Source organism: Oncorhynchus masou, chromosome 21 (genome assembly GCF_036934945.1).
Source record: "Oncorhynchus masou masou isolate Uvic2021 chromosome 21, UVic_Omas_1.1, whole genome shotgun sequence".
Taxonomy (NCBI): domain Eukaryota; kingdom Metazoa; phylum Chordata; class Actinopteri; order Salmoniformes; family Salmonidae; genus Oncorhynchus; species Oncorhynchus masou.
Window position 1 is genome coordinate 41,609,144 of NC_088232.1, and position 121,896 is coordinate 41,731,039.

General features: G+C 41.9%; 4 protein-coding genes and 1 pseudogene across 8 annotated transcripts; 3 read left to right on the plus strand and 2 right to left on the minus strand.

The window, feature by feature from the left end:
- Positions 1-11,779: 11,779 nt before the first annotated feature.
- zgc:113142 (uncharacterized protein LOC503524 homolog) lies at positions 11,780-16,364 on the plus strand. The gene is made up of 4 exons (XM_064926956.1): positions 11,780-12,210; positions 14,198-14,350; positions 14,477-14,610; positions 15,094-16,364. The coding sequence occupies exons 1-4, from the start codon at positions 11,850-11,852 to the stop codon at positions 15,457-15,459; spliced, it is 1,014 nt and encodes a 337-aa protein (XP_064783028.1). The 5' UTR covers positions 11,780-11,849; the 3' UTR covers positions 15,460-16,364.
- Positions 16,365-22,263: 5,899 nt separating this feature from the next.
- On the minus strand, positions 22,264-32,305 carry LOC135507412 (C-C chemokine receptor type 6-like). Its single transcript, XM_064926957.1, has 4 exons — positions 32,073-32,305; positions 24,295-24,637; positions 23,759-24,169; positions 22,264-23,642 (listed from the first exon to the last, which is right to left on the minus strand). The coding sequence occupies exons 2-4, from the start codon at positions 24,625-24,627 to the stop codon at positions 23,271-23,273; spliced, it is 1,116 nt and encodes a 371-aa protein (XP_064783029.1). The 5' UTR covers positions 24,628-24,637; positions 32,073-32,305; the 3' UTR covers positions 22,264-23,270.
- Positions 32,306-35,483: 3,178 nt separating this feature from the next.
- Positions 35,484-97,005, plus strand: LOC135508363 (beta/gamma crystallin domain-containing protein 1-like). Of its 2 annotated transcripts, XM_064928492.1 has the most exons (22): positions 35,484-36,030; positions 59,488-59,611; positions 64,097-65,592; positions 66,483-67,639; positions 67,915-70,550; positions 71,448-71,486; positions 71,781-71,899; positions 72,329-72,643; positions 73,446-73,572; positions 73,691-73,726; positions 75,918-76,108; positions 79,320-79,446; positions 79,619-79,764; positions 80,705-80,831; positions 81,025-81,054; positions 81,207-81,319; positions 81,475-81,607; positions 90,065-90,204; positions 90,438-90,561; positions 92,772-92,930; positions 93,210-93,375; positions 94,755-97,005. In XM_064928492.1, exons 1-22 carry the CDS (start codon positions 35,690-35,692, stop codon positions 94,841-94,843), a joined length of 7,935 nt encoding a protein of 2,644 aa, XP_064784564.1. In that variant the 5' UTR covers positions 35,484-35,689; the 3' UTR covers positions 94,844-97,005. The 2 variants fall into 2 exon arrangements, with proteins under 2 accessions (XP_064784564.1, XP_064784566.1); XM_064928494.1 differs by lacking the exons at positions 35,484-36,030; positions 59,488-59,611 and adding an exon at positions 61,432-61,692.
- Positions 97,006-106,458: 9,453 nt separating this feature from the next.
- LOC135507506 (reticulon-4-interacting protein 1 homolog, mitochondrial-like) lies at positions 106,459-113,471 on the minus strand (annotated as a pseudogene).
- A 3,619-nt stretch (positions 113,472-117,090) lies between these two features.
- Positions 117,091-121,686, plus strand: LOC135508364 (glutamyl-tRNA(Gln) amidotransferase subunit A, mitochondrial-like). Of its 4 annotated transcripts, none has more exons than XM_064928495.1 (7): positions 117,091-117,352; positions 119,027-119,112; positions 119,438-119,562; positions 119,829-119,942; positions 120,135-120,241; positions 120,676-120,763; positions 120,916-121,686. In XM_064928495.1, the coding sequence occupies exons 1-7, from the start codon at positions 117,308-117,310 to the stop codon at positions 120,969-120,971; spliced, it is 621 nt and encodes a 206-aa protein (XP_064784567.1). In that variant the 5' UTR covers positions 117,091-117,307; the 3' UTR covers positions 120,972-121,686. The 4 variants fall into 4 exon arrangements, with proteins under 4 accessions (XP_064784567.1, XP_064784568.1, XP_064784570.1 ...); XM_064928496.1 differs by having other exon boundaries at positions 120,919-121,686; XM_064928497.1 differs by lacking the exon at positions 117,091-117,352 and adding an exon at positions 117,378-118,147.
- The last annotated feature ends 210 nt before the right edge of the window (positions 121,687-121,896 follow it).

Below are 121,896 nucleotides of genomic sequence, written 5' to 3' on the forward strand. Positions count from 1 at the left end.
GTTTTAGCTAGCTCTCCCAATCAAGACCTGTGATTACTTTATGCCTTGCTGTATGTCTCTCTCAAATATCAATATGCCTTGTATACTGTTGTTCAGGTTAGTTATCATTGTTTTAGTTTACAATAGAGCCCCTAGTTCCACTCTTCATACCTCTGATACCTCCTTTGTACCACCTCCCACACATGAGGTGACCTCACCCATTACAACCAGCATGTCCAGAGATACAACCTCTCTTATCATCACCCAGTGCCTGGGCTTACCTCCGCTGTACCTGCACCCCACCATACACCTGTCTGCGCATTATGCCCTAAATATATTCACCATGCCCAGAAATGCTCTGTTCTTTGTCCCCAACGCTCTAGGCGACAAGTTTTGATAGCCTTTAGCCGCACCCTCATACTACGCCTCCTTTGTTCCTTTGTTAAACCCAGGCCCTGCATGTCCCCAGGCACCCTCATTTGTTGACTTCTGTGATCGAAAAAGCCTTGGTTTCATGCATGTCAACATCAGAAGCCTCCTCCCTAAGTTTGTTTTACTCGGTTCTATAGCACACTCTGCCAACCCTGATGTCCTTGCCGTGTCTGAATCCTGGCTTAGGAAGGCCACCAAAAATTCTGAGATTTCCATACCCAACTATAACATTTTCCGTCAAGATAGAACTGCCAAAGGGGGCGGAGTTGCAGTCTACTGCAGAGATAGCCTGCAAAGTAATGTCATACTTTCAATGTCCATACCCAAACAGTTCGAACTACTAATTTTAAAAATGACTCTCTCCAGAAATAAGTCTCTCACTGTTGCCGCCTGCTACCGACCCCCCCCCCCCCCTCAGCTCCCAGCTGTGCCATGGACACCATTTGCGAATTGATCGCCCCCCATCTAGCTTCAGAGTTTGTTCTGTTAGGTGACCTAAACTGGGATATGCTTAACACCACGGCAGTCCTACAATCTAAGCTAGATGCCCTCAATCTCACACAAATCATAAAGGAACCCACCAGGTACAACCCTAAATCTGTAAACAAGGCCACCCTCATAGACATTATCCTGACCAACTGGCCCTCCAAATACACCTCCGCTGTCTTCAATCAGGATCTCAGTGATCACTGCCTCATTGCCTGTATCCGCTACGGGCCCGCAGTCAAACGACCACCTCACCCTCGAAGCATCGTTACCCATCGCTCCACAAAGCCGCAGCCCTTGCAGAGCAAGTGGAACTACTACTTCAAGGTCCCAGAGCAAGTGACGTCACCGATTGAAACGCTATTTAGCGCGCACCGCTAACTAAGCTAGCCGTTTCACATCCGTTACATATACACTCAATTAGTATTTGGTAGCATTGCCTTTAAATTGTGTAACTTGGGTCAAACGTTTCAGGTCGCCTTCCACAAGCTTTCCACAATAATTTGGGTGAATTATGGCCCATTCCTCCTGACAGAGCTGGTGTAACTGAGTCAGGTTTGTAGGCCTCCTTGTTCGCACACGCTTTTTCAGTTCTGCCCACACATTTTCTATAGGATTGAGGTCAGGGCTTTGTGTTGGCCACTCCAATACCTTGACTTTGTGGTCCTTAAGCCATTTTGCTACAACTTTGGAAGTGTGCTTGGGGTCATTGTCCATTTGGAAGACCCATTTGCGACCAAACTTTAACTTCCTGACTGATGTCTTGAGATGTTGCTTCAATATCTCCACATCATTTTCCTGTCTTATGATGCCATCTATTTTGTGAAGTGCACCAGTCCCTCTTGCAGCAGAGCACCCCCACAACATGTTGCTGCCACCCCCATGCTTCACGGTTGGGATGGTGTTCTTCGGCTTGCAAGCCTCCCCCTTTTTCCTCCAAACATAACGATGGTCATTATGGCCAAACAGTTCTATTTTTTTTCATCAGACCAGAGGACATGTCTCCAAAAAAGTATGATCTTTGTCCATATGTGCAGTTGCAAACTGTAGTCTGACTTTTTATGGCAGTTTTGGAGCAGTGGCTTCTTCCTTGCTGAGCGTCCTTTCAGGTTACGTCGATATAGGACTCGTTTTACTGTGGATATAGATACTTTTGTACCTGTTTCCTCCAGCATCTTCACAATGTCCTTTCCTGTTGTTCTGGGATTGATTTGCACTTTCCGCACCAAAGTATGTTCAACTCTGGGACACAGAACGCATCTCCTTCCTGAGCGGTATGACGGCTGTGTGGTCTCATGGTGTTTATACTTACATACTATTGTTTGTACAGATGAACGTGGTACCTTTTAGGCATTTGTAAATTGCTCCCAGGGATGAACCAGACTTGTGGAGGTCTACAAAAAAAATTCTGAGGTCTTGGATGATTTCGTTTGATTTTCCCATGATGTCAAGAAAAGAGGCAAGGAATTTGAAGGTAGGCCTGGAAATACATCCACATGTACACCTCCAATTGACTCAAATGATGCCTGTTAGCTGATCAGAAGCTTCTAAAGCCATGACCTAATTTTCTGGAATTTTCTAAGCTGTTTAAAGGCATAGTCAAATTAGTGTATGTAAACTTCTGATCCCCTGGAATTGTGATACAGTGAATTATAAGTGAAATAATCTGTCTATAAACAATTGTTGGAAAGTAGATGTCCTAACCGACTTGCCAAAACTACAGATTGTTAACAAGAAATTTGTGGCATGGTTGAATAACGAGTTTTAATGACTCCAACCTAAGTGTATGTAAACTTACGACTTCAACTGTAGGTAATTTGTTATGGTGGGGTATCTTTTTCCATTCGCTGGCTTGTTATGTGCCCCTTCCAAGTATTGCTAACTGGTTTTTCACAGGCGATTACTGCTAGAACAGTGTCTCTGAGTCCAGAAGATTTGTTGATCCACCATGCGCAAGATACAATTTGTTTTCTAAGTATTTATCTGAAGTGCCTATTCATTGTGCGATTTTGACTGTTGGAGTATTGGGCTCCCTAGCATGTGATAGACTTGTTGATTGTTTGACTATAATCAGTTAGCACAGGCTGGTGTTGAACATGTCAGAAAGAAAGGCTTCTCTTTAACAAAGACGGGTTATAGCCTCCATTTTACATCCTGTCTCAATTAGTTTCACTTGAGTAACCCATGAAAGTGAGTTATGCCTCCCACTCACTGCCAAACCAATTTGTGTGTAGACAACATACAGTGCCGTCAGAAAGTATTCATTTCCAATGAGTTTTTCCACATTTTGTTGTTACAAAGTGGGATTAAAATTGATTTAATTGTCATTTTTTGTCAACAATCTACACAACATACTCTGTGAAAGTGAAGGAATTTATAGATGTTTTATTAAAAATAAAACACTATTATAGTGCCTTGCAGAAGTATTCATCCCCCATGGCGTTTTTCCTATTTTGTGGCATTACAAGCTGTAATATAAATATTTTAATTTGGACTTCATGTAATGGACATACACAACATAGTCCAAATTGGTGAAGTGAAAAAAAATACTTGTTTCACTTTTTTTTCTTTACAGGAAAGCATTGTGTGCTTATTTTTATTTCACCAGGCAAGTCAGTTAAGAACAAATTCTTATTTTCAATGACGGCCTAGGAACAGTGAGTTGGCTGCCTGTTCAGGGGCAGATTTGTACCTTGTCCGCTCGGGGGTTTGAACTTGCAACCTTCTTGTTTCTGGTCCAACGCTCTAACCACCACCTGCCGCTCCAGGTCTTCACCCCTGTATTCATCCCTTTGCTATGAAGCCCCTAAATAAGATCTGGTGCAACCAATTACCTCCAGAAGTCACATAATTACTTAGATTGCACACAGGTGGATTTTACTTAAGTGTCACATGATCTCAGTATATATACACCTGTTCTGAAAGGCCCCAGAGTCTGCAACACCACTAAGCAAGGGGCACCACCAAGCAAGCAGCACCACGTAGACCAAGGAGCTCTCCAAACGGGTAAGGGACTAAGAATTGGAGAAGTACAGATTAGTTTTGGGTTATAAAAAAATATCCGAAACATTGAACATCCCACTGAGCACCATTAAATCCATTATTAAAAAATGGAAAAATATGGCACCACAACAAACCTGCCAAGAGAGGGCCGCAGACTGGGCAAAACTCACGGACTGGGCATGGAGAGCATTAATCAGAGAGGCAACAAAGAGACCAAAGATAACCGTGAAGTAGCTGCAATGCTCCACAGCAGAGATTGTATATGTCCATAGGACCACTTTAAGCCGTACACTCCAGAGAGCTGGGCTTTACGGGAAAAGTAGCCAGAAAAAAGCCATTGCTTAAAGAAAAAAATAAGCAAACACGTTTGGTATTCGCTAAAAAGCATGTGGGATACTCCCCAAACATATGGAAGAAGGTACTCTGGTCAGATGAGACTAAAATTTAGTTTTTTTAGGCATCAAGGAAAATGCTATGTCTGGTGCAAAACCCAACACTTCTCATCACCCCGAGAATACCATCCCCACAGTGAAGCATGGTGGTGACAGCATCATTCTGTGGGGATGTTTTTCATCGGCAGGGACTGGGACACTGGTCAGAATTGAAGGAATGATGGATTGCTCTAAAATACAAGGAAATTCTCAAGTGAAACATGTTTCAGTCTTCCAGAGATTTGAGACTGGGACAGAGATTTACCTTCCAGCAGGACAATGACCCTAAGTATACTGCTAAAGCAACACTTGAGTGGTTTAAGGGGCAACCTTTAAATGTTTTGGAATGGCCTAATCGAAGCCCAGACCTCAATCCAATTGAGAATCTGTGGTATGACTTAAAGACTGCTATACACCAGTGGAACCTATTCAACTTGAAGCTGGAGCAGTTTTGCCTTGAAGAACGTGCAAAAATCCCAGTGGCTAGATGTGCCAAGCTTATAGAGACATACCCCAAGAGACTTGCAGTTGTAATTGCTGAAAAAGGTGGCTCTACAAGGTATTGACTTTTAGGGGGTGAATAGTTATGCACGCTCAAGTTTTCAGATTTTTTGTCTTATTTGTTGTTTGTTTTACAATAAAAATGTTTTGCATCTTCGAAGATGCATGTTGTGTAAATCAAATGATACAACCCCCCCCCCCAAAGAAATCTAATTTAATTCCAGGTTGTAAGGTAACAAACTATGAAAATTGCCTAGGGGGGTGAATACTTTCGCAAGCCACTGTATATCTTGATTAGAGAAGTATTCAACTCCTGAGTCAATACATGTTAGTCACCTGTGGCAGTGATTACAGATGTGTGTCATTCTGGGTAAGTCTCTTAAGAGCTTTGCACACCTGGATTGTACAATTTTTGCCATTATTCTTCAAGCCCTGGTAGTTGATCATTGCTAGACAGCCATTTTCAAGTCTTGCCATAGATTTTCAAGCCAATTTAAGTCAACTGTAACTAGGCCACTTAGGAACATTCAATGTCGTCTTTGTAAGCAACTCCAGTGTATTTATGGTCTTGCGTTTTAGGTTATTGTCCTGTTGAAAGGTACATTTGTCTCCCAGTGTCTTTCGGAATGCAGACTGAACCAGGTTGTCCTCTAGGATTTTGCTCTTTGTCCTACAAAACTTCCTTGTCCTTGCTGATGACAAGCATACCCATAACATGATGCAACCACTACCATGCTTGAAAATATCAAGAGTGGTACTCAATGATGTCTTGTGTTGGCTTTGCCCCAAACAAAATGCTTTGTATTCAGGACAAAAAGTTCAATTCTTTGACAATTGTTTTCCAGTAATACTTTAGTGCATTATTGCAAACAAGATGCATGTTTTGGAGTATTAATATTAATTATTCTGGACAGGCTACTTTCTTTTTATGTTAGTGTTGAAGAGTAACTACAATGTTGTTGACACATCCTCCGGTGTCTTCTATCACAGCCATTTAAACTCTAATTGTTTTAAAATCACATTTGGCTCATGTTGAAGTCCCTGAGTGGTTTCCTTCCTCGTTTGGAAGGGTGCCTGTATCTATGTAGTGACTTGGTGTATTAATACACCAGCCAAAGTATAAAGTTAATAACTCCACCATGCTCAAAGGGATATTAAAGGTCTGCTTTTTACCCATTTACCAATATGTGCCCTTTGTGGAACATAGTAAAACCTCCCTGCTCTTTGTGCTTGAAATTCACTGTTCAATTTAGCTTACAGATAATTGAATGTGTGGGGTATAGAGATGGGGTAGTAATTTAAAATCATGTTAAACACTATTATTGCACACAGTGAGTCCATGCAACTTATTATGTGATTTGAAAAGCACATGTATTATTTAGGCTTGCCATAACAAAATGGTTGAATACTTATTGACTCAAGACATTTCAGATTTTCATTTTTAATTAATTAGTATTTTTTTAAACATAATTCCACTTTGACATTATGGGGTATTGTGTGTAGATCAGTGACACAACATTTTCAGTTTGTCTTTTGGGAACGTAGCAACTCAACAACCATCATATTGCCATAATATCAAGAGCACCCTAAACCCAACAGAGTTAATGGGCAATTCAATGGTAACGGAATTGGGCTGAGAGTCAGATTTTTCATTTAAAAATGTATACTATGTGGAGATGTGACGTTTGGTAAAATCATCCTCAGTTTGTGACCTATGTTTTTAAATATCTCCCCCGAATTAAGATTCAAAGATGTCTGCAGAAAGAATGGGGTGTCAGCTATGACATGATACATTGGAATCTATTTGGTTATTGAATTACAGAAAGTGGATTTACAGGAAATGGAATTTCATCATGGGTCCCTGATCTGTACTACACAGACATGCATAATTATGGATACACACTGGCTATTATTTTAATGAGCTCTGCCCCCAAACAAGACCAAAATTGGTTGGACCGGAACAAATCTGAACCAATCATAGACGTCTATGTTTCACAAGTGTTGAGAGCACAGTAAAGTAAAAAATAAACTATGTTTAGTAAAGTATAGTTCAGTAGAGAACACTATAATTGAGGACACTATAATGTAATGTACTCTACTGAACACTACTGTTCTGTGCTGTGCTGTGCTTTGATGTCCAAACTTGTGAAACATAGACATCTATGATTGGGCAAAATCAGCATCTCTCGACGTTGAAATTAAAGCTGGTCTGGACCATAACAAAACCTCTAAATTTGGACTCACCAAATCAACTACTTTTCAACATCCGTGGATGTCCAGTGTTGGTCGGTGTTCTGTGGGTGAGGATGCTGGTTACAGTAAATGGAAAGAGAAAGGGCCCATGGGTAGGTGTCAGTAAGAGCCGGGAGAGGCAACATTAAATGGAAAGAATAGAGAGATGGAGTGGTTGTCCAGACTGTTTTCACACTTGCTTTGACAACCAGACGACAGAAAGAGAAAGACAACCGTTATGAGTTGAATATAAGCGTATATCAGTGGAAGATATCAGCGTATATCAGAGGACTGTAGCAAGTGACCCAACTGTGGTTAGTGACTACTATGATTACCCATTGATGCCATTTCAATTGCAGTAATTCTGTTACAAATATTTGAAGTTCCGCTACCAATTTGGGAACAGAATTTCATGTTTAATCACTTAATGATTCATACACCACATAGATATCAGTAAAAAAAACTTTACTTCTGTGAACTTTCATTATCCTCCCTCTCGAGATTTTAGAACCTATGAATCTTAAAGATTTGTTTTTGGCTACGGAATTAAGGCACAGGGCAATGTTTCTTAATCTTGCACAAGGCAAATAATTTCTCCAAAACTAAATATATGTTGATATTAGTTGGCAGGGGTCTTCACTTCAACATTATTGTGTTTTGATGTATTTGTAATACTTTAATACATTTTCTGGTAGATGTTTTCCAATGCCTTTTTCTATCTGTTTGAACAGAAATCAAAGTATTTGCTTATTCCTACTATTTTGAATAGAAAATATTAGTCAAATGTGTATACATGCCTTAATTTCTCAAATATAGACAGTTCGCTTTCATTTGACACCAGTTTTGACAGTCTCCTATAAACTTCACATTGGTAAAATATACCCCACCATAAGAAAAGACCTTTCACTTGTTTGTTATGTGCCCCTTCCAAGTATCTCTAACTGGTTTGTCACAGGCGATTACTGCTAGGACAGGCATTCTAAGAGTCCAGAAGATAACCACTTTGTTGATCCACCATGCGTAAGATGCAGTTTGTTTTCTAAGTATTTATCTGAAGTGCCTATTCATTGTGTGAATTTTTTCAGGAAAAAGTATACCACATGATGATGACACTGTTTTGAACAATAACATCTATAGTCTTGGCACAATGTTATATTATATTTAAGCAACAAGGCCCAAAGGGGTGTGTTCTATGGCTAATATACCACGGCTAAGGGCTGTTAGGCACGACACATCAAGGAGTGTCTGGAAACTGCCCTTAGATGGTATATTGGCCATATATCACCAGCACAAAAGGAGACACTCTAGACCCAAACTGTTATAGACCTACAGTGGGGCAAAAAAATATTTTGTCAGCCACCAATTGTGCAAGTTCTCCCAATTAAAGATGAGTGGCCTGTCATTTTCATCATAGGTACACTTCAACTATGACAGACAAAACGAGGGGGAAAAAATCCAGAATATCACATTGTAGGATTTTTTATGAATTTATTTGCATATTATGGTGGAAAATAAGTATTTGGTCACCTACAAACAAGCAAGATTTCTGGCTCTCACAGACCTGTAATATCTTCTTTAAGAGGCTTCTCTGTCCTCCACTCGTTACCTGCATTAATGGCACCTGTTTGAACTTGTTATCAGCCTACCATCAGTAACACACTACGCCGCCAGGGACTCAAATCCTGCAGTGCCATGTCCCCCTGCTTAAGCCAGTACATGTCCAGGCCCGTCTGAATTTTGCTAGAGAGCATTTGGATGATCCAGAAGAAGATTGGGAGAATGACATATGGTCAGATGAAACCAAAATATAAAATCTTCGAAAGCCAAGTTAACAAACAGATCACCGACCATTTCGAATCCCACCATCCTTCTCCACTATGCAATCTGGTTTCTGAACTGGTCATTGGAGCACCTCAGCCACGCTCAAGGTCCAAAATTATATCATAACCCCCATCAATAAAAGACAGTACTATGCAGCCGTCTTCATCGACCTGGCCAAGGCTTTCGACTCTGTCAATCACTGCATTCTTATCGGCAGACTCAATAGGTTCACCGACTAATTCTCAGAGTTCAGTGTGTCAAATCAGTCTCTATGGGGGTGCCACAGGGTTCAATTCTTGGGCCGAATCTTTTCTCTGTATATTTCAATGTCGCTCTTGCTGCTGGTGATTCTCTGATCCACCTCAACGCAGACTACACCATTCTGTATACATCTGGCCCTTTGGACACTGTGTTAACCTCCAAACAAGCTTTTAATGCTATAAAACACTCCTTCTGTGGCCTCCAACTGCTCTTAAATGCTAGTAAAACTAAATACACGCTCTTCAACTGATTGCTGCCCGCACCCACCCGCCCGACTAGCATCACTACTCTGGACGGTTCTGACTTAGAATATGTGGACAACTACAAATACCTAGGTGTCTGGCTAGACTGTAAATTCTCCTTCCAGACTCACATTAAGCATCTCCAATCCAAAATTACATCTAGAATTGGCTTCCTATTTCGCAACAAAGCATCCGTCACTCATGCTGCCAAACATACCCTCGTAAAACTGACTATCCTACTGATCCTTGACTTCACCGATGTCATTTACAAAATAGCCTCCAACACTCTACTCAGCAAACTGGATGTAGTCTATCACAGTGCCATCCGTTTTGTCACCAAAGCCACATATACTACCCAACACTGCGACCTGTATGCTCTCGTTGGCTGGCCCTCGCTACATATTCGTCGCCAAACCCACTGTATCCAGGTCAGCTATAAGTCTTTGCTTTGTAAAGCCCTGCCTAGTGGTTAGAGCATTGGACTAGTAACCGAAAGGTTGCAAGTTCAAATCCCCGAGCTGACAAGGTACAAAATCTGTCGTTCTGCCCCTGAACAGGCAGTTAACCCACTGTTCCTAGGCTGTCATTGAAGATAAGAATTTGTTCTTAACTGACTTGCCTGGTAAAATAAAGTTTAAAAAAAAATCTCAGCTCACAGGTCACCATTGCAGCACCCACCTGTAGCACTCGCTCCAGCAGGTATATTTCACTGATCATCCCCAAAGCCAACACTTCCTTTACTTCCAGTTCTCTGCTGCCAATGACTGGAACGAATTGCAAAAATCACTGCAGCTGGAGACTCATATCTCCCTCACTAACTTTAAGCATCAGCTGTCAGTGTCATGTCTTGTTATGTCTGTTCCTGTCCTTTCTCTTCATTCTCTCTCTCTGCAGGTCTTTTTAGGTTACCTTCTCTGTCTCTCATTCTTCAGCTGTTCTACATCTCCTCTAACTAGCTCATTCACTCTTTCATACCTGTTCTCTCTTCCCCCTCTGATTAGGTCTCTATTTCTTTCTCTGTTCCTGCTACTTTCAGTGTCTGATTCTTGTTTGTGTTTTTTGATGCCAGAAGCAAGCTGTCGTCTCGTTTGCTTCCACCTTGTCCTGTCCTGTCGGAGTCTGCCTGGCAGGAGCATCCTGCACTATACTAACGTTCTTTTTGTTCCGCTGACAACGTTGGAAGAGGATTTATGCCATTCCTGTATTTTCATTAAAGAACTCTGTTTTCTGTTAAAACCGCTTTTGGGTCTTCACTCAAGTTCATAACAGTCAGAGCAGCTTATCGATCACTGTACCTGTACACAGCCAATCTGTAAATAGCCCACCCAACTACCTCATCCCCATATTATTATTTATCTTCTTGCTCTTTTGCACCCCAGTATCTCTACTTGCACATCATCTTCTGCACATCAATCACTCCAGTGTTAATGCTAAATTGTAATTATTTCGCCTCTGTGGCCTATTTATGCCTACCTCCCTAATCTTCTACATTTGCACACATTGTAGATAGATTTTTCTGTTGTGTAATTGGCTGTACGTTTTGTTTGTGTAACTCTGTTGTTTTTGTACACTGCTTTGCTTTATCTTTGCCAGGTCGCAGTTGTAAATGAGAACTTGTTCTCAACTGGCCTACCTGGTTAAATAAAGGTGAAATAAAAGTAAATTAATAAAAAAGGGGTCAAAAAGGTCTCAAACTGTCTCCTGGACATTTCCTGTGACCTCCACTGGCCAATCAGAGGCAGTGATCTGGCCTGGATGGCCAGAGGCCAGACTTCAGTGGGCCAAACCATGGATCCCGAACTCCACTCCGAACCACGACCTGTTCACCACAGAAGGTGGAGACCGTACAGGTGCATCAAAGCTGGGGCCGAGAGATAAACAGCTTCCATCTTCAGGCCATCAGACTGTTAAACAGCTACCACTAGCCGGCCTCCGCCCAGTACCCTGCCCTGAACCTCAGTCACTGTTATTAGCCAGCTACCACCCGGTACTCTACCCGGCACCTTAGAGATTGTTGCCCTATGTACAGTCATTGAACACTGGTCACTTTATTAATGTTTCCATACTGTTTTACCCACTTCATATGTAGTCATGGCTCATCCTATATGACTACTGCTGTGCACCTTTTCTATTCATATACTGTGTATACAGAACTTAATTATAATATTTTATATATATAAATAATCTGACATTGCTCATTCTGATATTTCTGAATTTTTTGGGATTGTGTGTACTTCGTTTTTTATTGCCAGTTATTACTGCACTGTTGGAGCTACAAACACAAGCATGTTTGTTTGACAACCCTGTCCTAAAGCATAGAGAACATCCCAACAGTCTGCACAAAAAACTTCTTTGTCTTTCAGGAATAAATAGACTACACCCCTGGTTGAGAATGGACGCGGTTGCTGACAATTTTGCAATGATGGGAAGCATTATTGGATAACTTTTAAACATCGTTGGAATGGATGCCGCTGCGCTCACTTCCTTCCCCTTTGGAAGAATCGTTGTCTCGTCCGTTTGTGCGATCTTTCTCCTGGCCCTCATGCTCTTGTCATGCCGCGGCAGGAACCAAGGGGTGATAGGAGCGGGCCGTGCGGTGCTGATAACGGGCTGTGACAGCGGATTCGGTCATCAACTAGCCCGCAGGCTGGATGCTCAGGGATTTGTGGTCTTCGCCGGTTGTCTGTTTCCCAACGGAGACGGTGCCCAAACTCTGCACAGAGAGAGCTCCAGCAATATGAACATTCTCAAGCTAGATGTCACTAAAGATGAAGATGTGACACAGGCAAGGACTGTGGTCCAATCTAACCTGCCAGAGAAAGGTGAGCTTTGTTACAAGTAGGTTACTTAACATAACAATTACGGACTGTTAACACACAAAATGATCAAATCAAATGTATTTATATGATCCAATTTCCTTCTCAAAAGAAACTCTTCAGACTAACCAGGGGTAGGCAACTACAGTATATTCAGCCATGGGACAATTTTTGTCGGAGCAGATAGACAGGGGTGGAACATAGCCCAACTGTACACTGCAAATTGAGCACGACTAAACTCTAAGATTTATTTTATTTAAGAATCATGTCATACATCATCACGTCTCTTTTTATTTGTGGGAGTACTTTGGAACAGATGCCATACATTCCTGGTGATTTTAGCCTCTTTAAAAAAATGTTTTTACATTGCATGAAGAAATTCATTGGGGCCTGCTTTTGGCTTGTGGGACACCTGTTGCTGACCCATGACTAAGTCTATTCAGAGGTTAATGTTCCTGCTCTTCACAAGTCCCTTTTCCCCCAGGGCTTTATTAATGATGCATTGACTGTTATTAACACGAAGAGTGAACCTTTTCCTTCTCAAACGCCCTTTGTCAACTAAAACAGAAAATGTGCAACCTGGGCTCAGGGCAATTTGTAGGATTTTGTGTATCCCTCAATTTAGCATGTTATATTACATTTCTTTAGGTAACATTATGAATTGAATAGCGGTCATACAATATCATACAAATTAGAGGGCATATAATGTCACTCAAACTCGCAACCTTTGGATTGCAGGAATTAAGGTTAGGGTAGAGCTGGGTGACACGGACAAGAATCCATATCCCGATATGTTGACTTATTTTTATGATGAATCAGCGATAAATCATTTTTGTGGGAGGTGTTAGAGCCTGACGATAATATGGACAAAAAGTAATGTGAAAAATGTAACTACTTTGATGGACAGTTACTTTGCAGGGCTCTAGAATATGTTTTTCCAGTGCCAAGTAAGACAACGGAGATGGTAGCCTATATATGATTCAAAGAGTAGCGATTTCATCAAACCTATCCAGAGAATGCATGATTGAAATTGATGTGAAACCTGTAAAAAATTCTCCAGAATTATCAGATTTTTGGGGGGCTCTTCGGAGAATTTGCAGACACCTATAGGCAATATTATTTCACCTCCTGAGGTCGTGGAAAATCAAAACACTTAGCTAGTTTGCTGACTCTAAATATGATACTGTTGCTATATAGCCATGTAGGTTAATAGATTAAGATGAATCAATCAGTCATAAACTTTCCAGCACAAGGCTCCTTGATGAAGGCCTAGTCACTGTGAATCGTGTGCTCATCTCCACTCCACGGGCGTATCAAAACCATTTTACAGCCTGCTCCAGATATGTTTAAGATGTACTATGCAGAAATCACTCCGCCATTTCCTGGTTGCTAAAATAGAGTAGTTCTAAACCACTGCGAAATAGCTTTTCCATATCCAAAAATATTGTACTTTCAGTTTTCCACACCAGCTTAAAACAACTGAAAAAATGCAAAAACATAGAAAGCATAGAAATAGAGAACGCACACAGAGCATATCTACCACTTCTTAGACTTGCTTTCAATAAGAATGACAGATCTATGTGGATTTGGTCAGGTTTAAAGTAACTGAACCATTAGTATATATTTTATTTAACTAGGCTTGTCAGTTAATTAAGAACATTCTTATTTACAGTGACGGCCTAGGTACAGTGGTTTAACTGCCTTCTTCAGGGGTAGAACGACAGATTTTTACCTTGTCAGCTCGGGGATTCGATCTAGCAACCTTTCGGTGACACCCAACGCTCTAACCACTAGGCTACCTGCCACCCCAAAAACTGTATATACAGTTTCAATCATCTTGGAGGTGCTCAGAAATATGTATAGTATGCTTCATATGGCTCTGACGCCAGGCTGTATTGTGAGACACTTATGACAAAACTGATTTAACAGGTTTTACACTCATTGTTAATGTAAGTTGATTTTTTTTTTTTTTTTTTTTTTTTTTTTTTTGAAGGGCTTTGGGCAGTTGTGAACAATGCTGGCATCTTAGACTGGTCAGAGACAGAGTGGAACACCATTGATGATTATCGCAATATGGCTGAGGTCAATTTATTTGGCAGCATCAGGACCTCCATAGCTTTCCTCCCATTGGTTCGTGCCTCAAAAGGTAAGTGTAATAATTATTTTACCATCACCGTTTCATAATGGTGATCACAGTTCTTGATTTATCACATTCAATGTTCATTTTACTCCACAGTGTTCTAAAATGTGTCATGTTCATTGATTTCCGTAGGACGGATGGTGTACGTCTCAAGCATCTTTGCCTTCTTCAACTGTCTGACCATGGGGGCCTACAGTATGTCAAAGAGAGGACTGGAGGCGTTTGCCGACTGCCTACGGGTAGAGATGGACTGTTTTGGAGTAAAGGTAAAGACAACTCTTGGTAATCATAATTACTGTGTGTGTGTGTGTGTCTTTTTAATACTCTGTAGATTTGTTTACATTGATTGTAATCAACACATTCCCCTTAAAATGTCAATCTGTGATTGCTATATCCATTTATGGACATTTAAGTTAATGATATACAGTATAACCATTTATTCTTGAAGAATATAACATATAAATGCCTCATGAGCGTAGTTCAACTGTGGTACCCCATCAGAATCCAAAATATAAGCTTGTTTCACTTCTTTGTTGGTTAACAATGTAATTGTAAACAAACACTATAGCTTCAAAACACAATTAAATCTATAACTTTGATACAGCTCTGTCCATAGCTCTGTTTATGAATTTGAGAAAGGTTAAATTTCTCCAGCCCCATCCCCCAGGTCTTCACCAAAACACTGGCGGTGTGACTGCTTATTGTTTGAACTTCAGAGTGCCCCTTTAACATTGTGGTGATGATCTCAGGTGAGCATCATCCAGCCAGGTAACTTTGGTCCTGCTACCAACATCCTGAGGCGGAGAACAGGGACAGAAATCTGGGAGAAACTGGACGAGGAGCGTCAACAGATGTTCAACAGGCAGTATGTGGACCTGGCTAATAACTACCACATGTCTACATGTATGACTGGCAACCAGGACAGCAGCCTGGTCATAGACGCTATGGTGGAAGCCCTCACAGCAGACAGACCTAAACGCAGATATCTGTTGGTCTCTAAGCTGGATATGTTGTTCTTCTATGCCTTCCCCTATCTGCCGACATGCGTCACTGATGCAGTTTTCTACCTCAGTCCCATGTACAACAAAAGAAAAGCAATGCTTTATTCCAAATAGAGAATATCTGTATTATGCTGGAGTGACAGTAGAGAAAGTGTATGGCTTTGTGTTATGTTGTAATGTGCAATATTTTTACATTGTGCTTCTCACTTATTCTGTGTTGCAAACTTGCATGTGTCCCAAATTCTCTGGGAAATGTATGCATTCCTTCCCACCAACAATACATTCGGGAAGAATAGAAGATGTTCGGGACGTTACTAAGAGGATTCAATGGCATGTTACTGTGTCTTGCAGCTGCTTGCCTCACTCATATCCGCAAAATTACATATTTACCTGATTTGTTGTATATTAATAGTTAGGAATTGATACATAACAAATAGGAGGATATTTCTGTCCTGTTAGTGTCTGTTTTTTTATGTTCTCCCCTCTAGTTTCCTGCAGCTAATCTGGGCGTATGGTCACCAGAGATGGCTTGAGCTGACAATTTAGTTAGACTGCCTTAAATAGACAAGATGCGGTCTGTCTAACCAAGATGGAGAGAGCCAGGAGGAGTTTAGTCTCTAAATCATCCTTGCATCTGGGAAACTAAGCCAGGGTGGGCTAAAGACAACAACCCACCTGCAGACAATGGCAGGATGAACCCAGAGTGGTTTGATGCTCCTTGGTCTGCATGAGGGGGGTTGAACCAACCAGAGCATTGTTACTGTCAGCTATATATAGTACTCTGCATTTGTGTAAAGGTTAGGTTACTGGGTCCAACACAAGGGTGGAGGGTCGACCTGCCTAATTATTGCAAAAATTAATCAATATTTAATAAAGATGATTGTTTGAAGAAATGACCAAATCTCAGTACTAAATTTCCACGACAGTATACAGAACCTACACTACATGACCAAAAGTATGGGGACACCTGCTCTTCTAACATCTCATTCCAAAATCATAGGCATTAATATGAAGTTGCCCCCCCCCCCCCCTTTGCTGCTATAACAGCCTCCACTCTTCTGGGAAGGCTTTCCACTAGATGTTGGAACATTGCTGCGGGGACTTGCTTCCATTCAGCCACATCATGTCTGTGCTCAATTTTAAACACCTGTCAGCAATGGGTGTAGCTGAAATAGCCGACTCCACTATTTTAAAGTGTCGTCCACATACTTTTGTAGATATTGTATGTGGTTGTTTTATTCAAGAAGTGGTATGCAACGTTCTTTATACCAGTTTGTTTTTCTGTTTTTTTTACTATAATACTTTAAACACAACACAATGCTTTATACAATAAACTTGTCAAGAATACAACCTCAATTCTAAGTACATTATCACTACAGAATCCATAGGCTTTCAAATTGATGTGCATAGTAACAGTTTCCCCTCTATTGGTGTTAACTACCTTTCTCTTGGTGCAGGAAACTGCAGTTTATGGGGAAGACCCTTTATCTCTATGCTAATTCTTGCAAATGAGGTGTTGGGGTTGTTTGAAAAATGTCCCTTTGCTCAAAGGGGCCCTAAATCCTTCCTTATGCTTCGGTTGGGCGGGCGCCTTGCCGAACTCAAATCTGTTATTAATAACTAAGATATTTGGTGCAGTATTTCTCAAGTGAAAAAATGTGCATGAAAAAAAGTTGTCTATTGTTAAATGACAACAAATACTTAATTGAATAATCCCTACTGTTAACAAATGACTGATGGGGCATAGACTTAGTGGCTATTTCAGCCACCTTTCCAACAAATCAGTTTGTAAAATGTCTGCCCTGCTAGAGCTGACCCGGTCAACTGTAAGTGCTGTTATTGTGAAGTTGAGACGTTTCGTAGCATCAACAGCTCAGCCGCGAAGTGGTAGGTCACACAAGCTCACAGAACGAGACCGGCGAGGACTGACGTTTCCAAATCATCTGCAACACTCACTGCCTCTGGAAGCAACGTCAGCACAATAACTGTTTGTCAGGAGCTTCAGGAAATAGGTTTCCATGGCCGAGCAGCCGCACACAAGCCTAAGATCACCATGTGCAATGCCAAGCGGTGGCTGGAGTGGTGTAAAACTTGCCCCCATTGGACTCTGTAGCAATGGAAATGTGTTCCATGGAGTGATGAATCACGCTTCACCATCTGGCAGTCCGATTGACTAATCTAGGTTTGGAGGATGCCAGGAGAATGCTACATGCCCCAATGCTTAGTGCCAACTGTAAAGTTTGGCGGAGGAGGAGTAATGGTCTGTGGCTGTTTTTCATGGTTTGGGCTAGGCCCCTTAGTTCCAGTGAAGGGAAGTCTTAACGCTATAGCATACAATGGCATTCTAGTCGATTCTGTGCAGTCAACTTTGTGGCAACATTTTGGGGAAGGCCCTTTCCCGTGCACATATCGAGGTCCATACAGAAATAGTTTGTCGAGATCAGTGTGGAAGAACTTGACTGGCCTGCACAGAGCTCTGACCTCACCTTTGGGATGAATTGGAACACAGACTGCGAGCCAGGCCTAATCGCCCAACATCAGTGCCCGACCTCACTAATACCCTTGTGGCTGAATGGAAGCAAGTCCCTTCAGCAATGTCTCAACATCTAGTGGAAAGCCTTCCCAGAAGAGTGGACCAACTTCATATTAATGCCCATGATTTTGGAATGAGATGTTCGATGAGCATGTGGTTAGAGCATTGGACTAGTAACTGAAAGGTTGCAAGTTCAAACCCCCTTGCTGACAAGGTACAAATCTGTCGTTCTGCCCCTGAACAGGCAGTTAACCCACTGTTCCTAGGCCGTCATTGAAAATAAGAATTTGTTCTTAACTGACTTGCCAAGTAAAAAAATTAAAAAATACTTTTGGCCATGTAGTGTTTGTGACGTAGTAGCAATTTTCGGCGACCACTTTTGGCTCGTGAACGCTACTTTCAGAACTACTGACTAAAAAAATATACAAAAGTACCTGAATCTCTTTAACTTGATGGTCACCGAAAGGCCTAAGCAGTTGATGATAATCAAGTGCTGCTCATAGCTCGGCTCCATGACGGTTTCATGGACAGGTTTCACGGTCTCTGTCACTTGCCCTGAGAGCGTTTTCTGTCATCTTAGAGACAGTTGTACTGCAGTATAGAACGTCTTCTATGTTATTGCTATTGTTGAAGCTATAGTTTCTAGTGCATACTGTATACAGGGTGATAAAATCAACACTGCATGCGATAGTCAGTGATATCATATAGCCTATCTCATTGTACTTTCTCCCCTCTGCTTCCTCTGATGAAGGCTTTATTCAAAGGCAGATGGCATGAGAATCTGTATTAGTCCAAAATACCATATTCACAAGGAATATTTCCAGCATTTTTTCCAATGAGTACTGTCTACATGGTTGGAAAAAGTTAGTGTATCATCATTAGGGTTTAGTAGAGGTTTAGGGGCATTACAGGGGGTGTCTGTGACACAAATACTGTGAACATTGTCCTACCAGTAGTCACTTCGTTATTGTTTATTCGTTCTAATTCGACAGCTAATGTTGTACAACTGTTTTATGGATGCCACTTTTTCAGCTTTTCTTCCACTGCATCTAAAGCCTTGTTTGTACCTGGTTCTAAAATGCATCCGTATTCTGATTGTGCCCACATTGTAGCCATTGCGTCTACACATGGTACTAAAATGTGTCTCTTATTCGTCCACTGTGTTCGCATTGTGACTAGATATCCTGGTCCCTCCCTGTATGCAAATTGTTTGACAGATTATTCTTTCAAAATAATATATATTTATTTTAAGACACATATTGATGCTATAAGTCAATGATGTCACCTGTCAACTGTTTAAGAGGACGGAATAATGATGATTTAAATGGTTTCACTGTCCAGAGCAGACTACACTTGTAAGATATACAGATACAATGCGAGTTTGACTACCTCTGGAGGTGGTCAGGAAGATGTGTATTTTAAAGTATACACCAGTCTAAAAATGTGGGCACAATCACAATGTGGACAAGATCAGGACAAAGAGAGCATGTTTGAACCAAGTATAAACAGGGCTAGTGCCTTTTAACTCTACTCAACACAAACACTTTCATGTGGGTAACTGCAGTCTTTACTTTCCATCCTATAATTTTGCACAAACCAAAACCTATGTTGTTGAAATGTGCCCTTTCCCTGAAAAGCTCATAAATAACCTTGGTGGTTGAATCACAAACAGGATGTTAATAGAATAAAGAGGAAGGTCTTAATGTGTCTTTGTAGTGATATTGGACATGGGGAAGTGATTGGACTACTGTAATTGTTATGATAAAAACAGTATACTGTATGCTAAGGCTGTAATGATATGAATGGCACAGGGGTCAATTAGGGATTTATTAGGGATGTATTCCTTCCTATCACCCAATAAGATCACACCCTGCTTCTGTCAGGTATTTTTGTTGGAAAGGCTCCCTATGGCACCAAGTTACTTTTGATGGAAAAGATTGGCATATTCAAATCATCCCATGGAAATGTTAGTGAGAGCTTATTTGTATTTTCCGTGCGAGATTATATCTGTCCTAGGCAAATACATTTATTTTAGAGACCTGAAATGCAGTGTTTGTATTGTGTCAGGTTGCATCCAGTTACATGTTTAAGGAATTCTTTGCTCGATTTTGACAAAAGAGCATATCATGCTGTGAAATTGGCATTGATAAACACAGAGGAGTAATTCAATTTCACAATACAAAATATGCAAAAGAATGTCATTCATGTAAAAACCCATAGCAATTTCATTAAAGAAATAATACATGAGGCCATTTATTTTAATTTCTCTCCTTTTCTATGTCATCTATAGCAGCGCTACTGATTTCTGCATGTCGCACCATCAAAGACCATCAAAGACGCTCACCACTCCCTCACCAGGCTGACGCGCTGGCTGCTTTAGGTGGAAATGCCTATTTTTCGACAATGGACCTTACCCCTGGCTACTACAATGTGGAGATGCACATTGGATGACCAGAGATTCAGGCTGACCAGGGATTCAAGCCTTTACATCACCGTTTGGATTTTATGAGTACAACCATATTCCATAGGGGTTATGTAACAGTCTGTAACATTCATGAGGATGATGCTAAACATCTTTGGAGATCAGAACTTTCTTAGCCTGCTGTGTTACCTTGATGATGTCTAGGTCTATGCGCCCACTGAAGACCTGGGTTCTGCAAGGACTGGAAATGGTCTTTGAACATCTTAAGGCCCACAACGTCAAGCTCAACCTGAAAAAGTGTCACTTTTGATGTTGTTGGGGAATATACTTTTTTAATTTAATTGAACCTTTATTTAACTAGGCAAGTCTGCTGAGAACAAATTATTGTCGTCAGTGCGGATGGTGTAGCTACAGATCCGAAAAAAGTGAAGGCCATTGCAGGCGTGACGGAAGTTGACCTGATGGAAGACGGAACTGATATCCCCTCAGAATAAACTAAGGTTGTTCCCCTAATTGAAGGATGCTTGACCATCGCAAAGCTTCTCTTTTAGATGACAACTGGGCACAAGGCTCCACACTGCAAGAGACGCTCACCTGTCAAGAAGTTGACGGCAGCTGCCTGGACAACAGTGTGCAAGCAGGTCTTCCTGCTAAAGCAAGCCTTGCTGGACAAGATCTTGTTGGCCCACCCCAACTTCGACAAACCCTTCCTACTCTCTGTGGTGGCATCCAGCAATGGTCTAGATGCAAGTCACTCATGATAGCCAGTTTCATCATAGCACTTGATGTTTTTTGTGACTGCACTTGAAGAAACTTAAGTTCTTGAAATGTTCCACATTGACTGACCTTTGTCTTAAAGTAATGATGGAATGTAATTTCTCTTTGCTTATTTGAGCTATTCTTGCCATAAAATTTACTTTTGCCAAATAGTGATATCTTCTGTAAACCCCCCTACCTTGTCACAACACAACTGATTGGCTCAAACGCATTAAAAAGGAAAGAAATTCCACAAATGAACTTTTAACAAGGCACGCCTGTTAATTGAAATACATTCCAGGTGACTACCTCATGAAGCTGGTTGAGAGAATGCCAAGAGTGTGAAAAGCTGTCATAAGGGTGGCTACTTTGAGGAATCTTAAATGTAAAATATATTTTGATTTGTTTAACACTTTTTTGGTTACTACATGATTCCATATGTGTTATTTCATAGTTTTGATGTCTTCACTATTATTAATGAATGTAGAAAATAGTACAAATAAAGAAAAACCCTTGAATGAGTAGATGTGTCCAAACTTTTGACTGGTAATGTACATCCTGACAAAAACTAAGGTTAACGCTTGTGAGCAGAGACGGGTTGCCAAGCTGGCATCGTATGAGTTTGACATCAAGTACTGTACATCCCTGGTCCGAAAAATTTGACTAGTTTCAGAAAACTAGGCGCATGTTGCACGTCACTACTTCACAAGAGAGGCATTTGAACATAAACTTAAAAATAAATAAAAATCCGTTTTTTGGCAGAAATGCCTTCTGGAACTTGATCTTTCATGTCCCTAAAAACAAACTTGTATGCCAACTGTAAATACGAATACAATTGTTAAATTATGAGTTGGTTTATCCACAGAAAAAGCCAGGAACCTTCCCACTAGCCATGATTGGCTGAGATAATAGATGGGCTGGACATGCTGAGAGATGAGTTCAGATTGGTCTGCCATGTGGCATGCTTCTGTCTATAACATGAGCTGGTCAGTATGTGTCGGCAATCCTTTCTAATGCAGATTTTTGAAAGATTTCACATAGTAGAACTGCAAAAGTGTTGCTCTCCACTTTCTGGAAGACCGAGTTTTGAAATCAGTGGAATGCTGGTGGAATTAGAGTATGATAGCTAAGGAGATGGAGAAAATTCTGGCGTTTTGATTGCAACTATGCAGAGCGAGTTGAAAAGAAAACACACAGAAGGCGGATGTAATCCAGAGACAAGTGTTTTATACATCTGCAACCATGGCATCCGTGACAGAGAGGGAGAAGCGTCCATTCATTTATAAAGGTAAGATAGTCTAGCTAACTACATTTTCAGATATTATACATTTCTAATTTTGCCTAAGTAATTTTCATTTCAAGTTAAAGCATACTGTTACCTAGCTAGCTAATGTTAGTGGGCTGACTCGCTAGCTAACGTTACATGTATGATCTGTGTAGTAATATTACACGCATCTCATAGCCATTTGCATTGCAAGTTATAGTCTAATGTTAGCTAGCTAGCTACCTACATAATGTTAGCTAGCTAGCTACCTCCCAGATTTGTTTATGTTATGGATCCCCATTAGCTGCTGCCAAAGCAGCAGCTATTCTTCCTGTGGTCCTGCAAAATTAAGGCAGTTTATACAATTTTAAAAACATTACAATACCTTCACAGATTTCACAACACACTGTGTGCCCTAAGGCCCCTACTCCACCACTACCACATATCTACAGTACTAAATCCATGTGTGTGTATAGTGCATATGTTATCGTGTGTGTGTGTGTGTGTGTCATGCAGGGTAGTAATGTTTTGAGTTGGGATTATGCTTCATTGTTTAGCTAGCTAACTAGCTAGCAACATGTCTAAACAAAAGACTCCACTATGCAAGTAACCATTTTATTTGATAGACTGTAGTATGTATTTACCAGAGATGGTAATGTGAAGAACAACATGACCTGCACCAAAGTCAAAATAGGATATAACATTAGGCCAACGAGACAGTGTCCATGTTCTAAAATTCTCTGGTAAAATGCCCGGCTTTTATCTGTAATTAGAGTCGCGATGAGCATTCAATTGGATTAATACAGTGAATACTATAGGTAAATGATGTAGATACAGTAGCAAACAAATACTCACACTGTACACAGAATATAAATCACTACTTGATTTCCTGACTAACCATGCTATCATCACCCATAGTAATTGGAGGCAATCTCTACCTACTCCCATGTTCACATGGTAAACGACGAGACATTCTTGTTGCATCCGTCGGTGGACTTGTGTGCTGGGATATAGAGGTCAGAGGTCATGCGTGAGGAGCGTCCAGATGGGTAGATGTACTTCCTGCCCATGCACCACAGGTCCTCCATGATCTTCCTGAAGTGGCTCCTGAACTTGACCCCGATGAAGGCATACATGATGGGGTTGAGGCAGCAGTGGAGGTAGGCCAGGCTCCTGGTGATGGTGAGGGTGGTAAGGATAATCTTCTCTACCTCACACTCCCTTTGCTGGAACAGTGCCACCGTGTGGTGGAGTAGCACCACATTGTAGGGCAGGTGGCACACGATGAAGACCACCACCACGGCTAGGACCATACGAACCGCCTGAAGAGAAGAGGGGAAACTTAATTGACCCAATAAGAGACATTTACTTGGACACAAATATATTCTTATAATTAAACATTCCAACTCTATGACTGAAATTTTGGTGGATACTTAACCTTGTGTCTCTGGGTGCTTTGGGCCCTCAGTAGGGTCCATAGGATGCTGGCATAGCAGAGGACCATGGCCAGGAGGGGCAGGAAGAACCCCATGGCCACCTGCAGGCTAGGCACCAGCACCTTCATCAGCCGGGCGGTCCTGTTACTTTGGAACTGCTCCTGACACATGGTTATAGTCCCTTCCAGCAAGATGGTCTCCTCAACCCGCTCATTGTAGATTACTGTGGGGACGGACAGGGCTATGGCCAGAGCCCAGATGGCCGTACAGATTAGGCGACTATAGATCAGGTTCTTGGACCGAAGGCCAAAGGAGCGCCTGGCCTGGACGATGGAGATGTAACGGTCTCCACTGATGCAGGCCAGCAGGAGCATGCCACTGTACAGGTTGATGCTGTAGGCTGCTCGCAAAGCCTTATAAATTCAAATAATTAAGAAAATTAAGAAAACATTATTGTCCATGCAATGTGGAAAGGAACAAATGTTGAACTTTAGAACCTGTATTGGGAACTTCATTAGGAACTGTGAGAAGTCCATACCTTGCAGGCCACTGAGCCCATGCTCCAGTCATGCTGCTCATTGTAAATTATGAGAGGTAGGGCCACGATGAAGAGCAGGTCTGCCACTGCCACGTTCAGAAGGTACACGTCTGTCATGGTCTTGGCTTTCTTGTAGAAGGCATATGTGACTATCACCAATGCATTGCCGCAGAAACCGAATGCACAGATGAAGGAATGGAAGTAGGTCTGTATGACTATCTCCATATCACGGTTGGGATTCAGGTTACAGATATATTCGTTATCATCTGGATAATCTTTAATGTCGTTTTCTGTGATGTCATAATCATATGCATCTGTGAACGTCTCATTCATGTTTTATCACCTGTGGAGAAGACATATTTTGCTGTAGAAAATAGTAGTCTTCTATAATGATTTAGTCATTCAATTACTCTTTAATGTTGTACAATCAAGTCCATGACAAAAAAAGAAGAGATAAACATCACAGTATTTGTGAACTAGCCTGTAGCTACAATGTAACATTTAGTATTTTACACATACTGTAGAGCGCTGCAACTTGGACTCTGGGATAGATGTAACATAGTAAATGTAAATCTGTCTCCCTCCATTTAGTATGGTATGTTACATTTTGTATGGTATGTATTCATTTGTGGATGTCCATCATCCAATTTGTACATTATGTTAAGAATTTGCAATATATACACTACAGGTCAAAAGTTTTAGAACACCTACTCATTCAAGGGTTTTTCTATATTTTACTATTTTCTACATTGTAGAATAATAGTGAAGATATCACAACTATGAAATAACACATATGGAATCATATAATAACCAAAGAAGTGTTCATCAAATCAAAATATATTTTATATTTGAGATTCTTTAAATAGCTACCCTTTGCCTCGATGACAGCTTTTCCCACTCTTGGCATTCTCTCAACCAGCCTCCCCTGGAAAGCTTTTTCCAACAGTCTTGAAGGCGTTCCCACAAATGCTGAGCACTTGTTGGCTGCTTTTCCTTCAATCTGCGGTTCGACTCATCACAAACTATATCAATTTGGTTGCATTTGTGGAGGATTGTGGAGGCCAGGTCATCTGATGCAGCACTCCATCACTCTCCTTCTTGGTAAAATTGCCCTTACACAGCCTGTTGGTGTGTTGGGTCGTTGTCCTTTTTAAAAACAAATGATATACCCACTAAGCCCAAACCAGATGGGACGGTGTATTGCTGCAGAATGCTGTGGTAGCCATGCTGGTTAAGTGTGCCTTGAATTCTAAATAAATCACAGACACTGTAACCAGCACCCCCACGCCATAACACCTCCTCCTCCATGCTTTACAGTAGGAAATACAGATGCAGAGATCATGTGTATTTCCCATTTGGACTCCAGACCAAAAGACAGATTTCCACCGGTCTAATGTCCATTGCTCGTGTTTATTGGCCCAAGCAAGTCTTCTTCTTATTGGTGTCCTTTAGTAATTGTTTCTTTGCAGCAATTCGACCATAAAGGCCTGATTCACACAGTCTCCTCTGAACAGTTGATGTTGATGTATCTGTTACTTGAACTCTGTGAAGCATTTATTTGGCTGCAATTTCTGAGGCTGGTAACTCTAATGAACTTATCCTGTGCAACAGAGGTAACTCTGGGTCTTCCATTCATGTGGCGGTCCTCATGAGAGCCAGTTTCATGATAGCGCTTGATGGTTTTTGCGACTGCACTTGAAACTTTCAAAGTTCTTGTAATTTTCCGCATTGAAACTTTCAAAATTCTTGAAAATTTCCACATTTGTGTCTTAAAGTAATGATGGACTGTCATTTCTCTTTGCTTATTTGAGCTTTTCTTGCCATGAAATTGACTTTTACCAAATAGGGCTATTGTCTGTATACCCCCCTACCTTGTCATATATAAAATGTTTAACACTTTTTTTGGTTACTACATGATTCCATATGTGTTATTTCATAGTTTCGATGTTTTCACTATTATTCTACATTGTAGAAAATAGTAAAAATAAAGAAACCCTTGAATGAGTAGGTGTTCTAAAACCTTGGACCGGTAGTGTATATTTTCTGAATTTCACTTTGTTGTGGCCAAGGGCCGGACACACACACACACCCTAAAATTGCATTTGGACCCCCACCCCACAGTTTATCATTGCATTGTGATACAAAAAAGCGGCATCGGTGTGCTTTAGTACCAGAGCGGTCAGGCTGTTTGGCGGTTTCAGCTGAGTGGATTTAGGACCGCAGGGACACCACTTTGTTTTGTCCGGTTTCAACAGAAGTAAATGAACTTGGCTCGTTTTCGCCAGTTGGATAACGCCAAATGTTGGCTAATTGCCAAAAGCTGGCTAACGTTAGATATTATTTTTGCGCAATTCACAGTCAGTGATCACAGCCCCAATCACAGTCAATGTAACATTATTGATTCGTCAGTTTCCCTAGCTAATTCCCTACTTTTCACACTGACACGGTATAAACAGCTCTACAGCCTTCACTGTCATGTCTTAGCAGGATCAAATGGTGACTGGTGTCCCAGCCGGGTCATACAGCCAGGGAAGACCAGTCTTCGGAGCGAAGGTGAATTTTGAAGTATATTATCACAATCAGTGAATGGATATAGAGTTCCATCTTGAGTTGATAGGTAGGTTAGTCTGGGATCTGGGAATAATGGTCATTTCAATTATTGAACCATTGATTCTATTATTGGATAATATAATGCATAAATGTACACCAGGATCAGATGGTGACAGGGGTCTCAGCAGGGTCAGGGAAGCAGGTATGACCTGTCTGTGATGGCTTTGCGGTTAACTTTTGCAGATGCAACACTTTATTCTCTCTGCGCAGCAAACACTGGACAAGCCAGGAGCTTCAAAGATTGAAACTATTTTAAAACAGTGTGACAAACCTCTAAAGTTGATTTCCAAACGGTATCAAGGGTTGACAGAGGCTTTTACCGATGACACAAACAAAATGTGAGGAAGACCTGGGAGACACTACTGATGATGATGAATGGATACAGATATGTTTGAATAACCAATCATGTACATATAATCTCAGACATAAATTACTTTAGTTTAAGACCATCCATAGAACGTACTATATGCCAGTGAAACTGAACACCATGCACTCAGATATGTAATTCCTCTACTGGAGGTATAAAACACAAAAGGGGATATATTTCAATGTTATTGCATATGTTATGCTCTGGTGAATGCTGAACGAATTCTGGCAAAGAGTGTGCTATTTTATCTTAGCATGTCTACAGATTCTCCCTCCTCCCTGTTTTTGTTTGCTTGGAAATGTTGATACTGGAGACTGTTATCAGAAGAAACAGTGTAACCTAGCATTTACAGTATAGCGGGTATGAAATGCATTGCCATTAATTGGAATGTTGGTTATCCTCCCACAATGTCAAAATGGATGGCAGAAATGTAAAGTTGTGTCACTAGATTTGATTTATTACAAGATTAAGGGTATACTGTGCAAATTTCATAAGGTCTGGATGCCAGATATGGAATGCTGTATGTGGACACCTGCTCGTCGAACATCTCCAAAATCATGGACATTAATATTGAGTTGGTCCCCCCTTTGCTGCTACTCTTTTTGGAAGGCTTTCCACTTGATGTTGGAACATTGCTGCGGGGACTTGCTTCCATTCAGCCATAAGAACATTTGTGAGGTCGGGCACTGATGTTGGGTGATTAGGCGTGGATTGCAGTCGGCGTTCCAATTCATCCCAAAGGTGCTCGATGGGGTTGAGGTTAGGGCTCTGTGCAGGCCAGTCAAGTTCTTCCACACTACTCTCCGATAGAGCTCCATTTTTATGGAATGGTCTACCCATGTGAGAGACGCAGACTCAGTCTCATCCTTTAAGTCTTTATTGAAGACTCATCTCTTCAGTAGGTCCTATGATTGAGTGTAGTCTGGCCCATTAGTGTGAAGGTGAACGGAAAGGCACTGGAGCAACGAATCGCCCTTGCTGTCTCTGCCTGGCCGGTTCCCCTCTCTCCACTGGGATTCTCTGCCTCTAACCCTATTACAGGGGCTGAGTCACTGGCTTACTGGTGCTCTTCCATGCCTTCCCTAGGAGGGGTGCGTCACTTGAGTGGGTTGAGTCACTGACGTGGTCTTCCTGTCTGGGTTGGCGACAGTGGTGGTTTAAGATATCCCTCTAATGGTGTGGGGACTGTGCTTTGGCAAAGTGGGTGGGGTTATATCCTGCCTGTTTGACCCTGTCTGGGGGTGTCATCAGATGGGGCCACAGTGTCTCCTGACCCCTCCTGTCTCAGCCTCCAGTATTTATGCTGCAGTATTTTGTGTCGGGGGGCTAGGGTCTGTTATAGCTGGAGTATTTCTCCTGTCTTATCCGGTGTCCTGTGTGAATTAAGTATGCTCTCTCTAATTCTCTCTTTCTCTCTTTCTTTCTCTCTCTTGGAGGACCCGAGCCCTAGGACCATGCCTTAAGACTACCTGGCATAATGACTCCTTGTTGTCCCCAGTCCACCTGGCCGTGCTGCTGCTCCAGTTTCAACTGTTATGCCTGCGGCTATGGAACTCTGACCTGTTCACTGTAATTACTATTATTTGACCATGCTGGTCATTTATGAACATTTGAACATCTTGGCCAAGTTCTGTTATAATTTCCACTCGGCACAGCCAGAAGAGGACTGGCCATCCCTCAGCCTGGTTCCTCTCTGGGTTTGTTCCTAGGTTAAGGCCTTTCTAGGGAGTTTTTCCTAGACACCATGCCTCTACACCTGCATTGCTTACTGTTTGGGGTTTTAGGCTGGGTTTCTGTACAGCACTTTGATATATCAGCTGATGTAAGAAGGGCTTTATAAATAAATTTGATTTGATAATAGATACTCAGACACATTGTACAGGGTATCTGACTAAAATGGGTCAAAGTGGTGCTAGTGGAGCCTGCTGGTCATAATCAAAGATAAGCACATTGAGAATCAGCTCACAGACTGTTATCAGAGGTCAACACTAATAGTACTATGGTTTCACTTCTGTTTGATAAGAATTTAAAAAATTACTGAAAAGAGTTCAAGAGTGTAAAACATTGAACTCCATACACCTTATTACACAGTTGAAGACGGAAGTGTACATATACTTAGGTTGGAGTCATTAAATCTCGTTTTTCAACCACTCCACACATTTTTTGTTAACAGACTATTGTTTTGGCAAGTCGATTAGGACATCTACTTTGTACATGACACAAGTCATTTTTACAACAATTGTTTACAAACAGATTTTTCACTTATAATTCACAGTATCACAATTCCAGTTGGTCAGAAGTTTACATACACTAAGTTGACTGTGCCTTTAATAAACAGCTTGGAAAATTCCAGAAAATGATGTCATGACTTTAGAAGCTTCTGATTCTAAAACTTCTAATTGACATAATTTGAGTCAATTGGAGGTGTACCTGTGGATGTATTTCAAGGCGTACCTTCAAACTCAGTGCCTCATTGCTTGACATCATGGGAAAATCGAAAGAAATCAGCCAAGACCTCAGAAAAAAATGTAGCCCTCCACAAATTGGGAGCAATTTCCAAATGCCTAAAGGTACCATGTTCATCTGTACAAACAGTAGTATGCAAGTATAAACACTATGGCACCACGCAGCCGGAAGGAGACGCATTCTGTCTCCTAGAGATGAACGTACTTTGATGCGAAAAGTGCAAATCAATACCAGAACAATAGCACAAAAGTATCTAAATCCACAGTAAAACAAAATAGCTTAAGGACAACAAAGTCAAGGTATTGGAGTTGCCATCACAAAGCCCTGACCTCAATCCTATAAAAAATGTGTGGGCAGAACTGAAAAAGCAAGTGCGTGCAAGGAGGCCTATAAACCTGACTCAGGTACACCAGCTCTGTCAGGAGGAATGGGCCAAAATTCACCCAACTTATTGTGGGAAGCTTGTGGAAGGGTACCCGCAACGTTTGTCCCAAGATCAACATTTTAAAGGCAATGCTAACAAATACTCATTGAGTGTATGTAAACTTCTGACCCACTGGGAATGCGATTAAATAAATAAAAGCTGAAATAAATAATTCTCGCTACTATTATTCTTACCTTTCACATTCTTAAAATAAAGTGGTGATACTAACTGGCCTAAGACAGGGAAGTTTTACTAAATGTCAGGTATTGTGAAAAACTGAGCTTAAATGTATTTTGCTAAGGTGTATGTAAACTTCTGACTTCAACTGTGTACACAGTGGGTTCTGAAATGATTGACACCTTTGATAAAGAAGAGCAAAAATGACTGTATAAAATAAACGATTCAAATACAGAGCTATATTGTAAGCAAAAAAAAAGTAAATTATATTTTTTTATACTAATCGTTTGCTCAGAGAGAGGGAGAGATTTTCTTGAACATGTAATAATTAATGTCACACATGCAGCTAACAAAAATATATGGGAATTTCTGCTCTACTCAATTACAACCAAACTAATTGCAACATTACAGCTAAAATGGAAGTGGCAAGTGGAAGGAGGAAAGTAAGAAACGTGTCTCTTGGCATTAAAGACCAAAATTGTCTCAAGAAAATTGTGATGAATAAAAAAGTATATATGGGGGATTGGAAATGATGCAAACGATTACATTGATGGAATCTACAATCAATCTGCACTATTAAAGCTGATCTTCCCCTAAAAAAACAACAAAGGTAGGGGTCAGAATTGGCACCCCTGTTTTCAATACCTTTCAATACTTCAACAATAACAGTACTGAGCCTTTCAACTAAAATGTTTTATGAATTGGAGAACACATTGGGCCGGTTCTTTTATTTTTTACTTTTACCCCCTTTTCTCCCCAATTTCGTGGTATCCAATTGTCTCATCGCTGAAACTCCATATGAACTCGAGAGAGGCAAAGGTCGAGAGCCGTGCGTCCTCCGAAACATAACCCAACCAAGCAGCACTGCTTCTTGACACAATGCCCACTTAACCCGGAAGCCAGCGTCACCAATGTGTCAGAGGAAACATTGTGCACCTGGTGACCGTGTCAACGTGCACTGCGCCCGGCCCTCCACAGGAGTTTCTAGTGTGCAATGGGACAAGGACATCCCTGCCAGCCAAACCCTCCCCTAAACTGGAAGACGCTGGGCAAATAGTGCATCGCCCCATGGGTCTCCTGGTTGCGGTCAGCTGCGACAGGGCCTAGACTTGAAGCCAGAATCTCTAGTGGCACTGGGACAGATTCTTAGACCATTGCTCCATACAGAATCCTTTCAGATCCTTGATACCCTTCATCTGCGCTTCGGGACTGCCCTCTTCAATTCAAACCATAGGTTTTCAACGGGTTTCAAGTCTGGAGACTGAGATGGCCATTGCAAAATGTAGAATTTTGTGGCCAATTAACCAATTCTTTGTGGAGTTTGATGTGCATGGCCAAAGAGCTCTATTTTCATGTCATCTAACCTAAGTACCGGACATGATTTGATATTGAGATAAAAACGGCTGCATTAGACCTTTAAAGTTTGTTCGATCATATCAGACCACAAGTCCAAGACCAGTATGATGACACACCAAATGTGTTTGATGGATTCTTTTTGTCTTCTTCTAATGCCTCTTAAGGGAAAAGTGATCCAAAAGTAATGGAAAGTAATCAAAAAATGGCGTTACTGATTACAATTTTGGAGAGTAACTGTAGCGGACTACATAGAGGAAATAACCTAATCAACCCTGCTTGAGTTTTGATGTGCCACATTCATTGCCAAACATTTTTATTTTCAGTTGTAACTGAGAACTAGATTATTTCAAATAGATTTAGTAAATGATCAGTACATACCTGTAGAAAAGTTGTTGGGAGAACAGGTTGCTGGGATACAAAACAATTGATGAAGTACTTTCTGGCCAGGTTTTTTCCAAAATAAAGTCCTCCAAATCAAATCAGACAAAGGCTGGTCAATCCTGTAAACTACGATGCCTAGAAATATGAGCTTGAGTTGAGAGTACTCCTGTTATAGCAACTACAACAACAGGCTACCTGACTCTCTTGGCAGACTGAAGTTACTGTTTTGTTTGTGTGGTGGGGAGGTGGACACAGAGGTTCAGTGTGGTTGGTTGTGTATTTACTGGGAGGTGGAATCCCCACAGCTAACAGCTTCTGCATAGCTTATCTGATCATTTCTTATCTCATCTCTCCTCTTTTGGTCTTGTCTCCTGCACATCTAAATCCCACCTGTGTTCAAAGACACAGAAAGGCTTTCATGTAACACATGCTCTGAAATGAAACAGTACACAGTATGGCATCCCTGGGACATTCCCAGCTTCATATTAAAATCTAACTTTTACAGTTTGAGCACACAACAAGCACTGGTCATGTTTATAATTAGATGAATTGACATTCATGCGAACATGGACCCTAGCCCAACACCCTAGGAACAGTATCTGAAAGGATATGATGGGAATAAGCACTATGGCAATAGCATTACTTATACTTATTAAATCCTTTCCAAAAGTGAATAGGGCTGGGTTCCATGTGAATGAATTACTGTAATGTATTTGAAACTTGGACTTCCCCAATATGGCCAGCAGGGAGGGCCAACATATCTAAAATGTATGTATGCTTTTACAACTATTGAGACATGTTTTGCCCAGTGATTAGGCTTTTACGGCACACAATTCCCACTTGACACAGTTTGGATATAACTTTTTTTTATTTTAAATATCATATAGTATCATATGGCTTACTCTGTCATACAATAGATTAAGAATTGAATGCCAGGCCTCCCGATTGGTGCAGTGGTCTAAGGCACTGGATCGCAGTGCTAGCTGTGCCACTAGAGATCCTAGTATGAGTCCGGGCTCGGAATTGAATTCCATAACTTTTCATACATCTTGGAGGATGTATAGTATTGCACATCTTTATCTGAGACCAGGTTGCTTGCACGAAAAACCAAAGATAATTATGGGGAGAGTTTACTTTGGTGGTTAGGGGAACTGAAGACAAATGTTGGTGGTTAGGGGAACTAAAGACAAAGGTCAGGTGATTTTAAGTAGCAGGTTAGGTGAATTGGGTTAAGTTTAGAATAAGTGTTAGAGGAAGGGTTAGCTAAAATGCAACGGTTAGGTGAATTTACGTTGCAGGTTAAGTGAATTGGGTTAATTAAGTGATAATGCCCAAGAAGCTGGTGTTTGGAGGATATATTGGCACGGTTGGCCCAACAACACCCGTGCCGTGGGAATTATCACTTTTATACATGGGTTACCAACATATTCAAATAATGACTGACCTATTTTCAATAAAATCTTATTCAGGATCAGTGTCCCTTCCACGCGACGGTTGAGCTAACGTAGGCTAATGCGATTAGAATTAGGTTGTAAGTAACAAGAACATTTCCCAGGACATAGATATATCTGATATTGGCAGAAAGTTTAAATTCTTGTTAATCGAACTGCATGGTCCAATTTACAGTAGCTATTACAGTGAAAGAACACCATGCTATTGTTTGAGGAGAGTGCACAATTTTGAACATGAAAGTATTTAATAAACAAATTAGGCACATTTGGGCAGTCTTGGTTTTAAAAAATGATCCGAAATACAATGGTTCATTGTATCAGTCTAAAACGTTGCACATACACCGCTGCCAAAAAGTGGCCAAAATCTAAATTGTACCTGGGCTGGAATAATACATTATGACCTTTCTCTTGCATTTCAAAGATGATGGTACAAAAAAAACATTTAAAAAATTGTTGTTTTTTCTTTGTATTATCTTTAACCAGATCTAATGTGTTATATTCTCCTACATTCCTTTCACATTTCACAAACTTCAAAGTTTTTCCTTTCAAATGGTACCAAGAATATGCATATCCTTGCTTCAGTGCCTGAACTACAGCAGTTAGATTTGGGTATGTCATTTTAGGCAAAACATTTTTTTTAAAGGGGCAGATCCTTAAAGTACTATTTCATCTTTCCACAAAATATAGTTCTGACACATATCTAGGGTTGCTACCCAAGCCGGCTGGTTTTTCTTTCTATCATTCAGTTACCGGAGATGCAACCCAGTCGTTATGTCTTTTGTTCTGTATCTATGGATGTGACCCAGTCATTGGTTCTAAATGTTCTATTACCATACTGGCTGGCAGCGTTCTTATCCCTTGCTAGCTAGCCAACTACGGCTAATTTACAGTCACATCTAAAACAGTGCAGCCAGAATAACATTAAAGTAGCTGCATTGGCATTTGTTTAAGCTGTTTTCTAGTGGCATTTATTTGGATACATTCGTAAGAATGAGCTAATGATGCGCGATTTCAACTGGCACAGCAAAAATGCACTCTCGTCAGGTCACTGATGTTCAGAGCTAGCCAAAAACCGCTAACATTAATAAACGTTTTACCTGTTTTCGATTGACATTTATTTGTATATGTCCATAAAAATTACGCTGATTCATTTCAACTGGCTGAGAAAAGCTGCCTCCCTGCCTTTGTCTCATTCCAACCCCTACACGTTCATTAATTACTATGGGACATGAGATCTAATTTCAGTTTTGAAACAATGTTACAAATGTCAGAGACAGACCACAAGTTTTATGCAAATCTCCACTATTGAAAACCAATTGTTAGTCTAAAAGAAATGAGAGCTCATTTCTAGATGCTTTTTACAGTGGAGAAATTGGCTGGCTGGGCTGATGAGACAGTGGATTGCGCAGTGAGATGGAACAGAGTAAATAGGCATTTCAATATCATAGCTTTAGCCATTGGTAATTTGTTGAATAGACACCTGCTGGAATATGGTTTTAACACATCAGCGTCCAAGATTAGAACCACCCGTTGTTTAAATGTATAATAAGTGTTAGGGGAAGGGTTAGCTTAAATGCTACAGTTGTCCCGGATGCAACTCGTACATATAACCTTAAGATTGCTAAATGGTTGTGGATTACACCCGCCTGTCCAACCTCTTTTGTTTATGTTTCAAGTAATTTATTAGACTAATATTAGGTATCATAGACTTGGAGGTGCTCAGAAAGATGAAAAGTAAATTTCGTATTGCTCTGAGGCCAGGCTGTGCAGAAAAGTGCATTACAGCTCTGCATGAACAATGTGTGATTTATGTCATATATCACTGTGACAGATATGAACACATTTTACCTGTAGCTGCAGGTGGCTCTGAAAATGAACCAAGACTACCTACTATATGTGCTTGAAATCCGTTAATACCCGGAAGACGACACTCTGCAGTGAGGGAGTTTAAACATTTAAGAGGTTCACTGAGACGGGTAGAGGATCTTTATCGCTGCGCATTTGGAAACACGCGCTTGGGCACTTGGTATGCGCTTTTTCAATCGCTGTAGTCTACAAATAGTCTGCATGGATTGGTTCTATCAATTTTTTTTGTTTCGCATTTCGATTGTTGTATAGTTTTTTCTATTATCGACTTTTTTGTAAGCAGCATTTCGGGCAACCATGAGTAAATCAGGAAAATTAAAAATAAAGAATTTGTTTCATAAAACAAAGTCACTGGATAAAGAAAACAAGGACGGGGAAAAGCACAAATTTAAAGATGCAACTTCATATGGCGATGGAGAGCTTGCGAGCCCAGGCCCGAGATTACCGTCGAGTCCCGGATTTGTCAGCCCCGTCAGCCCCCTGGATGGGCCGCTGCATAGGAGTCCAGCAAGTGAAAAGAAGAAGAAGCGGTTCTTGTCCTTGCAGCTCAAGAAGAAAGGCTCAAAGGAGGAAGGGCGCATCGACGACCCACTGTCCTATAACGGTGCTGACGAGCTCCACAGCTTCAGCAGTAACATGTAAATTAAACCTTTATTTACCTTATCGAAATTGTGCTCACTAGGGTAGGTCTATTATCACCTTGATTTGTGTACCAGGATACACCATTTAGTGCTTTCATAAATTATTAAAACGTATTCACCATTTTGTTGTACAGCCTGAATTCTAAAGGAATTTCATGGATTTATTTTTCTCATCCATTTACACACAATACCCCATAATGACAGTGAAAACATGTTTGTAGAAATGTTTTCAAATGTATTGGAAGTGAAATACAGAAATATCTCATCTACGTAAGTATTCACACCCCTGAGTCAATACTTTGTAGAAGCACCTTTGGCTGTGATTACAGCTGTGAGTGTCTTAAGTGCTTTCCACACCTGAATTGTGCAACATTTGTCCATAATTTTTTTCTAAATTCTTCAAGCTCTAAATTGGTTGTTGATCATTGCTAGAAAACCATTTTCAGGTCTTGCCATAGATTTTCAAGTAGATTTAAGTCAAAACTCTAACTCGGCCAGTCAGGATTGTTCACTGTCTTCTTGGTAAGCAACCCCAGGGTAGATTTGGCCTTGTGATTTAAATTATTGTCCTTCTGAAAGGTAAAGTCATCTCCCAGTGTCTGGTGGAAAGCAAACTGAACCAAGTTTTCCTCTAGGATTTAGCCTGCGCTTATAGCTCCATTCTTTAAGTGTTTTTCAATCTGCCCCTTTTTTAAATTTTCACCTAAAAAGACATACCCAAATCTAACTGCCGGTAGCTCAGGCCTTGAAGCAAGGATATGCATATTCTTGATACCATTGTAAAGGAAATACTTTGAAATTTGTGGAAATGCGAAAGGAATGTATGAGAATATAACACATTAGATCTGGTAAAAGATAATACAAAGAAAAAAATAACAGTTGAAAAAAAATCATTTGTACCATCATCTTTGAAATGCAAGAGAAAGGCCATAATGTGTAATTCCAGCCCAAGCGGAATTTAGATTATGGCCACTAGTTTTAGACTGATCCAATGAACCATTGCATTTCTGTTCAACCGTTTGTATCAAGACTGCCCAAATGTGCCTAATTTATTTATTAATAACTTTTCAAGTTCAAAACTTTGCACTCTCCTAGAACAATAGCATGGTATTATTTAATTGTAATAGCTACTGTAAATTGGACAGTGCAGTTACATTACCAATAATTTAAGCTTTCTGACAATATCAGAAATGTCTATGTCCTGGGAAATGTTCTTGTTATTTACAACCTCATGCTAATCACATTAGCCTATGTTAGCTCAACCATCCCATGGACGGGACACAGATCCCATAGAGGTACATTTTTTATCGTGAAAAACTCCACCGTTCTTAATGATTACAAGCATACCCATAACATTATGCAACCACCACTATGCTTGAAAATATGGATTTTGGGGTAAATTTGGATTTTCCCAAAACATAACACTTTGTATTCAAAACAAAAAGTGAATTGCTTTCCTTTTTTCTTTTGCAGTATTATTTTAGGTCCTTGTTGCAAACAGGATGTATGTTTTGGAATATTTTTTATTCTATACAGGGTTCCATCTTTTTACTCTGTCAATTAGGTTAGTATTGCGGAGTAACTACAATTTTGTTGATTCATCCTGTTTTCTCCTATCACAGCCAATAATCTCTGTAACTGTTTTAAAATCACCATCGGCCTCATGGTGAAATCTCTGAGCGGTATCCTTCCTCTCCGGCAACTAAGTTAGGAAGAACACCTGTATCTTTGTAGTGACTGGCTGTATTGATACACCACCCAAAGAGTAATGAATGCTCAAAGGGATATTCGATGTTTGCTTTTTGTATTTTTCACCCATCTACCAGTAGGTTCCCTTCTTTGCAAGGCATTGGAAAACCTCCATGGTCTTTGTGGTTGAATCTGTGTTTGAAATTCACAGCTGGACTGAGGGATCTTACATATTCAGTATGTGTGGGGTACCGAGAAGAGGTAGTCATGTTAAACACTATCATTGCACATAGAGTGAGTCCATGCAACTTATTATGTGACTTGTTAAGCACATGTTTAGTCCTGAACTTATTTAGGCTACCATAACAAAGAGGTTGAATACTTATTGACTCAAGACGTTTCAGCTTCTCATTTTTTATACATTTGTATGTAATCCATTGTAAATTCAGGCTTTAACACAGCAAAATGTTGAAAAAGTCAAGGGGTGTGAATACTTTCTGAAGGCACTGTAGGTAGCCTAGATTTTGTGGTTAAAGGTAAGACACAAAATAGATAGGCCTACCTATCCTAGTTTGCCCCCAATTGTTCATGTCATCCATTCATGTCTTACCGTGCAGCCTACCTGCGTTGATACCTGTCAGCACCTGCTTGGTATTCAAATGTACAGTTAGCCAGCATTTAGGCTATGATATAGGCATCTAATCTCAGGGAGAGTTATACTTCTGACAACAAATTAATATATAGACTGATTTCAACAGTATGATTTACCTACCCTAAAAGCCCTCTATAATTAATTATTGGGGATTTTACTTTATTGAGCAATAAGTTATGCACAATCAGAGATGTGATTAAGAATAGCTTAGCTTTTAAATCACTATGGAGTTATCCCAGATCCTCAACTGATGGCCTAATCCTTATCCCACTGTCTTGTCTTATATATTAAGCAATATCAGAACTGGCTACACTGAAATGGAAAACTGTCATTTCTACAGTAGTTTGGGGGATATCAACAGTAAAATACCCTGAAACATTTTACTGCAGCATACTGTAAATGATGGTGCATTGTGCGAAAATGTGGTGGGCAGGGAAAGAATTTCTCATTTTCAAATGGTACTGTTATTTCACCACTGAGGTATAAAGAACTGGAGACTGCGTCCAAGATGTCTGACCGTTGTTTTCAACATAATCTACTCACGCTCGCATACACTGATTCATGGACTGTCTATATTTTACACAGCCCAACTTCACATGCACACTAGTATTCAGAGCGCACAGGAACCAGCATGAGCAGCGACAATATCATCACATCATCCAAAAACATGGCAGTCATTGGATGAATATAAAATGTTAATATCTTCAGCTGTGAGTGATGGAAAAGAAATCAGCCTGTGAAAATGCTGTACCAATTTAACTGGTACAGTATGTGGTTATAATGCCCAATCAATTTGAAATACAGTATATAGGGGACAGATTGCATTTTGCCATGTCCTTTTGGTCTGTTTTGCCTTGTAGTCGCTGCCGGTTTGGAAGCCTTTGTTAAGGACTCTAGAAGTGCAAGTGATATAAAACACCATATATTCATTCATATGCTGTTAAAGGCAAACACTTTACCTAGCGGCCAAGCTGCTTGTCCCAATCCCTTGTAATTACAATAAAATACTGTGAAATACAAACCCCTTCCCTCAATGAATTTCATCTATCCATTCATTAATTCATCACAATTACGGTAGAATTGACTTTTTGACAGAATAGTCCTAATACAGTACATTTTACAGTATTGTACTGTGTGTCATTACTCAGTACTTTTTTTGATACCATATTTATATTACAGTAGGTGTACTGTAATATGAAATACATAATTTTACTTGACACTGAGCTGCCTGTAAATTACTGTCAATTTCACGACCACTCCTTTACAGTGTACTTTCTTTATCAAATAATGTGTGATTGCTCATGACCTGCACAGTGTAACAATAGCTATTAGGTGTGTGTGTGTGTGTGTGTGTGTGTGTGTGTGTGTGTGTGTGTGTGTGTGTGTGTGTGTGTGTGTGTGTGTGTGTGTGTGTGTGTGTGTGTGTGTGTGTGTGTGTGTGTGTGTGTGTGTGTGTGTGTGTGTGTGTGTGTGTGTGTTAGCAATGTAGTTGGGATCAGCTACTGGATTTCAACAGATATAGGCCTATCTGGTATGGCTGGGTAATATGTAATTTTCATTCCAAACAATGAGTCACAAGGAGTTGGCAAGATAGCACAAACAGATCTGGGACCAGGCTCGGTAATATGCACTTCTCCATCTGCACTCTGTACACTTATAAACATAAACTGAGCTCCTCAAATATTTACGTAGATTAAAATCCTGAATCCCGGGTAATCAAATCAAATTGTATTTGTCACATGCGCAGAATACAATAACAGGTCTAGACCTTACAGTGAAATGCTTACTTACAAGCCCTTAACCAACAATGCTGTTTTAAGAAAAAATAAGTGTTCAGTTTATTTTGTAAATACATTCTTCAGTAAACAATAAATAAATACTGTAACAAAACACCACCAGACCAGACATATGTTTCTCAAGTTAAACTAAATAATCCTCCTTATGGTCTTGTGTGTCCTACCACACCGGAGGTGTTTGTCGACTGAAATGTGTTTTGATGTATTAATTTCATTTTAAACGCAGAGCAGAATGAAACTTTTTCCCCGTGGCAGTTTGTACAGGTAAACCAGTGAGGTGTCTTGTTCCTGCTTGTCTAGTTCGGACTTGCGCCGGTTTTGTTAACTGTTGAAGGCAGACAAGTCAATTCTGTTACCAGTTGCTTCCTATACTTTCAGTGCATTTTTTCACCGAAGGTGGGTAAACTGTCGCGCAAAATACAAATGATGGACAAACTGCATTTTACTTGTGTTTAGCCTCTACACCACTGATTGTACATGGTGGGACTCACAAGGTGCTATCCAGTATAATTGACCTTGCAAATATGCATGTGTTCATTGCTTACATCCGCAATGAAAGGCTCATTGTCCGTCCTCCCTCCCTCCCAAAAGCCTCTAAGGGATGAGAAAGCCAAGCCTATGGGTCCATAGCTTCAACCCCACAGCACACACAGACACTTACACACACCAACTAATTAATGGACTGCTGAATGTACAGTTGAAGTCAGAAGTTTACATACACTCAGGTTGGAGTCATTAAAACTTGTTTTTCAACCACTCCACAAATGTCTTCTTAACAAACTATAGTTTTGGCAAGATGGTTAGGACATCTACTTTGTGCATAACACAAGTCATTTTTCTGACAATTGTTTACAGACATATTATTTCACTTATAACTCACTATATCACAATTCCAGTGGGTCAGAAGTTTACATACACTAAGTTGACTGTGCCTTTAAACAGCTTGGAAAATTCCAGAAAATGATGTCATGGCTTTAGAAGCTTCTGATAGGCTAATTGACATAATTTGAGTCAGTTGGAGGTGTACCTGTGGATGTATTTCAAAGCCTACCTTCAAACTCAGTGACTCTTTGCTTGACATGAGAAAATCAAAAGAAATCAGCCAAGACCTCAGCCAAGATTGTAGACCTCCACAAGTCTGGTTCATCCTTGGGAGCAATTTCCAAATGCCTGAATGTACCACGTTCATCTGTACAAACAATAGTACGCAAGTATAAACATCATGGCACCACACAGCCGTCATACCGCTCAGGGAGGAGATGTGTTCTGTCTCCTAGAGATGAATGTACTTTGGTGCGAAAAGTGCAAATCAATCCCAGAACATCAGCAAATGACCTTGTGAAGATGCTGGAGGAAACAGGTACAAAAGAGTCCTATATCGACATAATTTGAAATGCCACTCAGCAAGGAAGAAGACACTACACCAAAACTGCTGTAAAAAAGCCAGACTACGGTTTGCAACTGCACATGGGGACAAAGATCATACTTTTTGGAGAAATGTCTTCTGGTCTGATGAAACAAAAATAGAACTGTTTGGCCATAATGACCATCGTTATGTTCGGAGGAAAAAGGGGGAGGCTTGCAAGCCGAAGAACACCATCCCAACTGTGATGCACGGGGGTGGCAGCATCATGTTGTGGGGGTGCTTTGCTGCAGGAGGGACTGGTGGATATGGTGTGGATATATTGAAGCAACATCTCAAGACATCAGTCAGGAAGTTAAAGCTTGGTCATAAATGGGTCTTCCAAATGGACAATGACCCCAAACAATCTTCCAAAGTTGTGGCAAAATGGCTTAAGGACAACGAAGTCAAGGTATTGGAGTGGCAATCACAAAGCCCTGACCTCAATCCCATAGAACATTTCTGAGCAGAACTGAAAAAGCGTGTGCGAGCAAGGAGTTCTAAAAACCTGACTCAGTTACACCAGCTCTGTCAGGAGGAATGGGCCAAAATTCACCCAACATATTGTGGGAAGCTTGTGGAAGGTTATCTGAAACGTTAGACCCAAGTTAAACAATTTAAAGGCAATGCTACCAAATACTAATTGAGTGATTGTAAACTTCTGACCCACTGGGAATGTGATGAAATAAATAAAAGCTGAAATAAATCATTCTCTCTACTATTTTTCTGAAATTTCACATTCTTAAAATAAAGTGGTGATCCTAACTGACCTTAGACAGGGATTTTTTTATTAGGATTAAATGTCAGGATTTGTGAAAAACTGAGTTTCAATGTTTTTGGCTAAGGTGTATGTAAACTTCCGAAAAAACTGTAAGAGATGGGGCAAAATGAGTGGCTAATAAGTCTGGCTGAGCAACTAACTGGCTGATTTACTCTAAGTTAAGAAAATATGTGACTAAACTCAGCAAAAATAATAAGAAACTGTATTATGAAGCCAAGATCAATTATATAACAAATGGTGTAAATTGATATTTTATAGGAAATTATGGGCAGAATGACAAATTGACCGATTGCTTCACTTCTTGTTTTTATGAGAAATGTTAATGTGTTGGAAATTCAAAATTGTTACACACAGCACTGACACTTACACTTACCCCATCAGACATGTCACCAGGGGTCTTTTCACAGTCCCAACATGTGACCTACTTGTTGTGTGTATGTACTGAGATGTATGTGTAACTGATTTTATTTTATTTACCTTGGCAAGTCAGTTAAGAACAAATTCTTATTTTCAATGACAGCCTAGGAACAGTGGGTTAACTGCCTGTCCAGGGGCAGAAAGACAGACCTTGTCAGCTCGGGGATTTGAACTTGAAACCTTCCAGTTACTAGTCCAATGCTCTAACCACTAGGCTACCCTGCCGCCCCATAGATTCCCACACACCAACACTACATGTTAATGTTCTTAAATGTATGTCAATTGTAAAGTATTTTGTCTGTAATGTCTTTTTAGTTACATGTCGGACCCCAGTAAGACGAGCTGTCACCACTGGCTTCAGCTAATGGGGATCCTAATAAATCAAATTTAATCAAATTAATTCAGAGACAATGTTGTTTTCCTCCTACTGATACCATCAAAGAAACACAGACCATTCAGTTTACATAACATAACAAACCTTCTACCGTTCTCTGTCAACAACACCTTTACAACCCCATTTTTTAGCACCCTATAGTAGCTAGTACTATCCTTTATTCTCAGTCATCAGGTATACGTTTTGCAGTAGCTTTTACCCTCTTGAATGACATGTCTTCTGCTCAAAATAAGTGTACGGTCTCAAATGGCCCTCAGCTGAAAGTGTGTACGGAGTAGTCATACAATCCTAGAATAAGGATATGGAATGATATCCTTCTGGATTGTTAGGAGGCACAGTTGCCAGACTGCAAGCCAAAAGTGTGTGAGATGTAGTGTGTTGCTACAGTGGTTCATGGCTCCAGCATGCCTGAAGTTATGGTTGTGGGTGAGAAAAGACATGTCACATACTATTTGCACTGTGCCATAAGGTTATTTTGTACTGTAGATGCTTTTGGTAAACTTCAGATTCTTGCTTGATCATCCATCTCCATTTCAACATTTCTAACCTAGTAACCCATGGCTTTTAGTTCTAGCATTTCTTCAGCTTCCCTTTCTAATATCTGCTGCCCTGCTGACCCATATTGGAATTCTAAGACCAACCATACCTGAAACAGAGTCCCTTTGGAATTCTAAGACCAACCATACCTGAAACAGAGTCCCTTTGGAATTCTAAGACCAACCATACCTGAAACAGAGTCCCTTTGGAATTCTAAGACCAACCATACCTGAAACGGAGTTCCTTTTTTGTTTGGCCTTACTAATTTTCCTTCATTCGAAGTAATAGTAGGAAGTGATGTTTCGGTTTTAGATAGAACCCACATATTCAGTTTGCACAGTTTGACCAAACATTCACAACCTTACAGCTTGAATAACTGTATTTTTATTTTACTTCTATGCGTATCATACTGTACTGTACTGTAGTGTATAGAATCGATAGATCAATTTAGGCCTACAGCTTTTTGTGATAGAAAGGGTTCATTTTGATTGACATGTGTTTGCTCTCTTTCTGTGTGCTAAAGTATATGAATTGAGTAATGGCATTTTTAAGCAATAAGGCCTGGGTTTGTGGTATATAGCCAATATACCACAGCTAAGGGCTGTTCTTAGTCATGAGGCAGCACTGAGTACTGCATACAGCCCTGAGCCATGGTATATTGGCCATATACCACAAACCCATGAGGTGCCTTATTGCTATTATAAACAGGTTACTAATGTAATTAGAACAGTACACAAGTAGTGTTGCGTCATACCAATGGTACCGTATATTGTCTCATATACCACAGCTTTTAGCCAATCAGAATTCAGGGCTCAAACTACCCTGTTTATAATAAGTAATAAGGCATGACAGCCCATGGTATATTGTGGATTACACACAGTTAATGGGTGTTCTTAGGCCTGGTGCAATGCAGTGTAGGCCTTTGAGTACTGTATGTATATTTGTGTTCATCCGTGTATGCACTTTGTGGTTGTATTGTACATTTTACACTATGTAGTAAGTTAATGTTTTGGACAGGAGCAACATAAGAGCATGAATGAGAATATTTTTGTTTAATTTCTCTCCTGTAGTCCTACTCCCCCAACACGCATGTTTCGCCACGATACTGAATCAGAACTTGAGGCTATGAGCTTTATAGACAAGTCTTGAGCAGTATGGCTGAGTGAACTCGTGTTTGATATTCTTTCTAGCCTCTGTACTGACAGTTCTCCAGTATGATGTGTCACAGCCACGTTGTGGTGTGTGCCTGGGAGGAGGATGTGGAGCAGGGCCAGGTAGGTTGGAGGATCAAGTGAAGCAATTTCTAACACACCACATATCCTATGATTTATTTACTGTATGATTCATATACTGTATGATTCATATCCTATGATTCATTATACATTTGAATGATTGGATGTCATTGTCTATAGGTTTTGTGGGAATGTGGCAGTTCAGGTACAGATTGTGTACATACAAACAGAAGCTGACACATATAGTATCTGTAATAACCAGTTCTTTGCACGTCTGTTGATGGAGTTTGCCAGGGGAACAATAAACAGAAGCAGCCTGACTGCCAACTGCTGCAGATATGAGTCAGTCTGTCAGTGGTCTCTCTCCAGCTCCCTGCTTTGACTTTGATCCCAGCTGACCAAGGGAGAGTGTTTGTATGCAACTTCCTGTAGAGCGAAAGGAAAGCTGCCACAATGTTTGACTGATAATATTGTGGTGAGACGCAGCATGCAGACACAGTGGTGAAGTTCATCATCTGACATGATGTTTCAGAAATATCAATAAAATGTGTTGATTGATCACCATTGCAAGACATTCTAGATGGTTCTACTGTAGTTCCAATCACATGATTCATATCCCCCAGGCTTGAACCGCTTTTCTTTATCAGATAAATCTGCAGTAAATCTCCTCTGATGTGACATTATTTATTCACATACCTGCCCCTTGTTCCCTAGATCAGCAGAGTCGCTCCAGAGGAATGCACGAAGCCAGCAAAGTGACAAATAGTGCCTACTTTAGGACCATTAGATAAGACATTGATTCTCCATTCTGTCTATGTCAGCTCATTGATCCCTGTTTCGTTACATCAATTCGGTGCCTTTTGAGAAGTTTAACTTGAATTTTTATATATATATATATATATATATATATATATATATATATATATATATACAGTGCCTTGCAAAAGTATTCGGCCCCCTTGAACTTTGCGACCGTTCGGCCACCTTGAACTTTGCCACATTTCAGGCTTCAAACATAAAGATATAAAACTGTATTTTTTTGTGAAGAATCAACAACAAGTGGGACACAATCATGAAGTGGAACGACATTTATTGGATATTTCAAACTTTTTTAACAAATCAAAAACTGAAAATTTGGGCGTGCAAAATTATTCAGCCCCTTACTTTCAGTGCAGCAAACTCTCTCCAGAAGTTCAGTGAGGATCTCTGAATGATCCAATGTTGACCTAAATGACTAATGATGATAAATACAATCCACCTGTGTGTAATCAAGTCTCCGTATAAATGCACCTGTACTGTGATAGTCTCAGAGGTCTGTTAAAAGCGCAGAGAGCATCATGAAGAACAAAGAACACACCAGGCAGGTCTGAGATACTGTTGTGAAGAAGTTTAAAGCCGGATTTGGATACAAAAAGATTTCCCACGCTTTAAACATCCCAAGGAGCACTGTGCAAGCGATAATATTGAAATGGAAGGAGTATCAGACCACTGCAAATCTACCAAGACCTGGCCGTCCCTCTAAACTTTCAGCTCATACAAGGAGAAGACTGTTCAGAGATGCAGCCAAGAGGCCCATGATCACTCTGGATGAACTGCAGAGATCTACAGCTGAGGTGGGAGACTCTGTCCATAGGACAACAATCAGTCGTATATTGCACAAATCTGGCCTTTATGGAAGAGTGGCAAGAAGAAAGCCATTTCTTAAAGATCCATAAAAAGTGTTGTTTAAAGTTTGCCACAAGCCACCTGGGAGACACACCAAACATGTGGATGAAGGTGCTCTGGTCAGATGAAACCAAAATTGAACTTTTTGGCAACAATGCAAAACGTTATGTTTGGCGTAAAAGCAACACAGCTCATCACTCTGAACACACCATCCCCACTGTCAAACATGGTGGTGGCAGCATCATGGTTTGGGCCTGCTTTTCTTCAGCAGGGACAGGGAAGATGGTTAAAATTGATGGGAAGATGGATGGAGCCAAATACAGGACCATTCTGGAAGAAAACCCGATGGAGTCTGCAAAAGACCTGAGACTGGGACGGAGATTTGTCTTCCAACAAGACAATGATCCAAAACATGAAGCAAAATCTACAATGGAATGGTTCAAAAATAAACATATCCGGGTGGTAGAATGGCCAAGTCAAAGTCCAGACCTGAATCCAATCGAGAATCTGTGGAAAGAACTGAAAACTGCTGTTCACAAATGCTCTCCATCCAACCTCACTGAGCTCGAGCTGTTTTGCAAGGAGGAATGGGAAAATATTTCGGTCTCTCGATGTGCAAAACTGATAGAGACATACCCCAAGCGACTTACAGCTGTAATCGCAGCAAAAGGTGGCGCTACAAAGTATTAACTTAACTCTTGGAACTCCCCATCCCGGATCCGGGATCGTGACTAAAGCCTCAGGCTCATTAGCATAACGCAACGTTAACGATTTCTGAAAATCGCAAATAAAATGAAAATAATGCGTCTGCTCTCAAGCTTAGCCTTTTCTTAACAACACTGTCATCTCAGATTTTCAAAATATGCTTTTGAACCATAGAAATTGACTAATTTGTGTAAGAGTATGCAAAGCTAGCATAGCATTTTGAGTAGCATTTAGCACGCAACATTTTCACAAAAACCAGATAACCAAATAAATAAAATCATTTACCTTTGAAGAGCTTCTGATGTTTTCAATGAGGAGACTCTCAGTTACATACCAAATGCGCAGTTTTTCCTGAAAGCGTCTGTGTGTAGGAGAAATCGTTCCGTTTTCTACATTGCGTCTAGCTACCGAAATGAACCGAAAATTCAGTCACCTACAACGTAAAACTTTTTCCGAATTAACTACATAATATCGACCGAAACATGGCAAACGTTGTTTGGAATCAATCCTCAAGGTGTTTTTTCACATATCTCTTCATTGATATGCAGTTCGTGGAAGCTTGCTTTCCTCTCTGTATCCCATGGAAAAATACTGGCAGCTGGCTTTTGCGCACCAATTTCGGCGCAGGACACCGGGCGGACACCTGGTAAATGTGGTCTCTTATGGTCAATCTTCCAATGATCTGCCTACAAATACGTCACAATGCTGCAGACACCTTGGGGAAACGACAGAAAGGGCAGGCTCATTCCTCTCGCATTCACAGCCATATAAGGAGACAATGGAAAACAGAGCCTCAAAAATCCTGCTCATTTCCTGGATGCCGTCTCATCTTGGTTTTGCCTGAAGCTCACGTTCTAGGGCACGCACAGAAAATATCTTGGTAGTTCTGGACACGACAGAGTGTTTTCTTTCGAAAGCTATCAATTATATGCATAGTCGAGCATCTTTTTGTGACAAAATATCTTGTTTAAAACGGGAACGTTTTTCATCCAAAAATGAAATAGCGCCCCCAGAGCATCAACAGGTTAAGGGGGCTTTATAATTTTGCACGCCCAATTTTTCAAGGGGGCCGAATACTTTCGCAAGGCACTGTATATATATTGTCACGCCCTGGTCTAAGTATTTTTGTGTTTTCTTCATTTATTTGGTCAGGCCAGGGTGTGACATGGGTTTTTGTATGTGGCGTGTTTTTGTATTGTTTTTTTTCCACATGTATTGGGATGATAGCTTAGTGGGGTGTTCTAGGTGAATCTATGGCTGTCCTGAAGTGGTTCTCAATCAGAGGCAGGTGTTTATCGTTGTCTCTGATTGGGAACCATATTTAGGCAGCCATATTCTTTGAGTGTTTTGTGGGTGATTGTCCTTATGTCCCTGTTCTGTGTTAGTTTACACCAGTATAGGCTGTTTCGGTTTTCGTTACGTTTGTTGTTTTTTTAATTGATTCGTGTTTACTTTTGTTTATTAAACATGGATCGCAATCTACACGCCGCATTTTGGTCCGACTCTCCTTCACATACAGAAAACCGTAGCAGATATATATATATATAGACAGTAACAGACAGAGCCCTGCAGGTAGAGACAGATTGGTGGGTGATTGGTGGGAGGGGTGGGACAGAGGGCAGAGTGAGGAGGGGTGGGAATAAGGGGGTGGGACAGTGGAGGATGCAGAGGGATATGCTTGGAATTTAACCGCCATGGCTGACTGGTTCTGGAGTCTATAGGACTAAGAACTTTAAGCATCTTGTCTTCAGTGAAATGGAATGTGTATGGTATGAACCTGGAACCAAGGTTGAGAGATCTTGTAGAATTTTCTCTCCTGAATGAAATGTGTTGTTTAACTAGTCCTTTATTAGGTCATTTAAAAACAAAATGCATGCATTAAGAAAACTAGGAAATACTTAGCTTAACAGCCATTTACCCATTGAGCGAGGTGTTTAGCAAGGTGTCAGTAACCAGGTAACCACTATGTCTGAGTGACACTAGTGTTGATCCCTGCTCAATTGGTCTTTATTATTTTCTCTCCCCACTTTTTTCAGACGTCTGTCTACATCCACAGGTTCAATTAATAATTATAACAATATTTAATAATAACAATATTTAATTTGTAAAGTGCATTTCAAACACTAAATAGAAAACAAAAAAAACAAATTCATCAACACTACATCAGAAAGCAGAAAAAAAGATCACAATACATACAAAACCATGACCTACTAATATAGACTTTAAGCAGATTAAGCAATCAAACGTTAATTAATGAATGTTCATTAACATGGTGATAGAGTGATGCATTAGGCATCAACGCATAATTACTGACACAATCAAAGGACGGACAGGGCTGGATGTAGCCTAGAGCTTTGTACTGACACCGATGGGCATTGAGTAGGTGGTGCTGTTGTGTCTCTTTAAGGCCAACTCTTGTATTTTGAGACAATGTCTTACCCTACCATAGCCTGAAGTAAAAGGTTGTATTCCATGTTTTTTAGATATAATTTAGGTCTTTGTTAACAGGGTTGGGCCGTATCCAGATTTCCATACCTTCATACCGTACCTGTACCATACCGGGCTATACGGTATTACCAGCAGTGCACACGAGGGCCGCTATTTCTATTCAAACGTTATTTTAAAAATATTATGCCATCAAAGTACTAGTGATTACCCATAGCAGACACTAGCTAAATGCTCACAAGCTCAAGAGAGGACAGACAAACCTGGCTCATAAAGTTATGCAACTATCTCAAAAGGCTACTCACACTTGATCCAGGAGGGGATTGATTGTCTCTTCTGTAACCAAAAAGATTGATCTTGCAAGCTAACCACCTCCCGACTCCGACTGTTTGGTCACCTGGCCAGATCAAACCCACCTCTGGAGCCTGCCCTTGTCCTCAAGGAGTCATCCCCCAACTGGCCACACCCAAGATAAAGAACGAGAGTCTGGTTTGGTCACCAGTTGGAGGTTGTCCTACACAACCTGGGACCCAACACCACATCAGCCTGGGACCTTGCCTAGAATAGGATGGCGTGGCGTTCATTGTGCTCCAAGGAGCGAGCGAAGATGAGTGAGTGAGTATTTAAAATCATACCGTCTGTATTTAAAAATATCCCTGTATACGGTATATATGGGCTGTCTGTCAGGGGAGGAGGACTATGACTGGTATGATAATTAAAGAAGGCCTTCTGAGGCTGAAGAGCCCCAGCCCCACATGGCTGCATCGTTTCCATTGTGAAGCATCACTGTTTAGTGGACTGATTTGTTTACAGTCAAAGTCGGGAGGTGGCTAGCTTGCAAGACCAAGCCTCTTGGTTACAGCAGAGACAATGTGAGAGAATGAGAATGTGGCCGGTTTGGTCTGAGTCTAGATAGATATGCAACATTTTACAACTGGTTAAAGTTTATTTTGAAGTTTGCATTAGATTGGGCCTGTACTGGTAGTTAGTTAAAAGGCCAGATTAGCTGGTGGCATGTGACAATGATCTGACCTGAGAACAGAGGACTTGAAATTAAAGGAGTAGCATTGTTTTACATCCAAAGCCAATGAAAAGCAATCTGGGTGAGGGCATTATAGGTGTGTGTGTGTGTGTGTGTCTGTGTGTGTGTGCACATCCTGTTATCCCTGCGTGTGTGTATGTGTGCATACACCTGGATTAGTTTGTTTTAATGGACTGATTTGTTTACCCAATGTCTCGAGCTGTAAGACAGGGGACTCTGTGCCACAACATAGGGCGGAGGTTTGAGTCTATATAAATTGTAGTTTGACTAAACAAACTACATTAACCATGTTTCCATCCAACCTTTTTATGCCCGTAAAGTGCATGTTGGATAGAAAATGTCATGACAGGCCTGAATGAAAGAGCAAATTTGTCACTAAACTTTCCAAATGTCTACCAAACTAGTAAATTTGATAGACAACGTGGGATCTTTTTGACTCGTTAAAATGTACTATGCGAGAAATGGCAGTGGAAATACTTTTATGTGTAAATATTGATATAATAACCATCGTATTGAAGTATACTTGGAGTCATGCAATGACATGTTGTCACGACTCTGGAAAGCATATGGTTTATTAGTCTACAGATGAAATGCATACTAAATGTCTTATTCTGGTGACATGATGATCGATGCTTGGCTGCCGTTTGACAAATTTCATCATGTAGGCTATACCCGCACTCTATCTGCAAGATGTTGGCTAGAGCGCACGTGCCAATGCCAAATTGGGCACATTCGCTATATAAAGCAAAATGTTTTGTGACATTTTTAGTAGAGTTAACCTATTTAACTTGTTTATTTATTTTTCGGTACAGTCATCAATTGGTCGCCAATTGGATGGAAACCAAGCTACTCTTGTGAATTTGTTTGTTTTGACACCTGCTGCATTACCTTCAGACTGTTGGTAATGCAGTTCTTATCAATCTGCAAATCTCTACAGCTCAAAATGTCATGAACAGTATCAAGATGTCCAGTGGAAATAAAGCTTTCTTTGTTAAGGTAGTTCTGGACTTAGTCATTATTGCAGCATACAGAACTGACTGTTTGAAGAAAAAAATGGTTTCCTATCACCATTCCCTTTACCCTGTTTTTACTAACAATCAGACATCTGGTGTGTCCATTCTGGCTCGGACATGGCTACTTGCTTACTTGGAGATATGGTGTGTCCATTCTGGCTCGGACATGGCTACTTGCTTACTTGGAGATATGGTGTGTCCATTCTGGCTCGGACATGGCTACTTGCTTACTTGGAGATATGGTGTGTCCATTCTGGCTCTTGCTTACTTGGACATGGCTTCTTGCTTACTTGGAGATATGGTGTGTCCATTCTGGCTCGGACATGGCTACTTGCTTACTTGGAGATATGGTGTGTCCATTCTGGCTCGGACATGGCTACTTGCTTACTTGGAGATATGGTGTGTCCATTCTGGCTCGGACATGGCAACTTGCTTACTTGGAGATATGGTGTGTCCATTCTGGCTCGGACATGGCTACTTGCTTACTTGGAGATATGGTGTGTCCATTCTGGCTCGGACATGGCTACTTGCTTACTTGGAGATATGGTGTGTCCATTCTGGCTCGGACATGGCTACTTGCTTACTTGGAGATATGGTGTGCTTGTTTCTGTGCCACCCACTTTTTTCTGGTGATATTTTAAATACAAATTATTCCAATACAGCACATGGTCCATTTGTCAGAAATTGAAAGCTTGCACATTCATGCTAAACTAATCGAAATACCATTGCAGAGGTTGTTATTATGGACATAACATCATCATGTCAAGTGTTGCGTTATACATGTCCCAAAGATGTCTATCTTTATGTGGAGCAGTGAACAGGGGAGAGAGATAAGTGCCAGGATGTGCGTTCTTTCCTCATCCTCCTCCAAAGTCAACACATTCAGGGTTACGACAGGCCTGGTTGTGAAAGCATGTCATCCGAGCAGATCGCACTGCATTGGGCTGTTGTGGTCACATCACACTTGTTTCTCAGTCCCTTGATGATTAAAAAAGTGATAAATGGAGTCTTTATTACTCTCTACTGTACTGGTCTATAGCCTCCAGTAATTGTTTCAGGTTCAGTAGCTCTGTCTTTCAGCTTTCTGCTGGTAATTGTGTACTGTACTGTGTGCGCACAGAGCGCTATATAGTGTTTAATGTTCATATTCTATATGCATTCATTAAACTCAAACATATGCATCATTCAGCTATTGTAAGCTGCTGTCCAAACTAGAGCGGTTAAAGTTTATTTTGAAGTTTGCATTAGATTGGGCCTGGCAGGAACAAATATATCTTTCATCAACAGCCACTGGTGACTCACCCAGCCAGCCCCACTCATAACCTGAAGAATGATGTATGAGTCATGCCTTGACTTCACTCCATCCCTTGTTTGACTTTATGAAGTCCCACAGGTTCGTTCCCTGCATACGTTTATTAAAAATGTTTGTGTTTCTATATGATGAGTGATGCGAGTCATGTGACTGTTTTGATACCATTGATATGTGCCAAGCTGTAGACTGTGCCAAGCAGTCCTGTGTGTGTGTGTGTGTGTGTGTGTGTGTGTGTGTGTGTGTGTGTGTGTGTGTGTGTGTGTGTGTGTGTGTTTGTGTGTGAGATACCCTGCCTTGCTGACTGAACAGCTGTGTTGAGCTTTGCCATTGTAAAAGTGTATTGATACAGTTAATGCAAAACAACAGAGCCATTGTTTTACTGAGGAGGATAATGCTCTGTGGCTCAGCTGCTGCTGGCTTTTATCAGTCAACTCCTCTGTTGACTATTCTGCAACATTACAGTGTGTTGTCTAAATGATCTGCTTGAGAGCGTCTGTTATGTTGCGTGGGAGGCAGTTCTACTTCTGTAATACTATAGGCTGTAGGCTAGCTGCCATATGTCCTAAACATACCCAGGAAACTAGTGGGAGTGACCAATGGAGTTGCACAACAGTTCATTGAACTTCCAAAATGTCTAAAAACATTGTAAAACATTTAAGTTTTGAATGTTAGTGTTTCAGAAAATCTCAAATAACTTAATATTACCCGCCTGTATTTCCTGTTATGTTGAATTGTGCCAGATCTGAATATCTCCTACACCCTTAGTAAGAAAAGGTTGTATCTAGAGCCTAAAGCCAAATTGATACCTGTTGCTAACATGCGTCCTGTCACGCTCGCCGAAATGAGTGGACCAAGGTGCAGCGTCGTAGGCGTACATTTTCCTTTATTACACGAACACCGACAAAAAATAAATAAATACCAAACGAAATGTGAAGCTAAATAACAGTGCTAACAGGCAACTATCCATAGTCAAGATCCCACAAAGCACAATGGGGAAATGGCTGCCTAAATATGATCCCCAATCAGAGACAATGATAAACAGCTGTCTCTGATTGGGAACCATACCAAGCCAACAAATCACTAATCATCTGGATGACCCACCCTAGTCACTATCACGCCCCAACCAACATAGAGAATAAACAGCTCTCTATGCTCAAGGCGTGACACGTTCTTTGTCCTGATCTTATCCACATTCTGATTGTGTCCACATTGAAGACGTAGCATCTACACATGGTGATAAAATGTGCCTCTTATCCATCCACTCTGTCCACAATGTAACCAGATTTCCTGGTGCCTCCCTGTATGCAGATTATTTAACAGATATTCTTTCAAAATAATATTTATTTATTTCAAAGCAATTATTGATGCCATAAGTCAATGGTGCTACCTGTCGATGATTTTGAGGCCGATATAATTATTTAAATGTTTTATCCATCCATATCTGTTTATACTTGATTGATATTCAGATACAATGAGTCCCTGACTACCTCCAGAGGTGGCCAGGAAGATCTGATTACAATCAGATTACAATTAGTATTTTAATCGTCTACACCAGTCTAAAAATGTGGGCACAATCCGAATGTGGACAAGATCAGGACAAAATATGCATGTTAGAACCACGTATAAACAGGGCTTACAAAGGTCATTTGGCTGTCCCCATAGGAGAACCGTTTGAAGAACCCTTTGGGTTCCAGGTAGAACCCTTTTCAGTTCCATGTAGAACCCTTTCCACAGTGTTCTACATGGAACGCAAAATAGTTCTATCTGTAACCAAAAAGGGTTCTCCTATTGGGACAGGCAAAGAACTCTTTTGAAACCCTTTTATCTAAGAGTGTAGGGGAGGGATGGCATCAGATGGCATGGAGTAACAGAGAAAGACTCCAAGCAGTTTGGAGCTGGTTGATTTAGGCCTCAGGCTTGTTCAGAGGCTGCAAACTGATAGAGAGACTGAGGAAATGTTTACCCAAAACTGGTGACTGATGTCTTACTGAGGTCAAAGGGCAAGGTTGGGGGTTAAGTTGATTTAATTACGTAACATTTGCTTTTGTGTGTTTTGTTCCATCTTACTTATTTGACCTCCGATCGCAGACCTCATATCGATTTGCTGCGTGGTTAATGTGTTGCACACAGCGCCACATGGGAGTGTGGATGGTTCCTGTGGTCTTTATAATTACTCAGCACATAGTTGTTGCATTGGATATGTCATAGTCATTATCCATTATGAAACATGAGAAAGGTCCTGTGACATGATTGTCCAAAACACAGGGTCCTAATTAGGAAACATGAGAAAGCAATTAGCATTCAGATTTATTCATATCCTTTCAGATTAAGCTGTGTATGTGAGATAACACGTTCTGCCAGATGTGCTTCCTCTTCGGGCTTGAAGTTGGAACAGATACCGCTGTCTGCAAGTAGACACCCGCTGGGCACAGACGTCAGTTCAACGTCTAGTTTTGATTTACATTTGGTTGAGTTGTCAACAAACGTGAATTCACCTTGAAATCAGCAAAACATTTCACTATATCATTGGATTGAGATTCAAATATAAAATTATCTTAAAATTGACTTTTTTCCAAATCCAATCAGTTTCTCACATTTATTCAACATCACATAGATTTATTTTGGTTGAAATTACATGAAAACAATGTTGATTCAACCAGTTTGTGACCAGTGGGCAGCACTAGAAAACAAGAGAATAAAACTTTATGGATGCTTCGTCTGTAGAAGTCTTGCAAACTCAGCATAATATAATGTATCATAATCAAACCATTCATGCATTAAAAAGATCCCTGGTTCAACCCTAATTCATGGCTCATAGACCAAATGTCACAGCAATCTATTCTGCACAGTTTGTTATTTACCCAAAGTCACTGTACAAATAAATAATTAACTGACGAGACTGGCTTCAATGTGTTGGCAAAGTAGGCATGGCCAGGGTAACTTAACATATGCCAACGGAATCAAAAGATTCTGTAAAGTAGCACATTGATGATTTATGGTTCTGTATGACTCATCAGGCAACTTTGTCATGATGAAAATATATTCTGCATACACCCTATTGTGGGAAAAGATGGTATAACAATGCCAGAAGATGCTGATCAATGATGAACAAACAAACCTCTTTTGTTGAAAAATGTACATGACTGCCCATTTTACTCAGGTGGTTGAAACATCCCACATGTAGCAGAGTAAGACAATTATCTTATTGACTGATGGGGAAAGGTGTTTTTAAGTGTAGTGCATTTATCTTCAACATTGCTAAAATGTCTCAGAACATTTCACCCCTCTGAACACATCCATGGTGTTGCACCTGTATCTACAGCACAGGATGTTGGTTTCACCTTAAATGGTTTCCATGTGTTTGATGCCATTCCATTCCAGACATTATTATGAGCTGTCCTCCCCTCCGCAGCCTCCACTGATCAACAGAATCAACAGTGGAATGCTGGTTCCCATTCTGAATTCTAAGAGAGATTCTCATAGCTCACTATATTGGGAAGGCATAATGGGTGTGAGCTAGCCTAACCGCTTCAATTGACAACACAGAGTCAACTTAAAACCCTTTGAGTACAGTGATATTGTACCCACAGCAACTATTAAAACATTCCCAAACCAGAAACCGTGGATTGATGGCAGCATTCGCATGAAACTGAAAGCGCAAACCACTGCTTTTAACCAGGGCAAGGTGACCGGAAACATGACCGAATACAAACAGTGTAGCTATTCCCTCCGCAAGGCAATCAAACGGGCTAAGTGTCAGTATAGAGACAAACTAGAGTCACAATTCAACGGCTCAGACACAAGAGGTATGTGGCAGGGTCTACAGTCAATCACGGATTACAAAAAACAAAACAGCCCTGTTGCAGACCAGGATGTCTTGCTCCCAGACAGAATAAACAACTTCTTTGCTCGCTTTGAGGACAATACAGTGCCACTGACACGCGCGCCACCAAAGTCTGCAGACTCTCCTTCACTGCAGCCGACGTGAGTAAAACATTTAAACGTGTTAACCCTCGCAAGGCTGCAGGCCCAGACGGCATCCCCAGCCGCGTCTTCAGAGCATGCGCAGACCAGCTGGCTGGTGTGTTTACGGACATATTCAATCAATCCTTATCCAAGTCTGCTGTTCCCACGTGCTTCAAGAGGGCCAACATTGTTCCTGTTCCCAAGAAAGCTAAGGTAACTGAGCTAAACGACTACCGCCCCGTAGCACTCACTTCCGTCATCATGAAGTGCTTTGAGAGACTAGTCAAGGACCATATCACCTCCACCCTACCTGACACCCTAGACCCACTCCAATTTGCTTACCGCCCCAATAGGTGCATAGACGAGGCAATCGCAACCACACTGCACACTGTCCTAACCCATCTGGACAAAAGGAATACCTATGTGAGAATGCTGTTCATCGACTTCAGCTCAGCATTTAACACCATAGTACCCTCCAAACTCGTCATCAAGCTCGAGACCCTGGGTCTCGACCCCGCCCTGTGCAACTCGGTACTGGACTTCCTGACGGGCTGCACCCAGGTGGTGAGGGTAGGTAACAACATCTTCACCCCGCTGATCCTCAAGCCCCACAAGGGTGCGTTCTCAGCCCTCTCCTGTACTCCCTGTTCACCCACGACTGCGTGGCCATGCACACCTCCAACTCAATCATCAAGTTTGCAGATGACACTACAGTGGTAGGCTTGATTACCAACAACGACGAGACGGCCTACAGGGAGGAGGTGAAGGCCCTCGGAGTGTGGTGTCAGGAAAACAACCTCACACTCAACATCAACAAAACATAGGAGATGATCGTGGACTTCAGGAAACAGCAGAGCAAGCACCCCCCTATCCACATCGATGGAGAGGGTAGTAAGTTTTAAGTTCCTCCGGCGTACACATCACGGACAAACTGAATTGGTACACCTGAAGAAATACAGCTTGTCACCAAAAGCACTCACAAACTTTTACAGATGCACAATCGAGAGCATCTTGTCGGGCTGTATCACCGCCTGGTACGGCAACTGCTCCGCCCACAACCGTAAGGCTCTCCAAAGGGTCGTGAGGTCTGCACAACGCATCACCGGGGGCAAACTACCTGCCCTCCAGGACACCTACCCCACCCGATGTCACAGGAAGGCCATAAAGATCATCAAGGACAACAACCACCCGAGCCACTGCCTGTTCACCCCGCTATAATATCCAGAAGGTGAGGTCTGTACAGGTGCATCAAACCAGGGACCGAGAGACTGAAAAACAGCTTCTATCTCAAGGCCATCAGACTGTTATCAGCCACCACTAACATTGAGTGGCTGCTGCAAACATACTGACTCAACTCCAGGCACTTTAATAATGGAAAAATGTATGTAAAAAATGTATCACTAGCCACTTTAAACAATGCCACTTAATATAATGTTTACATACCCTACATTACTCATCTCATATGTATATACTGTACTCGATACCATCTACTGCATCTTGCCTATGCCGTTCTGTACCATCACTCATTCATATAACTTTATGTACATATTCTTCATCCCTTTACACTTGTGTGTATAAGGTAGTTGTTGTGAAATTGTTAGGTTAGATTACTCGTTGGTTATTACTGCATTGTCGGAACTAGAAGCACAAGCATTTCACTACACTCGCATTAACATCTGCTAACCATGTGTTTGTGACAAATAACATATGATTTGATTTGACCTCCTGAAAACAGACCAGAGCCTATTGACATGTGTGTCCCAGAAAGCACAATGTTATTCTAACTACTGCACACACACTGTTGTGAATTGTGAATAAGTTGTGTTGGTGAGTGTCGTCTGACCAGTGTACCATTTCTCTCTGCTATAAATCGTCAAGTCTGTCATGTAAAGCACAACGAGTGTGTCAGATGTCACAGTTACAACAGGAAGCGTTGTGGTTGTGTTCTTGGATATGTTGATGTTTAAGAAATGTGTACTTACAGCTGAGTTACTTTCAGTGTGTCAAGTGGCCATGGGCGATGACTGGACCTTTGTACCTTTTCATTTTGAAAAGGCCATACATCATTAATGTGATAGCAACATATAGGTGGAATAGGTTGCGGGTGGCACAATAAGCCATGCCATGGGGTTTGTGAATGTGTGTGTGAGAAAGTGGACCAGAGGATAAGGACGTGTTATAATCCTGAAGTGGGTCTAATCCTGAATGCTGAATGGTTAAAACAATGATAGAAAAGTTGAAATCAAAAGAAAGACTGCGAGAGTGGGCGAGGCATAGAAACCAAGTTTCAACATCTTATCAGTGGTTACTGGGTGAGAACAGCAGCCTGCTCTAAGCCTAACAGTACCTCTCTCTCTGTCTCTCTGTCTCTATGTCTCTCTGTCTCTCTGTCTGTCTGTGCGTCAGGAGTTTTGACCAACTGAGTGTGAAAACAGAATACAGCACCATGACTGACAGGGATGCTACCTCCATGATCAGCTATGACATGTCAGCCTTCAACAGCCTCAGTCCCAACAAGTCCAGAAATAAGGTATGTCACTATATAGTAGACTACAAAAGGAGTCCTCTGTTGTCTTGTGGAGAAGTCATCTGGAAATATCTGTTCTATATTTGAATTACTGTACTTTTAAACCCCACCCTCTTTACCTTCTGTGAGGCCAATCTAAAGTCTTTTAGGACAGACTCATCTAAGAGTAATGATGAAATGTGACTATACTATACATCGTAGCAAAACATACTGTACCATACATTTTTACCATAGTTCTGTTCTGCAATTGTCAAAAGTATGTGTCAAAAGAGAGAACTTTCAGAGTGGATAGATTCATATGCAACATACTTGATATTGATCAAAAGGATTACTAAACATAATTTCAGTAACAGAATCTGTTTGTTTGCTTGGAGACATTTACCCCATACCACTGCTTGCCACTTTTTGCACTGACTCTGGCTGTGCAGTCATATAGAAGGTGTGCAGAGGAGGGCAGTATTGACTCACTTTGCAGGGCTGGAAAAGAATTAAGGTAAATCCCAAACCAGTCCCTTCCTCCCTCCTCACTCCTCGGCCCTCCATTTGCATGATGAAGTGTTATTGAGGATGTAGGTGCTAATTAGACCCTTTGATATGTGAGATGTACATAAACAGTACAGCAGTTCAGATTCTTCATACAGACCCCTCAATAAAAGTTTGAGTCAGTTTATTTGTATTATGCAACATTTAGGTTTTGAAAACTGATCTATGTGATAATTTCTTCAATGCCTTGGGTTATTAAGATAAATGTAGACACGTTTATCAGAAGCCCCTTAAAGTTGTATACAAATCATTAGGGTTGAAGGGTAAATTATATGCCCACCTACAGATGCAGTATCTTAATTTGACCTATATTGTCACAGCAAAATAATCCTGCAGTTATTCTCCATTGACACCTACTTGTCCAACATGTTGTCCAACATGTGCACTGTATATTATAGTTATTATTAATGATTCATTATTATTATTAATGGGGTAGGATTCACTATCTATGTTCTATTGATATCAATCCAGCTTTCACAAATACGTAATTGAGTACATTAATCCTTTCAAGAAGAATGAAGTTTTCCCTGGAAACTTGGTTACTGGAGTAGAAAGAATAGGATCCTGTGTCTTTTATTTTATTCATTCAAATTAAGTATTTCTAAGCTAGGCATACAATTTGGAACATGAACTTGAACACAGTAACCACTAAGTTTGTGCCTGTACCTGTCATGTGTTTCCTGAAAGGTCTGAGGCCATTTGGAAACAAAAGAACAATCAGCTCTGTTTCAACAAGATGTTTAATATGTGAAAGTCCAGAGATCCAGAGTCTGTTTCTACTACTGAAGGAAGGATGTGCACAGGTCCATATGAAACAACAACAGCAAATCATTCAACTCGTGTGCCAGTTATAGGCACAAAAAGGCAAACATGTACATCCTTTCGTGTGTCAGAGTTGGTTGAACCATTGTACACTGCTGAATCATGTAATAATTAGCAAATATTCGCAAATGTACATATTGTGTTGGGTACAACCACAATATATGTTTTTTTCTTTCTTGTCTCAGTCTTTTCCACTGTATTATGATATTGATAAAGATGTCCCGGGGCTACTGACTTGCCCCAGTTTGATTGAGGGAAGAAGGGTGGAGATGTTAGTCAGACATCCGTGTCCATACATTCTCATTGGATAATTAGTTAATGTGGGTTTTTTTATGTGAAAGCTCTTTCACAATAGCCTTTATGCTGCACCTGTGATAGAAGTGCAATTATGCCCTGAAGCAATGTACCTTAGTTTGTTTGATACAAGTCTACTCAGGGCTAGACAGATATAGATAGACACGGATATCGCTCACACACTGTCTCTCTGTCTGTCTGTAAAGTTAGACAGTTCACTTATTGTATTTGGCGGCGTTGACTTTTATTCCAGCTTAGTAATTGTATATTGTTATCTTCAACCAAGCAGCTTAGCAGGAAGTTATGAGCTGATAAACATTCACTTTTTGCACCTGATTTGCTATTGGTGCAGAATATGGTTATTATGCCGGGACTGTAAGGAAAATAAATCTACAGGCTAAAATCCAGCAAGTATCGCTAAAATGGTATGTAGCGGTTTTATTTGAAGTGTTTGTGTGTATTATCTTTAGATATGATGTTCTGTATACTCTTCCAGCCTGTACTATAGTAGGAAACAGACAAACAGAGTGTCCTGGGCTTTTGTATGTATGCTACTGTGTGTACTATGTTTTTTTGTTTAGACAGCCTTATGTGATGTGTATGTTTTGTATTGATTCTATGGATCCTGGACTCCCTGGAGAACAGTGACTATCCTGGCTAAATAGACTATCAAGGCTAAATCAATGAAAATAAATGACAGAGTACAAAGTATACAGACACCAAAAGAACATTGGGACAGTCTTGTTCCATGCGTATATGGGCAGTGTGCGTCATGGCTGGATCGAACTTTCTTTTCACTTTGACATTATAGAGTATTTTGTGCAAATCAATGACAAAAAAATCACAATTAAATCTATTTCAATCCCACTTTGTAACACAACAAAATTTGAAAAAAATCCAAGGGGGTGAATATTTATGATACCCACTGTCTAAATTGAATAAGACATGGACGTACATTGTTGTGTTTATTTCTAGGTATGGTAAGTAATCCAATAGATCTTATAGAAAACTAGTATTATTTGGTGATCCTCACATTCCTTGTTTGCCTCGTTGGTTCCCATTCGACCTGTCCGGCATTGGGATTCAAAACCTGTCAATACTGACTTGTGGGAAATGTTATTAGTCACATGCGCCGAATACAACAGGTGTTTCACCTTACAGTGAAATGCTTACTTACGAGCCCCTAACCAACAATACGAAGAATACGAAATAAAAGTAACAAGTAATTAAAGAGCAGCAGTGAAATAACAATAGCGAGACTATATACAGGGGGGTACCGATACAGAGTCAATGTCCGAGGGCACCGGTTAGTTGAGGTAATATGTACATGTAGGTAGGGTTATTAAAGTGACTGTGCATAGATGATAACAACAGAGAGTAGCAGCGGTGTAAAAGAAGGGGAGGGGGGTCAACGCAAATAGTCTGGGTAGCCATTTGATTAGATGTTCAGGAGTCTTATGACTTGAGGGTAGAAGCTGTTTAGAAGCCTCTTGGACCTAGACTTGGCGCTCCAGTATCGCTTGCCGTGTGGTAGCAGAGAGAACAGTCTATGACTAGGGTGGCTAGAGTCTTTGAACATTTTTAGATTCTTCCTCTGACACCGCCTGGTATAGAGGTCCTGGATGGCAGGAAGCTTGTCCCCAGTGATGTACTGGGCCGTGTCGCACTACCCCCTGTAGTGCCTTGCGGTCGGAGACCGAGCAGTTGCCACACCAGGCAGTGATGCAATCCGCCAGGATGCTCTCGGTGGTGCAGCTGTAGATCCTTTTGAGGATGTGAGGACCCACGGCAAATCTTTTCAGTCTCCCGAGGCCTGCCTAATGTTGTCAATACCATAGAATTAGCCATTAGAATATTACTTTAATAGGATCTCTATGGTCATTGCCCAGGTGCTGTAGAAGCCTGATCATTTCCCTAACTGGCTGTTACCAGAGAGACATCTACACCAGTGTTTCCCAAATCTGGACAAGCATACCTGATTCTACTTCTCAACTAATCATCAAGTACTTGACAAGTTGAATCAGGTGGTTCAATAAAAATGTGTGCTGTTGGGGGGTACTTGAGGACCAGAGTTGGGAAACACTGATCTATACCATTCAGCTTGGCCTGTTTGATTTTGACAAGAATGCTATATACTATCAGTAACATTTCAACTTACTACCTACAAATTTAAGCCTAACACTAACCCTTATCCTAACCCTAAACTTAACCCTTACCCTAACACTATCCCTAATCTTAACCCTTACCTTTATTCTAAACCTTGCCTTAACCGTAACCTTAGCAGGCAGTTGTTTATCAATAGATAGTCAGGTGATTATCAGATAATTTGTTGATAGTATGACCATCTGTATAGCATCTACAGAAGAACTATCCAAATAAATTGTGATCGGATATTTACGTAATCTTAGAGGTAATAGTTGATGTTAAGGATTTAAGGTTAATGCGTTAATCAGAGAATTAATCTATTCTATGTAAATGTACTACATCATTGAGCACACCTCATATCAGGGCTCTCTAAAAACCTGTTCCTGGAGCGCTACCCCCCTGTAAGTTTTCGTTCAAACCCCAGTTGTAACTAACCTGATTCAGATATTCAACCAGCTAATTATTACAATCAGGCGTGCTAGATAAGGGTTGGAGCAAAAACCTACTGGACGGTGGCTCTCCAGGAATAGGGTTGGAGAACCCTGCTTTATATCAAGGACAACAAAAAAAGTGAGAGAGGAACTAACGTCTGTGGTTATTTGTATAGCTGTGCCAAAAACAACAGGTGTGTCTGTTCTCCATCTGGGTTTTGATATTTCTGTTTTTTTCTCTGTCTCCTCCAAGAGCTCAGACAGAGTGTTGAACCGTATCGGCAGTTTTTTTTCCATTAAGAAGAAGAAGAGCCGGAGCAGTTCACTCTCAGCAGACTCAGAGGATGGATCTTGGCTTGGTCCTGGCTCTCCAGTCTCCCCCCAGTCCCCTGGTTCTCCCATCTCCCCCCAGTCCCCTGGTTCTCCTCTCTTCCCCCACCAACCTCCACAGGAAGACTGGCAAAGGACCCCCACCACCACCCGGAGAGAGGGGGAGGTAGTGGAAGCCGGAGCTGGGCCAGTGCAGGGAAGTTTGTCAGAGCTCCAGGAGGAGGGATCGGTGTTCAGTACCAGCTCCAGCCCTGGTACCTCCAGCCTAGCCTCTCTGGTGGTGGTGGACAGAGGGGACCTTTTGTTTGCAGGCAGCGACAGCAGCGGTCGTGGCAGCGTGAGGGAGGTGCAGGTGTGCAAGGCGAGCCGGGCCGAGGCAGAGGCAGATGGAGAGACAGACAGGAATTCTTGGAATCTGACTCCCACGAACTCGTCCTCCTCCAGAGCAGACCAAGTCCCAGGGCTCAGCCCCACTGAGGACGTAGTGGGAGAGGCGAGCAGGAGGCTGCAGGTACATCTGGAACAAACCACTATGAAAGACAGAGAGGGGTCTGGAGGGGTCAGCCCAGTGGTCCAAAACACCCTCAGGTCGTTTGAGCTCTCCCAATCTCACCTTAAGGCTGACTTCACCTCTCTGGTCACAGAGTCTAAAAAGACCTCCCTGAAAACAGGGAGAGGGAAGGGGAGTTACCTAGTGGGAGTGACTGTAGGCTCTCAGTCACACACCCCATCCTCCTCAGATCCCCAGCCAGAGGGGGGGGAGGGGGAGGACAGCCCAGCCATGGGGAAGAAAAACAGGAGGAGGGCTCTGAAATCCACCAGCAGCAGCTCGCCTGAAACAGCTCCCCCCACACAGACCACGTTACATGGGGGAGAGGAGGGGACGACGCAGGACTCACCAGTGAAGCTACACAAAGCCTTGTGGGTGGAAACACACCTGGGAGAAGAGGAGGGGGAGAGGAAGGGGAAGACGAAGAGTGTAAATTCGCATTCAGTCCTGGCCATACCTATGACTGTGGCCCCTGTGGAGTACCCTGATACTGCAGGGGTCCTGGCCACTCTAACTCCTTCAGCAGTATCAGCAGCAGAGGCCAGTGGCAGAGAGCCAAAGCCAAAGCTGGCTGTATCTACAGCGCCAGCCTCCAAGGAGTCCAAAACAACAAACAAAGCCCAGCCAGAGGCGAACAGTCCAGGCACAGACTCAGAGAGCAGCACCCCTCTAGAGTACCAGATGGCCCTGAGCAAAGAGGAAAAGCACAGGAGTGTGAAACTGTCCCGCAGTGAGAAGATTTTCCCTAAGAAGGTGTATGTGAGCCCTGAGCCCAGTTTTGACGGGGACGAGCAGACAAAAACAGAGCAAGAAAATAATGACATCGCAGACTTGGCTTCAAAGTTTCCTCAGAAGTCAGAGGTGAAACTGTAAGTATCTTTATTTTACTTTTTCTTTGGTCTTTTTAAAGAGTGCTTTGATCCTAAAGAGAGAAAGAGAAATTGAGAGAGCGATTGAAAGATTGAGTGAGAGAAAGAAAAAAACACCTGAGCTGTGCCTATTTGTACCAGAAGAGAACAATAACAGCAGTTCTTAGTACAGCTGAAAAAGTCCTGCGTCATTAAAATGTCACATTACTTAATGTATACTTCACTTGGACTACATGATTACTGATCGTACTACAGGTCATCGACTATGCAACAATACTCTGTCTTCCTATGTCATTGTCACAAAATACAGTGTGCACTTCACATCCCCATCAGTACACTACCTTAAATTATTAAGTCAGTTGTTCAAATGAACTGTTTTATTTCAATCAAAATGGAGCTTTACTCCATGTTTTATTTCCATCTTGAAAGATGATGATTAATGGCAGAAGCAACTAGTCACTTTGTTTGACTAAAGGGTTTAATGAGTAGACTCAGTACAAGGCTGACAAAAGTAAGGCACACCATTCTGATATCCACATATCTTTCAGACATAGTAATGCCACAAGGCATGCTTTTTGTTGTATCATATTAATGTGATGTAGCCTGTTTTTTAGATTAAAATGCTTGGGATTCATCCAAGACTCTTCATGGATTTATTGTTCTACTGATACCTGAGGAGATGTTTCAGGTTCACTTTGCACGTATTGCTAAAGGCTGTTTTTCCTTATTCGAATAACATGTTTATTTGGTTTTATAATGGTTGGTATAAATGAAGTACCCTATCAATGTAGTTACAACACCTGTTTGTGGTGACAAGTTTTTTCTGCACACTAAATTATTTTACCCTCCTGTCCTCAAAGTTAATCACATTTTCTCTCTTCTCTAAACAGCTCGCCAAGCCCCAAAAATGTTTATGTAGACCTCAAGGAACCAAACAATGACTGTATCATCACTGCTGGGGATATAACCAAGGGTACAGACTCTGATCGAAGACACCATGACCCCATGGCTGTAGACAGTTCCCCAACGTCCCCAACCCAAGAGCTGGATGAGGCCTCTCCAACCACAACTATGCCAGGACGTAAAACACAGCCCAACACAGGAGGTTCAAGGGTTAGATGTCAGGGGACGACCCAGGTCACCCCGTCTAAACCAGGTGACATAGTAGGCAATGTAGCCAGTCGGTCAAAGTGCCAACCTCCTCCGGTTGGACCCAAGTCCAAAGCTGTCCTGGGCATGGCTAAGGGAAAGGGTCTCAAAGATGGTGGAAAGGCAGGGATTTCTAGTGGGGCTCCATCACAAAGGACACCTAAAGATGGCAGTGAGAAAACAAAGGTTATGTCACCTACGTTAAAGGATCAACCCACCGCAGGAAAAACAGAGATCACCGACAGCCCCAAGTCGAAAATTCCCAAAAAGTCACAGACAGAAGCTGTATCAAAACCTCCACTGTCACCAGGCACAACCACAGTGGTTGATGGTTCAGTGGCTGTGTCTCTACCTGTGCTTGGTTCCAAACCCCAGAAGACCCCTAAACCTAAACATTTAATGATTAAAACAGACAAAAAGCCTATCACCGAGGAGGTGAATGAAGTGGGTTCAGGGGGGAAAGCAACTCCAGGGCCTGTTACGTCAGAAGATGCATCACCTACTAAAGTACCAGTCATGTCACCTGTGAACTCAGATAAGGTAAACCTATCCAATGGGATGGAAAAAGACCCTGAGGACAACAACACTGAAATAGCCAAAACAAGTGAACCCAAAGATGTCAAAAAGCAGGCTCCCACGAGCCCAGACAGCACCAACAGCAGCATGATACCAAAGAGCCGGTTACCCAAAGCCCCTGACAACTCTTTGTCTCTGGTCAGAAAGATGAAAGACGGCAAACTACAAACCATCGACACAGGGAGTAAAACTACCAAGACCACTGAGAGAGCATCAGTTGTCAATAGTAGGCCTTCCACACCAACCAGCCCAAAGCAGCAGGAGCTTCCCAGCCCAGAGGAAATGCCCCCAGATGAGACAATGACCACTGAACCTGAGAAGGGTAAGACAAACTTGTCATGGATTTTGAACATGGGATATTGATAAGATTCTGTCTGCTTATTCATAGCCCCTGTCTAGCTTACACGTTTTAGTTATGTGTTTAGTGGTGGTAATGTTTCAAAATTATCCAATGGTTTAATTTCTTTGATGGACTAGAGGAATTGTAAATGTCACATATTTAAGAGAAAGGGATAGCTCTCATTTTGCAATGCATTGTGAAAACTAACCAACAAACTGCTATACTAACTGTCTGACTAACTATTGTATCACCAACAGGAAACAAGCTGCCCTGCCCTTTGCAAACAAACCTGCCCCAACAGGCCTCCAATAAGAGCACCCCCCGTGACGACGGGAACACACCCACCCCTCCCTCACTGTTACCAACCAAGCCAGAGAAACCAGCCTCCCTTGGACTTAAGAAGAAGAGTAACATCACATCTCCCACCATGGACATGACTGCTGATGATTCTGGGAAGGCTTCACCACTGACTTTGAAAAGTCCAGTGAAAGATCCAAGTGATTCTGTGACTGTGGCTAGCAAGCGTGCAATGTTCCGTCAGGTAACTCCCCCTAAAGGCAAGCACAGCAAGCCACTCAAGAAATATGAGCAAACTATGAACTCTGAAACACAATCTAAATCCATACAAGATTATGTGTCACTGGTCACAGATAACTCTCAAATAGATGATCAACAAACCACACCAGCAACACACCAGCAACTGTTTGTAAATGATCAAACAGATGAACCAGCAGTCACTGGAACAAAGAAATCACAAGAGGACAGGAGCAGTAGTAGTACACCTGAAACAAAAATGGATAAAATATCTGAAAATGGACAAAAAAAATCGATATCAGTCAAAACTACCTGTATTACAAAGGAACAACAAACCAAACCATACCCAGATCTCTCATCCGAGACAGAGAGTGACCACAACTATGTGGAAGCCTTAACCAATACACCACTGCAGCAGATGGGTCCTGTAAGCCCAGGTGTAGTCCTGGAGAAACGCCCAACTGAACCAAGCCTCATTGTGTCTGCCTCAATCACACCTACCCATGAGGAAGTAATATATACATCAACCAAGCCTGAATTGACGGATCACATTCATACTGACACTGAGAACCAAGCTAATCAGAAAAGTGATGAGTACAATGAAAATACTTCTACAGCTTCAGAGAAGCTCATACTTAGTGCTGGGGAAGGGATATCCAATACGAATCAGCCTGTGGAACATGGCCTGGATGTAGCAAAGGATAGCCCACCCAAAAATGCCTCCACTGTGGTTGAAAGAAGAGAGAGTCAAGATACGGCAACACAGTCACCCATCTTTGGATCAGAGGAAAAATCTAAGAAACTAGCTAATACTCAAACCCCCGATATAGTACCTATTCGTAATGGCATAGTTTCTGATATATCCATAGTGTCTGGGAAAGAGACTGAAGTACAGAAGGGGGGAGAGCCAGTGAAGGTCTCCAACATCATAACAGAGCCTACGATTGTTCTGAAACCAATTAAAAATGGTGAGGTCCAACTGAACAAAGAGCTTCCTTCACTGACACAGAATTTGGCAGATGCACATAGCGGGCCACACAAAGAAAACAAAGATGAAAAACTGGGTGAGGCGGCAACTAAGAGCACAGTTACTAAGATGGATGCAAAACAGGAATCAAAGACCATAACTACAAAAGATCAGAAAGAGAAAGTGACAAAACAAGGAGAAAGACCCAGCGAAGGAGCGACTAAGATGTTAGACACAAAACAGGACTCAAAATCCATAAGAACAAAAGCTCAGGAGAAGAAGGTCTTGCTCCTCAAAGAACCCCCTAAAACGACAAAAGCAAACCCCAAGGCTGAGCTGCCTCTTCAGCTGCCAACTTCTCTGAAGCTCCCCTCTCCCCCTAAACCTCTCCCTCTGAAACAAGAATCTCCGTCCAGCTGGCTGAACGTGGAGCGCAGCTCAAAACAGGAGCAGAAGAGGGAGACCAAGAGAAGGCTGGACTGTTCAGCCAGCGAGGATGAGAGTCTGGCTGAGATTGACAACGTGGATGACTTCATCAGGAGCATTAAGGAACTGGGCACCCCCTTTCACCTGCCCCCCAAGAGGCACCACGACCATGCCAAGACCTCCTCGCCCCCCTTTGCCCTGCCCGCCATCAAGGAGGACCGCTTCGAGAACCCTTTTGACGCTGATGGCTTCCAGTTTGGCCTGAAAAAGAGGACCAAGGATGAAGAAACCCCGGCCATGTTGATAAAGAAACAGGCCAGGGAGGAGAAGACACAGCCAAGAAGGGCTAATGCAGAGGACAGCCTTCTCTTCAAAGCCCTCCAGTCTCCATCTAGAGCCCGGAGAAAACCAGGGTGTCAAACAGATGGGAAAGATGGAGAGGTGAACATTAAAGTAGAGGGGAAGAGGGAAGTAGAGAAGAAAGAGGAGCAAGGGGAAGAAACCGGTCAGCTCACGTCACGGCTAGGAAGGATGTCTCTACTCTCCAACCTATTGAGCTCCCCCAGGACTTCCAGAAGGAACAAAGGGGATCCTTCCTCCTCAGTCTCTAATGGTGCTCCTCCCTCTCCTACCACCCAGGGCACAGTGCCAGAAAGGGCGGGTTGGAGAAGTATGAATCCGGGCCTGACTATGGGTGTGGTTGCAACTGGTGAGTCAATAATCAGTCCTTCCTCACCTCCTCCTCTCCCCTTGTTCACTGAGCTAAAGCTGCCAGATCCCCTGGAGCAGTATCTCAGGACAGACAAAGGATCCTCACAGAGTAGTGCTACACAGAGTACAATGGCTAGCCCTGTAATGGGCTTAGGTCACGGTACTGGACTAAAGGGACTTACCTTAGGACTTCATCCAGCCACCAACCACATCCCACAGGCCACTCTGAATGGTCTTCCTGCAGCCAACCCCAAGGTAAGAGTCTCAGACAAGACTGCATGAAGCCAACTGACAGTTTGGGGTTTTGCATCATTACTGTACTGTATGTATCTATGTTATTTTATTTATCCATCTAAAATCTCTATAGACGGGTACTTTGTACTAGATTGAGAAATACGTTGTTTTTTTTCCATAGAGACTAAAATTGCATAATTGAGACATAACTATGGTTGTCTCTACCTGCCCGAGTCTCTCATATTCTCTCAGTACTGCTTTACTCCTGGAAACAGAGGATTCCATTTTCAACTAAATGAGTTCTGACCTGCAGGGCATTGTTTAATGGGCTGAGCAGATACTTCAGATCCTGTTCACTTTGTACAGGCATCTAAAGTATCTCCATGGCAACAGCCACTTAATCAAATCAGGTCCAGCTTTGTATTTTGGAATGTTGAAATACAATAAAAAGTTCTAGACGTTTACAAGTTATGGCTCTTAGAAACAAGTCATGAATTGTTTGCAAGTAAAGACAAGAAGAGGCATTCCTCAATAAACGTTTATATATGCCTTCGCCAGAACCACTCCATTTTGTACATACATTTTAATGCTCAGACCAGGCACACAAACATGCAAATAAGCCTACTTCTCTCACGTTGTTTTGCTTTTACATGACTGCCATCTTACTTTCTGCCCAGCGTGTGTAGACCAATGTTGGTTTGCTCTTACACACTAATGTACAGTGCATGTAGGCTGCTAACTATTGATGTTTTTAAGCTGGCATATGTATAACTGGTAGTCTTTTGTTGAGTTATATCTATCTGGAGGCAGTCCAGTGTTCTGCCGTGAGTACAGGGAATACAGAGGATACTTGTGCTTTTCCACCCCCCAGTCCCTCAGAGGAAACTGAAAGTCAGCATTCTTTCTTTTCCTTTTCAGATTCCAGAAGTGAGAGGGTTCCACAAACGGCCTGGGAAGGTAACGATTGACTTTACATTCTGTATCCACCGTCCAGTGTTTTATAGTAACACGATATGATGCAAGGTTTACAACTAGTTGTGTGTTTAGGAAGTTCTACATTATTTATTTTCATATACTTTTGATATTTTATGGTGATTATCTGGAAAGATATTTCATAAAACATCTGCAGTATTCAACTCAGTCTATTGTATCAGAAATTGCAAGTGACAATGATACAATCACCAAGTGTCACACCAAGTATTGTGATGACCGTGAGATGTACTTACTGTAAATCTCTACATCCTGTTGTAGATAGTGCTCCATGAGCAGGCTCAGTTTGAAGGAGAGGCCTACGAGGTGTTTGGGGACGTAGAGGATGCCTCCATGATGAAGCTGTCTCCTGTCATCTCAGTCAAGGTCATCAGGGGATGGTAAGACTATTTGTTGTGATTGTCACCGGTTACAACAGCCACAAAGTAAGAATTGTCTATATCGTACATTTTTGGTTGTTGCTTTTTGGTCTTAATTTAAGGTTAGGCATAAGGTTAGTACTGTGTTTAAGGTTAGGTTTAAAATTACATTTTAAGAAGGTAAATTGTAGAAATAGGCTATGACTTTGTGGCTGTGGTAACTAATGACAATCGTTTGTCAGGGACAAACTTCATTCCTCATTCCCTCACTCTGTATTCCATAAATGAATGCTTTATTTCATACAAATCTTCAATGTTTAACTTGTCACAATCCTCTATTACATTATTAATTGATTCATGTGTCATGTGAAAGAGGCATGACAGCAACTCAATATTTTGTGACTGTTGGGAACATGCCTCTTAGTGTGTCATCACATCCTGTCCCTGTAGCTGGCTGCTGTATGAGAAGCCAAGGTTCCAGGGGCGGACCATCGCCCTGGAGGAGGGGCCCATGGAGCTGGTCAACGTGTGGGCAGAGGAGGTGACACCAGGGGCACTGGATCACATGGGTCTGCCTGTGCCAACCTCACCCATGGTCATCGGATCTATCCGCCTGGCAGTGAGGGACTACAGTCTACCTCGGATTGACCTGTTCACTGAAGTGAATGGTCTGGGGAGAATGACATCCTTCTGCGACGACACTATTGAGATCTGCTCTTATGGGAACATACAGAACACCGGCTCCATCAAGGTCCACTCTGGAGTGTAAGTTCTACCTTCATTCTAACAAGGTTGTAGGTCCAATTTTAGTAAAGAATTTGCTTCATTATTAAATTAACTTCAATATACTATACTTGCCCCAGCAGGCTTGCTATTGTTCAAAAGTGTGTTGAAATGGATGATACAGTGTGCAAACTATAGTTTTGCATTTTCACTCACTATAGTGTGTATGCGCTGTTTTTTTTCAACTCTTGTCATGGAGGCTGATCTTTCTTCACTTTTCTCATTGGAATTCAGGCTGGCCTGCATGTGCTTGTTGGAATGATATCATTTGCTGTTAGGAGATGTTATTTCAGTCACAAATATGTTGTTGTTTTTTGTAGACAGTACATTGGTGCTGGTTCCAAAAAAAGGGTTCCAAAAGGGTCTTTGACTGTCCCCATAGGAGAACCCTTTTTGGTTTCAGGTAGAACATTTTTGAGTTCCATGTAAACCCCTCTGTGGAAGGGTTCTAAATGGAACCCAAAGGGGTTCTACCTGGAACCGAAAAGGGTTCTTCAAAGGTTTATCAAATGGGAACAGCCGAATAACTCTTTTAGGTTCTAGATAGAAAAAAAGTTGCTAACGGTGTATGTTGATTAGTTTCAACATAGTTTAGTGAATCTGCTCATGTCTGTCTGTCTTAGGTGTGTTGTCGAATCATAGTGCTATTGGCCTGAAATCGTATTTGGATGTGTTTTAACGTTAATATTTACATGACTGCTGAAGAACAAGGGTGTGATTTAGTGTCTTGTACAAGTGTCTAATCTTTGTTTGTGTGTGTGTGGCCCTTGTTGCTATCCCATAGCTGGCTGGTGTATGGTGACCCAGGGTTTGGGGGTCTCTTATCGGTGTTGGAGGCGGGCGAGTACCCCTGTCCAGAGGCCTGGGCATTCCCTCAGCCCTTCATCGGATCGCTGAAAACACTCAAAATGGTACTGGATCATTATGTCATTCTTAATTATCTTTAAAAAAACACTGTCCCCTTACTGTGTATTCTACTGTTTTATCTCCATGATGCTAAAGGCCTGTGTGGTTTTCCATCTCTTACAGGGTGGGATAAAGGTGGAGCATCCTAATGAAGTAACGGTATGCTTCCCCTCTTTGAATTATCCTGTTTTTATAGCTATTCCCATGACCATTCATATTTACATCAATGTTTAAAACCTGTTTGGGATAGAGGTCAGCATTTTCACGTTTGGATGAAAAGCGTGCCCAGAGTAAACCGCCTGCTACTCAGGCCCAGTTGCTAATATATGCATATTATTAGTAGATTTGGATAGAAAACACTCTGAAGTTTCTAAAACTGTTTGAATGATGTCTGTGAGTATAACAGAACTCATATGGCAGGTGGAAACCTGAGAAAAGTCCAACCAGTAAGTGGGAAATCTGAGGTTTGTAGTTTTTCAACTCATTGCCTATCGAATATACAGTATCTATGGGGTCATATTACACTTCCTAAGGCTTCCACTAGATGTCAACAGTCTTTAGAACCATGTTTGATGCTTCTACTGTGAAGGAGGGGGGGAATGGGAGCTGAATGAGTCAGAGGTCTGCCAGAGGGGCATGAGCTGATCACGCACGCTCGCGTGAGAGTTAGCTCTGTTCCATTGAATTTCTACAGACAAAGGAATTCTCCGGTTGGAACATTATTGAAGTCTTATGATAAAAACATCCTAAAGATTGATTCTATACATCTTTTGATATGTTTCTACGAACTGTAATATGAACTTTCGCCTGGACTTGCCCACGCGTTGTGAGTTTGAATTTGTGAACTGAACACGCTAACAAAAGGAGGTATTTGGACATGAATGATGGACTTTATCGAACAAATCAAACATTTATTGTGGAACTGGGATTCCTGGGAGTGCATTCTGATAAAGATCATCTAAGGTAAGTTAATATTTATAACGCTATTTCTGACTTCTTTTGACTCCAACATGGCGGATATCTGTATGGCTTGTTTTGTTGTCTGAGCGGTGTACTCAGATTATTGCATGGTTTGCTTTTTCCTTAAAGTTAAAAAAAATCTGACACAGCGGTTGCATTAAGGAGAAGTATATCTCTAATTCTGTGCATAACACTTGTATCTTATATTAAAGTTTATGATGACTATTTCTGTAAATTGATGTGGCTCTGCAAAATCACTGCATGTTTTGGAAGCAAAACATTACTGAACGTAACGCACCAATGTAAACTGAGATTTTTGGATATAAATATGCCCTTTATTGTACAAAACGTACATGTATTGTGTAACATGAAGTCCTATGAGTGCCATCCGATGAAGATCATCAAAGGTTAGTGATTAATTTAATCTCTATTTCTGCTTTTTGTGACTCCTCTCTTTAGCTGGAAAATGGATGTGTTTTTGTGACCAGGCTCTGACCTAACATAATCATATGTTGTGCTTTCGCTGTAAAGCCTTTTTGACATCGGACACGATGGGTAGATTAACATGAAGTTATGGTTTAATTTGGTGTATTGCACTTGTGAATGTATGAAAGTTATATATTTCTAAAAAAATATATAATAATTCAGCTAGCGGAACCCCTAGCCATAAGAAGTTTTAAGGATACACATTTTTTTTAAACAGTCTGTGAATGACAGTGGGAACTTGTAACAACTGCAATCGCGTCTTACCACAAAACCTCATAATATCCAAATGCTTGGCTTTTTTCTGGTGACATGGCTGAAGACTAGCTGTGATATGATGGGCCACATATTATTATAGCACATCTGTCATCCTCTGCCTTATAAAATCTGTTAATTGTGAAACAGACCAACAGGCCTGTTGTTTCAGGTGGATTGACTAGTGACTAGTGAGAAAACTATGTGTGCCCCGGCACATAGCACATGGGCACATAGCACAAAAGTGTGTTGTCTCTGCATGCTGGGCTGTGGTTGCCAGTAGAGCTGTTTGTTTAGGACATTCTGGCAGACCAGATGAGGTCTAAAATGTAGAAATATGCAAGCACATTTCATAGGTTTCAAGGGGATAATAATGTAGCGGTTTGGCTCAATATCTGCTGAACATTTGTTTAACCATTAAAATAAACAATTGATTGATGGTTTAGGAAAAGTACCACCTAGCCCTCTGGGCTCAATATTGCACTGTCAGACAGGCAGTTGTGAAATGTTCTGTCCAGAGGTACAGGGCCTAGGGGGGTGGAATCTGTGGTATGAGGAGCATGCATCCCTGGGATGTTGACAGGTATGGACAAGATCACTTTGCCCACCTCAGCACATCAGCCTCAACTTTAACCCCTTCTCTCTCCTTCAGGCTCTGGTGTACGAGAGGCCGTGCTTCGAGGGCGAGTGTGTGGAGATTGACGATGATGTGTACGACTTCAGAGAGGGAGGAGAGGAGAAAGAGGGGGGGGTGGAGGAGGTAGTGGAGGAGGATGCAGAAGGTAATCCAGTCAGAAGGAAGACTTTGTGTTCTGTGGGATCCATCAAGATCATTCGTGGACTGTAAGTACTTGTGGTTGATCTCAGCTGACATGCAGTAGGGAATAGTATTGTAATGAAATGACCCCTCCTCTGCCCATATTGACCTGCCATAACACAGACTAACCTTTCTAGGGCAGGGGTTCCGGTAGCGGATGCACAACATATGATTATGTTAGGTCATAGCCAAGTAAAAAAAACAGCCATTTTTCCAGCCAAAGATAGGAGTCACAAAAAGCAGAAATATAGATAAAATTCATCACTAACCTTTGATGATCTTCTTCAGATGACACTCATAGGACATCATGTTAGACAATACATGTATGTTTTGTTCGATAATGTGCATATTTATATCCAAAAATCTGAGTTCACATTGGCGCGGTACGTGCAGTAATGTTTTGATTCCAAAACATCCGGTGATTTTGCAGAAATACTCATAATAAACATTGAGAAAAGATACAACTGTTATTCACAGAATTAAAGACTTCTCCTTAATGCAACCGCTGTGTCAGATTTTTTTTCAAACTTTAAGGAAAAAGCATAATCTGAGAACGGCACTCAGAACCCAAAACAGCCAGAGGAATATCCGTCATTTTGGAGTCAACAAAGTTAGAAATAACACCATAAATATTCACCTACCTTTGATGATCTTCATCAGAAGGCACTCCCAGGAATCCCAGTTCGACAATAAATGACTGATTTGTTCCATAAAGTCCATCATTTATGTCCAAATAGCCACTTGTTGTTAGCATGTTCAGCCCAGTAATCCATCTTCATGAGGCGCAGACACTTCGTCCAGACAAAAACTCGAAAAGGTCCGTTACAGTCCTTTAGAAACATGTCAAACGATATATGGAATCAATCTTTAGGATGTTTTTTACATAAAACATCAATAATGTTCCAACCGGAGAATTCCTTTGTCTGAAGAAAAGCACTGGAACGAGAGGTAACTCTGCCATGAGCGTGCATCATGAGACCAAGGCACTCTGCCAGACCACTGACTCAAAGAGGTCTCATAAGCCCCTCCTTTATAGTAGAATCCTCATTCAAGTTTCTAAAGACGGTTGACATCTAGTGGAAGCCGTAGGAAGTGCAACTTTATCCATATCTCAATGTCTATTCGGTAGGCCAAGCTTTGAAAAACTACAAACTTCAGATGTCCCACTTCCTGGTTGGATTTTTCTCAGGTTTTCGCCTGCCATATGAGTTCTGTTATTCTCACAGACATCATTCAAACAGTTTTAGAAACTTCAGAGTGTTTTCTATCCAATTACAATAGTAATATGCATATATTAGCATCTGGGACAGAGTAGGAGACAGTTCACTCTGGGCACGCTATTCATCCAAAAGTGAAAATGCTGCCCCCTATCCCAAAAAGGTTTTAACGGTCTATTAATTTTATACTGTATTGGGTCAGATCTGTTCTAACATCACCCTCTGGGATTTATTTTAACAAACCTAAAGCAATGGTAAATTAAGCACAGGCGGTAGAGCTATAGGGTTCAGGTGTGTGTCAGAAATATTTGAGCTATTTTCACTATCACAATTATTGGTAAGTGCGCGAAAGTCCTGGGTTTAAATGAATGAACAAGTTGTGGATATGTCGAGGCTTGGCCCCTCACTGGCCAATCAGAATGCGCCCCAATGACGAAATATGTGGTTGCATCAAGTGGTGTATTTACAGTCTTTTATGTATGGCCTTGGAATCTATTCCAATGTTAGTCTGTTATAGTTTGTTAAATGGCTTACAGAAACTAAATAACTAAATTTAAACCTATCTTTGCTAAATACGTTAAAACTTGAACCCATTTGCAGTTCACATTGTTCTAAGTAATTTCATGGCATCAATAGCATTCACACTGATATAGGGGCTAGGCCTACTGTAAATTGCATTATGGCTGAGCCATGGACATGCTAAACATTGTCAATAAACAAGATTAAATAAATGATTGATAAGGCCTAAAAAGAGAATGAATCATTTGAATCAAATTCTAAATGAAACAACAACTTGTTTTAAATAGGCTATGTCACACTAACAGGCAACATAATTTCTCCCTGTGTGCATATAAAACAATGGAGGGTTTCATGGCTCATCCAAACTTTTCACAGTAGCTGGACAAAGATCCTAAATAAATAGAAATGGAGAACGTCCACTCACCGTTATAGTGCCCCCAAATAGGCCTATGATTTATTAATATATTCGGAACCATTTTACAGATCAGATCGCATTCACACATCTCCAGAAGTTCCGTTCCAAGCGCGCCACGGACATTGTCACCATGAAACCGGAAAGGTGAATCATTCAAATAGGTTTGGCTGTAATAAATGTAAATGAAAAACAAGCAATCCATTTTTGTTAGACAACAACAATAATAAATACATGTCAAATGTAATGACCACGTCCCCAGGATAAAAAAGAAACATTGCTGTTGTGAAACTGTTAGATATTATTTGTTAGATATTGCTGCACTGTCGGAGCTAGAAGCACAAGCATTTTACTACACCCACAATAACATCTGCTAAACACGTGTATGTGACCGATAACATGTGATTAGATTTTGATTTGAAAACCAGCCTTCGATATAGTAGGCTTAAAGGGAGGGAGGGGGGGGGGACTCACAATGCATAGACAAAAAGGGAATATAATATATCACTGTTTTACTCCTCTCCAACTTGATATTTGCAGTTGTATTGGGAAGACAAACAAGCCTTCATTGAGAGGAGAGCTATGCTTGGTTTTTAATCAAATAGAACAAAATGGGGAAAAACATGAGTTTTTAATGTTTTTTCTAAATACAAAGTATACAGTCACCAAAAGCACATTAGGCTACTCTTGTACCATGTGCACCTGGGCAGTGTGCGTCATGTCTGGATAGGCTGCCTTTCCGCTGTCAGAATTCATGCCATAACCAACTGCGTTACCGCTAAAATCAGCTTCTGGCTGGTTTTACATATCCCTATCAGTGCTGCCTGAAATTAGCACTTTGGATTATGTTTTTAATGACACACCTTAAGTATTTCCACCCCGTCCATCTGAGCGCAAGAGAGCTGATATAATACAGGTCAATTGCCGAATCTGGCGGGCTGGAACATGCCAGTGTGACGCTTTTTATATGACAAAAATTTGTGCTAGTGTTTGAAACTAGCCCAAATAGAGCCATCTGTGCTCCTGATTGTCCCTGTAGCTGGGTCAGATCTACTCTATCACCCTGTGTGTTCCTGATTGTCCCTGTAGCTGGGTTGGCTATGATGAACCAGAGTTTGAAGGTCACCAGTATCTCCTGGAGGAGGGGGAGTATCCTGACTGGAGGGAGTGGGGAGGCTACGGAGACCAGCTCCTGTCACTGCGCCCTGTACGCACTGTAAGTACTGGAACTCTCATCTATTCAGAACCATGGTTTAAATCTGTTTGCTTCTACAAAGAATATATAGAATGTTTGTGATGATTGAAAGTACCTAGCCAAAATAAAGTTAGTTTGGTCTTTGTAAATAGAGATTGTTTGTGTGTTTGTGTTTACATTCCCTGGGTTGTAGGATGTCCTGTCTCCCCATGTGAAGTTGTTCAGTGAGAGGGACTTTGGGGAGAGAGGGGTCAACATGGACCTGCTAGGGCCTGTCATTAACATGGAGGACACAGGCTTCGGCTCGAAGACACAGTCCATTAATGTCCAGGGTGGAGTGTAAGTCAACTTCTCTGACAGTCCTATGTAGCAGTCTCCTGCATCTATTCAAATAACTCAGTGTGTCACAAAAGCCAAGGGCTTTGGCTGGCTGTGCTAGAGAAATATAGGTGGGTCACTCCTATTCTCTCTCCTCTGATTGCAAGCTTTTAATTAACACACACACACACACATGCACACACATGCACAAACGTGAAAGACTGGTGTGAATGTCACGCTTAGTAAAGTGATACTGAAGGTTAGACAATAGGTGGGAAAATGAGATCAATCTCTGGGGTTATATATTCTTAGAGAGGAGAATAGATTGTAAAGGTCCAGTCCCGGAGTCACAATTCAAACTGTATAAGCTTTGTACATATTTCAGTAAAGAAAGGGAGTGGCCACGTTCTAGACATATCTGAATTGAATCACTTAGAAGTTCATTGGCTATTAGTTCATTGGCTATCTCTTTTATAGATGAAGTCAGTTGTCTCAGTGGTTCATAAGCTATCACAAAAGTTTCTCTGTTAGAATGAACAGCTTTCATTTTAATATAATTTTCCAAACTGGTTATGTAGAGCATACGCCTAAACCTTATGTAGTTGAAAATGAACTCCACTGAATAGGGATAGCCTTCACACAATCTCTTTATAACCTTCTACTGTTTCCTGTGTAGTTTACCAGGCTAATTGTTTTATGGCCTTTTAAAATGCCGTAGCTCAGTGTTTGGTTAGTGATAAAATGGAGATAGAGCTAGTGATTTCATGTTATAAACATCTAATATTACAGGATTAGAAACTACATTAAAATTATAACAATCATATTCAGACCTCCTGTTTAAAGTTTATGACATACGGATGGGAATGATGCTATTTTCAACATGTTGTATTGTGAACTGTTATTATGGAGTGTCCTAAGTATAAATGTACCAGTTTACCTGTTGTGAATGTGTTCTAAACAGGTGGGTTGCCTTTGAGAACCCTGGGTTCTCCGGAGAACTTTACATTCTAGAGAAAGGCCTCTACGGAAGCCCAGAGGACTGGGGAGGACCGAACCTCAAGATATCCTCACTGCAGCCAGTCTTCCAGGTAAACATAACATATTTAAGCACAGTCAATGGGTGGACTAGGGCAAGACTATGATACAATAATAATCACAGTAGTACCACCTTTGTAGTATCATACTTGATCATACTTACAGTGTACTTTCATGACTGATAAACTATGAGGTTGTTGGGGAAGCTTTGAACTGGTTTACCCATAATTCCTTTATTACTTTCAGGATAACCTGGGTGGATCAAGCAAGTTCAGGGTAAGTTCTGATTGTGATAAACAAATAGTTAATATTATCTTAACATAGTCAATAGTCTATGGATGTGATTATACCATCATTTTGCATGAAGTATCTTAGCTGTAATCCACTGTAGTTGTAGGTCATGTTTATCTCCTGTGTATGCACCTTAGCTCCAGATGTTCTCAAAGCCTGGGTTCCAGGGCAGAGTGGTGGTACTGGAGGACAGTGTGGTAGCCCTGGAGGAAGACTTCTTCCCTGGCTCCTGTAGAGTACTGGCTGGGAGGTGAGCAGAACATCAACTTTAAACACAGCATGTTCATTCTACTTCTTATAGAGTGACATTTAGTATACAGAAATGTTAGTTGTATATTACACTCAAAGAGGACTTAGTACTGGAGAGAGCGGTAGTTGACTGCATGCCTCTGTGCTGTGTTCCAGCTGGGTGGCGTATGAAGGATCTCAGTTCACAGAGCACATGTATGTCCTGGAGGAGGGAGACTACCCCAATACCAAGTCCATGGGCTGTCTGGGTCCTGACTCTACCATCCGCTCCATACAGACCATCAGCCATGTGAGTACAGAGGAGATCCTGGAGTTATGTGTGTTGACATGCAGGCTTTTTTGTAATCCCTTACGTGTAACAGATTACATATAATCATGTAACATATAATCTGTTACATGTAAGGGATTACAAAAAACAGTAACTATAGTCCCTTACATTACCAGCTAAAACATTGTAATCAGATTACAGATTCTTTTGAAAAACTAGATGATTACTTCGAGGATTACTTTTAACCTCTCTGGGATCGTTCGGGACGCTAGCGTCCCACCTCGCCAACAGCCAGTGAAAGTGCAGGGCACCAAATTCAACAGAAATCTCATAATTAAAATTCCTCAAACATACAAGTATTTTACACCATTTTAAAGATACACTTCTCGTTAATCCAACCACAGTGTCTGATTTCAAAATGGCTTTTCGGCGAAAGCAGAACATATCATTATGTTAGGTCAGCAACTAGTCACAGAAAGCATTCAGCCATTTTCCAACCAAAGGGAGGTGTCACAAAAAGCAGAAATATAGATCAAATGAATCACTAACCTTTGACTATCTTCATCAGATGACACTCCCGGGACTCAATGTTACACAATACATGTATGTTTTGTTCGATCAAGTTCATATTTATATCCAAAAACCTTAGTTTACATTGGCGCCATGTTCAGAATGTCTCCAAAACATCCGGAGAAATTGCAGAGAGCCACATCAAATAACAGAAATACTCATCATAAACTTTGATGAAAGATACATGTTTTACATAGAATTAAAGATAAACTTGTTCTTAACTTCTTGAAACTCCCCATCCCGGATCCGGGATCGTGACTAAAGCCTCAGGCTCATTAGCATAACGCAACGTTAACGATTTCTGAAAATCGCAAATAAAATGAAAATAATGCGCCTACTCTCAAGCTTAGCCTTTTCTTAACAACACTGTCATCTCAGATTTTCTAAATATGCTTTTGAACCATAGCAATTCACTAATTTGTGTAAGAGTATGCTAAGCTAGCTTAGCATTTTGAGTAGATTTACAAAAACATTTTCACAAAAACCAGATAACCAAATGAATAAAATAATTTACCTTTGAAGAGCTTCTGATGTTTTCAATGAGGAGACTCTCAGTTACATAGCAAATGTGCAGTTTTTCCTGAAAGCTCTTTGTGTAGATCGCTCCATTTTGTACATCACATTTGTCCCACCTCGAAACAACCGTGAAATTCAGTCACCTACAACGAAACTTTTTCCGAATTAACTCCAAATATCCTCAAACATGGCAAACGTTTTTGGAATCAATCCTCAAGGTGTATTTTCACATATCTCCTCATTGATATATCCAAGCCTGCATTCTTCTCTGAATTCCATGGAAAAATACTTGCAGCTGACTTTTCACCAATTTAGGTCAGGACACCGGTCGGACACCTGGTAAATGTGGTCTCTTATGGTCAATCTTCCAATGATATGCCTACAAATACGTCACAATGCTGCAGACACCTTGGGGAAACGGACAGAAAGGACAGGCTCATTTTTGCATTCACAGCCATATAAGGAGACAATGGAAAATATCCAAAAACCTGCTCATTTCCTGGATGCCGTCTCATCTTGGTTTTGCCTGTAGCTCACAAAAGGGCATCACAGAGAATATCTTTGCAGTTCTGGACACATCAAAGTGTTTTCTTTCCAAAGCTACCAATTATATGCATAAATCTTTTTGTGACAAAATATTGCGCTAAAACATGTTTTTTATCCAAAAATGATATAGCGCCCCCAGAGTTTCAAGAGGTTAATGCAACCGCTGTGTCAGATTTAAAAAAATCTTTACCGCAAAAGCACAATATTCAATAATCTGAGAACAGCTTTCAGCCACAAAAGCAAGCAATACAGTTACCCGCCAAGATGTGAAGTCAACAAAAGTCATAAATAGCATTATAAATCTTCCCTTACCTTTGCTGATCTTCGTCGGAATGCACTCCCAGGACTCCCACTTCCACAAGAAATGTTTGTTTTGTTCGATACGTCCATATTTATGTCCAAATACCTTTTGTTCGCGCGTTTAGTTCACTATTCCTAAGGCACAATGCGCGAGCGCAAAATCCAGACGAAGAGTCAAGAGTTCCATTACAGTTTGTAGAAACATGTCAAACGATGTTTACAATCAATCCTTAGGGTCTTTTTATAATAAATCTTCAATTATATTCCAACCGAACAATAGCGTATTGTATATGTGATCCAAGATGGCGTAGCAGTAAGACGTGTCGTGTCCCTTGTCCCGTGTATATTTAGTCTTTTACATATTTGTTCTTCGCATATCTTTTAAAACATTTTGCTAAACCTCAGCTTCCAAATACTCTCCTTCAACCCGCCTCACCCAATGTAGCTATTTTTTTTCCCCTAAAGTATTTAGTATTTATATTTACTTCGAAACCGGAACTCCTCAACTGAAGCTAGCCAGCTAACTACCAGCTATGCTAGCGGTCTTCAGCTAACCTTTAGCTCGGAAAGCTCTCGCCAGTTCAAACAACGCGACTCTAACCAGAGCATAACGGAACTATTTATTTTTTATCCCCGGATTCCCGCCGCAAACGGAACATCTTTCAGCTGGATCTTCAGAACTAGTTATTTAGCTAAACCGCAACCCCGGACGATTAATGCTGGCTAGCGCTTCCACCCACTTAGCCTGAAGCTAGCCCCGCCAGAGCACCTGTGCTACCACCGTAGCTTACTCCTGGGCTACAATACCTACCACCGTAGCATACTCCTGGGCTACAATTACCCGGACCCACGACCGGTCTATCGATGTCACCGCATGAAGAGGAATAAACAGACTCACCCTATCGCGACGTCCCCCAAAGGCTAACTCTCTAGCCCTTGCTATCTCCTTGCTTGCTATTTCGGCCTGCTAACTGCCAGCTTGTTTAGCCCCGGTCCGCTAACTGCTACCTTGTTTAGCCCCGGCCTACTAACTGTTAGCTTGTTAGCACAGGCCTGCTAAACGTCTGAATCGCCTCATCCCAAACACTCACTGGACCCATATTTACTCTCTTATCTCTTTTCGATTTTTAATTTGTTTATACCTTCCGGTAACCTGCCTCACCCAATGTGATACGGAATCGCTATTATTTTTAATTTTTAGAACACACTCAAGAACCTCCAAAAGCTAACTAGCTAACTAGCTACAAGCTATTTAGTCATTGTTAGTTTTTTTTTTTTTTTTTACCTGGATAACACTCACTAATCCAGCTTCCCTGACCCCTGGACACTGATCACTTGGCTACATAGCTGATGCACGCTGGACTGTCTATTAATCACGGTACCTCATTCTGCTTGTTTATGTTTTATCTGTCGGCCCCGTTGCCTAGTCAACGCCATTTTACCTGCTGTTGTTGTGCTAGCTGATTAGCTGTTGTCTCACCTACTGTTTTCGCTAGCTTTCCCAATTCAACACCTGTGATTACTGTATGCCTCGCTGTATGTCTCTCTCAAATGTCAATATGCCTTGTATACTGTTGTTCAGGTTAGTTATCATTGTTTTAGTTCACAATGGAGCGCCTAGTTCCACACTTCATACCCCTGATACCTCCTTTGTCCCACCTCCCACACATGCGGTGACCTCACCCATTACAACGAGCATGTCCAGAGATACAACCTCTCTCATCATCACCCAGTGCCTGGGCTTACCTCCGCTGTACCCGCACCCCACCATGCCCCTGTCTGTGCATTATGCCCTGAATATATTCTACCATGCCCAGAAACCTGCTCCTCTTATTCTCTGTCCCCAATGGTCTAGGCGACCAGTTTTGTTAGCCTTTAGCCGCACCCTCATACTACTCCTTCTCTGTTCTGCGGGTGATGTGGAGGTAAACCCAGCCCTTCCAGGTTCTCCTTTACCCAAATCCAGATAGCAGATGTTCTAAAAGAGCTGCAAAACTTGGACCCGTACAAATCAGCTGGGCTTGACAATCTGGACCCTCTATTTCTGAAACTATCCGCCGCCATTGTCGCAACCCCTATTACCAGCCTGTTCAACCTCTCTTTCATATCGTCTGAGATCCCCAAGGATTGGAAAGCTGCCGCAGTCATCCCCCTCTTCAAAGGGGGAGACACCCTGGACCCAAACTGTTACAGACCTATATCCATCCTGCCCTTCCTATCTAAGGTCTTCAAAAGCCAAGTCAACAAACAGGTCACTGACCATCTCGAATCCCACCGTACCTTCTCCGCTGTGCAATCTGGTTTCCGAGCCGGTCACGGTGCACCTCAGCCACACTCAAGGTACTAAACGATATCATAACCGCCATCGATAAAAGACAGTACTGTGCAGCCGTCTTCATCGACCTTGCCAAGGCTTTCGACTCTGTCAATCACCATATTCTTATCGGCAGACTCAGTAGCCTCGGTTTTTCGGATGACTGCCTTGCCTGGTTCACCAATTACTTTGCAGACAGAGTTCAGTGTGTCAAATCGGAGGGCATGCTGTCCGGTCCTCTGGCAGTCTCTATGGGGGTGCCACAGGGTTCAATTCTCGGGCCGACTCTTTTCTCTGTATATATCAATGATGTTGCTCTTGCTGCGGGCGATTCCCTGATCCACCTCTACGCAGACGACACCATTCTATATACTTCCGGCCCGTCCTTGGACACTGTGCTATCTAACCTCCAAACGAGCTTCAATGCCATACAACACTCCTTCCGTGGCCTCCAACTGCTCTTAAACGCCAGTAAAACCAAATTCATGCTTTTCAACCGATCGCTGCCTGCACCCGCATGCCCGACGAGCATCACCACCCTGGATGGTTCCGACCTTGAATATGTGGACACCTATAAGTACCTAGGTGTCTGGCTAGACTGTAAACTCTCCTTCCAGACTCATATCAAACATCTCCAATCGAAAATCAAATCAAGAGTCGGCTTTCTATTCCGCAACAAAGCCTCCTTCACTCACGCCGCCAAACTTATCCTAGTAAAACTGACTATCCTACTGATCCTCGACTTCGGCGATGTCATCTACAAAATTGCCTCCAACACTCTACTCAGCAAACTGGATGCAGTTTATCACAGTGCCATCCGTTTTGTCACTAAAGCACCTTATATCACCCACCACTGCGACTTGTATGCTCTAGTCGGCTGGCCCACGCTACATATTCGTCGCCAGACCCACTGGCTCCAGGTCATCTACAAGTCCATGCTAGGTAAAGCCCCGCCTTATCTCAGTTCACTGGTCACGATGGCAACACCCATCCGTAGCACGCGCTCCAGCAGGTGTATCTCACTGATCATCCCTAAAGCCAACACCTCATTTGTCCGCCTTTCGTTCCAGTACTCTGCTGCCTGTGACTGGAACGAATTGCAAAAATCCCTGAAGTTGGAGACTTTTATCTCCCTCACCAACTTCAAACATGTGCTATCTGAGCAGCTAACCGATCGCTGCAGCTGTACATAGTCTATTGGTAAATAGCCCACCCATTTTCACCTACCTCATCCCCATACTGTTTTTATTTATTTATTTTTCTGCTCTTTTGCACACCAATATCTCTACCTGTACATGACCATCTGATCACTTATCACTCCAGTGCTAATCTGCAAAATTATAATTATTCGCCTACCTCCTCATGCCTTTTGCGCACAATGTATATAGACTCCGCTTTTTTGTACTGTGTTATTGACTTGTTAATTGTTTAGTCCATGTGTAACTCTGTGTTGTCTGCTCACACTGCTAAGCTTTATCTTGGCCAGGTCGCAGTTGCAAATGAGAACTTGTTCTCAACTAGCCTACCTGGTTAAATAAAGGTGAAATAAAATAAAATAAATAAAAAGTATTCATTACAGAGGCAAAAGAAGGAATGCCGTGCCCGCATGACTGTGCAGTAAACAACTGATTGGTCACAGCCTAGTCCACTTGTTGAAACAGCTCTTATTCGACACCCTTCCACAATAAAAGCCTCAAACAACTTTCTAAAGACTGTTGACATCTGCTGGAAGCCTTGGGAAGTGCAATCTGGCCCCATAGACACAGCATATTGGATAGGCAATCACCTAAATGAAACTACAAACCTCAGATTTCCAATTCCTGGTTGGATTTGTCTCAGGTTTTCGCCTGCCATATGAGTTCTGTTATACTCACAGACATCATTCAAACAGTTTTAGAAACTTCAGAGTGTTTTCTATCCAATACTACTAATAATATGCATATATTATCATCTGGGACAGAGTAGCAGGCAGTTTACTCTGGGCACCTTATTCATCCAAGCTACTCAATACTGCCCCCCTGTCACTGAGAAGTTAAATTCAGAAAGGATGTTTGTGGAAAAATTATTTTTGACACTTCTCTGTTTTCTCAATGACATTCAAATCAGCATTGAAAAAAGGCACACGTTTACATTTCTTCCACCTGAGCGAGTCTCACCACAAGTCAGAGACCACTATGATGACACAGCAAATGTGTTTAATGGATCGCGGTTTAAAAAGTTTAAGCTGCATATCATTCACTGTTATTGAAACTATTGGACAGCCAGTGAAAAATGCACTCTTGCAACAGCTGCATATTGCGAATTCAACCTATGGAATAAAAGTGGGGCTTTTATTGCCCAATCTACTTCATGCTGATAAAAAAAAAAATTATCCATAGGCCGAATGGACATATGCTCAAACTTGTACACTTTTGATTGACTTAAAGGGGCAATCTGTAGTTACTACATCCATATTTATTTATATATATATATTTATATTTATATATACACCTTAGCCAAATACATTTAAACTCAGTTTTTCACAATTCCTGACATTTAATCCTTTGGTGTGTACTTTGGTGTGAAAATTGAAAATCAATCCCAGGACAACAGCAAAGGACCTGGTGCTGATTCTGGAGGAAACAGGTACAAAAGTATCTATATCCACAGTAAAATGAGTCCTATATTGACATAACCTGAAAGACCGCTCAGCAAGGGAGAAGCCACTGTACCAAAATTGTCATATAAAAGCCAGACTACGGTTTGCAACTGCACATGGGGACAAAGATCGTACTTTTTGGAGAAATCTCCTCTGGTCTGATGAAACAAAATAGAACTGTTTGGCAATTGTTATGTTTGGAGGAAAAAGAGGAGGCTTGCAAGCAACCATCCCAAGCATGGAGCACGGGGGTGGCAGCATCATGTTATGGGGGTGCTTTGCTGCAGGAGGGACTAGTGCACTTCACAAAATAGATGGCATCACGAGGTAGGAAAATGATGTGGATATATTGAAGCAACATATCAAGACATCAGTCAGGAAGTTAAAGCTTGGTCGCAAATGGGTCTTCCAAATGGACAATGACCCCAAGCATACTTCCAAAGTTGTGGCAAAATGGCTTAAGGACAACAAAGTCAATGTATTGGAGTGGCAATCACAAAGCCCTGACCTCAATCCTATTGAAAATGTGTGGGCAGAACTGAAAAAGCGTGTGCAAGCAAGGAGGCCTACAAACCTGACTCAGTTACACCAGCTCTGTCAGGAGGAATGGGCCAAAATTCACCCAACGTATTGTGGGAAGCTTGTGGAAAGCTCCCCAAAAGTTTGACCCAAGTTAAACAATTTCAAGGCAATGCTACCAAATATTATTTGAGTGTATGTACACTTCGGACCAACTGGGAATGAGATGATAATTCTCTCTACTATTATGCTGACATTTCAAGTTCTTAAAATAAAGTGGTGATCCTAACTGACCTAAGACAGGGAATTTGTACTAGGATTAAATGTCAGGAAAACATTTTTTTAACTGAGTTTAAATGTGTTTGGCTAAGGTGTATGTAAACTTCCGACTTCATCTCTCTCTATATATATATAGGCCTATAGCAGATGCAGGATATGGCATTCATTTTCACATGTAAATAGCACTTTTCAGTAGTGCTCAAAGCACGCAATTCCATGAGCGCAGCATTTATTTTTCAACTCAACTCAATAAGCCCAATCAGTCCTTCATGACAACAAAATCATAAACAGCAGAGTAGGGCTGGCTAATAAGTCCTTCGTTTTTGGCGTCATCCTCAGGTAAAACAATTTGGCTAATCTATACTTCCATACTTCCAAGTCCTATTCTTGAAGATCAAAGGGTATAACATTTATTGGAATGACTGGAATTCTGATAGACTTTGGTTTTTAATGTCAATAAATAATTTAATCATATTATTATATGTAGTAGAAAGCAATGGAAAAAGCCTACATAACCAACCCATAAAGTAAAATTTAACATCCATATATGGCCAGCTATGTAAACTTTAACATTGATTTATCCTGCAATGGATGTCATTCAACTTGAAACACACATTTTGCTTTCTTCTAATGTCTCTTAAGGGGAAAGTAATCTAAAAGTAATGTGTACCGTATTTGTAAACCTATGTCATGTCTGTGTGAAGTGACTGCATATCTTGGATGTGTCCTGTACCTACAATACCATAATGATGTATAATCTCACGCTTCACGCATCCCTTCCCCCTTATCTTTCCAGGAGTTCTCCCTCCCGTCCATAACGTTGTTCAGTAAGGTTGGCTGTAGAGGCCGTAGGGTGGTGCTGACGGAAGGGCTGGTGAACCTGCAGCTGGCTGGGGTGGACGGACGCATACGCTCCCTGGTTATCGACGGAGGAATGTAAGTCACACCTGAATAGATTTGACAGTTTTTATTAGGCAATAAAACAAAACATTGTAAAGCAAGAGTTGCACCTACTATTCAAGTTAGTTGATGAAGCACTGTCTAAGCACCTATTAATCCATCAACTAGATTTGCTAGCTTATTGTAAAGAGGAGTGCTGTAGGAATGTGGATTGTTTGCATTTAAGTAGAGCAACTGACTGTGTGTGATTGATAATTCCTGCTCTACAGGTGGGTGCTGTATGAGGGGTGTCATCATCGCGGCCGTCAGATCCTGCTACCGCCCAGCAAACTGGGTGATTGGTGCAAGTTCAGCAGCTGGCCGCGAATCGGATCCCTGCGACCACTATTGCAGGTATGGAGGCGGGGCATGCGGACCAACAGATTTTCTCTGGGAGTTTTCATTCAGTAGAGTTTTCAGTACATTCATCTTAAGACATCCCTTTAAATATGGTGTATCTTTTAGTTAGAATTTTGTCAACAGGCTCACTACAATATATCGAGAGAACGAATATTAGGGTCAATGAAAGAAATACATCTAAATATATGCATGTTCGTCTCCATTTCAGCACCAATTGTTCGATTTAAAATGTTCTGATCTGGTAGATGATTTAGGGTTAGGAACAGTGGAGGCTGCTGAGGGGAGGACGGTTCATAATAATGACTGGAACAAAGGGAATGGAATGGCATCACACACATGGAAACCAAGTGTTTGCTGTATTTGATACCACTCCATTAATTTTGCTCCAGCCATTACCACGAGCCCGTTCTCTCCTCATTAAAGTGCCACCAACCTCCTGTGGTTAGGAAAGTATTTATTCATCATAAAAAAAACAGATTTGGGGAACCTTTATTTACGAAAGAAAGAAAACATTGTTCTTCAACCCATGGTAATGTAGGACGACTAGTGTACATATAATTATAATAGGGAGAATAGTGTACAATAGTAGGATATACCATGAAACTGTGTGACAACACGGCCAAGTATTGCGCAACACGCCGAGTTCAAAATGTTACCGCTTGGTCTGCGCTCGGCTCCATAATGATTTATTTAGCCTCTTTTTTATATTATCAACTCTCACTAATGATCGACAGCAACAACCACACGGCTGTGACAACGCTTTCAGAGCAAGCAAATGAAGGTAATCAAAATAATGTCATTAAATGTAGTGATAATGTATACCAAGTGAAGGGAACTAACCGTAAATTGGCAGTTGAATCTGTGTGGTTATTAGGCCTACTGACGGTCGATACTGATAGCGGCTAATATTTAACATGATAGAAATAGGAAAGAGTGAAGTCGACATTAGAGAGTGCTCATCCCTTTAAGTTAAAAGGCCGTACAATTACAATTCTGCATAATGCGCAGCATTTCATAAGCTTTACTGTGGGAAAGTTGATATCTTTCAGATTGCTGCCATATGACTGGTTTCACATTTGTCTCCAGGGATTATAAAGTAAAATATATCTAAAACAAGTGTAATTTATATTTACAATTCCCTTATCCAAACGGATTAATCATATACCTAGCTCTTATCAATAGCTCTTATCAATAGCTCTTATCAAGTTGTAAATTACAGTGCATAGAGAATGGTGTTATTTCTATTGGAAAATATAAAATGGATGCTTTTTCCACTTGGAACCGGTAGCTTCGCTTGACCTTATTCAAAGTTTCATTCACACATAAAGGTGGTAGATTTGTTGGGGAATTAAGTCAATGTCAGAATATGCAGCATCTGTAGACACACCTCCGCCGCACCTTCATTTATTTGATCTCCACCCTGGATGAATAGCATGCTATTGTCATGCTTAAGTTCAAGGTCAGAATGCACATATAGGGGCCTCCCGAATGGTGCAGTAGTCTAAGGCACTACATCACAGTGCTAGGGGCATCACTACAGACCTGGGTTCCATACCAGGCTGAGTCGCAGCGGGCCGCAACTGGGAGACCCATGAGGCTGCCCTCAATTGGTCCAACATCATCCGGTTTAAGGGAGGGTTCGGCCGGCAGGGATGTCCTTGTCCCATTGCGCTCTAGCGACTCCTGTGGTGGGCCAGGCGCATGCACCCTGACTTCAGTTGCCAGTTGTACAATGTTTCCTCTGACATATTGGTGCTCCCGGGTTAAGCGAGCAGTGTGTCAAGAAGCAAGTGCAGAGTTGCAGCAATGGGACAAGACTTTAACTACCATTTGGATATCACGAAATTGGGGAGAAAAAGAGGTAAAAAGTTTTTTTTAAATACAAAAATATAGAATACGCATATAGTGAAAAGTGTATGAAAAGGGAAATGCGTTCCACTTACGCTCGCTTAACTCGGGTTGGAATTGGCCCATATCGACCACATACAAAATAGCCTAATCTTCATGACTAATGTTCAAACTTATTGACTACAACTCAACTTCTGCACTAATCTCATTCAGTCATCAATGCAAATGATTACACAATGGAAATTATACGGAGCCACAGCAAGCCCTATAACTCATAATGACCACTTTCGGGTGAGAACAACTTTTCTAGCCTAGTCAAGACAAGATCATATTATCTGTGTTGTTGCCCCCTACAGAAGCAGGTGTACTTCCGTCTGCGAAGCAGGGAGACGGGCTACGTGATGTCCCTGTCAGGGCCTCTGGATGACATCAAGCTGTTGCGGGTCCAGGCCCTGGAGGAGACTGGGGGTGTGGACCAGGTCTGGCTCTTCCATGACGGAGTCCTACGCTGCAAGGTACCGCATGGGCTCAAGATTTTGCAATGGATCATCTTTTCCTCTCATTAACTCCACAGACATCCTTATTCATTCCCATCATCACCAGCTTCAAGTGTTACAGAACTGGCTTCCTCATTATTTCAACATAGTTTCATGTCACATGTGTTGAGCATATCCCAGTACAATTGTCATTTGTCTCTCATATAACATTGCAAAACTGTATCTGTATCATGCTTATAAGTATGTATTCAATACAGAATCCACCCACATCTGAACCTCTATTCCCTGTCTCTACAGCTGGTGGAGGACTGTTGCCTGCAGATCACGGGGAGCGTTGTCATGGCGGGCAGCAGGCTGAGTGTGTCTCCTCCGGAGCCAGGGAAAGACAACCAGCTGTGGAACATTACCCCAGATGGCCTGGTCCGATGCCACCTCAAACCTGATCTGGTGCTTGAGGTTAAAGGTCAGATCCGCTCTCCTGCTCTTGCTCTCTCAGCTACAGTAGCATCTATACTGAACAAAAATATAAACGCAACATGTAACAATTGAAATAAATGCATTAGGCCCTAATCTATGGATTTCACATGACTGGGCAGGGCGCAGCCATGAGTGGGCCTGGGAGGACATAGGCCCACCCACTTGAGAGCCAGCCAATCTGAATGAGCCCCTTCAAAAGGGATTTATTACAGACAGAAATACTCCTCACATTCATCAGCTGTCTGTGTGGCTGGTCTTTCACGATCCCACAGGTAAAGAAGCCGTATGTGGAGGTCCTGGGCTGGGGGGTTACACGTGGTCTGCGGTTGTGAGGCTGGTTGGATGTACTGCCAAATTCTCCAAAAAGACATTGGAGGTGGATTATGGTAGAGAAATTAACATTCAATTATCTGGCAACAGCTCTGGTGGACTGTAACGATCTGAGTGTAGTGGGTGAGAAGTCAGGCGCAGGAAGCAGAGAGTTCAGGGGAGTGCTATTTTAATGCACAAAGAAACGGCGAACATAAGCCAACCCCATGAAAACACAGGGCGTAATGAACAAACAAACGCCCCAAACAGGGGGTCTTAAACTGTCCAGGAAAAAACACGAAATGGGAAAACACGAAACTCATAGACGTGCACACAAGTACACCAAACAGACGGTCACAATAATTTATCCCGCACAAGGAACCAGGCGGGCCGGCTGACTAATAAAGCCTCTACTATATTACCTAACTCAAAACAGGTGCACTCAATAAACACATAAGGAGGGGGAGGAAATAATCAGTGGCAGTTAGTAGGCCGGCGACAACGACCGCCGAGCGCCACCCGAACGGGAAGGGGAGCGTCCTTCGGTCGGAGTCGTGACATGGACATTCCTGCAGTCAACGTGCCAATTGCATGCTCCCTTAAAACTTGAGACATCTGTGAGAAAACTGCACATTTTAGAGTGGCCATTTATTGTCCCCAGCACAAGGTGCACCTGTGTAATGATCATGCTGTTTAATCAGCTTCTTGATATGCCGTACCTGTCAGGTGGATCAATTATCTTGGCAAAGAAGAAAACTCACTAACAGGGATGTAAACAAATTTGTGCACAACATTTGAGAGAAATAAGCTTTTTCTGCATGTGGAATATTTTATGGGATGTTTTATTTCAGCTCATGAAACATGGTACCAACACTACATGTTGAATTTATATTTTTGTTCAGCAAAGAAAGAGTATAGGAGCTCTGTCCCCAGTTATCTGGCTCTATCTGGTGGTAAGTTTAGGAAGTGTTTAGTTAGTTATTTTCATTACCCATCTGTTGCAATGCCATTGAATATGTAGCCTACACTAAACTGTATAATATCTTCTACTCACAGGTGGACAAAGTTATGACAAAACTCAAGTGATTCTCAACACATTTGATGAGAGAAAACACAACCAAAGATGGTCTTTGGAGATCCTGTAATATAGTGTCAATTGGCCTGGCCCTTCAACAGCAGCTCTGCCGTGGGCTTCAGAGCTCTCTGGTGCAGCTCTGCAGTGGGCCTCAGATCTCTCTGGTGCAGCTAAGCCAAGGGTTTAAGAGCTTTCTTGCATCAGAAGGCCATGGGACTCAAAGCTCTGTGATGCAGTTCCACCGTGGGACCCATACTCTTGTTTCTTTATGCAGTTCCTACAAGGGCCTTAGTGCTCTGTGATTCTAGTCTGCAGTGGGCCTCGAGATATTCTGAAACATGTGTTGAGCTTGTGCAAATCCATAATAGGTTGTCTTTGTAAAACACAACTATAAACTAGTAAACTACACATTTCCATGTCACTGCAACGAGAAAGAAACCAAACAACATGTGGCTACAGAACTATCTATAGAACAAGGGCGGCAGGTAGCCTAGCGGTTAAGAGTATTGGGCCTGTAACTGAAAGGTTGCTGGTTCGAATCCCCAAGCCGACTAGGTGAAAAATGTTGCGGTGCCCTTGAGCAAGGCACTAATTCCTCTGGACAAGAGCATCTGATAAATAACTTAAAAGTACATTTAAGGAGCACTACAATATACGGTCAGGACTTGAATGATGCTTTAAAAATTCCACAATTAATTATTTCATTGACCATACCAAAGAAAAACAGTAGTGGAACATGTGTGTGTCTACTATATTCATAGCATTTACAATGAGTTAAGTGTGCTTCACCAGTCAATCACTGTAATGTGTATGTTTTCACACAAGGGTTAGTCTATGAAGTCACACATTCTTAATGTCATAGATGAACACTCCTTGAATTCTCCAAAGGTACGTTTTGAGTAGATATGTTGGTAACACTTGACACCCAGCGTCTTAACACATTATGACATGGTGTCAACCCCATAAACTTACCATGATAGTTATTTTATGTTTGGTTATGACACCTACATAAGAGTGTCAAAACACATAAAACCTACCATGGTAGTTATTTTATGGAAGATTATGACATGTATATAAGAGTGTCAAATAACCCAAAACCTACCACACAAGGCAAAACATTCCATTACACCATAGCCTACTTGTCATCAGTATGTTTGTTATTCATTTTTAAATTGACCATATACAATTATCATTGTAATTGCACACACATTGAGGTCAGACATGTGCCTTCCCCAATGCTCCGTTTCTGATGACTGGGATAAATGCAGGAGCAGATTTTAGGAGCAGGACAAGACACCCTCTTTGTGACTGATGACTGACATAAGTGCATGATAGGCCTATATGGCTTAGATGATTTTGATGGTAATAATGCTTCTTAACAGTGTCATAAAGTGTATTTTCTTAGTCCAAGTAAAGTGACATAGGATGGTCATAATGCATTTGGACTCTTTCATAAAGTGCATTTTCTTAGTCCAAGTAAAGTGACATAGGATGGTCATAATGCATTTGGACTCTTTCATAAAGTGCATTTTCTTAGTCCAAGTAAAGTGACATAGGATGGTCACAATGCATTTGGACTGTTTCATAAAGTGTATTTTCTTATTTCAAGTAAAGTGACATAGGATGGTCACAATGCATTTGGACTGTTTCATAAAGTGTATTTTCTTATTTCAAGTAAAGTGACATAGGATGATCATAATGCTTTATGAAAAGTTATTTCAAATATTATGAAAAAAAATGTATGTAAAGTATTCATAACAACAAAGGACTTAAGAAACAAACTTTCAAACGAAGGGAAATTTCTTTGCAGGGAAAAAACACATTTGAATACATTTGGGTTTTGACACTAAGTGTCATAACCAGACAAAAAATAATGCAATATGTCAGAATAGGTGTAACTATATGGGCCATGACCGTGTTATGACCATATTTTGACAGGTTATGACAAGTTTTGTCAGTTATGATATGTTATGACATGGTTATGACCGTCCAGTAGTGTTACTGATATGTTTTGTCATGTTTTATAAGCAAATTTCTTGCCTGGAATTATACTTTACTTCACACATTATTCACAGAACATTAGCTGCAACAGGTGCATGTATTTCATATGTCAAATGATTAAAGAGCCGTTTCAACACTGTGCTACAATATCATTCTAACCACTTTGTCTTAAATGTAACGTCATCAAAATGCTGTTACGATCTACAATAAAAGAAATGTTTTTTTCCTTTTCTTGATTTGTGTTATGTTGTTGAGGCATCTCAATAACACTTCCAAAGTCAAGGACTTGAATTATCGTCAACTTCCTTAACACATCCACTACAACAGCTCTACTTAAACAGACACACACTCACAAGCTTAGCACAGACAATCCTAAAGTCAGTCATAAAAATTCTCTGACTGAAACACGCCCAGCATTTCCATATCAGGCCACGCTCTATGCCCACAAGTCCGTTTGTCGCTCAGAAATGCCTCACGGTGTAGGCTTAAGGAAAACCTAGTTTTTAGGAGTGACAGTGGTAGGTGTTGTTCCCCTGCGTTTTTAGGAAACGCTAGGCGGCAGTGGAGTCGTCCAGTGGTTTGTCGGATGAGTACTCTCCGCTGCTGATTTTGACGTCTTTCCCTGAGCGTGATCCTTCTCCACATTCAGCATGGCCTGAGGCACCTGGGAGATGGTAAACTCCTCCTCCGGGAACAGGAAGAAAGGTCACAAGGAGTAAAACATATATTTTTTAAACTGACTTTAGAGCTGTGTGATGGGGCAACGGTCGGGATTCAACAAAAGGCTTGTTCTCAATAAGTGCATTGCACTTGACATTTAAAGATCATTTATGCTTGAGCTGACATCTGCATGGTGAAAATGTCGGGGAAATTGCCTTGTAAATGCAAAATTGTCGGTAGTGCAGTGTGCAGCCCTGCAACACGCCGTTGAATGAATACCGGCCATCTTCCAAATAATAAATGAATAATAGATCATAGAAATAGATCAAATGGAGAGGATGGCTGTGGTGATGATTAGACCAGCACATGGGTATCTAGTTCCTCTTCTACACAGAATGACCTGATGTGTACGCTGGTGTGGATTGAATAAACTGTATTGAACTGGTGAGGATGCTCTGACATCCTTATCAAACAACCTATGATGCACACCAACGCCATACACAACAACACCCTGTTCAGCCTCACCTGACCTGTACAAAGCTGCTCTCATCGTACGTAGAATCGGGTTATGGGTATATGAAAGAGTAGAAAACATGTACAGGAAAGAGATCACTAAAGAGAAAATTACATAATTGATACAGTATACTGCTTAGTCTTTCTCTAACCTAACATTATAATTAAGTAAGGCCTATGTCCTTCCACTCAACATATACATTTGCATCCTGTCGTGTTTGTTATCATGGCAAACTTACAAACAGTATGGTATTGCAACCAACAGAGGTTCTGGTGACCAGGCTAGCTGTTGCTGTTTCATCAGAATAAAACGGAGCCATGATGTCATGGTGGAACGCTTCCATAATGCCCAGGCAGACAGGAATCTGTTCTGCTTCCAAGCTGGGGAGCGGACCCGGGAGCCCCGACAGGGCCACAGACAAAGGGACTGAATAATGGGACTGGATTAGGGGCCTAGCACCAGGATTACACTAGCATTGCAGCCTGGCTGGTCAGCACAGCCCTAGACAGCGGTTCTTCATCTGGTCTGACCGTCACTGGCTGACCATACCAAATCAAACCTAGCCTGCCTCACTGTCTGTCTGACAGAGAGAGCAGAATAGGTGTGTGTGGTGTGTGTGTGTGGCTTAAGACAATTGAAATGGCTGAAGCTCACTGATTAACTTCCTCCACTTGGACAAGAGGGTCATAAAAATCCCACTATTGACCAATATAATGTGCCACTATTGACCAATGTAATTCCATCCTAGCTGCAATATGCCACAATATGACATATTTTGCCAACCATATGAACTGTAATAATATCATGTCTCCAGCTTTACAAATACAGTGGGTGCCCATTGATGGTGTGTCACATCCCTCCTTGGCCAAAAACCCATCCAGATGTGTATGTCTGTGTGTGTGTGTGTGTCTGTGTGTGTCTGTGTGTGTCTGTGTGCGTGTGTCTGTGTGTCTCTGTGCATGTGTCTGTGTGTCTCTGTGCGTGTTTGCACGACTCTATGTGTGTGTGTGCGTGTGCGTGTGCGTGCGTGCGTGTGTCACTGTATGCGCGTGTCATGCCCTGACCATAGAGATCCTTTTTATTCTCTATTTTGGTTAGGTCGCGTGTGACTAGGGTGGGTAATCTAGGTTGTTTATTTCTATGTTGGCCTGATATGGTTCCCAATCAGAGGCAGCTGTTTATCGTTGTCTCTGATTGGGGGATCATATTTTGGCAGACATTTCCCCACTGTGTTTTGTGGGATCTTGTTTATGTGTAGTTGCCTGTGAGCACTTCATTTACTTCACGTTTCACTTGTTCTTTATTGTTTTTGTGCGTTTTTGTGCGTTTCATTCAATAAACATGTGGAACCCATATCAAAACAGGCAAGCCTTTTTTGCAAAATAATTAGGGCTCAAAATTATAAATATGCAGGTGAGCAGCCATATTGTTTTATTGTAAAAACACGGGCAATCATTCAGAACTTTGATAACTGTTTTTGGCAGAAAATCATCTCTACTTTGCATTGCTGTACAGGAGGCCAGTAAATACCTTGATGACATTGGCAAAGAGGGATGTGGATATGAGAAAGTATCTTTATCAATGACCAAAATGATTTTTAGGGGTAGTATTATTGTCACGCCCTGGCCTAGGTATTCTGTGTTTTCTTTATTATGTTGGTTAAGCCAGGGTGTGACATGGGTGGTTTATGTGTCTTGTTTTGTCTAGGGGTTTTGTAGTCTATGGGGTTGTGTTCAGTTGAGTGTTCTAGGTAAGTCTATGGTTGCCTGGAGTGGTTCTCAATCAGAGGCAGGTGTTTATCGTTGTCTCTGATTGGGAACCATATTTAGGCAGCCATATTCTTTAGGTATCTTGTGGGGTGATTGTTCCTGTCTCTGTGTTTTGCACCAGTTAGGACTGTTTCGGTTTTTCCACATTTTCTTATTTTGTATAGTGTTCACGTTTTCATCTTTCATTAAAGATGTTTATAAATAACCACGCTGCATTTTGGTCCTCCAATCCTTCCCCTGAAGAAAACCGTTACAGAATCACCCACCACAACAGGACCAAGCGGCGTGGTGACAGGCAGCGGCAGCAGGAGCAGCACAAGGAGGAATGGACATGGGATGATGTGTTGGACGGCAAGGGTTGCTACACTTGGGAGGAGATCCTGGCGGGAAAGGATCGCCTCCCATGGGAACAGGTGGAGGCAGCTAGGAGAGCAGAGGCAGCCGGAGAGGGGAGCTGTCGACACGACGGAACACGGCTGGCAAGGAAGACCGAGAGTCAGCCCCCCAAAAAAAATATTGGGAGGAGGCACACAGGAAGTGTGGCGAAGCCAGGTAGGACACCTGCGCCAACTTCCTGTGCTTACCGGGGGGCTAGAGAGACCGGGCAGGCACCGTGTTATGCTGTGGAGTGCACTGTGTCCCCAGTGCGGGTGCATAGCCTGGTGCAGTACATACCAGCTCCTCGTATTGGCCAGGCTAGAGTGGGCATCGAGCCAGGTGCCATGAAGCCGGCTCTACGCATCTCTACGCGTCTCCTTGGGCCGGCGTACATGGCACCAGCCTTACGCATGGTGTCTCCGGCTCACCTGCACAGCCCAGTGCGGGCTATTCCACCTCGCCGCACTGGCAGGGCGACCGGGAGCATTCAACCAGGTAAGGTTGGGCAGGCTCGGTGCTCAAGAGCTTCAGTGCGCCTGCACGGTCCGGTCTATCCAGTACCACCTCCACACATCAGCCCTCCGGTGGCAGCTCCCTGCACCAGGCTTCCTGTGCTTGTCCTCGTCCCAGTACCACCAGTGCCAGCACCACACACCAGTCCTACAGTGCGCTTCGCCTGTCCAGCGCTGCCAGAGCCTTCCTCCTTTCCAGCGCTAGTAGAGTCTCCCGTCTGTCATGAGCCGCCGGAGTCTCCCGTCTGTCATGAGCCGCCGGAGTCTCCCGTCTGTCATGAGCCGCCGGAGTCTCCCGTCTGTCATGAGCCGCCGGAGTCTCCCGTCTGTCATGAGCCGCCGGAGTCTCCCGTCTGTCATGAGCCGCCGGAGTCTCCCGTCTGTCATGAGCCGCCAGAGTCTCCCGTCTGTCATGAGCCGCCAGAGTCTCCCGTCTGTCATGAGCCGCCAGAGTCTCCCGTCTGTCATGAGCCGCCGGAGTCTCCCGTCTGTCATGAGCCGCCAGTCAGCCAGGATCTTCCAGTGCCGCCAGTCAGCCAGGATCTTCCAGTGCCGCCAGTCAGCCAGGAGCCGCCAGTCAGCCAGGATCCGCCAGAGCCGCCAGTCTGCCAGGATCCGCCAGAGCCGCCATTCAGCCAGGATCCGCCAGAGCCGTCAACCTGCCTGAGCTATCTCTTAGTCGTGGGCTACCTCTCAGTCTTGAGCTACCCCTCAGTCTTGAGCTACCCCTCAGTCCCGAGCTACCCCTCAGTCCCGAGCTACCCCTCAGTCCCGAGCTACCCCTCAGTCCCGAGCTACCCCTCAGTCCCGAGCTACCCCTCAGTCCCGAGCTACCCCTCAGCCCGGAGCTGCCCCTCAGTCCAGTGGGGCCCTTTGTTAAGGTTAATCGGCCAAGGTTGGCGGCGAGGGTCGCCACTCAAGGGACGCTAAGTAAGCGGACTAAGACTGTGTTGGAGTGGGGTTCACATCCCGCGCCAGAGCCGCCACCATGGACAGACGCCCACCCAGACCCTCCCCTATGGGTTTAGGTGTGCGGCCGGGAGTCCGCACCTTTGGGGGGGGGGGGGTACTGTCACACCCTGGCCTTAGTATTCTGTGTTTTCTTTATTATGTTGGTGAGGTTGGTTGCCTGGAGTGGTTCTCAATCAGAGGCAGGTGTTTATCGTTGTCTCTGATTGGGAACCATATTTAGGCAGCCATATTCTTTAGGTATCTTGTGGGGTGATTGTACCAGTCTCTGTGTTTTGCACCAGTTAGGACTGTTTCAGTTTTTCCACATTTTCTTATTTTGTATAGTGTTCACGTTTTCATCTTTCATTAAAGATGTTTATAAATAACCATGCTGCATTTTGATCCTCCGATCCTTCCCAGGAAGAAAACTGCTACAATTATTCCATGTTAAGTTTTCTATACAGTTATGAATGTTACATATTTGTTCAAATCATATTTATTGGTTTTCTCTTTCAGATGATAGACAACATGGTCTTGATGCTGGTCACTGAGCATCCCATGGTACATTCTCCAAGAGTAGGGATGTTAATCCCTGTGTCTTGGCTAGATTCCTAACTTGGCAATTCATACTATCATGGCCAACTTGTCCACCTCATTTGCTTCTACTATCTCTGTTTGAACCTCTAGTCTTGATGTGTGCTTTCATGTTGCAGGATAAAATGGCAGTGAGAACAGTATTTGTTCAGCTTTAAAGTAAACAGTAAAATTGAAGCCAAAAAGCGAACAAGTTGGGTTTAAGAGATTGTGAAGTAGGATAAGTAGTAAGCAAGCCTTTTCCGAGCCAGAACACCCATAGGGATTGAGAAACGGGTCAAATTTAGTTGATTAATTTACTTCCCTATTTACGTCAAATCCTGAATCATGATTCACCAGTACTAAAACAAGTCTATAAAATACACAAAAAATTAGACAGGAGAGAAACACTAAAAATGTATCTTTGTTCGATTCAGATTAAAAAGTTAGGTTACGAGTCGAACAGAACCTTGAACCGTCACTGTCTGATTATCTTCATGCTTGTGGTTCTGTTAGCCATTGCTATTAAGTATTCATAATTTCTTAGATGGTTGTATAGTTTAATATTGTACCACTAACCATTCAGTCAGGAAGCTTTAAGCTTTTGTTATTCAGCTTGGTTGCTGTTATAAAAGGGATTACAGCTGGTGGTTCAACAGAGATGCATGTTAACCACCATCTCGATGATGTCATCAAGTGTGGGTCCATTGGGTGCAAACTTCCCCCAGCGATAGTGCACAAGGCGAAAAAGACATAGGAACAAGGTTAAACAGGAAACCACATGCAGTATACGTGCCAGACTAGTGTTTTGTTACACTCAAATAAAATAAAGACATTTATGTTGGTGTTGTTGTCCGCCCTTACACAGACTAATGTACAGATGCTTAAGTAAAGATCTGTGTCTAAGATGTACTGTATACCATATCTCATTCAAACTGTCCATAATCAGTTTATTACCAGTTTATAACTCACTCATAACTATGAGTAAGTTATAAACTGAAATAATACATAGAAACATTTGTATGTAGATGGCCATCTCAGTCTGAATATCTGATTACATTTTCCTTCGTTGCATGCGGTATAGATGTTTAATACTTAATCTCATTACAAATGCAATGGTTTTATTTTTGCAGTTGATCACTCACTATGCTATTGTGAGCCAGTGTTGGCATACACAAGTCAAGACCCACACAGACACAATGGCCTCCGTGGCTGTACCTCCTACCTTCTGTTACAGACACAATGGTCTCCGTGGCTGTACCTCCTACCTTCTGTTACAGACACAATGGTCTCCGTGGCTGTACCTCCTACCTTCTGTTACAGACACAATGGTCTCCATGGCTGTACCTCCTACCTTCTGTTACAGACACAATGGCCTCCCTGACTGTACCTCCTACCTTTTGTCACAGACACAATGGTCTCCGTCACAGACACAATGGCCTCCCTGACTGTACCTCCTACCTTTTGTCACAGACACAATGGTCTCCGTGGCTGTACCTCCTACCTTCTGTTACAGACACAATGGTCTCCGTGGCTGTACCTCCTACCTTCTGTTACAGACACAATGGTCTCCGTGGCTGTACCTCCTACCTTCTGTTACAGACACAATGGCCTCCCTGACTGTACCTCCTACCTTCTGTCACAGACACCATACACACAAACAAGTATGCACACACACAGACACACACGTTTTTTTTTTAATGAGGTGACATTCTAACCCAAAGAGGACTTCCTAAGTCTAAGCACCAAAGTGAAGCATCCTTCTTTCAGGAAGCCAATCCCTATTTATTTTGTTTCCCAGCGTCAAGATGGGATTCCCAGCTCCATTCCAAAAGGAAAAAGTAGACGGCTGATTGCTAAGGTTTGTGGATCGTGTCCCTGGAGGGCGTGTTCCAGGGGAACGTTACTCAACATAAAACCTGTACCCCCTGTATATAGCCTCGTTATTATGTCATTTTCTAACTTTCAGACATCTGTGTACACTGTGAACACTAAGAATTTGCGAAGAAACAAAGGTTGGAACTGATAGGATGGGTCATTTCCTGTCTGTACCGACACAATACATCCACCATCCATTCTTTTCCAGTTTGAGCTCCTGCTTTCACTGCTCCTCAATGATACATACATACCTATGACACACATAGTGTGTGAATAGGATTGCCTCTGTTCCTTTGGAACTCATTTGGACACCTGTCACACAAGGTCAACATACCGTAGCTGTATTAGTAATCAGTGGTGTAAAGTACTTAAGTAAAAATACTTTAAAGTACTACATAAGTAGTTTTTCCGGGGAATCTGTACTTTACTTTACTATTTCTATTTTTGACAACTTATACTTTACTACGTTCCTAAAGAAAATAATGTAATAATGTACTTTTTACTCCATACATTTTCCCAAAATAATTGGTTACATTTTGAATTCTTAGCAGTACATGAAAATGGTCCAATTCACACACTTATCAAGAGAACATCCCTGGACATCCTACGACCACTGGTTATCTGTACATTCAAATAACAAGAAAATGGTGCCATCTGGTTTGCTTAATATAAGGAATTTGAAATGGGTATACTTTTACTTTTGATACTTAAGTATATTTTAGCAATTACATTTACTTTTGATACTTAAGTATATTTAAAACCAAATACTTGTAGACTTTTACTCAAGTAGTATTTTACTGGAGGACTTTCAGTATCTTTACTTTTACTCAAGTAGGAAATTGGGTACTTTTTCCACCACTGTTATTAATATTAAAACAAAAGATGCCTCCAAAGTGTCCAATCACCAAACCAAAGGTAAAAATGTAAAGATTAACCACATCTGTAAAGTCTGCCTCTGTCAGTCCTGCCTGAGGGATGTTTCCATGGATATGCTAGGCCAGGGGTTGGGGTTGATAAGTTAACTGTACCGCGTTGTAACATGCTCTCTCTCTCTGGGTACAGAGGCCTTCTCTCTATCCAAACTACCCAAGGCCCACAAATACTGGGCTGTTTGAGAGATCAGCTCGACGCTCCCGCACCGATGGAGCCAGCTTTGTTTATCTAAAGCCTGGGGGGCATGTTTTTACCAAGAGCAGGATGTAGGCCTTTGAGTGGTGAAGATCCAGAACCTTTGATTATTTATCGCAGTGTTGGCCCAGCACAGAGGGCCGAGGGGGCTCCATTACTGGTAAGGAGAAGCTAGGGAGAGGAGATGCCGCAAAAGGCACATGGTTTACAGATCTGGTTGCACTTTGTCTTGGAAATGAGAGATCATATGAGTGAGTTGAGAGAGACAGGGTGAGGGATAGAGGGGAGAAGTAGGGGGAGACAAGTGGGTGTTCAAAAAGTGATCGACAGTATGGGGCTGAAATAGATACGGTGTGTTTACACTTAACTCCCCCCACCTCTTCTATATTTTAACCAAGGTCTGTCTCTTTCTACTGTCAACACTGCTACGGGACAAACCCCATGGTTCAGATCCACCGTGCCATTCCACCTATAGTGGGGGACAGGGACAGTGCATGTTTCTATGGGGCTCCCCCAAGACAAACCATGTCTTCACACACACATCCACCTCGTCTTAAGTTTCTATTTCCTAGAGTAAATGGTTTTCCATTTCCATTACTAGAAATTACTACATTACTGATAAAGTGATTACCTTATGGCACTGGAGTACCATTTGTGACCTACCACCTAGATTCAATCCTATGTAGCAAAATGTGAAATGTTTTTCTTGACATTGGATAAAAGTAGAGACTCAGAGCTAGAAAATGGTATATCATACACTGCAGTTGAGGAACAAATGTTGTGTTCAAGTCCTACCTATTCCTGCTACAGTATTTGAGCAGTGATAAATGTAATCAGCACTGCTCTGGTTCTCCGTGATGAGACCCACTTAAACATACAGCTATCAGTACATCTTGTGGATCATGTGGTGATATGGTGGGTGGGACTATGACAAGGAGAGAAAAAAGGCGTGCACAAAACCTCAAATGCACTGCACATTTTGCAGTCTGTACACCACAAATGCCAACAGGATGTCGGTGTTACTATGTGAGGGCGGGATGACAAGCAAGGGGAGTGAGATTGGGTGTTGCCTTATAAGGGGACATTTCAAAAGTCTAGTAAGTGCTTTGCTGTACATGATCATGGTAGGCGTTGTATATGGTTCTGTAGTCAATCTGTGTAAATAAAGGATGCATTATATTAAATAAAGAAATGCTGCCATGGTTGCCTTGAGTGCTTTGGATAACACGGAGACCCCGGTATGGAGCATTCTGTCAGCGATGTCCAGGAGGTCGGTGTTCTGGAGGAAGGGCGTTACCAGGGTTACGTGCTTGGTGCCACATCACGGATTCAGAAGGCCCAGAGCCCAGCTCTCTGTGTCCGCGCCCACATTATCCCGAACCAGATCAAAACTAGGACCGTAGAGGAGAGAGAAAGAGAGGGAGAGATGGAGAGTTTATTTCATTAACTGGAGAGACTTATTTTCCCACACACTAATGAGAGTTTACTGTGGCAGTGAGAGAGAGGTGCCCAATCCTTGATTACAGTTAACTGACCCAAGGGGAACAATCCTCATCCTATTCAGATAAATGCCACCATGGAGGTTTTTAAGGGATGCTGCGAGAATCTGTGTTCCACTTACCGAGTCAGATGAACTTATGGATACCATTTGTATGTCTCTGCGTGCAGTATGAAGGAAGTTAGCGATCATTTTGCGAGCCAACGCTAACTAGCATTAACGCAATGACTGGAAGTCTACAAGTGGCCAAAAGTTTTGAGAATGACACAATTATTAATTTTCACAAAGTCTGCTGCCTCTGTTTGTATGGTGGCAATTTGCATATACTCCAGAACGTTATGAAGAGTTGCAATTAATCAGATGAATTGCAATTAATTGCAAACTTAATCCCAAAAAAACATTTCCACTGCATTTTAGCCCTGCCACAAAAGGACCAGCTGACATCATGTCAGTGATTCTCTCGTTAACACAGATGTGAATGTTGACGAGGACAAGGCTGGAGATCTGTCATTCTGATTGAGTTCGAATAACAGACTGGAAGTTTCAAAAGGAGGGTGGTGCTTGGAATCATTGTTCTTCCTCATTCAACCATGGTTACCTGTAAGGAAACACGTGCCGTTATCATTGCTTTGCACAAAAAGGGCTTCAAAGGCAAGGATATTTCTGCCAGTAAAATTGCACCTAAATCAACCATTTATCAGATCATTAACAACTTGAAGGAGAGCGGTTCAATTGTTGAGAAGAAGGCTTCAGGTCGCCCAAGAAAGTCCAGCAAGCGCCAGGACCGTCTCCTAAAGTTGATTCAGCTGTGGGATCGGGGCACCACCAATACAGAGCTTGCTCAGGAATGGCAGCAGGCAGGTGTGAGTGCATCTGCATGCACAGTGAGGCGAATACTTTTGGAGGATGGCCTGGTGTCAAGAAAGGCAGCAAAGAAGCCACTTCTCTCCGGGAAAAACATCAGGGACAGACTTATATTCTGCAAAAGGTACAGGGATTGAACTGCTGAGGACTGGGGTAAAGTAATTTTCTCTGATGAATCCCCTTTCCGATTGTTTGGGGCATCCGGAAAAAAGCTTGTCCGGAGAAGACAGGGTGAGCGCTACCACCAGTCCTGTGTCATGCCAACAGTAAAGTATCCTGAGACCATTCATATGTGGGGTTGCTTCTCAGCCAAGGGAGTGGGCTCACTCACAACGTTTCCTAAGAACACAGCCATGAATAGAGAATGGTACCAACAAATCCTTCGAGAGCAACTTCTCCTAACCATCCAGGAACAGTTTGGTGACGAATAATGCCTTTTCCATCATGATGGAGCACCTTTCCAGAGGGAAAAAGTGATAACTAGGTGGTTCTGGGAACAAAACAACGATATTTAGGGTCCATGGCCAGGAAACACCTCAGACCTTAATCCCATTGAGAACTTGTGGTCAATCCTCAAGAGGCGGGTGGACAAACAAAACCCCACAAATTCTGACAAACTCCAAGCATTGATTATGCAAGAATGGGCTGCCATCAGGGTCATGTGACCCAGAAGTTAATTGACAGCATACCATGGCGGATTGCAGAGGTCTTGAAAAAGAAGGGTCAACACTGCAAATATTGACTCTTTGCATCAACTTCATGTTATTGTGAATAAAAGCCTTTGACACTTGTGAAATGCTTGTAATTATACTTCAGTATTCCATAGTAACATCTGACAAAAATATCTAAAGACATTGCAGCAGAAAACTTTGAAAATTAAAATTTGTGTCATTCTCAAAACTTTTGGCCACGACTGTATAGTAGTATTGCTTTGGGTAAGTAGAACAAGGGCTTAAACGCCAGAATCTCTCAGAATCCCATTAACCTAGGGTATGTGATCTGGCCAACATCCAGTGAGGTTGCAGAGCGCCAAATTCAAATACAGAAATGCTCATTATAAAAAATTCAGAAAACAAGACATATTTTACATAGGTTTAAAGATTAACTTTACCAACCACAGTGTCATATTTATAAAATGCTTTTTGGCAAAAGCATACCTAGCCCAGAACATACCTAGCCCAGAACATAGCCCAGTTGACAAATTATTACAAACAGTAACCAGCCAAGCAGAAGTGTTACAAAACTCAGAAATAGGGATAAAATGAATCCCTTACCTTTGATGATCTTCATATGGTGGCAATCAGAAGACACTAATTTACTCAATAAATGTTCCTTTTGTTCGATGAAGTCTCTTTATATCCAAAAACCTCCTTTTTTGTTAGCGCGTTTTCTTCACTAATCCACAGGCCCAAACTAAAAAATTCAAATTGTATCCATAAAGTTCATAGAAACATGTCAAACAATGTTTGTTTTTTTCAATCCTCAGGTTGTTTTTTTAGCCTAAATGATCTATAAAAATTACTTATATTAAGCAAACCAGACAACATCATTTATTTATTTATTTTTATTGACGGATAGCCAGTGGTACACTCCAACACTCGGAAATTATTTACAAACGAAGCATTTGTGTTTAGTGAGTTCGCCAGATCAGAGGCAGTAGGGATGACCAGGGACGTTCTCTTGATAAGTGTGGGAATTTTTGTGTTAAAATCTAATGAGTACTTTTATGTGTCAAGGAAAATGTATGGAGTAAAAAGTACATTATTTTCTTCAGGAATGTAGTGAAGTAAAAGTAAAAGTTGGCAAAACTGTAAATAGTAAAGTTGAGTACAGATACCCCCAAAAACTACATAAGTAGTACTTTCAAGTATTTTTACCCCACTGCTAGATGTGCTGATTGAGGTCACAGCAATGGGTTAGGGCGACACAATAGGACAGCCGGGCCCAGACACACATATAATGTTACTCACACAAATATAAACATTTTTTTATGGAAATGATATGTCATTGTTATTTGTTATTAAGGCTTTGTATTATGTCCATGTAGCTATTGTCATGGAGATGGGGTTTGAATACCTAAGATTGCCGGTAAACATTTTCACAGTGAAAATGAAGTCATGAATATACAGTACCAGAACATTATGGTCGTCGTCAACATCAGTATGTACATCTGTATGGGAAACGTTCAGACCCCTCCTGAAGCTCCCAGGATCACAGTGCTGTATGGGGACGGAAGAACACCAGATAAGTAGACACAGAGTGACAATGGAGAAAATAAAATACATTTATATCAAATCCAACACAAAAACGTGTTAAACTCTTCTATCTATTGCATGTGAACCAGTGGCTTCAGAGTGCCAAGTTCCGTGCCATATCAGCCACTGCTGAAGCCCACTATGCCACAGTACAATTCCCTCCCCATGCTCATAACCCACTGGTTTCATACAGACAAGCTTTTTATGAAATAGCCAAGTGGAATAATCAACAAGATCAAAGACATGAGGATTATATGGGATGAATAGGGACAACAGCAGGGGTTAGAGGGGGATAGAGACAAGTTGACCTCAAATTGGCAGGAGATGTGCATGTGCGTGTGTGTGTTTGCTGTTTCTTGGCACAGTTGTCCTTGTTAAGGCCTCCTGTGTTGACCAGGGCAGACCAGGCTCTGACAGACACGTAAGGAGCGGCCGCCACCTCCGTGTGACTCAGAATTTTGGGCTTTTTGGACACCGGACCCAGTCACACTCAGGACTCAAGAGTAGGTCAAATATATAGGTTCATCCTCCAAAAGGTTAGGTAGGATAAGGGGGAAGGGAAATCTGATCCTAGATAACTTCTACCTTGAGCCTCACAAACCTCCGACCAAACATGTCACTATCTGAAAATGTTGAGTCATCATCATCCATTAAAAATCCCTGCGTAACGATGCCAACTCAGAGCTGGCTAGTCTGTCTGCAGTCCTGCTTGCTCCTCATTTGGCTCCTCATCACACAAAAAGCCTATTTAATGAGCCTGTCATTAATGACCATGCCTCACTGAGCAGCACCATGGAGTCGAACTCTGCCGGTAGCTTTTATTCTCAAATCTGACACCATCCCAAAATTCCATTCCAGCCTAGCAATAGCATTTAGCCCACAGAAGACACCTAATATTGCCTATACTAATGTATCCAAATGCATTCTCTCTTGAACATGCTAAAGAAAGCAGAGTATCCCTGGCCGTAGTAATATTCAACTACACATATGTTCATGTTTATTGTAGAAATAACCACAAGCAAACAATGGTTTGGAAAACAAACTACAACACAAAAACATAAAGGGATCATAAACAAAACAGTACCACATTTGCAGTCAACACCACAATCTCAGCCAGGCTTCCATGTTTCCAAGGGGAATGGCCACCCACACCTGAGAAGGAAAAAACACTGGCTTAACCAACCACGCACTGGTAACACCCTGCATGGATGGCACAGATACCAAGATTGTGACATTTTGAATTCTCTGTTTGTGTATATCTTCACATCCATATGATGGGGTCGTGTTTCACTGACACACTGACGACGAGTTGACCAGTTGGCCCAAAGGCGGTGTGATGATGTAACATTATACAAACATTTATAAAATGCTCATCACCATCTGTAATTCCCGAAGGCCAAGGTACAAAACACGTTGGTTTTACTTTTTAACCATAAAGAAGCTCTTTTATCACTGTCCTCCAAGGGTTGCTGAATACCCTTTTCACAAGGTGAAAGGGAAATTCAGGCTATTGTGAACATGCTATTGTGAACATACTATTGTGAACATGTCTCGCATCTGACTTCTTATAGGCTATTGTGTAAAAGATCTGATAGTCTATGTTCTCTGAATGCTATGAGAAACATAATAGGAAAACCACTGACATTAACAATGATGCAAATGAGGTGCTTCACATTTCAGCTGCACTTGGATTAAGTAAACAAAGCGGTAACACAAAAACAAACAAACGAACAAACACACACAACCCCAACCCTTCCCACAGAGAGTACCACCCTATTGTACTGCATCCTGGGGCCAATTTGTTTGTGTGTTACCTCATCCACCTATTTGAAGTAGTCTGGTGCCACATCCAGAAAACACTCGATGATGACTCCGGACACGTCACGGCCCAGGATCAGGGGAAACTCACTGCCGGATTGGTTGATGTTTAGGAGGTCTCTCTTCATGGCCTTGGTGGCAGCCCCATACCCACCTGAGAGGGCAGAAACAACACAGAAATAAGGCAAAACGCAATCAGTTCAAGTAGACGTTGAGACAAGTGAATTCAGATACGAACAGAGGCCACAAGATGACAAGAACACTGAAACTAGCTGGGAAGATCATCACTGATTAGACTGAGAAGTAACCATAAGAAACAGCAGGCCACCACCTCTTCAAAGAGCACATCTAGGCCATACGTGTGAGGTTTAGTCTAACATTCACAGTTTGAATTTAACACCCAAACCATGTGCCATAGCAGTCAACTTTCCCTTTGTGTCAGAAGAGCTCTCCTCGTCTCCAGGGGTGATCTATTTTGCCCACTCAGATCTCTCTCTCATACACAGACCAAATGTGAATAGCAAAACAACAGATGCTCAGTCAGCTCTGAATGAGGGCAGTTTCCTTTTCACGAGACTGTGGTGTGTGCACAAAAAGGCTATTGTGAAGATGTCTCACAACTGTCTTCATATAAGCTATCTATAAAAGATCTGATAGTCTATCTTCTTTAAGAACTCTGAGAAGGTCATAGGAAAACCACTGGCTTGAAATGAAGAGTTAGCCTATAAAAATAAGGTCACTTCAAGGAAATGAATCGGGTGAGTGGTGAAGCAGAAAAGTCAATGTCTGTTCTTTTGAGTTTTGATGTTGAGTCTCTGGCCGACAATGTGTTAGGTTATTTCAGTTATCCCGTAAGAGCTTATGTGCCGACTACATTACGTTGTTACAGGTGTCAATCTTATGGGCATGTGGCAGCAGTCTGTAGGAGGGAGGTTCCTAGGTGTGAGAAGTGTGCAGAAAGGCATGAGACAAAGGAATGTGTAGCATTGGGGAAATAAGCGGTATGTGTTAATTGTAAAGGTGCCCATGGTGCTAGGGATCAGAAATGTCCAGTGTGAGAGAGGCAGGTTGAGGTTACCAGGGTTAGAGTAGAGCGAAGGGTGTCGCATACTGAGGCAGTGAGGAAAGTTGAGGAAGACGGGTCAAGGTGGAAGGATCCTGAGAGTATTCGTGTGAGTAGTAGATATGTATCAGTACAGAGAGATAGGCCAATAAATGATATATGCTTCAGTAAGATAGCCATTGCTATGAACACTAAAAAGCCTATCAACTGTACTGCAGGGATGGAATGCAAGTTGCAGAAAAGTATTTGGGTGTAAGAGATTTGACGTCAGGTTGTGTTACAGGGTGTGTTGAGTGGTGGTGTCCCGTCCTTTCAGGCTGTTGGCCTGAGGTAGGACTAGATAGATTTAAATAGTGGAGTAAGGTGGTGGATTTTTAATGAATGTAGGGTTAGAAGGTAGATTATTTGTTTATTAATTTAGCTTTTATAAAACAAAGTATAATGGAGCTGTACTCAAGTCTAGTTGGTCGCGTTAATGCAACATCTATTGGATGTCAACAGCCGTTAAACTTCATAGAAGAAGAACAAGAAGAAGGAATTTATCAAGCTAGAATATCACAACAACCTCTCATGCTGACGTCAATGTGGTTAAGACCTGCAGCATGGACTTTGAGGATAACTTCCTTAGTCCATAACCCAGCGTTTTTAGTGAACCGAAAGACATCATTGCTGCCTTATCTATTGATCTCCCAAGCAGGCATGATTGTCATACGGCTGTTGGAGGTGGTGTTGAACAGTCTCTTCTGACCTCCATGGGGTAATGTTTTCACACATGCTGCTCTCCTGATTAGGAGACAAGACCCCTGACCGCATGACAACTGTCTCAAAAGATGCATGATTATGTTCATCAACTAGCTATAATATGTCAATACACTTGTTCTTCAGTCTTGTATAATCCCATTACAGTCTAAGCTCTGTCAAAGCCCGGGGGGGGGGGTTGTTTTTTAGAAGGTCATACCAAGGAAAACATTTATTTATATATATAAAAATAAATAAATATATATTTAATGATTTGATTCAAAACGGTATTTGACCTTACTGCTATTAGCCTGTAGAAACAAATACAATGAATAACAGATTCACAACAGATAGTACCCCCAAAAAATCAAAAGTAAGTTTGTTCTGAAGTGTCTGTCCTATATCTGAGAGATATAAGACTGATCAGGAAACATTTTTTTACATGTATTTAAACACTTATTTTTGGCACTAAACAGTGTCCAGAGTGTACTTCTATACATGTTTTTAGCTGGTACCAGGGGACCTTCAGACAAGTCGTGTGAGGCCTGTGGGCACCCTAGAAAAATACAACATGTACAGCACCAGTCAAAAGTTTGGACACACCTACTCATTCAAGGATTTTTCTTTGTACTATTTTATACATTGTATAATAATAGTAAAGACATCAACACTATGAAATACCACATATGGAATCATGTAGTAACCAAAAAAGTGTTAAACAAATCAAAAAATATTTTATATTTGAGATTCTTCAAAGTAGCCACCCTTTGCACACTCTTGGCATTCTCTCAACTAGCTTCATGAGGAATGCTTTTCCAACAGTCTTGAAGGAGTTCCCATATATGCTGAGCACTTGTTGGCTGCTTTCCTTCACTCTGCAGTCCAATTCATCCCAAACCATCTCAATTGGGTTGAGGTTGGGAAATTGTGGACGCCAGGTCATCTGATGCAGCACTCCAATACTCTCGTTCTTGGTCAAATAGCCCTTACACAGCCTGGAGGTATGTTTTGGGGTCATTCTCCTGTTTAAAAACAAATGACAGTCCCACTAAGCGCAAACCAAATGGGATGGCGTATCACTGCAGAATGCTGTGGTAGCCATGCTGGTTAAGTGTGCCTTGAATTCTAAATAAATCACTGACAGTGTCCCCAGCAAAGCACCCCCACGCCATAACACCTCCTCCTCCATGCTTCACGGTGGGAACCACACATGCGGAGATCATCTGTTCACCTACTCTGTGTCTCACAAAGACACAGCGGTTGGAACCAAAAATCTAAAATTTGGACTCATCAGACCAAAGGACAGATTTCCATTGGTAAAATGTTCATTGATGGTGTTTTTTGGCCCAAGCAAGTCTCTTCTTCTTATTGGTGTCCTTTAGTAGTGGTTTCTTTGCAGCAATTCGACCATGAAGGCCTGATTCACGCAGTCTCATTTGAACAGTTGATGTTGAGATGTGTCTGATCATTGAACTCTGTGAAGCATTTATTTGGGCTGCAATCTGAGGTGCAGTTAACTCTAATGAACTTATCATCTGCAACAGAGGTAACTCTGGGTCTTCCTGTCCTGAGTCGGTCCTCATGAGCGCCAGTTCCATCATAGAGCTTAATGGTCTTTGCGACTGTACTTGAAGAAACTTGACATTTTCCAGATTGACTGACCTTCATGTCTTAAAGTAATGATGGACTGTCGTTTCTCTTTGCTTATTTGAGCTGTTCATACCATAACATGGAATTCGTATTTTACCAAATAGGGATATCTTCTGTATGCCCTCCACCAAACTTTTGACTGTCACTGTACGTGTTGGTGAGAGTCTCACCTTTCCACAGAGGGGTAATATTAGTGTGTAGTTCAAGCTGTGCTGACGCCACAGATAGAAGTTGGCAGATCGGCTATACCAACTTCAGATGCTTGTGGGGGGTCATAGAGCAAAATGGAGTACACCATAGTGTTTGTAAAAGTCTCATCTTTCCATAGAGGGGTCATAATAGTAGGCCAACCCGCTCTTCTCACGAAATCGCCTGTCTCAATCCACCACATCCACCAATGTCCCACTTCTGCATCTGCGGTGAAAAGTGACAGAGCTCGAGCAATGTTTGTCAGACCATGAGACATCCCGAAAATGTTGGTCTTTATTTTTACTATTTCTACATTGTAGAATAATAGTGAAGACATCAAAACTGTGAAATAACACATGGAAGAAGATACGTTTTGGGATGTCTCATGGTCTGACAAACATAGCTCTAGCTCTTTCACTTTTCACTGCAGATGCAGAAGTGAGACATTGGTGGATGTGGTGGATTGAGACAGGCGATTTCGTGAGAAGAGCGGGTTGGCCTAGTGCGACATGGATTGAGATGCATCCCATGCATAAAAACAGATATCTCTAGCTTCAACTGACAGATTTTTATGGGGATTTTTGTATTATGGTAATTAGATTTCCACGGTCTTCACGGACATCGACTCTAGCTAGCTAAATTAATTATATCTCAATTAAATTCATTAGAAAATACAATGGATTAAGTTGCAGATACTGTATATTATCGTTTTTACAGTATGGAAGGACAAAAAGTAAGCTGGCTCTTGTACTCATGCTGCTGCCTCGTCTGGCAGACACCCTCTGACAGCTAATACTCAAGCGAGTGCGGTTTACTCATCCTACATCCAAACATAGAGCATTTTTTTGCACTTCCAGAAGCTAAACCATGAAGATGCCTGAGAGGGGGAGCGAGGTGTGGCAGTCCATAAGAGTCCTGAGGTATGCATATGAGGTGAAACTAGTGAATACAGAGCTACTCAGATGGGTGATGTTATCATAGTCATGTAAAGGGCATACACCCCCCCCCCCCCCTGCATTACCATAATTTACATTGAGGATAATTTTCTTAGTGAAGTTTCAATATTATACATTTCCATGTTGGCTCTATGCCTGGATCCCAATTTCAAAATCTCCCAAAATGTTTTACAAATAAAATCTGTCAATAATGGTTAGTAAGTGAAAAATAAAATGATGTAGTTTCTTGCAATAGCCCACTGCCTTAAAATAAAATTTATTTCAAAACTGTGATTCCTAAAAGATGTGTGTCTCCAGATTTGGTCCGTCAGATGTGTCTAAAATCCTAAGAGCGGCCCGAGGGAGAGGAGCGGGCCAGTCCAGATGGCGAAGGTGGAAATCTCAGATGATGTTGGAATGTCATCCACTGGAACCCAGGGCAAGCAGATGGGAGGTTCCTGGTGGAGAGCCAGACATGATCACCAGAATGGAACACGGGAACCTCACTGCAGTGGCGGTCCGCCTGCTCCTTCTGTCAGCAAAACCACTCGTCCACCACAGTGGCTTCGGTCTGGATCGGGGTCCATGGGGCCAGGACCGGCTCGTACCCCAGGATGCACTGGAAGGAGACAGCCCGGTGGAGGAATGACGAAGTGAGTTCTTGGCATACGCCGCCCAGGAAAGGAACTTGGCCCACTCCCCCTGCCGGTACTGACAATGACTCCTAAGGAACCTCCCCAGCTCCTGGTTCATCCTCTCCACCTGCCCGTATGAGGCCGGTACCCGGAAGTGAGCCTGGCAGTGATCCCCAGCTTCTCCAGGAAGGCCCTCTATACCCGTGACGTGAATTGGGAGCCACGGCCAGAGACAATGTACTCTGGAAGGCCATAGTGCCGAAAGACCAGCTGGAACAGGGCCTCAGCGACCTGGAGAGCGGTAGGGAGACAAGAGATAGGGATAAAATAGCAGGATTTTGAAAATCTGTCCACAACAACCATAATAGTAGTGTAACCATCAGAAGTGAGATCAATGGGCAGATGAGACCAAGGCCGCTGAGGCATGGGAACGGGAAGGAGTTTCCCTGCTGGAGTGTGCCAGGGAGATATGGAACATGAGTTGACATAGTGGGGTTGTGACGTTGGCGCCATGGGAGTCCGAGGATGATGAATGGAAGACTTTCCTGGTGCATGGGTCCATTGGTGAGGGTGAGTGGTGCAGTTATGTGGGCAACTGTGCCGGATCCAAATGGTTGCGTATCTAGGGCCAGGGCGGGTGGTTAGTAAACCGGCGATGTCAAGCTCCGGAGCGGGAGTGGACGTGACATGAGTCAGATACACTACAAACCCCTTCAAATGAGTGGATTCGGCTATTTCAGGCACACTTGTTGCTGACAGGTGTATGAAATCGAGCACACAACCATGCAATCTCCATAGACAAAAACATGTCAGTAAAGGCTGAAACTTGAACAGGACCACCGAGTGCTGAAGCACGTAGCCTGTAAAAATCGTCTGTCCTTGGTTGCAACACTCACTACTGAACAGAAAACTGTATTGAGATCAAATGTTGAATCGATTTTGCAGAATGTCGGCCAAAATCCTTCTCCTTCCTTATTCTCCAACTGCTGGGATAAAATCCCTCTCACTACCATATTTGGTACTGAGTAGAAACGCCAAAGGGATGCTTCACATTTGTACATCCGTTGAAATATCTGTCTCATTGTTCTACCTGTGTTATCGTTTTTACACTCTGGAAGGGCAAAAAATGTAGCTAGCTCTTGCACTCATGCTGCTTCCTCATCTGGCAGACACCATTTGACAGCTATTATTCAAGTATTTGGAGTGCGGTTTACTCATCCTACATCCAATCACAGAGTACGATGTTGCGCTTCCAGAAGCTAAACAAACATGGCAGAACCCCATGTCGCCGCATAAACTGAAGGTTGCTGTATATTTGGGTTGATTTGACACACAGAAAGCATGCTGAGCTTGTCAATAAGAGACGTAAGTTAAATTAACTCGTTACCAATAGCATTAGCTAGTTTGTATTCTGATAAATTTTGTCACAGTGCGTGTAGTCTGCTAGCTGCAATGTAACAATTACACAACTCAATTATTACATCAAACTCTGGTGGGAGCTAGCTAGTTATTAACGTTATCACATCTAGCAAAAACATGGTCAAGGTGGGTATACTTTGTGGAACGTTCCAACGGGAATATGTTCCAAAAACGTAAAATACAAGGTTGTCAACAAACAACGCATACAAAGCTGTATAGGCCGAATAAGATAGCCCACTCCCTACCGGGTATTTCATTAAGTTTTTAACTCTCCACGTTTATTCCGAAAAATGTATGTCCTCACTCTGGTACCCTATGGACAAGAATTAAGAATATGTTACATGGTGAGTTGATGCCTATTCGGTAGCTAGTTAGCTAGGTGAATTGATCGTGCTACTTAGTATGCGTTGTTTGTTGGCAACATTGTACTTTACGACGTTTTTGGAACAGATTCCTGTTGGAACGTTACACATTATTTTCCACCCTTTCAGCAGTCCGCTCAGTCATGTTGATTCAGCTAGCATACTGGTAATAATAACAAATGGAAATAATTATACAGTACCTATTCAACATTATTTTATTGGTCTCCGTGGCTCTAAAAACTGCCTGAAACGTATCAAGAAAACCCACAATCTCAATGCTTACATCACCGTGACAGAGGAGCTGGCATTGAAACAGGCAGAGGAGGCTGAGCTCAGGCTCCTCAAATGTGCGTGTTGTGTGTGTCTGCCTGCCTGCCTGCCTGCCTGCCTGCCTGCCTGTGTGTACTGGACGTGCATGTGTTGCACATTATGATCTGGTCTCACATTTTTATCTTCCTTGCAGGTGCCCCCAAAGGTCCACTGGATCCCTTTTGCTGTGAAGGACAACACAGAGAACATCAAGAACACTTGTGCCTCAAATGCTGAAAGGTATATCTGCTGACAGGCCTAAAAATGGATTCATTCCTCCTCTTTTCAGTTGGATGCATTTATTATTATAGTATCTGTTTTGTAGAATACACTCATCCATACAATGCCACAGTGGTTCAGAAGCTCCTTGACCAGGGTGCTGTTCTCATTGGGGGAACTAACTTGGATGAGTTTGCTATAGGCTAAGGCTCTCAATCTCCCTTTAGGAAATACATGTATTTGCAGAATTACCAAAGTATTATCATATCTGTAAACTGCCCCAACCTGCATTCATGACTGAAAGTGAGTGTATAGTACCCTCCTTCCATTATTGAAACCTGCCCAGAACACCTGGAGCTACGCCGCCCCTTACAGAGAGCAGACTGGGGCTGACCCTGACTCTGACTGGGTCATCACGGAAGGCAGCTCTGGAGGAAGTGCTGCAGCTATGGCCTCTCTCACCAGCTTCCTGTGAGTCTGCAGACACAGGGCTGAGTTCAAGTTTCCCATACTGTTACAAAATGCTGCATAATAGGAACATACTCAACCACTGTGGCTAACAATGCAACTTCCTGAGCATTGACTAATACCGTAGTTTATGTATTTATGAAGCACTTTACTTTTAGCTCGTAGTGGAGCAAAGAGACTCAACAACACCTTTTTATTGAACTCTGAAACACTAAAGGTCTTATCTCCTGGTTCTGGCCCCTGACAGCTCTTTGTGTTTTCGGATACAGTTGCCTACACCCGTAACCCAGGGGCCCTGTGTGACATAGTGGCCCTGAAGCCAACCTACGGCGTGGTGTCCAGACACGGCCTCATCCGCCTGGCCAACTCGATGGAGGTCCCAGGTATCATGACTCGGGAGTGTTCATGACTCAGCCACCGTCCTGGGTCAGGCATGTTATATGGCCATCCCATGGGGCCTGTATTTGTTTTTCCTGACCAGGTAAAAAGTATTACTCTGGAATGTTAATTTTATGGCATGTAAAACTGCAATGTGGGGTTTGTTGACCTGGGGTGCGGGTTGTTGTGTCACACAGGTATTCTCCAAGGCCATGATGTCAGACTCTACTACCATAATCCTTCCACACTGACAGACCTATCGGGTGACTTTGATGTCAGGAACATCTGTGTGGGCATTCCCAAGGTGAGATCACCCTATCCTCCCAGTAGGATCAGGCATCTCAGTTCATCCCAGTGGTTTTAACATTAACATGAAGATTGTTGGTAAAACTTTGAACATGTGAGGCATGTGGCACATGTCGCACATCTATCTGTCAGACTGTTTGTCTGTCTGGCTATGCTGTTGTTTCATTGTTGATCTATGATGTGAATTAATAGCGCTCATTTAATGCAAGACGAATACAGAAGTCCATTGCTATGAAGCCAAATAAAGTCAAATTGACCATGAGTGGATTCTAAATATTATGCTGCTATTATAACTAGCAGAGCCCTTGATGGTGACCTTTGTTTATTTGAATTGTTGCTGTATGTGTACTTCGTATTGGTTTACATTTACAAGGGATTTTGTTATTGTAAAGCAAGATTGAAATGGAATTATTTGTGAATTGTTCTCCACAGGCCACCGTAGTGGCCATGTATGCCACCAGGGATTTAACAATGTTATACAAGGAAGAATCCTCTCGGGGAACTACTTCCTGCTCAGACAGTAAGACACAGCAAACACATTTTTCAGTATAAAACAAGACTTTTCTACTACTGTAAGATCGGTGGTCGTGTTGAGGATGGAAGCAGGAATTTGAATATTTGGACAAGAGTTAAGACAGACCCCATTATGAGCACTACTTTGTGATGACCCAGCAGGTGCGTTGTCTGATAGCAGAGGACTTCAAGCAAGTGTCCAGCTCTGGTGTTGACGTGCTGCTCACGCCCACCACACTGAGTGAAGCCATGCGCAACACTGACTTCATGCAGGAAGACAACCCCACACGTAGTACCCAGGAGGACATCTTCACACAGCAACATGGCAGGAAATAATATGTTCATCATTTAACTCTCCCTTTTCAAAGGAATTGGGTTGGAATTCCTATTTCGGTCAACCCTTTGATTACAAATCCAGATGAAGGTCTATCTGAATCAAATCATCTCCACCAGGGAAGCTGATAACTTTGCGGGCAGTTAAAGTTTAACCCATCTTTTATATCCCCCTCATAGTCTGGCCTTCAAACAACCTTACCGTGCCAACCCATCTCCCTCTCGACTTTCTCACATTTACCCCTCCAACTCTCTCATTTTCTGCTCCAGGACTCCTTGCTGTTTCTGTGACAACAGCGTTATCGAGCATACCTTCCCATTGGCCTGCAGCTAATAGGCCCCACCCTCCCGGACAGGACACTGCTGACAGTAGCCCAGTGGATAGAGCAGAAGGTGGGCTTTACACCTATCCATTACCATGGAGATGCCGTACAGGGGGAGCAGACCTCAGTTGTATGAGGTGAAACTAATGAATACAGAGCTACTCAGATGAGTGACATTATCATGGTCATGTAAAGGACATACTCAAAGATGTATCGCCTTTTCTGGATTTGTTCTGAAGTTACTGACTTCCATTAAAGACACTTTATTACTTGCTGTTTGTCTGGCGGTTCCAAGTATGAGTTTGAATGAATGACTTAAAGATTAGGTCATGTATCCAGAAGACAAGTATTGTGAACCTGGGCATTGAACATCAGTGGTAAGCACTGGCGTAGCATGCAGCTCCCACAATGCAGGGGGGGGCCCATGAGCTTTGGGGCCCTCAACCCCCCCAAAAAAGTATTATTAATATTTGTTTTTGTCGAG

Excerpts from the sequence above, each read along its gene's own strand:
- zgc:113142 (XM_064926956.1), top strand. The coding sequence starts at position 11,850 with ATGGATGCCGCTGCGCTCACTTCCTTCCCCTTTGGAAGAATCGTTGTC. Across the intron at positions 14,351-14,476 it reads ATTGGTTCGTGCCTCAAAAG|GACGGATGGTGTACGTCTCA; the intron begins GTAAGTGTAATA and ends TGATTTCCGTAG. Across the intron at positions 14,611-15,093 it reads TGGACTGTTTTGGAGTAAAG|GTGAGCATCATCCAGCCAGG; the intron begins GTAAAGACAACT and ends TGATGATCTCAG.
- LOC135508363 (XM_064928492.1), top strand. The coding sequence starts at position 35,690 with ATGAGTAAATCAGGAAAATTAAAAATAAAGAATTTGTTTCATAAAACA. Across the intron at positions 76,109-79,319 it reads ATCAAGATCATTCGTGGACT|CTGGGTTGGCTATGATGAAC; the intron begins GTAAGTACTTGT and ends TTGTCCCTGTAG. Across the intron at positions 80,832-81,024 it reads CACTGCAGCCAGTCTTCCAG|GATAACCTGGGTGGATCAAG; the intron begins GTAAACATAACA and ends TATTACTTTCAG.
- LOC135507412 (XM_064926957.1), bottom strand. The coding sequence starts at position 24,627 with ATGAATGAGACGTTCACAGATGCATATGATTATGACATCACAGAAAAC. Across the intron at positions 24,170-24,294 it reads TGGGCTCAGTGGCCTGCAAG|GCTTTGCGAGCAGCCTACAG; the intron begins GTATGGACTTCT and ends TGAATTTATAAG. Across the intron at positions 23,643-23,758 it reads AAAGCACCCAGAGACACAAG|GCGGTTCGTATGGTCCTAGC; the intron begins GTTAAGTATCCA and ends TCTTCTCTTCAG.
- LOC135508364 (XM_064928495.1), top strand. The coding sequence starts at position 117,308 with ATGATGAATGGAAGACTTTCCTGGTGCATGGGTCCATTGGTGAGG. Across the intron at positions 119,113-119,437 it reads TGTGCCTCAAATGCTGAAAG|AACACCTGGAGCTACGCCGC; the intron begins GTATATCTGCTG and ends AAACCTGCCCAG. Across the intron at positions 120,242-120,675 it reads TCTGTGTGGGCATTCCCAAG|GCCACCGTAGTGGCCATGTA; the intron begins GTGAGATCACCC and ends TGTTCTCCACAG.